This window comes from Engystomops pustulosus, chromosome 7, assembly GCF_040894005.1.
Source record: "Engystomops pustulosus chromosome 7, aEngPut4.maternal, whole genome shotgun sequence".
Lineage (NCBI taxonomy): Eukaryota > Metazoa > Chordata > Amphibia > Anura > Leptodactylidae > Engystomops > Engystomops pustulosus.
Window position 1 is genome coordinate 137,909,002 of NC_092417.1, and position 144,179 is coordinate 138,053,180.

A 144,179-nucleotide genomic window follows, 5' to 3' on the forward strand; every position below is an offset into this window, starting at 1 on the left:
GCAGCTGTAGATTGCCTGCAACCTATTGACTACATTTTTTTAACTCTTCCTGAGGGGAATGAATAAATAAACCTATTTCAACCCGATTTTCTATCCATAATACTGCTAAATAATATACTGCTAAAAAAAGGAAAACACAAATGACGCATCCTAGATCTGAATGAATGAAATATTATCATTGAATACTTTGTTCTGTGCAAAGTTGAATGACAACAAAATCACAAATAATCATCAATGGAAATCAAATGTATTAACCGATGGAGGCCTGAATTTGGAGTCACCCAAAAAAGTGGAAAAACACACTACAAGCTGATCCAACTGATGTAATGTCCATAAAACAAGAAAAAATGAGGCGTGCAAAAATAAGTAAAAAAAAAAAAGATACCAGACTTGACTGAACTGGCACAACAGGATGGAGGACCCCGAGGGTAGGTGGAGACTCGAGGTGAGAGAGCATAGCAGTGCAGCCATTGCATGTTGTAGGAAATTCTAATCAGATTTATGTTTGAAGGTAGGAAACAGTAGTGTAGCTTTTCCGAAAATACTAGTTCTCTTCGTCAGGCATGATGTTATAAATCACATTTTGGTAAAGACACGACCATCATCTCTTCTTGTTCAATAGTATAAGTGCCTTAAAGGAAATCTCCTGTCTGGAATCTACTTTTCTTAGTTCCAGAGGTAGATTGCCTCATCCCTATACTGTTTTCTAGAATGCTTCTTGTAAGTCTTAATACTTAATTTAGTGAATATGCCAATTACCTGCAAAGGTCGCTCCTGGGGCTAAGGCTACTCCACGCCCTACTACAAGTTGCCCTGCAGATCCACCTCCTTGTGTGGCCCTGCCACTTGTGAACGCAGCAGCACGGCCTGGACAGGTGCAGTGGCTCACATCGTAGCTCAGTGAAGCCGGCAGAGAACGAGGCGTAGAGCTCCCCTCTTGCTGGTGAAACGCCAGGAGCTACTGCACCTTCTGTGCCACAGTGTTCATGATCGCATGGGCATGAAGGGAAGCAGCCATGCAAAAGCTACTTGTAGTAGGGTGTGGAGTAGCCTTAGATCCCAGCTCACTGAGGCTACTCCACGCCCTGAGTAACCTCTGAAGGTTATTAGACTAAATAAAATATTAAAATTTATAATAAGCATAAGGCAAGCATCAGGAATCTAATCACTGAAACTACTGCAAGTATCGTATTTTTCGGACTATAAGGCCCACAAAAAATCTTTAGATTTTCTCAGAAATCAAAGGTGCGCCATATATATGAACCGTACTTACAGACAACAGCTGCCTTGAACTGTGCACCGGTCTGCCACCTGCTGGTCATTCATCCTTATAATCCGATGCGCCTTATAATTCGATGTGCTTTATATATGAACCTAGCTGTTTTAGCAGGCATTTATTGATGGTGTGCCTTATAATCCGGTGCTCCTTATATATAAACCTAGACGTTTTAGCAGCCATTTATTGATGGTGTGCCTTATAATCCTATGCGCCTTATATATGAACCTAGATGTTTTAGCAGCCATTTATTGATGGTGTGCCTTATAATTCGATGCGCCTTAAAAAAATACTGTACTACCCTGATGTCGGATTATACCAACATTATTTCGATTTACCTGGTGTTCTGAGAGCCATAACTTTTTTTATTACCCCATTAACTGAGCCGATTGATGGTTTGTTTGTTTAATTGGACAAGCTGTCTTCTTATTTATGAGGTAAATATATCTTTTGGATCCTATTTGATTCCATTCCATTTTATTCCCACGAGGCTTGCCATAATAAATGATCTTTATTTTTATAATAGTCTTTATCTTTTATAATCTATATTTACAGAAATATTAGACTATACCTAGATCTCCATAGGTGATGGAGAAGCTCAGCTACTTGGTGCTCCTGACAGCATGAGATCACTACCAGTCCGAATAACTGGAATGACAATTACCGTATGTAATCGAGTACAAGCCAAGTTTTTCAGCACAATTTTTGTGCTGAAAAAACCCCACTCGGCGTGTACTCGAGTAAATTAAGAAAAAAAAAAAAAAATGCCTTCGAAGTCACCTCCAGCGCTCACCCACAGCATGGTCTTCTCCCCTCTTCTTAAGTTGTCCATGCATTGCGGGCAGAGGCACGTCTATGCACGCACACACTATGACAATGTGTGACATCAGGCGGCGCCACGTCATAGTGTGTGCATAGACAGGCCTCTAACCAAACTGCATGGACGATGGAAAATTCGGGGAGAATACGAGCCAGGGGAGAAGAGGATGCTGTGGGTAAGCACCCAGGAAAGGGCACTGCTGGTGATTTTTTAGTAAAGGGGAGAGCTCTGCTGGACATTTCTTTATAAGAGGGGGGGGGGCTCTGCTGGACATTTTATTTCAGTTTATTATTTTTTACAAAAGTCTAAAATATCCAATAAATTTCGTTCCACTTCACAATTGTGTCCCACTTGTTGATTATTCACCCCAAAAAATTGCAACTTTATATCTTTATGTTTGAAACCTGAAACGTGGCAAGGTAGAAAAGTTCAAGGGGGGTGAATACTTTTGCTAGGCACTGTAGGTAACCATCCTTTTCATTTCTGAAATAAAACAGAATTTTTTGACAATTGACAAAATATAAAAATTGTATTTGTGAAGTGAAATGGTAACTATATAGAATATATCAGTATACAACTCCCCTAAGAATCCTGCGTGTTACAGGTAGGAATGCATTTTCATTTTGACAGGCTTAAAATAAATTTCTGTGGAAAATCTCTGTAGTATCCGCGCTACATTTTCAGTAAAAGTAATATATAACATATAGCTTCTTTTCTCCACCTCCTTGTCCTCATACTCCTCCACTTTATTGGCCATCACATTCCTTCCTTATAGTAACTGATTAAACAAACTCATTGACGTCCACACGTGAGTCACACTTTATCACACGCCTCGACACATCACATTTAACCCACAGGATGTCAAGAGGATTATTTATCGTATGTAGCCAAATGTCGAGCGTCCTGTAGAACTGTAATAGCTTTATAATACACAATATGGAAGGATTCTTAGCTGTGTCATTTACAGCTCAAGCACAGCAACCATAATCATATGTATACGCCACATACCACACTACTGGATTACTCATTCCTATCCCATAGTTACAATGTGTATGGCTTGTTTTGGATTTAAATTTTTCCATAAATCTCTGCCTTAACAGATTTAGCAACTGCAATAACAGATGAGATAGAGTGGCATTGAGATGTATGGAGCAGAACGGTCATGCGCGGCCGTCTGCTCCATTACTGATGGAGGTACGTGGGACCCCATTGGACCCCTTGTTTTTGTGATCTGGTATTAAGTGGTACTATCTGGAGCTCGGGGGGTAGGTAGTGATTGCATTGTTAAGAGTTTCACAACTTATAGCCCCTCTTTAGCATTACACAGGTGGGCTATTCATGGGAGACCCAAAATAAGGAATACATGTATGGAAGAGGCCTTCTGTGTTACATCACACTTCCTACTGGTGCGATGGTTAACTAAGACTATTAGTCTTTTCTTATGTAAAATATTTTTGATGTTTTTTATGTGCTTGTTTTTTTTACATGCCCTATTGGGGATAATAAATTATTATTATTATTATTGTTGTTAACTACTTTTTTTCTGCAGACAGATTCCCAGCTAGGATAAAGTATTCAGGATATATTATCTGTGCCCTCCCTTTATACATTAAGCATTTAGCAAAATTCTGCAAAGAACCTTTTTTTTTTTAATAACTTGAATAACACAAAACTTCTCCCTGTACAAAAAAAATACTCAGAAGTGGTCAGCAACAAACAAACTTTATTGTTTACTAATTTCATGGATATAAAAATACATATTTAACTTGTGCAAAATGTAAATATAGGAAAATATTTATATACTATATCCGAAAAAACCTGTTCAGCTCATTCACTAGTGCCCAGGCTCACTGAAGTGTTCTAGTTAAAGCTCCATAAATTTTATTTCTAAAAAATACATACACACCATTCAATCCACACACACAGCAAGAGCAATTCTGACACATACATAGCGCTCTACCTCTGCGCATATAGCAGTCTATTCTAACCACCACCACCATGTTGTAGAGGATCATCTTCAGGCACATGAGTGACCCTACCTGCACATGAACGTGAGCTTTTCGCAGGCCGCAAACAAACGGGTCTGTTTGCAGCCAAGTGTCAATGGTGTGAGGTCCACTCATGTGCCAACATAGAATAGGAGTAGGTTTTTGTCTCCGGCTGTCGGCTCATACACGAGGCAGTAGAAACCACAGCCATACGTATGAGTCTGTAGAAATTCATGGGGGAGAAGGGAGTGATAGCCACGGAAACAACAGCTACCACAAGTCTATAAAATAATATTAGTAAGCAGAAGGCCTAAGGGTGGGTTTATTTTCCTGCCCTTCTGACTGAGTATTTTCCTTTCTGCAGTTGTGAAACGTAGATCTTGGTTTTGCTGCTGTCTCCTCGTCTCAGCCAAACTTCTCCTGTACTCACTGCCGTGATCACAGCCCTGTAGACAGAATAAATTAGAATTATTAAACAAAACAAAAAAAGATTTATATAATTAGGGTTTAATCTTTAGATCTGTAGTAACTGTCCAAACAGAAGGCACCAACCAGTCTACTTTTCATCAGTGGTCTTCAAATTCTCAAACTTTTATAAATCATTTCGGCCCTCACTGTACCAAGATACAGAAACACAAATTATGAAATACCGTATATACTCGAGTATGAGCGGAGTTTTTGAGCACAAAAAAATGTGATGAAAAACTCTAACTTGGCTTATACGCGAGTCAATGAAAGAAAAAGAAAACAAAATTTAAAAAAACCTCTGTATTCACCTTGCCGACGCCCCCGCAGGTCCCCTTCTGTCTTATCAGCTCCAGCTCCTTTGGCTCCCCTGTGGCTGCATCCCACACACCATGACGTCAGAAACATGCCGACATTATAGTGCGTGTGCCACCATGGTGTGTGCAACGGGACAATGCGGGGAGCTGAAGATGCAGCTCATGATAGAAGAGGACCTGCGGGCATGTGCCGGCCTTGGTGTATGTGATGGGAGCACGAGGGGGGCCAAAGATCTAGCTGAAGATAGAAGAGGACATGCGGGCTGAGTCGGAAAGAGGAGTACAGAGTTTTTGGTGTTTTTTAGGCTGGGCAGGGGGCTGCTCACTATATATACACAGGGGGGGGGGGCTGGGGGAGAGAAGGTGTGCAGGCACTGGCTATATACAGGGGGAGGGTTGCAGGCACTGGCTATATACAAGGGATGCTGTGACCAATGCATTTCCCACCCTTGGCTTATTCTCAATTTAATAGATTTTCCCAGTTTTTTTGGGGTAAAATTAGGTGCCTTGGCTTATACACAAGTCGGCTTATACTCCAGTATATATGGTAGGTACAAAAAAAAAAAAAAAAAAAATTGTTAAAAAAGGATTCTCTTACTGTGAAGGAGGCTCATCTTTCATGTCTAGAATAATGGCTTCTCCTTTGGTAAAGCTCTCCCCTTCATAATAAAGACAGCCATCTTCACAACGTGCGCTGAAATATTGCTTCTCAACTTTTACACCTAAGCAGATAAACAGATTTGATTTTGCTCTCTGACCCAAAGAAAAGTGTAGTCCATTGCAAACAAGATGGGTTCCCTTTCATAACCTCTTAGGGTGAAGACACACATGGCGTTTTTGGGCCGTTTTTATTAAGTGCGTTTTTCATATCGTTAAAAACGCATGCGTTTTTTAAAAACGCATGCGTTTTTGTCAGTTTTTCCGAAATTGCGCAATGAAAAAACGGACAAAAACGCATGCGGTTTCAAAAACGCATGCGTTTTAAAAAAAACGCATGCGGTTTTTAACGCATGCGTTTTTACCGATCTGAAAACGCACTTAGTAAAAACGGCCCAAAAACGCCATGCGTGTCTTCACCCTTAGCCTGAAGCATCAGCAAGGGTGGCCCATTGGTCCAAATGCTTCTGGCTTTCACCTAAGCGTAGGGCAAAGGGTCCACCAAGATATGGTCAAGGTGCAGGAGGGTAAGGAACCCATTTGCACACGGCACAAATTGAACTTTATCTCAGAGTGAGTTGAGGCACCTCATGGTCACCACTTCCTAGGCACGTCTAGGACTCTCTTTTTAAATCACAGTTTGTGGCTAATCCTAATAAGAGACACCAGTCTAGCCAACAGCTGGAAGACCAGGGAGTGCTACTTGCGAAGACAACAAGTAGCAAGGTAGCATATTGAAAGTTCAATGGATGCACAAAACACTGATAGAGCCACCGTAGTCATCATGGCAGCTCTCCAAGGAAATCCATCTCCACAATTTACCTGAACTAAGTGCACTGTTAGGACTATGCCCACAAATACCAAGCTGCTCCTTCTGAGTCAAAACTCAGAAGTGCAGTGACAGAGAACCTCACTGCTCCTGCTCCACATCTTTTTGGACCAAGAAATGACATAGCTAAAAAGGGGAAAGGATGACAGAAGACCCTGGGCGGTGAAACAGTGGAAGGGGGTGTTGTCATTCCTGTGGAGCCAGAGCTCTGAGGTGCTCTCCTAATGCCCCATGAAGCACTTCAACTTAAGTGAAGCTTTGGCATGGAAGGAGCAACTGGAAAAGTAAAAACAAAAAGGTGTGAATAGCACCTGTTGGCATGGCACTGTATAAATAGTTTGTTCAGGTAAGTAAATCGTAGTAACTGATTCCTTTTAAAGGGCATCTACCACCAAGATAAAGGACTGTGTGCAAAGGAGTCCGAGGGGCTCCATAGGTGTTAATTGAACCTGGAACCCCTCAACCTGCATTAGCATACAATCTTTCATCTTGGTGGTAAGGAAAGTTCTTCACAGAAAAAGAAAAAAACCTGTTTCTAGCTGCAGCTGCTGGAAGGCAACAATCCTAAAAGTCGCTTTCCAGCCCTTTAGGCAAGTCACACAAGCAGTATGCAACCAAACACACATCTCCTCACATCTGTTTCATGGTGACTGGGCCTTTAACAAAGCAGACCCGGACAGGAATCTTTTACTGTAGATCTGGCTGTTTGGTATCAAGAGTCCGGCCATTAGCCAAGGACAAGGTCTTCCTCTGGGAGTTCCGGATAGTAAATGATGTTTACTACTTACATACCCTCGGCCATAGAGCCCATTAGCAGCAACTTTCTCAGCACTTCTATTTACCCCTCCCTCCACATGCAATTTTAAAATGATATGTAAAAGCAAATTATGCATGTTTGTCACTAGTTTTAACTTGGATTTATGTCCGTGGCTCCTTTTCTGGACACCTTTTTTGAAACGTTGGAGATGCACGAAAGGTCTGAAATACAATAAATAAACTCTGAGCCTTATGGTGACCTTAAGCTGCATCTCTCCCCATATGAACAGGCCAGTCTTATAAACATGGATGGATTTTAGGTGTTACTCGTTAAAGAACAAGTGATTACAGTTGAGCTAGTTTTTCTACATAATGCTCAAGGGTTTTGCATTTAACTTACTGTACACAGAACCATATTCACTCTATCCAAGACAAAATATCTAGTCGCATGAGGCAGTTTCACTGCATGCAATATCCCTTGTAGATGCATGTAGTTATAATAAAGAAGGTCCCTATTGGAACACTAAAAGACAAACACAATTTGACAAATCTCCCATAACTTTATTCATTTTATGTAATATTTACTTACTGTCCGATTTTCGTTTCTGCGGAGATACTGCTGCTTTGGCCTGTATTAGAAATAACAGAATATGACCCCATGAAATGTATTGGTAAAATAAGCACAGTAATAATGAAAAGCACTTTCAAGGGTAGAAATGAGCCCACAAAATACATAATGCATGAAGATAACGTGAATAAACCAGGTTTACCTTTTAAAACTTTTTTTTTTTTTTTGCAGAAGGCCTCTACTTAAAAGGTTGTCTCAAACATTACAATTATCCCCTATCTGCACAGTAAAATAGTACAACCCATCAACCAATTCTTTGCAATGAATCTATGGGTTAATGGAATATTGCATCAGTCATGTGCAAGGATCATCATATCCATATACTGGGTAGGACATCCAAAGCCAAATAACCAGATGGTACATATAAATCAAACGGTACCAATTTCACTGCAAGTACTTGTACGCCATGTTCACATATCTATACATGGAGGATATTGATAAAGGAAAAAGAACTATGCAGCCGATAACTGCACAATCCTCCACTGATCTCTCTGCCCAGTCCATCAGCTTAAAGAGAACCCGTCATGCAAAATAACCCCCCTAAACTAAATATATTTTCATAAACTGCCATTAGAGAGCATTGCCTCTATGCCTTCATTGTCCCTCTACATGCCTGTAAACCTAAGCAATGAGGTCCTAAAGCTGTATGCAAATGACCTGTGAAATGTCCAATGAAGCATTAGCATATTCAAGCTGTCTTCATGAGTGGGAGGCACAGCCACACCCCCAGTGCATGACTGACAGCCTGTATAATGATGTGAGGCTGTATAATGATGTGCTTCCTGGTGCTGGTGGCCACGCCCCCTGTAGCCTGTGTGTGCATGTGTGTGTGTTTAGGAGAGATACAGCAGCTCCAGGATCCAGCCATGTTACAGCAGAACATGTCAGATTCATGTGTAGCTGATGTCTGTGTCTCTCACATGTCAGCAGATGCAGGACACACACTAGCCATGCTTTACTATACATTACACACAGACAAGAGCAGGGGGAGGAGAGGGGAGGGGTAACAGAGGTGACATCACTGCCTCTGACCATGTGACCAGCCACATTTACATGATAAAGAATAGATGATTTTACAATGAATAGTGTATGAAATAACTAGATAAAGGCTGTGATGGATCCTTGTGAGCTGCTCCAACAGGTAGAGGTGACAGGACTAGTGGCAGAGACCTGATGACAGGTGTCCTTTAAAGGACATCAGTCATCAGGTCTCTGTGACCAATTTTGTCACCGCTACCTGTTAGAGCAGCTCACAAGGATTCCATCACAGTTTTTATCTACTTAATTCATACATTAATCATTCTAAAATCATCTTTTCTTTATTATGTAAATAATACATGGAGAGAAAAGTGATGTCACCCCTCCCCTTTCCCTCCCTGCTCAGGTCTGTGTGTAACGTATAGGAAAGCATGCTAGTGTCTGTGCTTTATCTGCTGACATGATGTCCTCCCATACACATGTAAGAGATACAGACATCAACAACACATGTACCTGACATGCTACCTCCTCCCATACACACGGCTGCATCCTGTAGCAGTTGTATCTCATACACACACAGGCTGTAGGGGGCGCCAGAACCAGGAAGCTCATAGGCAGCCAGCACTGGAGTGTCAGATCATTATACAGGCTGTCAGTCAAGCACTGGGGGTGTGGCTGTGCCTGACACTCATGAATAAACTGGACTGCTGAATAAGAAAAGCCTCAGTGGACTTAAACCATCAGGTCCTAAAGCTGTATGCAAATGACCTGATATCCTAAGTGTACAGGCATGTACAGGGACAATGAAGTGATAGAGGCAATGCTTTCTAATGGAAGTATAAGAAAATATATTTCGTTTTGGGGTGGGAGTTAATTTGGCCGAAAGTGTTCTTCCCTTCACAGGACATATCAGTGGAGCATACTGACCAGATTATAAACCCCATTATACACACTAGAGCAGTCTTTTAGTGAGCCAAAAAAATATTAAATAATGCATTAGGGTTTCATCCAATAGCATGATGAGATCGTGTAATACTGTAAGAGCCATGTACTCATAGATTGTCAGTACAGAAAACATGCACTATTACACGGTAGTCACCCAGCCATTCCATAGATGACGTAGAAAAAAGAAAAATAGCTGGAGGGCATAGTGTCTGTCAATGCAAACATGCCAGAGCATAATACAGGGAGCTTTAGAATCACACAGGGTGTGGACAGACACTGCAATGTCTGAATATCATAAACTTTAACCCCCTCACTGCATTCACTCACAAGTTAAACCTGAATGATAGATCTATCTAGTTACAAACCAAAATCAGGAACAGCAGGGCGAATGTGTGCTCAGAAAACCTGAAAAATATGAGGCAGCAGTTTACGATAGACCATCAATCTGAAAGGTGAAGGATCAGACTCCTAGGATCTTCCCACAGATCATCAGGACAAGTCAATGTTATGGCTACTAGTTAGGATGGGCCATCGTGTCTGGATAAACAATGAAGAACAAGGGCCCCTTTATCCTGGTGATGTGCTTTGGGAGAACCTACCCTTACAGGTTATACATTGATGACCTATTGATAAGACGACAGTCCATTGTGCAGCTAGTGCAGTGGGTACAGTAAGTATTCAGACCCCTTTACATTTCTCACTCTGTTCCATTGCAGCCAATTGGCAAGATCAAATTTGTTTTTTTGTTCATTAATGTACATTCTGCACCCCATTTTACATGTTTTTGTTCATTTATAAATCAACAAAAACTTGAGAATGATGCAAAGTTTTTTCACACCTGGATTTGGGGATCCCTTACCTCTTCCCTGCAGATCCTCTCCATCAGGTTAGATGGTGAACGTTGGAGGACAGACATTTTCAAGTCTCTCTAGAGATCAAGAATAGTCAGAGATGTTCTGAAGTCACTGCTTTGTTATTTTAGCTGTGTGCTTAGGGTCATTTTCTTGTTGGAAATAATAATTCCTTTATTTATTATAACACACACAGATTACGCAGCGCTGCACAGAGCTTGCCAAATCTGTCCCTGTCCCCAATGTGTCCATAAGCCAAAATGGGTTCCATGAAAAAAACCTCTCACTGAAAAATGTGAATCCACCCTTAATATGAGCGACTCTGAAAAGGGACTGAATACTTATGACCAAGTGATATTTTAGTTTTGCTTGTTTAATAAATGTAGATATTTTTTCTGTCAAGATGGGGTGCAGAGTGATATTCCCATGAAGACAAGATTCTTAAATATACTCAGAATAACAAAACAACACATTCTCCAATTCACTGTTATTAACACAAATACAGCATTTCACAGATATAATTCCAATCAGTCTATCAGTCCTGTTTTTTACAATTTTGGTTGTCCCTTAATCTGACTGTAAATCTTCTGACTATGGTCAGGTATAGCTTCTATTGTCTGCACACTGCAGTGCTCTCTGCCTCCTGCTCCTTCCCACTGCATTAAAAGACCAGCTCAGACACTGGCACTTCCTGCCAGCAACCAGCATCATGCAGAGACGTACTCTACAAACCAGCAGGGTTGGCTGTGTGTGTTCTAGTTGAGATAGCAGAGCTGACTGTGTGCTATAGAGCAGCAGGACTTGAGCAGATTTATATTGAAGAGGAAAAAGATTCAATACGTCTTTAAAGGTATTCACTGATCTCTCTGTCATTCTTGGCGTAGCTATAGGGACTGCAAATTATATCATTACCTTTTTAATAGCAGTCCAGTCTTCTAGGATATCCAAATCTCGCAACATATATACAATATACGGACCTGTTATAATAGTCAAGGAAAATAGATGACCTATATAGAATACAATAAGTAATTGTACCATTATCAATCAACAATATCTCTTAGAGCCAATCAAGAATTTTGGGCCACTTGTTCACAGTGGCTCCCATGTCATTCTGCATTTTCTATTCCAGTCTTCCATTGTAAGTTTAGGTCAGGAATCCTCTATAAAATATGCTTATACCTGAAGATAAAGGAGATTTGAGCCAAACCTAAAATGTTGTAATGTAAACTAAGAGAACAAAGGGGTGAGGTAATGTCAGACTGGTCAGTTCAAAGACGCACCTCATCTCTTATCAGCATTGGTCACATTGATAAAACTGCCACTATTAAACATTATTACTATTTGACACCATCAATAAATCTTTTGGATATGCAAGTCATTTTCTGGATAGTTGTATGACCCTTCCATTTTTCTCCACTTTGGTCAGAACCGATTGGTAAAATAAAATAAAATCTCTTCTAAGATCCTTTTGTTTTCTATACAGTAGATATAAATTTAGGACGTTTTCAGAACTGGAGTTAGTATCTGAAAAAAACAGAGGAAACAGACCAAGGACTTGGAAGTCTGGTATACTGCCCCAACAGCCCTTGTTACACAGCATTTCCTATAGATCCTATACATTGTTCAAATGTTTCAGACACATTGACTATCCAGGAAGAACCAGATGATGTTGTGATATATGGTGGTTCAAAAGGATACCAGAAACTAATGGCACCCTCTTCTTCTTCTCAGATCGGAATGGATCCCACTTTCTGCGGCTTCGTTTTGATCTCAACTCTTCATCCCACCACTCTATAGAATGAGAAGATACTTATTAGGCAGTAGTAGGACTTTGTAAGATAGCCCCAGTCCCTTCCCCTTCTTCTGACAATAGGCTAATCCCAGCAGATCATGAACTAAAAGCTGTGGTCATTAAAGCCAGGGTACAGTATCCAAATTTAGAGTATCCCCATTAAATCTAGCAGGCATTCACAATAGTTAAACAACAACACAGAATCACTGAAAATATATTAAATGGCATACATAGTTAACTTTTTTTAATACGGTTTCATACCAGATGAGATGTCTATGCTCTGGCGATCCTCCTCCAGCCTCTGGATACGCTCTAAGAGTTCACTCTGCATGTTATCAAACAGGAGAATCCGCTCGCTCTGTAAACACATAATACATTTGTGGATGAACAAAAAAAAAAAAAAAAAAAAAAAACCCACACACACAAACACAAGTAATGTGAGCAATGGCTCCGGGGATGATGTAGTCCTCCAACTGCAAAATCCCTTGAAGGGTCTCACAGGATAAACCCATTACCTAGGGCAAAACCCAGCAACACAATGGTCCTCTCCTTTAAGAGAAATACCTAGTCTTCATAACTTAATATAGTGTAAAGCTTTTGGCGTATATGATAAATGCTGTGATAGATTCCCAATGGTTGTCACCCATAGGCGATATGGCAACTATAACCCATTCAATGGCCAGATACTATAATGGCATCATATACATAATGAAAAGGTGATAAATTCTGCTAATTAATGGCCTTGGTCAGCCACATGCTGCTAACATGGAATACATTTTATTAATACAAATTCCCTTTACTGGACTCAAAAGATGAAAAATTGTTGCCCATTATTTTATTCCATACTTGCTTTGCAGTATAAGGATCATACTTTGGAGCCTTAAGTTTAGTGTACACATGAAAGAAAATCTACCATCAACATTAAAGCATGATAAACTAGGGACAATTACTCACAGATCCATGGCCACTTTCCTTCTAATTCATTACCAGAGTCCCCCTGTGTTGCACCTTCACAGGCTACAGTAGGAAGGAGAATTTCCCCCTCCCACTGTGTGCTCACTGGAAGGAGGGCAAATGTAACAGCCTGTGAAACTACAGCAAGGAGGGCTTCTGGTAACAAACCCCAGTGCCATCCTGGTTCATTAGCATTATGCTAAACGTTTATTTTGATTTTAGAAAGAAGGAGGCCATGGATAACTAATATAGGAAGATGACCACAGTCACGGTGCCTGGATCTATGAGTAGGTCTAGTATAAGTGTTCCTGGTTTATCATAAAACCTTGATTTTGATGCCAGATTTCCTTTACGGTTAGCACATAAGTTGGCCATCGCTTACCTCTAAATGCTGCTTAGCACCTTGTAGTTCACACTCAAATCTGTGTCTTATGACATCCACACAAAATCTCTTGTAGATGCCTAAAATTAAATAAATAAAGAATACGAATTTGTGAATTTTGTGCTCCAGATAAAAATGAGTCAAGGCCAGCAATAACAATGGAGATTTACCAGGATATCCATGGGTGTATGTAGTTACAGTGCACTACTTAAGAACAGGTATGGGATCACGGGGGGTCCCAGCCATCAAATATAAATATAATATATACCGTATATACTCGTGTATAAGCCGAGTTTTTCAGCACAAAAAATGTGCTGAAAAACCTCCCCTCGGCATATACACGAGTCAAGAAAAAATAAAAACCGTAATACTCGCAGTACTCCTGTACTGGGAAGCAGGAAAAAAAAAAGAAAAAAGAAAAAAAAAAAGAAAAAAAATGCAGTAAAATTGGTGAGAAAATGCATCTGCAGCATTTTCTTGTGGGCTTAGAATTTACGGCTCTCACTGTGCGCCACAAATGACATGTCTACTTTATTCTTTGGGTCGGTGCGATACCAAACTTGTATCGGTTTTATAAGGTTTTCATACATTTATAAAAATTAAAAAAACTTGTGTAGAAATTTTGCCATCGTCTGGTGCTAATAACTTTTTTTTATACTTCAGTGTAGGAAGCTGTGGGTGGTGTCATTTTTTGCGACTTCTGATGAAGTTTTCAATGCTATTGTGTTTAGGACTGTACGACCTTTTGATCACTTTTCATTAAGTTTTTTAAATCTTTCAAAATGGCAGAAAAAAAACTAAGACTTTGGGCGCTACGGGGTTAAACACAGTGAAAAACCGTTATTATATTTTGATAGATCGGGCATTTCCGAATGCGGCGATACCTAACGTGTTTGTGATTTTCATGGTTTATTTTTATCAGTTCTAGGGAAAGGGGGTGTGATTTGAATTTTTAGGTTTTAGTAACACTTGCGATCGGCGTTACTAGTAAGTCTATGCTGCGATGTGCAGCAAAGACTTACCGGCTATGGAGAGGGCTCAGCCCGTGAGCCCTCTCCACGCACCCACTTTTGTGGGAAATTATTTTTTTTTATTTTTTAAATTAATTCCCCATGGGAGGTTCTGGATATTAGATACCCAGCTGTGATTACACATGAAAGCAAAGGCTTCAACTGACCCTGGATATGGGTGCATATGGCTAGGTGTAAAAGGTGAAAAATAAAAACCTGCAACTTCAATGCGGATTTTCATGTTCTTCTGCAGATCCTCTAGTGGATTGATATACTCCAAAGCTTTACCCGAGGATACCTCTTCCAATTTGGCTTTTAGTTGGGTTAATCGTTCTTTAAATAACCTTTAAGAAGGAGAGAGGATATGGGGTCAAAAGGGTCACACAAAGAAAATTTAAGTTGTCTGGACCTTCCCCAATTCTGACAGGACAACATGACATCTATGGTATGTGTCTACATCGGCTTCAACCAGGAGCAGGTCACCAAGCAGATGATTTTGGCTACTTACTTTTCCTTCACTTCTGAGAATTGCTTTTCTAGATGACACATCTCGTCAAGGCACTCATTTCTACGACGTTCACAATCCAAGTCATCCATATCTGTCAAGAGGAAAGATAGTCTCTAAGCTTAGCAAGGTGACCACCTGCCTTACACAATATTCCAAAATCATTTTCAGATTGTGAATCATGTGCACATGGTCATCTAAACCTTCATCACATTCTTATGCAAAAGGATAGAGTGGCTTATGTACCCTACCATCCTCTGAGAAAGTAAAGTAGAGGATTCCTGGCCACATTTAGAAGTCTAAATTCCCTTTCAATCAAAATCAACTGAAGCTCAAAACCTTCTTCTTTTGTTTGTTGTCCACTTTAAGAAAAGAATTGATAACGTTTGTGTAATGAAAAGTTATACAGTTTCCCAATAAAATTCCTCATGGTTTTCTACTTTGTTTGCCATCTTGCTATAGAAAACTTTCATGTTTACTTCCTGTGGAGAATGGCTCATACACAAGCGTGTGCATCACAGGCCACGGACAGATTTCTAGCCACTATAAGGGTGATGCCACACGTCACGTTTTTGGACCGTTTTAAAGCATATGTTTCAGTCCGTTTAACCCCTTAAGGACGCAGGGTTTTTCCGCTCATTTCTCGCTCTCCAACTTCAAAAATCCATAACTTTTTCATTTTTACGTGTACAGACCTGTGTGAGGGCTTATTTTGTGCGTAACAAATTTTACTTTCCCGTAATGTTATTTATTTTAACATGCCGTGTACTGCGAAGCTGAAAAAAAAATTCCAAATGTGGAAAAACTGAAAAAACCACACGTGCGTCACGTTCTTGTGGGCTCAGTTTCTTCGACTTTGACTGTGCACTCAAAATAGCACCTCAGCTTTATTCTTTGGTTCGGTACGATCGCGGTGATACCAAATTTATATAGGTTTTATTGTGTTTTAATACATTTTCAAAAATTAAACGAATGTGTACAAAAAAGAAAAAAAAAATTCCCATCTTTTGACGCTAATAACTTTTTCATACTTTGGTGCACGGAGCTGGGGGAGGTGTCATTTTTTTGGGAAATGAGGCGACGTTTTCATTGCTACCATCTTGAGGTCTGTGCGACATTTTGATCATTTTTTATTTCATTTTTTATGTGATGTAAAAAGGTGTAAAAGTCGCATTTCGGACATTTGGGCGCCATTTCCCGCCTCGGATGTCACCGCCGGCCGTAACAGTTTTTATATTTTGATAGATCGGGCATTTTGGGACGTGGCGATACCTAATATGTTTGTGATTTTTACTGTTTATTATGTTTTATATCCATTCTAGGAAAAAGGGGGCAATTTGAATTTTTTATATTTTATTAATTTTTTTTATTTTTTAAACTTTTTTTTCTTTTTTTTTGCCACTATTTTTTAGACCATCTAGGGTACATTAACCCTAGATGGTCAGATCGCTCCTACCATATTCTGCAATACTTCTGTATTGCAATATAGGGCATTTTTGCAGCACATTCATTACAATGAGCCACTGGCTCATTGTAACGAATCTGCAGATGCCAGATAGTCTCGGGTCAAACGAAGACCCGAGGCTACCATGGCAACCGATCGCCGCCCCCCGGTGACGTTCGGGGGCGCGGTGATCGTAATAAATATGCCGGTGGCGTTGAAAGGGTTAATAGCAATATGCAACAACCCCCACCTCTGTATGAAGAGGACTCAGCCCGTGAGCCCTCTTCATACACTCCTTATACCTCTGCGCCATAGAGCTACGGCTCAGAGCGTTAAGGAGTTAAAAACGCATACGTTTTTGAATGTTTACCATGTGTTTGGGTGGTTTTAATCACAGCTGTCTACACTTCCAGAAATGAAGATTAACATGTTCAAAGCAGCCAAACGCATGGTAAGCATTGAAAAACGCACGCGTTAAATGGACTGAAAACGCATGCTTTAAAATGGTCCAAAAACAGGACTTGTGGCATCACCCTAAGTAAACAGAGATCCAGAAAGTATATTGGAAAATGATAGAACCTTTCATTACACAAACAATATCAATTATTTGCTGACAGCCATTTAAATCTGCATCAAAAAAGTTTCTTCTTCTTATTTATTCATCATTTAATTATTTTTAATTTAAATAAAGATTCTATATTTACTCATAATAGGTTTTAGTTAAAATAAGGCCCAGCCCCCACCTAGGATGGGGCTGTCTGTTACACTCTACAATAGGATAGGATAGCGACAGGCTGCAGCTCTAGTTAATAAATAGTGCCATTTTGCTATTTGTAATGGAACTAGACTTTAAGGTGCACAGCTTCCTCCAGACCATGGACCCATGGTCCTGTACTTACAGCTTTGTTTAAGTACAGAATAGAGTCATGGTGGGACTGGCACTCACAGCCATTGTGTTAGTATGGAGAGGTAGAAAACCTTGATGCTGCTAGTATAGACAAGCTTTGGTTGGGCCATGAGATGACTTTCACACTGGAACATATTTTCATGGCTATATACATGCATCAAAATGTACCTTTTATATTGAGGACTGGTCAAGTGTGCCAAGCTCCGGTGCCTACATACAGTGACATGCTAGTCATTTATGAGCCATTGCTACTAGAAGGATATATAGGGAACACAAACCCGAGCTCTCCTCTTCAGAATCGGACTGGCTGGCGCTGTCTTCCCGGTCACTGTCCACTTCTTCTTGACCGTTCATTTCTGCAGATGAATCCGCTTCTGCCTCCATGGTGGAAGGACAAATTGAGTTATCTGAGGAGGGAAAAACTATTTAAAGGCAACATATCATCAGACAAAGACAGAGTATTGGCGCTGTTTAAAGAAACATATTGTTTTATATTTATGAAGATAGTCTTTAAGGACTTGTGGTCTCTCCTATGAGTCCTGTCAGGATTATTTTACTTTTTAATAAGAAATCCAAACTTTATAATCTACACATCACTGAGCTCAGCTTCTCTCTACCACATATAGCTCTCCGTTGTGGCATCAGAGAACATCTGACAGCTTCACTGTAAACGCCTGTACAATTCAAACATGTTGCTTCTTTAAAGGGGTATCCCACTTTCAGAAAATAATTCATGTTTGTGTAATGAAAATTAGATAGTTTTCCAATATACTTTCTGCATCAATCCTTCACCGTTTTATAGATCTCTGCTTGCTGTATAGAAAACGTTATTTTGTTCCGGAAAATAAAAACTGGTCTCTGATCCTGTAAAGTCACAAAGGTGCACAGCTCGTTATAGCAAAACAGAGATGTGTGATATACGAAGGCGTGCACCTGTGCGACATCACATGACAGGAAGTAAACAATGATAGAATAACAGCAAGCAGGGAGCTAGTAATTAATGATGGGAAGTCCGACTCGTCTTTGTGAGCTCGATCATTAGGCACCGCTAACCAAGACGAGCTGGCTCTTCTGGCTCCTGAACAGCTCCCTATTAAATGTATAACAGGGAGCCTCAGTCCAGCCAGTCCCCCACTCCAAACCAATTTTAACTTGATTTTATTGGGTTAAAAGGGGGTGTGGTAAGCCGATGTCTGTGCTTCATGTACAACCTATCACTACTAGTAATCAGTGAGGAATTGATACAGAAAGTATAATGGAAAACTGTTAAACTTTTCAATACACAAACAAATTTGCTGAAAATGGATGACCCCAAACATCCTATTCCCCCAGTCAATGCTGCTGCAGCTCCAGTCGTTCTGTTGGCCTAGCCCAATATGTCAGTCAGTACCAGGTATATGTTTCAGGACCGGCCCCAGGTTGCAGTGAACTCATGTGGCGGCATTAAAAATTCACTAAACAGACTCCTCTTCCCTAAAATATTCCCTAGTTTATCATACCAATCAGCCCACTCATGGTCATTTTTTACAAGTCCCCCTCACACCCTATGGATTCATTAGATACCGCCCCTTAGATAAAGCCCCCTCACCCCATAGATTCCTTATGTACAGCCTTATGTGGGCCCCTCCAGCAGCCCTGTGCCCCGGTACTTGACCTGGAATGCCCAGTGCTGGCGCCAGCCCTGTTTGGGGTAAGTGAAAACATGGCACTCTCAATGCCAGGATCTGATGCCAGGATTAAATAGGATTGTAGTCAATTTGGTTATGTTACCAATCACATAATCACATAACTTTGCCAAGACAAGTCAGTTTATGAGGCGGTCACAGCTGAGACCAATGACTTATGCAGCCAAAACTTGCAGGTAGGCCGGGTGCACCAGGACAACAGAGCCGCAGCAGCAATCACATGTAAGGAAGGGAACGCAGCAATGTGTTAGATATGGCAGCATAGCACAAACACACACATATATATATATATATATATATATATATATATATTCACACACACACGTGTGTTTATGGTGTAGGTATATACACACTCCAGTATAGCTGCAGCATCACACAGCACATGGCCACATATATACAGAGCAGTGCAGTCCTATGCAATAAGAAATTCACACTCACATTCTAGAGGCCCCTGAGCTCCCGGACATACTGTCTCACCCCATGGTATAGCCTGCATGTACCCCCCAGTATGACATGGGCTCCCTACTTGCCCTTCCAAAACAGACAGTCAGCCAGTTTGGCTGCCGGCTGCAAATACTCTCACATACACAATGGCTGCCCCGCTCCTCCTGCAGGATGCTAACCCCTCCAGGCAGCGATAATCACATTCACAAGGAGCGATATTGTATATTAACCCGATAAATCCTCGGTGCGTCCCGCCTCCTTCTTCCTGGTCCCTCCCGCTTCATTCACTTTCTTCTTTCCTCTCTTCCTTTAGTTTGCCTGACGTCATCACACTGTTCCTGCCCCCACATTGATCACCTCCAACAGACCAACCACAAGGAAGGGCGACGGTAAGGCAGCCAATCACAAGTGAGGGAGGGCGGGATAACTGTGACAGACCCCTCTGTTGTGAAGAAATATTTGAACCAATCAGAATACGAGAAACGCTGCTGGAGGCAATGCATTCTGGGATGCGGTATCATCCTGGGGATCTGTGTCTCTTCAGTTTATACGGTGTTGCGTTTATCAGCTTTCATGCGGCTTTTGCCAGTTTCTCCCCCTCGTACTGCCCCTCCAATCCTTGTATTACGCCTGCCGCCACTCCCCCACTTTTAATGCTCTAACTTTTTGTACCTCACATTGTGGCCTCCTCCTACTCCTTATATCATTCCCCCTTCTACTCCTTATAAGTGAATCTAAATAAATTAAAATATCAGCAAAAATATGTATATATTTTTTTCAATTATTCAATCCTAAAAGTGAAACTCAACTGACTGCAGGGCATGAGGCCGGGATCACACGTTCCGCTAGCGGTGCGTTCATAACACGACACTAGCGCACAGGGGGCGGGCCTCGGGCCGATCACATATGCATTTCCAGGGGAACCCATGCAATCGGAAACCAGGCCCCGGTGTCTTGTATTGTATAAATGCACCAGGGCTGGTTACCAATCGCATGCTTCTCCCTGGAAACACATATTCCATCAGGCCGCTGGCCAACCCACTGTGCGCTAGCGTCGCGTTATGATTGCAGGGTGCAGAGAGGTTGTCACCGCAGCCGGTGGTCTGGATAAGATTTCGGTGACTGTCACGTACAGAGGCCTATTGGGCCCATTCCAAGACTGGATCTAATATTCAAATATAGACAGATATACACGTCACTGAAATATACAGAAGACAGAAATTTTGCACATCCTTTAGTTCGATGCTTATTAGAATCTTTATTTTTATAGTGATGTATTGATGGGGCAGTCCAATGTAAGCAATGTTTCGGTCCAGGCAGGGATGGTGAGGCACAATAGGAGAAAACAAACGCAGTGTCCACTGCTACCAGAATGGAGGCAGTGGTAGAAAGGAAAATGATGCGCCATTTTAATGCCAGCGTTACTTCTTCCATTCTGCTAGAGGTGGATACCACGCTCGCAATCAGTGTCTGATGAAGGTCCCTGCCTGGACCGAAACTTTACTTACTTTGGACTGCCACATCAATACATCACTATAAAAATAAAGATTCTAATGAGGAGCGAACTAAAGGATATGCCAAATTTTTCTTCTGGGTCTTATAGGCAAATTGTCAGTGAAACACAGGTACTGCTATGTATTGAATAAGGGATCAAAGTATTCCTTGTGTTAGTCTCCTAATGGGACAGTAAAAAGCAAGTTAAAATGCTAGTAAAAGGTTCCTAATTACCTAAAAAAAAAGTGTTCAAAAAGTAGTACCAATCTAGCCTTTATCTTATCACACAATAAAGAAATCCTAATAATGCACTTTTCATTGAGGAATAAAAATATATACGTAGCTTTTAGAATATGTGACACATAATCAAATGAATTTTCCTCCAAATGTTTATTTATTTTTTTTTGCTAAAGTAGTAAATTCTAAGAAAACCTGTACATGTTTGGCATTGTACCAGATGTCATTCTCCCATTATGTGTAGATCTTACGCATCTTAGTATGTACTGTACATACTATTCTGGCTTTAGAGGTGCGCCGTGCATGCGCTGTTTTGCATGACATGCTAGGAGTTACACAAGATCTCTTGATACCCGGAGAGCGACATCACATTTAGGCAACATTCACACTACCACAAGGGCCAAAATACGTCCCCCTTGCAGCAGTGTGAATGTAGCCTAAATGTGATGTCGCTCTCCGGGTATCAAGAGATCTTGTGTAACTCCTAGAATGTCATGCAAAACATGGGCAATGGGCGCACGGCATCCTACGGGAGCGGTACCTGGGAAAAAAAAGAAGGACATGTCCTATCTTTACCCATATTACGGCGCCGTGCGCCATACATCCCTGTGAAGAGGGGCGGGGGTGAGCAGCCCTCCTCCTGCCGTTTCCCGCATTGCTACGGTACGGAGGGCAACAGCAGTGTGAATGCAGTCTTAGAAGGTAAAACTTGCATGCCAGATGCATGGAGTGGGTAGAGCAAACTGACTGCATGAGGCAGGGTTGTCTGACTGCATCCTTCAAAAGAATAAAAGATGATTTTTCATTCATGCTGCAATCTAGAAATATGCTAGAAAGACCTGCAGGGGAATTACGTATTACAGAAGAAGGTCATTTACCATTTACAGCATTCTGGTGAGGAGGGGAAGTGGACTTCAGGTTGTCAGATCAAGATTTAGAGAGAAAGCCGCCCAACAGAGATATTAAGGGAACAGGGGTAATGTGTGGCCTATGGCATATGATAAATCTCCCTCAAAATGTTTTATTAGCACTGGCCAGGGTAACTAAGAAATCCCAGAGGTCACCAAAGGCCCCCAGATCTGCAATATTTATCTGATATCTACACTGATAAAATAATTGACTGCTTAAATACTAGTGGTCAAATTTACATTCAGTCCCTGAATGAGTTTACTGGCCAGAGAATCACCACGTAGGACAGGAGGCCATCATTTTGGAGTATACTTTTTGCCTCTATCTGCTCAGTATATATAGCATCCAGCAATAAGCAACGGATGAAGAAACAAAAAGGGAGCAAATCCTGCTTTCTGATGGAGAGCGCAGTATACACTCAGCAGAGTCCATAATAGTCTATGGGGGAGGAAGGCCAAAGACGTAATACTATCACGCACACGTGACAATAAGTAAATGATTGGTATATATTTTTTATACCTGGGGAAACCATGAATCCGTCACATGCATGTTTATCTGCAAAACCAACTGGATCGCATTATCACAAGAATTTGATTCTCTGTTCTACAAATACAACACATAATCCTTTGAGCAGTTTTATTCCAGCTCTTAACACTGTTAATAGGTGAGCAGGGAGGAGAAAAGTAAGAAATAAAGAGTTAATAGATGATGTATTGTGTGTAGTATGCTTTATGTATAGATGTTAGGATGCTGTTCGGTATAATAGGCCTATTAGGCTGCGTTCACACGCTGCATTTGAATTCTGGCGCTAGATCCCCATCGCATTCGTTTAGATGTAAGTGCACATGCAATCTGGAGTAACTCCTCCTCACTGCATTTGAATTGCTTTTCAAAATGGAATTCAAAAGCCATGTGTGAATGCAGCCTTAGGCTAGTTTCACCTACATCAGTTGCGGATCGTTTTTTTTTTTTTTTTTAACCTCAACATCAGCACAACAGAGTGAAGAAAGGTGTTCTGCGCTCGCTATGGGCTCATGTGGACCCAGTACAACTTTACACCCGTTTTCTCTCTGATGTGGTAACAAGTAGAGGAGATCTCAATATTTTTTGTCCCTTTAACCCAGTTGTATAAAGTCATGGTAACGGTTGTGGTCCCAAACTGACTCTTTGAAACATAGATAGTCTAAGACTCCAACCACCAGAGCATCTACTGAACAAAACAAAGATTGCCACTTATGTAAATGGTTTGGGAACTTTATAACATGCAATGTAGGTAGAAACAATAGACAGATCCCTCTGCAATTAGGGTGGCAGGATATCCCAGCCATAGTATTGCAGTTTGAAGCCCCGCAAACATAAGTTGACCTCAGCTATCAATGTCTTCCACCATGACACATTGGGGGGAATTTATTAAGACTTTTTTTTAAATGCCAGTCTTAAAATTCTCCCCAGGCTGGTGAATCCTCTTCATGGATCTGGAAGAGATCTGCAAGGTCAGACTTATTGTGCAGGCTTGGGTGTTCAAGCCCCCTTGCAGCCCAACTACCCTGCATGCCAAAAGTCTGCTAGGCAAGGCTTTATAAATTCCCCCCCCCCACTAAGAATGTGCCAATTGTCTGGGAAACCCTCTCCCATTAAACTAGTGAGAATGCAGTGTGTAAGAAGCTGATTAACTCTCTTTAAAGGGGGAGGGCAAACAGGATAACAGCAGAGGTCAGTCCAAAATATAAGTCCTCAAATCTTCCATAATGTGGCTGTATGAAATCAGCCTAATTCTGCATTTTAATAGCAATCTCTTCCTTATACCCTGCCCTCTTAGTACCATGAACCTGGAAGATCCAATCTACTATAATATGGCTGTAATGACCAGAGGAGACATGACAGGAGTAATGTTGGACAGGCAGCAGAGAATTCAGTAGTCTCACACATCAATAAATACAAACATACGTTACATCACATTAAGGGGTTTCCAGAGCCAGAGAAGAGTCACCCCAGAATTTGAGAACAATTCTCATTCAGGGTTAACCCTTTAAATCCCACTAATCTTATTAGAAGGCCATTAACAGTCTTGGTTGTTTACTAGCAGCGTCTGCTGGAATCGGCGTACTTCATCTTCAGCTCCTCCTTGAAGCCTCGGTACAGTAACCGGTTTCTTTTGTTCTCTGCCTCCTTCTGACTATGAAAGTCTCCAGGTAGTTTGTGGCCCTTATGAAGCAAAAATGCTGAGTCCAGGACTGCAAAAGAGAAGCCGGCCATATTCAATTCACAAGCCTATAAGGAAAGAAGAGGAAAAAGACATTAAATTACCACTGACCCTACAATAGTGTCACACCCAGGCGGTAAAGCCATTAATGTTATTCTTAAAAAAATTAAACCTGCTTAGAACTGGAATCCTAATATAACATAAAATCATTCTCCCTCTGCACTGAGCTCTACGATGTTCATCTATAGCACTGCCTTGGACCCTGCTTAACTCCACACATTGCCAGTCTCCATCTCGTGATGAGGGCTTTGGTTACCCTGGTCAGCCCGGGTTTCCTCGTCACTTTTTCAGTACTGAGATAAATGTGGGCATTGTGCCTTTTTTCTCTGATCTGTAGAAGAGGAGATTCACTACTGAGCATGTACATAAAGTGCAGCACACATTCATCTTAACTTAAAGCTTTAAAAAGGAGTGCACAACCAGTGGCCTGTACAGTGCTGGCAGTCAGAGTCCAATGAGCACTTCCAAAACTGATGCTGGTTGTATTGTGCCCCGGGAGTTGTAAGTACTTGTCAGCTGTACTGTACTGCTCCTGGGGAAGTTCTGCTCTGGGCACTAATGCCAGCCCATACAACCAGTGTGGGACACAGAGCAGAGATGCAATGACCATAACGGCTAGCACTTGTCACCATATATTTCTATGGTGTGAAAGTCGATCTCACAAGCCGATGACATGTGGCCCGCAAAGAATGGACCACAGGTCTATTGTTTGTGGTATGGGAACTCCGAACACTTGTGTGCAGGTAGCATCTATCAGAAGTCATAGCTTTACCTGACTGATCCTGTTGAATCCATACTGCTTGAACCTCTCGTCGTAGGCTGGTACGTCTTTACTCCCAATATAAAACGGTTCCCATGGATCTCTCCACTCAACCACATACGCGACTGCCAGTCTACCAGAATTGTCCTTCTCTGACAGGTTCAGCCATACAGAATAATTGGTAGGTGCCTGACATCGTGGACACAGCTCCTCATAAAATGCCCGTACTTCACCCACTTGGTACAACCGTAGCAGCTCCTCCTTGGTGCCAGGCAACCGCCGAGTATGTCTAATTTCAAAAGATGGCACGACAAATACCAGGTGGGGATCAACCCCTTGGGCAGCCAAATCCATAAACCCTGACCTCAGCCCTTGACTGGGTACCATATCAATATCCACCACAAGTACAAAGGCTGCACTGCCAATGCCCCCTCTGGCAACGTTTCTGAGTAGGTTGTTTGGGTATGACGCGTTCCCTGCATAATTTATTATATTTGTGCCCATATTCGCTGCCTTGGCAAAAACAGCTTGGCAAGTCTGAAGATGTGCAAACTCTGCTGCATCATCTTGTTCTGGAAACACCGCTATATCTCCAGACTGGCACACAAGATGAAAGGAAACCCTTTGCCGTATTGAAGGGCACATCTGGGCAAGGGTATAAGTCAATAGGGTGGCTAATTTAGCCTGAGCTGCGCTAGACGCAAATAGTGCTAACGAAATTCTGCCATCCCAACGTTGCACCAACTCCTGCAAATGCCACAGGTTACTTAGGCTGGCATGAGACGCCAATGCCACATCTTTTACCTGGCCTGTTTCACGTGACAAAAGATGGCGATAAATTCGGTACTGTCCAGTGGCATCTAGTACACCACTGGACGCCAGTAAGGCCTTGAGATGATCCCTGTGTTCCCTCTGCCATCTGGGCTCTGTACGTGGGGTGCCCGCCAGTACCGGGTGCGCTGAACGCTGCTGCTGCTGCCCATGCAGGTTAGAGAGAAGTGACAGGTAGAGAAGTTGCAGGAGCGCCACCAGGAGGAGGGCAACAAGGACCACACGAAAAAATGAGCAACGCACCGCACTTGGCATTGCCCTTGTTGGGTGTGAGTCCTACTTGTCAGATGAAATCAACACCTTCCTCTATAGTAGGATGCTGAAAGCTGGCAGCAGGGCCTGCACCCATCACACAGCAAAGCCAGAGCCCAGTGCCACCCATGTGCCCACCAGCTGCACCCACACCTATCCTCTTACGTGCTGCCCCAAACCGTTCCCTCATCACACTCCATTGTGACGCCTCCTGCAGCTACATACGAGTACTGCACGCTGAGGCACGCACACGCGAAACCCCTCCCACGACGCCGCACGCATTCCTACTCATCATCAGTCATAGTAGCACCGAGCGAGGGATTCTGAAGAGTCACAGCGCCCTCTGCTGCACTGGAAGAGAAAGTGGAAGACTTGTGACGTGAAAAGGCTTAGCTGAGTGTACAGGAGGTGGTTTCGTTATCTATTACTGGGCTTTGGCGACACAGTAGAATATTAGGAGGCAGTGAAATACAACACACATGACAGTACAGTGAGCGCTCCGCTACATATACAAACATGTGAGAGAAGAACTACCGCACCTGAAATCACTAGACGAGGTGGCCGAGTGGTTAAGGCGATGGACTGCTAATCCATTGTGCTCTGCACGCGTGGGTTCGAATCCCATCCTCGTCGAATTTTTCCTTTTTTTTTTTTCTCATACGGATAAAGCTAAGTTCACACTACCATTCAAATCTCACATCAGTTAAAAATCCATCAATGTCAATTTTATGTCATCCATTATGTTCAATTAGGCAGGTATCATTATCCATACAGAGAAGTACTGCAACCACCGTAATTTTTACCGTCCAAAAAACGCATTAGATAATAGATACCTGCCTAGACGGAACATAACGGATGACACAATGTACATTGATGTCAATGAGATTTTTAATGGATACGTTAAACCTCCATTCTTTACTTTTTAAAAATAGGGGGTAAGGAATGGAAGTTTGGACGGTAGTTTGAACATAGCCTAAAATAAATCTAGGAGGCACATTTATCAAAATTGTTTCATAGTAGGCCAAAGCTAAAATGTTTAAATTGCCAAAACGGGCCAATCCGAAACGCATAGATCGATGCTGTCTACCCCTTGTATATTCTATCGTTTTTATAGAATAAAGGAACGAAAGTGGTAACGTTGTGTTAACGCTTGTGTTGTAAATGCAAATGTTAACAGCCATTTAATTAGGCAAATCTCTATTCAGTTGATTCATTGCGTTTTGAAACACATGCGCTGAACGCCACATGTGAATGCACCCCAAGTGTGCTGCCACACGGGATGTTCTTGGACTGTTTTTAGACGGACTGAAAACGCACCCTAAGGCTGGCGCCACACGTAGCGCTTTGTCTGCGCTTGCAAACGCAAACAAAGTCGCGCCCACCGGGGCGGGCCTTGGCCCGATCACATCGGCGTTTCTATGGAAACGCCTGCGATAGGGAACGAATTTAATGCGAAACACCGGCGGCTCGTTCCCGATCGCAGGCGTTTCCATAGAAACGCCGATATGATCGGGCCGTGGCCCGCCCCGATGGGCGCGACTTTGTCTGCGTTTGCAAGCGCAGACAAAGTGCTACGTGTGGCGCCAGCCTAAGGCTACATGCACACTGCACCGTAGCATGGCGGGCACACAGCAGGCGCGGGGAGAGGAGGAGGTGACTGCTGCTCACCCCGCCCCTCTCCATAGGAACATATGGGGCACGGCGCCGTAATACGGGAAAAGAAAGAACATGCCGTACGGTGCCGTGATCCCATAGGAGTGTTAGGCTGCATTCACACACACGTATGAGGGACGTATATACAACGTATATATGTCCCCCCCCCCCCCCACACACACACACACACAACCGGGAATGGGTGCAAGGAGCCCTACGGGAGCGGTAGGGTGCCGCACACATACCCCGTGAAAAGATAGGACATGTCCTTTCTTTTCTCAGAATACAGCACCGTGTGCAATGTTCCTCTATGGAGAGGGGTGCTCACCCCCTCCTCCTCCTCTCCTTGGCGCCCACGTGTGCCCTGGGGCGTCCCACAGACGATCGCATATTCGTTTGTATGCAAACACACACAAACAGCAATCGGGGCCCAGTGTCTTGTATTGTGCAAATGCAAGACACAGGGTACTGATTGCCGATTTTGTGCGTGGGCCGCCCCAGTGATTTGATTCCGTTACAAACACCCTAAGGGTGGTGGCACATGTGGGGTTTTGAAGCCGTTTTATGCCTTTTTTAAGCAGGCCATTAAAGAATGCATGCGTTTAAAAAAAGCATGCTTTTTTTTTTTTTAAATGCATGCAGTTTTTTTGAAAACTCATCAGTTTGTGAAGATAATTGAAAAACGGTCAAAAACTGATGCGTTTTTTAACGGAGTGCTTAAAAACGGCCTAAAAACGGGTTTAAAACGCCATGTGTGCCACCACCCTAAGGGCGCTGTTCCACGTTGCGTTTTGGCTGCGTTTGCAAACGCAGACCCAAACGCACCCACTGTTAACAATAATGTAATTCTGCTAATCACCTCTCCTCAGCTGTTGTAATGTATTTCAAAATGCAATAAAAAGGCAACATGTGAACGCAGCTTGAGACTTGTTCTCAGACTAGAAACACAATCCATTGATGTTCCAGAAGAAGTGTTGCAGCCCAGGGTTCATCTGCAATCTTGTGTCCTTCTCATTTGCCTCTACTGTACAGTGCTCTACTGCTTATTTCCATCCTGATAAATGGTGTAGAAGAAGCTACTGAACCCTATAATTAGGATGCTGTCTCACAATGGGAGAGGGAGGAGCTGTACAGGAGCCCAAAGGTGGGGGCTGAGAGTTGAGCAGCGAGTAGCACAGAGAAGTCACATGTTGTATTTTGAAATGCATGTTTTGACAGATGATTGTGTCAGGGTGTAAGGTAAGTTATAACACACAATTATATTGTAATGCAAATGCTTACAAAAGGCAGAAAGACATATTTGCACAGCAGGTGTGCAAGGAAAACCAGGGGAAAAGAAAGGAGGCAAAGTCCCCTGGGAACAGAAAGTGATGCCCAGTGGTCCAAGGAGGCCACTCATTGGCTGAAACAGAACTTCCAGCCAGGTCCAAGGCTGAAAACCAGAGCAATACTGGAACCGCAGAGGGGCAAGCATGCATACTTTTTTGCCCATAGTATGGAAAACCCCTTTGAATGTGACCCGTCACCTGCAAAATCCCCCTAGAAGCTGGTTACTAAAGAAATTGCAGTGTTAAGTCGCTAGCTTTATCGAAACATACTGACAAAGATGGCAAACACTGCACTGCATAGCCCTCCGAACACCAGACCAAGCTTACAGCGGTGCAGTGTATTCATGAGGGGGCAGGCCGAGGAGGTGGTGACTGCCGCATGAAGCCTGGCAGTCACCGCCGGCATATGGTGTAGGGGAGAAGCAATGAAGAGGGGAGCACCTCGGACTGCCCCTTCATGAATACACTGGACCGCTGTGAGCTTGGTCTGGCGTTCAGATGGCTATGTAGTGCAGTGTTTCCTAGCTTATCAGTATGTTCCGATAAAGCTAGCGATAGAACGCTGCTATTACTGGGGTAAAACTAGGGAGCAGCTTACTTTAATACGCAGCTCATAGGGGGATTTTGCGGGTGACAGGTCCTCTTTAAGTTCTATGGTCCCAGTTAGCTTATGGCCAGTAGAATCGTTCACCATTTGTATTAATTAGGTCATTTACACACAAGAGAGTGCTGGCTGGAATGGCTTTCCAGAACGCTGAACAACCGGAGCTGAACTCAGCCTGTCAATTAACTTCTGGATGTCAGAATTCGGGCCAGACGCTCCAGCCATCACACAATGCATGTTGGATGCATCGCTTGTCTGTTGGGGGCCTTAGGGTGATGTGTGGCATCACCCTTATTGTCAGCCAAAACCAGATGTTGTTCAGCAGAGAACAGCTGCAAATCCTTTTCTACCTTATCTCTGTGAACTCTACACAACTGGCTTTGGCTCTTGATAATGAAAGCAAAAGAATAATTGGTAAAAAGGATCAGGAACAACTCATCGGAGGAGATTTATCAATCTGTCTACTCCAGAAAACTGGAGTCATTTGCACCTGAAATGCTCGGTACCACATATACTGAAGATTTTAGACCAGTTTTGGGGAGCAGTCACACGTACCACTATTGTTGTATTTACAAGCGCAGTTGGGAGGGGGTTTGACCAAAACGCATATGCGATTTGGCCAAACCCCCTCGAACTTGAATTTTGGATGAGTTTTAAAACGCAACAAAAAACACACAGAGGAAACCACCAGCTGTTTTCCGACTCCTACGGAGTCCCAAGGAGGAAACTGGAGAATGCTGTAGCTACACTAATGCAGAAACATATCTTGTTTAATCCCTCAAAAGAGTGATTTTGCTCAAAAAACAAACAATTACAAAATTCAGGAATTTGGGAAAGCTGGGTGCTGCTGACTGCCATACATGAACACATTATATGGAGCCTCCTGAACTGTCCAGACATCACTAATCAACCTGGATGACTCGTACACAGCAGCTGGGGGATGGTGCAGCAATTGATTACTTCTGCCTGTCAAGGACAACACAGCGTTCTCTGGAGCAATGCACAATTAGGGTAAGAGACGACGCCATGAGCCAGGCACCGGAGCGACAGAGCCTCATTATCATTTTATAATAGTATTTTGAGCACAACCAGTCAGTTCAGGGATTAAACAAGATTTGTTTCTGCATCAGTGTAGCTACAGCATTCTCAAGGTATGTTTGGTTCATAATGCATAAAAGCAAATGGTAGATTTTCTTTAATACATCTCCTCCATTGGCTCACATATTTTAAGGTGCTTTGGCCAGTATTCTGTCTATGTTTGGACTAAAAAGAACATCTAATGTGCGTACACATGTATTTATGAAGTGTTTACGCCCCTTTTGTGTTCCTTTTTGTTGTGCCACAAGTCTGGTGAATACTGAAAGTGCACCACAAAAAGGTGCAACTGTATCCACACTTTCCAGAGCCGTGCAGCTTGCGCCTGATAATTGAACATCCTGTACCACTATTGAATTATCTGGCACAAACTGCACAGGAGTGCAAGAAACATACAACAAACAAAATGTTTATGAGAAAAAGAGTTTATTCATAAAAAAATAAACTGGTCAAATGCTAAACAAGTGTCTTCCAGTTTTGAGCACATAACATAATTAACATCAAAAGTAACAAAGTAAATGGAAAACGGAAGAAGTTTATCCTCTGCTTTGTAACAATAAAATCCTATGATCAAATGTGTATACTTATCCCTGTGAGAAGAGCTTCTCCAGAGCGTTTTGGTTGCGTTTACACTGCATTTTGAAACGCGTTACCACAGAGGAGAATTGATTTCATTACCGTTAACGTTTGTATTAACAAAATGCATGCATTCATGCCTGCAACCAAAACACAATGGGGGTCATTTACTAAGGGCCCGATTCGCGTTTTCCCGACGTGTTACCTGAATATTTCCGCTTTGCGCCGATTTTCCATGAATCCGCGATCGGATTGTGGCGCATCGACGCTGGCATGCACTTGACAGAAATCGGGGGCGTGGCCGAACGAAAACCCAACAGATTCGGAAAAACCGCTGCTTTAAGAAGAAAAAAAAAAGTGTCACGGGAATCGCGCTTACCTTCACTTGGTCCGGCTTGGTGAAGATCAGTGCATTCCGGGGAACTACAGCGCAGCAGCGTCACCCGGGTAAGTAAATCAGCCCCAATGTGTGAACGCGGCCTAAAGCAACCAGTGAAGCCTTAAATCTACAGAAGTGCTGCAACAGAAGATCTTCATCATTCCACTGCCATAGACTCCTGGATCCTCACAGCAACAAGTGGAATGGCGTAGAGTCATCCTGAATAATTATACTGTAATATTTAGAGACCAGAGATGCCTATTATATATTGTAGAATAAAAAAGTATTAACAAGCATTTACAATGTAATCACACAATATATGAGGTTGCAGCAACAATAAAGCACATAGCCAAGCACTGAAGTCACTACATATGTATTGCTAACTACCCCTTCACTATAAAGTGTGTGTTCCCTTTCCAATGCAATTGCTAATAAAATACATTTTTAAAATTAAAAAAAAAAATACTATTCCCTTTAATATCCTATAAATAATAGCAAAAGATAAATATCAAAAAAGTGACGTTTACAAGTGTATTGCTAAAGACTAAATACCACTGTGATTGTGCGAGTAGTCATATATTTCATGATGATCATAAAATTCATCAGCCCTAAAGAGCTATGACAATACATCTGGATTGTACTACCACTACGAGACCTCATCATTTTTTTCTGTGTATGGTCCTTAGAAGGAACCCGTCCTGTTAAAACATTGTCCACTATATGCAGGCAGTGCATGATAATGCAGGAGGAGCTCGGCAGATTGACGTATAGTTTAGTAAATCTAGAGAAAAATATTCAGTATGACTGAATCCATTGGACGGTCCTACATAGGATGTCAATTAACTAGAACTAACTACCTGAATGAACAAATTGTACTACACCTTGATTTGTAAAGCGCTATGGAATATGATGGCGCTATATAGCGCAGCAGCTGCTGTCTGTCTCCCTGTATTTAATGACGGATGCATAATAGAAGGTAAAAAAAAAGGTCAATTGAAGTCTACAGGGAGCAGTAGGTGATAGGAAGTCAATCCATTCTTATTTTCCACTACCCTCTCCTTAAACAGAGAGTGTAATGAAAAGAACAGACAGCGGTGTGAAATAAGCCTTACCTTCCAAAAATTTCAGCTCACTCATCAGGAGCCAAAACATTTAGTGCCGACTAACTATAGCCTATTCGGGTAAAATATAAATGCTAATAATAATCATAAATCCACCAGCCCTGCCGTGTACATTCCACTATATTGTTCTCACTGGTCCCATTCCCAATCACAGTTGTGACCTATGGTTTGATCAAACTCTCTCTAAATGCAATTCAGCATCGATCAAATTGGTGAAGCAACACTGCATACAAGATCTATACATTTTGGAAGTGATAAATACAAGAGGATATTTTGAGGCCTTTTTGCGCAACAATAATTTGACTGATTCCTATAGATAACAGCGTTGAACAGGTAATTTCCCAAATACTACATGCTCATTCCTATTCAATATTATAACTAAAAATAACCAAAAACTGCTATGGTTATACATTTGTTAACATAAATAACATTGTAAAAAAAACTTAGCAGCAATGATAAATAAGATGGCTGAAAACTGCTGGGCTACAAAAAGTAAAAACAAGGTAAAAGCAGAAAAACAAGCAATAAAAGATTAAAAAAAATACACAATACCAAAGCAGTAAACAGGAAGATCAGAGCAGAAATCAGTCTTGTAGAATACAACTAATGGTCAGAACAGAATGGCTATTGTATACTGAATGGATCTTCACTTTCATGTTTTCTACTTATAAAAGTGCTTTAAAGCCAAAGGATAAGCCGGCTCCTACTGACAGTCCCAGGGCTAGGAAGAAGGTCATAAGGGCCCCTGTTGTTTCACTCTCATGTGGCAAAACTTTCCTGGAAAGAAGCAAACATTGTGTAAGACGGTTACATAAAAGAAAGCTTTATACTTCAAAGTTATTCTGCGTATCTGCATTAGACTCGTGAGGCAATTCTTCAGTTTTAAAGGTTGTTGTCAGTGAGGCACTTGTTCATCGGTGCCAAGAATGATGGATCCAGCAGTAATAGGAAGTTTCACTACACCCTGAGCTGAATGATTGAGACCTAGCTTATGTGACTCAGCTTCTCCCCCTTCTTTTTCCATAGAATTCTGCAAATGACACCACAATCTTGCTAGCAAGCCAGAATTCAGCAGTGTCATAGTTTTATACATAACCGTCAGTGATCGTCAAAGGATCTTTTTTTTTAAAAACAAAACACTTTAAACCAACAGAATGATATACAGGCGGTCCCCTACTTAAGAACACCTGACTTACAGAAGACCTCTGGTTACAAACGGACCTTTGGATGATGGAAATTTACTGTACTTTAGCCCTAGGATACAATATACAGCTTTAAAAGTTATCAAATGTGTCTGCAATTAAGTTTTATTGTTAATCCTCGATCTTATGACAACCCAACGTTTTTAAAATCCAATTGTCACAAAGACCAAAACATTTTTTCAATGGGGTTACAATTATAAAATATACAGTTCCAACTTACATAGAAATTCAGCTTAAGAACAAACCTAAAGAAACTATCCTGTATATAACGCGGGGACTGCCTGTATACACACATCTTATCTACCGTATGTACTCAGAGTCTATAAAAAGTAGACTTACATACTCACCTTCTGGCGCCCCCTGATGCTCACCTTCTGTCTTCTCTCTGCTGTAACAACTGGCAGAGGCGCGGTCATGCACTCTGTCAGCCGGCGCACACTATGTCATAGTGTGTACCGGTTGGCAGGTCGCATGGACACTTCTCTGCAAGCTGTTACAGCAGAAGAGGAGCCACGGACAATGCAGCATCAGGGAGCCGCAGCGAGCATCGGGGACTGTCCGAAGGCGAGTATGTAAGTTTATTTTTTTTATGTACTGGGCAAACTGTGGGCTGGCTGTATACTAAAGCGTCTTGCTGGCTATATACTGGCAGGCTGTGACCAATGCATTTCCTACACTCGGCTTATACTTGAGTCAATAGGTTTTGGTGGCAAAATCAGGGGCCTCGGCTTATACTCGAGTATATACGGTGCAACAGGTCAGGTAATAAACAACTTACAATGCATGCATAAGCTTTTAAGTTTGTTTATTACCTGAACTGTGGTAAATAAGCGATTTGCTTATATATTATTCTGTTGTTTTAATATCCTTTGTTGATCACTGCCTAGCGTGTATAAAATGCTGTGAAGTTTCTGTTTCATGCATAACCTCATGTCTGGCAAAGAAACCTAGTATTCTCAAAAGCTCAACATTAACTATTCTCAGTTAGATTAAAAAAAATATCTACTGATTTCTCCTTCTGCACATGGTACAAGTGTAGAATACCTAGAAAGTCAGAAAGTCATACTCATTTTCTCAGACAGGGGAGCATGATTTTGATAATAAAAGCATTTTGAACAATGCTTGTACTATTGATTTTTCTAACACGTTGACATTTTTGAGATGTAAATTAGTTGTATAAAGACAGGAAGGCGGAGAGGTTAGCACTGAAGTCAATCTCTCCTTGCCGCAAAACAGCCCCTCTGCTGTGATTGACATCATAAACCAGACTTCAGGTGAGCTTGTTTGCTCGAATTGATGTCCCTGCATTAATTTATCACTAAGGGGCATGCTGAGGCAGGGAGAGCTTGACTTCAGTATTAAATTCACTCCCTCCTTGACCAACTCGTACATCTCACTTCAAAGTAAATTTCCTTGATAATACCAGGAAGGTCCCTAAAATTAACATGATCTGGAAGGCGTTAAGCTGCTTTACAACAAACTAATAGTGGTTTATTAGGTCATTTTTTGCTGACAAGTTCCCTTTAAATTTATACCCACATCTCCAAATGCAAGATCTGGGGACATAAGCCACTATAAAGCCTGGCAGAGGCTTTCTCCCCTCACTAAATCACTATGCATTTATCTATATACAGGGATGACGCATGACACTATCAGTTACATGTAGCAGCTAAATTCATCAATGTTCTGCCTCATGTACTTCTGTACAAGCATATGCTCCTATTGTTTATTCTGATGTCTTGGATAGGTTTGCATGTAGCAGTTTTTGGGGCAAGTAATCACTTACACGTAACAAAATTGCTACAAGATATTTCTCCACCCACATTAAACCAATTGAAAGTCAGATCTTCACATAAACACTGCTTCTATACAAAAGCTTAGTTCATTTTGGTACTTACTTTGGTGCCAAGCACATGGGGAGAGATACAAAGTAGCCATTGCTGACAGAGAAGAGGATCATGAAGATGATGAACCAGGCATCATTGTAGAAAAAGGTGTGGAGATAAACGTGGTCAGGAATGTTACAGAACATAAAGAGGGGGATAAATATAAAGCGGCTTGCTGCAAGTAATGGTAGGTATTTACAGTCAGGACCGGGCTAGGGAAAAAGAAAAGACACAGTTAGACAAGTCACAGAAACAGATTTTAACTTGCAATTACTCTATAAATTACTGCTCATTTACAAGATCACAGCTGGAAACCCACTGTGAGGTACTGAGATACAGCAGAAGGTACAAGCCGAGGTACTTAATTTTAACACAAAAAACTGGGAAAACCTACTGACCCAAGTATAAGTCTAGGGTGGGAAATGCATTGGTCACAGCCTCCAGCCAGTATATAGATAGCCAGTCCCCTTCCCCCCAGTATATAGCTAACAAGCCCCCCCAGTATATAGCCATCCAGTCCCTGACTCCCAATTATATAACCAACAGCCCCTGCCCCCAGAATACAGCCAGACAGCTTATGCCCCCAGTATATAGTCAGCCCCTGCTCCCCAGTATATAGCCTGCCAGCCCGCTGCCCCCCAGTATATAGCCTGCCAGCCCGCTGCCCCCCAGTATATAGCCTGCCAGCCCGCTGCCCCCCAGTATATAGCCTGCCAGCCCGCTGCCCCCCAGTATATAGCCTGCCAGCCCGCTGCCCCCCAGTATATAGCCTGCCAGCCCGCTGCCCCCCAGTATATAGCCTGCCAGCCCGCTGCCCCCCAGTATATAGCCTGCCAGCCCGCTGCCCCCCAGTATATAGCCTGCCAGCCCGCTGCCCCCCCAGTATATAGCCTGCCAGCGCCTGCCCCCCAGTATATAGCCAGCCAGCGCCTGCCCCCCAGTATATAGCCAGCCAGCGCCTGCCCCCCAGTATATAGCCAGCCAGCGCCTGCCCCCCCCAGTATATAGCCAGCCTGCCCATGCCCCCCCCAGTATATAGCCTGCCAGCCCGCTGCCCCCCAGTATATAGCCTGCCAGCCCGCTGCCCCCCCAGTATATAGCCTGCCAGCCCGCTGCCCCCCCAGTATATAGCCTGCCAGCCCGCTGCCCCCCCAGTATATAGCCTGCCAGCCCGCTGCCCCCCCAGTATATAGCCTGACAGCCCCAGTATATAGCCTGCCAGCCCCCCAGTATATAGCCTGCCAGCCCTAGCCCCCCAGTATATACAGTATATAGCCTGCCAGCCCCAGCCCCCCAGTATATAGAAATAGAGAAAATAATTTCACTATGACCGGAGCTCCCAATAATATTCTTCTCATTCGTTATTCCACCGATGAACGGAACTAATCCGCAGTTTCTCCTGCTGAAAGTATGTCACTATTCAGACTAGCACCATCGCATTTTCATTATCCTCCTTTAATTATATTGTAGCTGGAAGAAAATATGATGGTGTGGTACGTTCCAACAAAGTTAAAATTTATTTAAGTTCATCATACTCACAAGAGTCAATTAAAAATGTGCATATCGAAGTCAAATAGCGGGACGCTAGCTTTCATGTCCGCCCGACCCAGGAAGAGTGAGCCGGCAACGCCCCGGTAGAAGCCTTGCCGGCGAAACCCTGGGTCGGGCGGACATGAAAGCTAGCGTCCCGCTATTTGACTTCGATATGCACATTTTTAATTGACTCTTGTGAGTATGATGAACTTAAATAAATTTTAACTTTGTTGGAACGTACCACACCATCATATTTTCTTCCAGCTACAATATAATTAAAGAAGGATAATGAAAATGCGACGGTGCTAGTCTGAATGGCACGTACTTTCAGCAGGAGAAACGGCGGATTAGTGCTGTTCATCGGTGGAATAACGAATGAGAAGAATATTATTGGGAGCTCCGGTCATAGTGAAATTATTTTCTCTATTTCTGTGGACTTTTCCTAAGACTGTGTGGACCGGTCTTATACCGTGAGAAGCTCCTTAAGGGGCAAACTGTGCACCACGAATAACTGTGTTTCTGTGCTCCCCCAGTCTATAGCCTGCCAGCTCGCTGCCCCCAATATATAGCCTGCCAGCCTGCTGCCCCCCAATATATAGCCTGCCAGCCCGCTGCCCCCAGTATAATAACCTGCCATCCCGCTGCCCCCAGTATAATAACCTGCCAGACCGCTGCCCCCAGTATAATAACCTGCCAGCCCGCTGCCCCCCAGTATAATAACCTGCCAGCCCGCTGCCCCCCAGTATATAGCCTGCCAGCCCGCTGCCCCCAAATATATAGCCTGCCAACCCGCTGCCCACCAGTGAACAGCCTGCCTGCCAGCCCGCTGCCCACCAGTAAACAGCCTGCCTGCCAGCCTGTTGCCCCCCAGTATATATCATGCCAGGCAGGTCCTCTACTTGATACGGGTGCTCGGGCTCCGTATTGCGCGTATGTCTATGACTTCAGCCACTTGCCAACGTCATTGTTTGTGCGTCGCCACTTGTGTGGGTGCTGGCATTGTACAAGGACACGAAGACAGACCCGTGGGGTCGGAAAGGTAAGTACAGTGGTATTTGTGCTGGAAAAATTTGGCTTATAGTCTAGTATATACGGTACTAAGGGTTTCATACTGTTCGTAGGTGGGCAAAGGACAAAAAGAAAAAATACTGTTTTGGGGGGTTTTTAGGTCCCGGTTGCTCTCAGTATAACACATATCTCATCTTGTGTGGCCCGATCTTAGATTCAGATTCATCTTATAACATTTCTGTGTCTGTGGTTTTCCCAACGACTAACCTGGCAAGCTAATGCTACCCGGTCATAACTGCTCAGCAATCTAATGTGTATGAGCAAGAATGGCCCCTGATAGAATTCCCTTAAGATTCATCCTCCTCCGTTTTCCCTGGTCAAAGCAAGACCTTCAATGTCGCAATTCTTAAGCTCTCCTTAAGAGTAAGGAGGCAGATTACAGAGAACCACTCATTAGGGAGCTTTTAGCAGCAACATGTACTCATTATAATTATTATGTCTAGGACAATTATTACCAGTAATCTGAATTATAACGTTCCTTTGTAACACATGCACACATGCTTTTTTCCGGGTCGTGGTCCCTTGCTTGCGGCTTGTCATACACACTGATGACAATAGAAAAAGAATGGCCGCAACACAAACCTGGCAGGAATAGGATCCGCTCCATAATATGCATCCCAGGTATGCGGCTCATGCACAGGGCTGTGAGCACGAGCCCATAAAAGTATATGGGGACATGTTCCAGACACTGAAATGGCTAGCAAACGGTCGCATTGACTGTAAGGGACTTTATAGGATTTTTTCTTTTAATTAAAACTGAGATACTTGGTGTTACCATGTCCCCTTGGTAACACCAAATGGGTATTTCTTGCTTTGTCACAAACCCAGTTGTTATTTAGTCATAAATACTTACTTGAAAAACACAAAGCAGAGTTCTAAGAAAATGCCACTCCAACATTGTGATTTCATGAGTAATACAATTTATTTGCCATCACGTCCTCCAAGCTCTCAATTGTTACATTAATGCTTCTGATCAACAACTGCTTAGCAATAACTTATTAAGTACCAACGTGAAGCAGCTACTTAACTTACCCTAAGGGGTCTTTCTGACCATAGTAACAATGTGAGCCATTTTTCCTTCATAGTTATTCCAATTAGGAGAAAGTTAACACTTACCCACAAGATTTTTGTTGTAATACTACGCCCAATCCAGTCCATAATATTGAAAATCAAGAAGCAGCACACAGGAGTAAAGAAGTCTCCTAAAATAAAAAACACAAAGCGCATGAGATGAAAATAACAAATGAGAATGAGGGAATGAGATGAAAGAAGTGACACTCACTCCAGCCTTCACTGTCCACACTGGTCGCCACTCCTGCTGTGATGGCAGGAAATACAGATAATGTGACTCCAAATGTGATGACAATAGTAAGAGCCATCACCCAGATCTGCAGGAAAAGGAAATCATTATAGTAGCCCAGTTTTGTGCAATATTTTAGTATTACTGAAATTTTAGTACTTTAATTTTAATTCATTGCAATTTTACTTAAATTTAATATTCCTGTCCAATATATATATATATATATATATATATATATATATATATATATATATATATATATATATATATATATACACACATACACACACAGTATAAAGGGGAAATAAGAGGAATATAGTAAATATGGAGGGCAAGGGATAAATGGAGTATATTATAACTGTTATTACTCCATAAGACAGATATTCCAGAAACTTCTCAATTAAATCAATTGGCAAATGGTTTAAATCAGAAGCATTTGATTTCTATAAACTGGTAAGACAGTCCAATATAGACTTAGGGTACATACACATGCGGTATGCCCGCCGTGCAGGCATACCACCGTGTGCTGGAAAGGATGAGGAGGTGACCCCTCCATAGAAAACAGCGGCTCTATCTTTTTGCGGTGTGCGGCCCGGATCGGTGCCAGACATGTGTGGCACTGATCCCCGCTATTGCTGTCTATGGGGACAGACATGTGGCCGCAAATTTGACAATATTGACAATTAAATCTGTCTGGGTATCCACCTGCAAGTTTAGCTAATGAGATACTTTAGAGGGAAGGGTACATAAATCTGGGATGTAAAAGAAGAACAGTGGATAGATCAATGTTCACATTAAATATTTTCCAGGAGAATAGTAAGATTACTATTTATGCAGGGAGGTTTTAAAGAGATTTAAATGAAGAAATATGTTTTATCACAGTGCCAGGAGTCAAGTTTCTTAATTGGGAGTATCAACACAGACGTCAAGACTGATTTTACTGTTTGTTGCAAAGTGAAACATGGACATGGTTTGACATGTGGAGAAGGGTGAGCTGCATGTAGCATTACTTTATTTAATATTTATCACCTTTCTAATTTCCTCTCATCTGTTCATTGCTAAAATTAAAACTTTTCCACTGGACAAAGTCAGGACTCGCTTTCAGTTTAGACAAAAAACGTACATATATATCACACATTATGCCTAGACAATTATGTAGTAGTCTTCATAAACGTCATCTCCAAGTATAACTTTGCCAAAGGATAAAAATGTCATGTGAACAGAGCCTTACTTCAATCCTTGGAAGTTCTGAAGGGTATTTTAGTAGAGTGACAACAGAATACCAAGAGCATTTCACCATTTTACCATAAGGATACAATCACACACAATCTAAATTTATATAAATCTAAATATTATATCAAAACAATCAACTGTGGATAAATTCAGAATTAAAACAACTATTCAGAAAGCGCAGTCAAGCATTCTGTAGTAAGGACGCAAATTACTTCCAGATGGTGTCCAAGGTTAAGCAAAAAATTAAAGACTGTAAGAAACAATATTGGGACAAACTAGAGAAAAAAATTATCTTAGGGTGACCCTGGGGAAGTTTGGAAAGGTTTAAGAACAGTGACGGGATTACCAACTAAAACGGGGCAGGTAGAAGGAAGTGGAGATTTAGCAGAGGAGCTAAAAAGTTTCAATAGATTCACACTAGAGTCAGGAGGAGATTGTGAAAACAGTACTGAGGTTTCCTCATCAGGTGACCCAGTGAATGTAAATGGTAAAATTGAAGTGTGGGAGGTACAAAAGGAACTCCATAGATTAAAACTAAGAAAGGCCCCAGGACCAGACAATATTCCGGCAAGTGTAATAAGGGAATGGAGTCACGAATTGAGCATGGTGTTTGCCAGGATTTTTAATGCTAGTTTGGATACCACTTATGTACCTAAACTTTTGAAGATGTCTACCATAGTTCCACTGGGTAAAGTCAGGAGGCCGACACGTCTAAATGACTATAGAACGATTGCCTTAACAGCACTCATTATGAAAGTTTTGAACAAATAATAATATACAGATTGAGTGCAGTTGTTTCACCATCATTGGACCCGCTCCAGTTTGCCTACCGGCCGGGACTAGGTGTGGTTGACGCACTACAATATCTGCTATATCTACTATATTTAAGGCAATACTGTTCACTTAACGGTTTTTGACTTTAGTAGCACTTTTAATCGCACTGTGCCCGAGCGCCTAGTAGAGAAACTAGTAAACCTATCTGTGGACCAGAAAACGGGGCGCGAGATTCTGAACTACCTGAAAAATAGACCCCAAAAAGTAAAAGTTGGGAGTCACTGGTCTGGGGAAACTCGGTGTAACGTAGGAGTCCCACAGGGGACAATTTTCTCGCCATTTCTGTTCTGTATACACAGCAGATTTTCATAGGAATAACGACAAGTGCTTTATACAAAAATATTCTGACAACACGATCCTTGTTGGATTGATAAAAGACGGTAATTATGGGGGGTACAGGACAACTGTGGGTGAATTTTGTGATTGGTGTGCGGTAAACAGCCTGCAATAAAATCTGCTTAAAACCAAATAAATTATAGTTAATTTCTCAAGGAAAAGGAAGGACTGGCTGGAACCATTGACTGTAGAAGGGGTAGAAATCAAACGTGTAAGGGAGTGTAAGTATCTTGGCATAATGATCGATGAAAAACTAAAATGCCAGTCTCAAGCAGACTATGTGTACAGGATGGCAACAAGTAAGCTGTTTTTCCTGAGATCACTTAAGGCCTTTTCTGTGAACACCAGCCTCTTGATTAACCTCTATCAGTCAGTGGTAGTTAGCTCTTTACTGTATGGAGTTTGTGCCTAGGGTCCATGTCTATCTGCCCAGGACAAATAATTGAAAAAGCGGAGAGCATAATTGGCATAAAAATGGAACAATGGGAGAGCGTGCTCCACTGTCGTGTACTCAAACATTTTGCCAATATGATGATGGATCAGACTCACCTGTTGTACAACCAAATTCAAGGGCAGCGAAGTAATTTCAGTGGTAGATTAAAAGAAATTAAATGCGGATAGACGGATAGATTTAAAAAAAAAATAATTCTTGCCACGCACTATCCACTTGTCCAGTACAAAATAGGCATCATTAATTGGATCGGTAAGATCTGTCTAATGCGTGGTTATTGTATGTCTTTATATTGTTTTTTTAGGGCAGATACGATTGACAGGGTACTGTGTAGGTTATGGGCGTTTTTGGTGGTCTTCTTTTGTCCTGCGGCGTAACAACTTTTTTTTAAATGTTTTTCTTGGCATTTTACTTCATGTATTAACTGTATTGTTAATGTTTTTTATTGTATTGTATTTTAAGTCTGTTTGTACTTTTAAACTGGTTTGTGACATCTTATTTTCCCCTTTTTTGGGGGACAATACATTATTATTATTATTATGAAGACAGATTGGATAGATAAAAGTGGGAAAACAGAACAGACGACCCTCTAACATGAAATTGTGGTTGCAAACAGGTCCCCGCTTTCATGCATTTCCCAAAGGTAAACCAACATGTTTCAGTTGTAGGATATAGTTCTAAGTGCTGAGATTGGAATATCCCTTTAAAGTACTATTGAAGGAGTTGAAGCATTGCTCCATCTGGTTAAATAAAACGTCTTCTTTTATTATGCTACATTGTAGTGCTGCCAACTATTACATAAACATTATGTTCAAGATGGCTGACAAGCCAAATAGACAAAAATACTTTAGAATTGTAAGGTACACAAGAAGATAAATTAAAAGCTAAAACCCTCATTATAATGCAAGGGAATGATCTGTTAGAACAGAATGTTCTTACCTTCCTTAAAACAGTGCAGACAGATACAGTCTGCTTCTCCTCGCCAACACCTCCAGCCTCTGCTTCCTTTAATAGAAGAACAGCTTTCTTCTGTCCTGCAGCATCTCCATTCTCCTCTCCTTATAAGAAAAATAATAATAATTTAGCACTCACCAATGATGCCAGAAATTTGTTTCTGCAACTGTTACTAATTCTGCATGTAGTAATAACTATTACAGTACCTTGGTGTAACAGCTCAGTTTTTGTCTCAAGTTCATATGTCTTTGCACTGTTTGCAGTGGACTTAGAAAGATAATGTTTTGCAAAGTCCTGAAATAATCAAAAAGAACAAAGACCATGGTTACAAAAAATTATGTACTAATGCAAAAGACATGAAGGGTTAAACTATAAAGTGCTTACATGAACATCATTTCCATTTTATTGTGTTTTGGGTACAAGGAAGAATACAGTTTACTAGTTTTATAAAACAAGCGGATACTTGCCACACGATAAAGCAAAAAGTAGCAGACGATGGAGATAAAAGTCCCAACACAAGGAGTGATAAAATAACCAAGGGCTGTGGTGCCGTGATCTGCCCCACCTAGGAGGATGAAAGGAGGGAAGGATATTAAGGAATTGTCCTGTAAAAATGTACACAATGGAGGATTCCAGGAGTGGAATCATATTTGCTGAAGACGGACATTTACATACAAAACATGCAGGTAAATAAAAGGAAGGTTTCCTTGTACTAGAACCTTTGCCTTAGGTGTCGCCCCTTCTTCATGCGAGCAGGCTCCTAATTTGACAACTTTATTACTATGCAATGTACTGTATTATCTAGTTTGGATATGTACAGTCTTACCAAATTTCTTCTCATTGTTTAGAGTTAAACATTTACTGTACTGGGGATAAATCATTTCCACATAACTTCATGCAATAATGACATGTTTGACATCCTGACAATACATCCGGGAAGCCTACTTTGCCTTCATTACTAAAGAACGTCAAAACCTAACCCTTGTGCTCCACAACAAGACAAACATTTATAAACATATATGTATAAAAAAAAAAAAATCAACAGATCCAAAGTAAAGAAACTTGAACTCTATTAACCCCAAGAGTGCAATCACCTGGGCGGGTATGAAAACCACCCAGGGAAAGTACTCTATAGCATAGTAGCAGCTAATTGTACACATACCACACAAGTACAGAACATTAACATTCAGGTTTGGCTTCAACAAAGTTTTTCACTTGGAGCTACTTATGGTATTAGAGCAGATCAACAGGAATCTCTTAGTGGAAAACTCTACAACAGTGAATGTAGTTGTTCTGTGTAACCAAGACAAAAATAAAGTGGCAGAAAATATACGGAAGAAGGCTAAAGCTCTAAACCATTTGTGGAAAGAGAAATACAAATGTTGCACAATCCTTGCATACAAATGACTAATAAAAATAGGTTATGACTTTATACCAGCCTACAGTGTATTTTATGGGTAAATTCATACTTTGGAGTTTAATACCACTACCTCTATGTACAAATATAAAATTGTCTGGAATGTTTAAAACTTTGAATAAAAGTTTAGTAGATTTCCGCTATGTGTCTATGTTTAGCTCTGCCATTCATGTACGGGCAGAGGGAAGTGAGCTGTTGTAATGTAACCATTGAGGTCTCTCTCTCTACCCTCAGAGCAAAAGGATCAGGAACTGAAATTAAACATGTCCAATTCTTCTACCCCCAATACAGCAGACGAGCTACCCCACAAACATAATCAATCCATGGCAAAGGCAAAATTGGTTACTTTGCCCATCTTTGCTCTGATCTGTATAAAGGCCTTCAATCATAGGCCTCAAGTATACTACATAGATATGAAGACTAAACCTTGGTGCCAACCTTACCCAACTACTAATCTTTACAGAGAAATATTGCAGCATTAAAACAGAGGAAACTGCAAAACTTACTGGACATGGAGAGCAGCATGGCCAGTGCTGCAAAGGTGCCAGCCATCCCCTGACCACTGAGGAACATGCTGCTGTAACGCTGAGGGAAGAGAGTCAACAAGCCAAAAAGACTGCCTTGTAAAATAGCACAAAATGCTAAAGGGGAAAAAAATATGGGAGAGTTAAGACAGAGAGATACATGCCCAAATATATTAAACAATATGGATTTTGGATATTGTCTTAAATTGGATCAGTCATCAGACTTTACAATTTTGGGACTGCTCTAGCATTAGCTCACTGAGCTAAAAGAGCAATAGGAGGTATCAGCAGTGATTACAGGGCTGCTTGTACACGTGTAGTTGTCAGTCACTAGGGAGAGAGGTGTGTTTATGGAGTTTGTCGACCAGTCCTAATAACCAAACATTACACTTTTTCCATATTTTTCTGTGTCATTTGGACATATCACCATGTTGATCTTAAAAAGCTGTGTGATCTGATGACAGCGCATCTAAATAACTAGATGCATCACAGCAACATAGCAGAGCCTCACATTATACCGCTGTATCTAGTACAGGTTATATTAAAAATTCATTAGGGCTTGTTTACATTTGCTGCACACACCATACTATACAGAGCTGCACACAACAGTGCTTGTTTTCCATTCCTTGAAACCCCAGCATTGATCCTTTTCCACCACTGAAATAATAAGGCCCCCTCCACACTCACAAGTGTGTAGCTTATATAAAATGCCCCTGATGCATGAATAACTTTGTATAAAAACTGCTGTAATCGTAACTATTCCTCTCCCTGAGGTGATCAGGAGTTATATGATTCATCTAAAATGTGTAACACAGGCACATTTCTATAACCCTGAACCTAGCAGAAGGAAGGAAGGAAGAACCCTGTATTCCCACCTCATATCTACAGACAACATGCAGCATGTTTTACTATGTGGGTGACTAGGATTTCTGTAAAGTAATATAAGACCTCAAAGAGTAAAAAAAATGTCCTTCTTTGACACGTGCTACTAACATTTAGACAGAATAATGTCTATTGATGCCATATAAAATAAATGTGGTCTGGTGAATGAAAAAATGATTCAATAGTTACCATTTATGAACCAAATAGTGGCCATGGTCAGATCGAAGAATCTCTGAGGAGACATATTCACTTTAACTAGGACTGCAGTGAAAATGAATAAGGACAAGATAGCCGTCATACTTCCTGCTATCCGCACTCTTTCTGGGATCCTACAAAAAATGTACAAACAGCAATGATTTTTGTATCACATTTAACCTTTTTCTTCTCCAAATAAACAGAATTACCTGACAGTAAAGTTGCTTGTACATGGGTCAAACAATCACTTTACAATAAATGCGAGTGGAAATATATAAGAAACAGATAAGACTGGCTGACTCTCTTTGGAATATTCATATTAGCAAATAATTGCCAAATTTGCCACAAAAGTTTAGCTGATCACAGCTGAAACTTCCCATCCTCGTGGCATGACATCTATCAATGTGTTGACAGTATAAGTGCAGCTTTAAGGTCAAATTCATAAATGTGTGACAGGCTTATTAAAGGTAAACATAAAAGGTTATCTATAAGCACCTCTTGTATCTCAGGGGTCAGAGAGCAAATGTGCCTAGAAGTTTTACTATTGTTGTTTTTCAATCTACAGAAGTAGTCCTCAATGCAAATGATCGATATATAGATATAGGAGAAGTTTATTTACTGTATGAGATATAATTGAATATCTATGAAAACAAAAATTGGGTCTTGATTAAGAAGGTTGTTACAGACGACAACAGAATCCACATTCTCACCATTGATAAATAAAAGAGTTGAGCAGAGTACAAAGCAAAAGAGGAAGCTGTGCTAAGAGGGTCATCCAGTTGTTGAAATTAAACTCATCTCTCTGCGGTGTGGTACCATTGTTTGGTAATGTAGCATTGTTCCCAGACAACTGATAATGAAAATACTAAAAAAAAATAAATAGAAAAAAAAATATGATTTGTGTTAGTACAAGACACAACTGTATCTTCATTATTTTGTATACAGGGGCAACATTGCGTTTACCATTCCCCATCAACTCCCCTTGGTCCCTGTACAATACAGGACAGATTGTCTAAAGAGCCATTAACATTACATATGTGATCTTGTTACTTATCATTGAAAAAGACGTAATGGGCCTGTTGAACTTTATATGCCCTATCCTTACGTTCTAAAGTAACATTGCTACCAATTGTCTGACTACTGAAGATACATGAATAGCTTTGATGGGTTGGTCCACGACAACCATTTACGCCCTACACAAAAGGTAGTGGACATGACTGCACCCATCCCTTCCTCCATAATCATCACTTTAGTTATTTTCTATAGGACTGACAGAAATAGCCGAGCACTGTTCTCTGATCTTGCTAATGTTTTTATCCATAGGCAAAAGAAACACAACAGTGTCGGTCTGTCAATCATGGGCCATACGCTGGCCAGATTTCATGCTCGTCTCTCAATCATGGACAATCCCCGAAAGACAGCAGCACCCAACTTTAATCATCATCTAAGTATGGTGCTACTGTCTTGCAGAGAAGAAGGTATCTTTACATCATATATAACTCTGCTTCCCATCCTCAGCGCTGTGGTCAGTCTGTGATGTATATATCGACAGGACAAGGTCTGTGATTCACGGACCAAATACGGTCGTGTTTCTCTGACCTTAGGATGAGTTAACATCTGCACTGGAAGAAATGTAAGCAGCCGAGTCAGATCCAACAGCAAGAATGGAGATGTATGACATTCTCATTACTATTTTAATGTATTCGGCAATTATTGCAGATGTGAACTGAACCAAAACAATGAATATGTTAATATAGATCTGTGCCTTTTAAGCCGTTTTGTTCAGCCATCAGCATTATAAAAAGAAAAGGATGTGTGTTTTACTCACTGGAATTGCAGTGATGAAGAAATTCCAGGGCAACAGTGTCCCGAGGCCCAAAATGAGGAATATGATAGTGACGAAGTGGAACCTGTAAAAGAGAGAGCAAACATCAGTGATTGAAGCGAAAAAAAAAACAGGATTGGTTTATAACCTATTATATTTCTTCAACGCAAAAGGCTAACCCTAACCCCAAACCCAGGCTATAGAGAATGTTAAATCATATACATCAAACTACATCAAAAGAACATATTACAAAGTAATACAATGCCAAAAATAAACATATAGAATGACAGAGAATGAGTTCGAAAACAGATAAAGATTGATATTTTTTAATTTTGTTAAAGCAGGGAGTCCTGAACGCTGCCAACGCTGTATTTGCTGGCTGACATTCCTCAATGACACAAGGGGCCATACAAAGCACTGCACAGCATGACAGTAAATGAATGTATGTCAGACACACAGAAGGATACAGAGTAACATTGCATATTATCGGTATAATGAAAGGGCAGATAAAACTGGTAATACCGGAAGCTGTCAAACCCTCTACCATAATATACAGCACAGCAGAGAGGAGTAGGTATACTATGTATGAGGCATGTGGAGTGAGATACAGAGAGACAGAACCGACAAAACAGGTCAAGGAAAGGGTACATCAGAAGGAAGGAGTTAAAGAGCAAGGCATGACAAATAGTAAGATATGAGCAGGGTACACAAAATAAGACAAGATAGCCTGAAAAGGCTGCTTACTCACTTGTCTTGTGGTTCATCCATGCGAGACATCCTGGGATCTGTGTTGCTCCAATGCCTTGGACTCTTTCCTATTAAACTGTGCAGACTGTCAAGAGTGGAGGAAAAATAGTCACGTGGATATTTCCTAAAGCCTTTGAGTGAGAATAATAGGCTGAGCTGTGTCCAGTCCCTCCCCATGGTGTTCCCTGTATAATATCCTTCTCTCAGCGGCTGTTGCACCTCCCTCACTTCTGTGAATTGCCCTCCAGTTACACTGGCCGGATCTCTTCCCTATGTATATCCCTTACAGGGGGTCCTCTGCCTCTAAGCACCTGCAGGAATCTGTTAAACATGTCACTTCTGTCCCCATGGCTTTTGTCTCTTACGCACCAGCCCCCACACCAAAATTAACCTCTGAATAACTATTGATCACTGAAAGCCAATCAAAGACAATTTCATCTGCATAACAAATACAGGTAGAGAAAGAAGTGTGAACACTGGTCAGGACAGTCTATAGGACACACCTGGAAACCCCATTAGAATAATAAAACATATTTATACAGTTCTAAAGGAAAGGAGGTATTCACCACACACACACACATATTGTGTACAACAATGTAATTAAATCATCAGTGCGGTACATGGCAGATTCTAATCTCTTTATAGTATTTAATGCAATTGATTAGAAAATTCTGGGATGTTGAATGACGCCTGCCTGAGGACAGCAGCGACTTTTACTCTATTGCTGGCTGCTCATTTTCTAGCGCTGTAAATCAGTGCACAACATTTTTTTTAAGCTATACAGGCAGTCCCCAACTTAAAGAGAGCTCGTCGTGCAAAATAACCCCCCTAATCTAAATATATTTTCATAAACTGCCATTAGAGAGCATTGCCTCTATCCCTCCATTGTCCCTCTACATGCCTGTAAGCCTAAGCAATGAGGTGCTAAAGCTGTATGCAAATGACATGTGAAATGTCCAATGCTTGACTGACAGCCTGTATAATGATGTGCTTCCTGGTGCTGGCGCCCCCTGCAGCCTGTGTGTGTGAATAGGAGAGATACAACAGCTCCAGGCTGCAGCCATGTTATAGCAGAACATGTCAGGTACTTGTGTAGCTGATGTCTGTGTCTCTGTGTATTTGGAGAATGCAGGATGTCAGCAGATGCAGCACATACACTAGCAATGCTTTACTATACATTACACACAGACATGAGCAGGGGGAGGAGAGGGGAGGGGGAACAGGGGTGACATCACTGCCTCATTTACATAATATAGAAAAGATGATTCTATAATGATTAATGTATGAAATAACTAGATAAAGGCTGAGATGGGATCCTTGTGAGCTGCTCCAACAGGTAGAGGTGACAGAACTAGTGACACAGACCTGATGACAGGTGTCCTTTAAGAACACCCGACTTACAGACAACCCCTAGTTACAAACGGACCTCTGGATAATGGTAGTTCACTGTACTTTAGCCCTAAGGAGGTGTCTGCAGTTAAGCTTTATTATTAATCCTGGTTTTTATGACAACCCAACATTTTTAAAATCCAATTGTCACAAAGGCCAAAAAAAATTCTTGCTGGGGTTACAATTATAAACTGTACAGTTCCGACCTACATACAAATTCAACTTAAGAACAAATCTACAGAACCTATCTGGTATGTAACGCCTGTATTCTAAGACCGTTGTACATGACCCACTGGATTCACAGACTGACTACAGTGTACAGTGATGTTCCCAAATCCACATAAATGTCAGATAAAAAGCACTGTTTACAAGGGTAAGCATTGTTCATGCAACATGTAGTCGACAGGTCTCTGTGCAAGAAAATGCATCTATCACCAGGATAAAAGACTGTATGCAAATTAGTCATTGGGGCTCCAGGCTTCATTAACATCTATGGAGCCTGGAGCCCCCTCAGATTCATTTGCACACAGTCCTTCATCCTGGTGGTAGATGCCCTTTAAAGAGAACACCTGTTGCCAGCCTAAGCCTGTTAAACTACAAAATATACCTTATATGGCTGGTTTTATGTTCTCTGGTGATGTCTTTATATATGGCCAATACTGAGTGACGCCCGAAAAATGAATATAGATGCGCATCCTTTTTCCAGTCAGGAGTAGAATTCGCCACAGCCGTCATCCGACCACCACTCCGCATGCCGAGAACCCGCCCCCTTCCTTACCCGCAACCGCGCCAGGCCATGCCTCTTTCTCATAGCCGACCCCTCCATCCTCCTGCGCACTTGCACCAGTTCCCACTCATGTGCAGTGCACTTTTGTCCATCCGGTATGTACAGGGCCAGACCGGAGAAGATGGCCTCACTGCGCAAACACAAGACCGCTTGAGGACCGGGAGTCGGCTGTAAATAAGAGGCAGGGCCTGAGGATGGAGGCGGGTCACCGGTATGCAAAGGGGTGGCTGGTTCATTGATGAGGGGAACACCACACCCTCCCTGACTAGAAAAAGGATACACATCTTAATGTGTTAAACTTAATTTTTTGCAAATTGGGCATCGTTGGCCATATATTAAGACATCACCAGAGAACATTCAACTGGCCATTTTGCAGTTTAACAGGGCTTAGGGTAGTGCCACACGTTGCATTTCTTGACTGTTTTGAAGCATGCGTTTTCAGTACATTTAAAAACGCATGCTAGAAATGTAGGCTGCTGTGAAACAGATTAAAACCAGCCAAACACATGGTAAACATTAAAAACACTTGCTTTGAAAACGCATACGTTTTTGACCGTTGACGGTCAAAAAACGCGTGTGTCAAAACGGCACGTGTGCCGACACCCTAAGGCTGGTGACAGGTTTCCTTTAAATTACTTTCTAAATATGAAAGTGGTGGTTACAGGGGTAACAAGGACTGGCCAATAGGTAGGACAAATGATTAGAGAAGGAGCCTGCAAGTGCTCTGGACTGTGAATAGAGCACTGTAAAAGAAAAAAGTTTTCTTTGTTCAGCTCACCTAGATAATAGGGGTAGCGATGCGTGGCTGCACGGACACCTGGGTTGGGGAACCAGTAAACGAAAACAGCAAGCGAGAAAAAAGTTTTTTGTCCAGTTTCAAACTAAAGGCACAAGGAATAAAGTTAAGTCCACTTTTATTTGAAAAAAAAAAAAAACATGGTAAAAACATCATAGGACGTCCATGAGAAGAAAAAACTGACGTGTTTCAGATGAAATGTCCTAAGTCGTAGCCAGGAGGACTTCTGCTTCTCCCCATACTGGGGTAGAGGTTGCTAATGTAACTGGGTACAGGACCTTAGATGACATCACCCTGGTCACATGACATACTGAGAAGAGGCATGGGACATTAGGGGGAGTAGATGGGAGGGGCCGGCCAAGCAGGACACGCTGATTCTGATGCCAGGTAATATAAGATTAAGTTGATTTATGAGGATATAACGAAAACTATTTTTAGCTAAAAGAAGGGGGTCAGTAATAGGCCTCTATGGGAACCTTTCACTAGCTGTATTTGTGAAAATGAGGTTCCCTTTAACCCCTTATCGACATGTGACGTAGTAGATGTCTGATCTATGAAAATATAATAATGGTTATATCCAGTGTTTAACCCAGTAACGGAAATTAGCGCCCCAAGTCAAAAATACCACTTTTTTTGCAAGTTTGAAAAATATAAAAAATTCACTAAAAAGTTATCACTGGTGTAAAAGTGGTAGCATTGAAAACGTCGTCAAGTCGCAAAATGGCCACCCTCTTAAGCGTAGTGCCAAATGTCCTGCTTTTGAGCCGTTTTAAAGCATGTGTTTTCAGTCCGTTTAAAACTGCATGCATTTTAAAAACGTATTATCCGTTTTTTACTGTTTACCATGCGTTTGGCTGCTTTTAACTTGTTAATCTTAATAGATAAACAGGTTCAAAGAAGCCAAACGCATGGGAAAAGGTAAAAAACAGATGCATTTTAAAATGGATTGAAAACGCATGACTTAAAGTGGTTTAAAAACAGGACACGTGGCATCACCTTAAAAATAACTTTTTGCTCTCCCTGCTTGCCATTTCCCTCACTCTGTGTGCTTCAATCTTCTTTCCTGCACTACAAGTGGCCTGAATACATACTGAATTTTTGTATTGGTGAATACTCAGATATTTTGCTTATTTTCTGGATTTTATTCTTCTGTGTGCATGTAAAGTCCAGCTGCATGGAATAGGCTACAAGTCGATGTTATGCAACTCAATCTTTAAAATGCTGAAACAACACAACCCGCCTGTATCTCATGTCACATGCTGACTCTTTAGGGCTCCTTTCACAGGAACCTGAGACTGAGTCAGCCGCATTACTCGGCCTGACAGCGGCTTGTATGATTGGGCCTTAAAACATCACAGTGATTTATGATGTTGTGCGCTTCAGAATTACAGCTGCCTTCTGGTACATTACACAGACTTACACCAGCAGTACAACTATTTGTTACAAAATCAGATTATTTATTAAAATACAGCGATACAGTGTTTCTGCTACACCTAAAGCATTAGTCCCATTTCGGCAAAATAATTTCATTGTTTGTATAATGAAATGTTATACAATTTTCCAACATATTTTCTGTGTCAATTCCTAATGGTTTTCTAGAAATCTGCTTGCTGTCATTCTATAGAAAGCTTCTATGTTGACTTCCAGTGGACAAATCTGGCCATGGTTACACAGGTGCACCGATCAGTAGTATAATTGAAAGCAATCAGAGCTGCGTGTTACAACGAGCTGTGCACTTGTGTGACCATGGTCAGATTTCTGTCCACTGGAAATAAATAAGGAAGCTTTCTATAGAAGGACAGCAAGCAGAGATCTAGAAAACTGTGAGGAGTTGACATAAAAAGTGTATTGCAGATGGCAGGCTATTAGACATATTTGTCAAAATTGCTATTTACTGCAATACAGTAGTATTGGAGTATATAGTATGAGCAATCACACCCTGTAGGGTTAAAGTACCCTAGAGCAGTGATGGCAAACCTTTTAAAGGCCGAGTGCCCAAACTACAAAGATCCGCTTATTTATCGCAAAGTGCCAACACAGAAATTTAATTTGTGATTTATATTTCCTTCTCTGTCACAGTTTTAATTGATACCAGCACCTGAGGAGACCAATAAAGCAGAAAATAGTCCCAGGTCGAGCTGTCACTTTAAAATAGCTCTGTGCACAGCAAGTCCTGGGCTGTCTGGGACTGCAGGAAGATACCTGGAGTCATCTCTGGTGATGGCCTGAGTGCCCACAGAAAGGGCTCTGGGTGCCACCTCTGGCACCAGTGCCATAGGTTAGCCATCACTGCCCTAGAGGATCTGAAATAATATTTTTAAAAAAAATTAAAATGTCCCCCCCCCCTTTCCTTAGATCACATATAAAATAAAGATTAAAAATCATACATGTTAGGTATTGTCAACTCCCAAAATTTGGCAAAATGGCAATTTATTTTTTGTACAAAAGTCTAAAAAAATTTGAATCTACTAAAACCTAATAAAGCTTACATAAATTTGGTATCACTGTGACCGTATCGACCCAAAGAAAAAGAGGAGTCATCATTTAAAGCTCAGAATGCAAGCTGTAAAGACAGATTTCACAAGAAAATGTGTTATTTTTGTCGATTTCACCACACTTGGCATATTAAATGGTGCCACTTAAAAGTACAATTTGTCCCGCAGATAACAAGCTCATATACACCTCTGTAAAAATAAATAAAAAATAAAAGAGTCCTAAAGGGCTTAAAGGGGTGCTCTGGGCTAAAAATACTGATAAAGGTCCTCAATATCAGATTGGTGGGGGTTCAACATCCACCACGTCCACAGATGGGATGTATTCAAAAGGTGATAAACAGAGAATAAAGAACAGGAACTAGACTACTCATTTTCCAATGTAGATGAGATTAATATAGATTAGCTTCGATTTATATCAATAGGAGCAAAGCTGTTTGAGTTTGTTGTTTTTTTTTTTTAGGCTGGACAGAGCTCGCGAAGGGGTCGGGCTATAACATGGGAGCAGGGGTTGCTGTCAATTTATTTGGGGGGGACGGGCTGCTGGCTATATACAATGGGGAAGGGGATGGTTATATATTGAGGGGCAGGGGGCTGGCAGGCTATATACTGGGGGGGCATGGGCAGGCTGGCTATATACTGGGTGGCAGGGGCAGGCTGGCTATATACTGGGGGGCAGGCTGGCCATATACTGGGGGGCAGGGGCTGGCTGGCTATATACTGGGGGGCAGGCTGGCTATATACTGGGGGGCAAGGGCAGGTCGGCTATATACTGGGGGCATGGGCAGGCTGGCTATATACTGGGGGCATGGGCAGGCAATATACTGGGGGGCAGGGGCAGGCTGGATAAATAGTGGGGGCAGGGGCATGCTGGCTATATACTGGGGGGCAGGGGCTGGCTGGCTATATACTGGGGGGCAGGCTGGCTATATACTGGGGGGCAAGGGCAGGTCGGCTATATACTGGGGGCATGGGCAGGCTGGCTATATACTGGGGGCATGGGCAGGCAATATACTGGGGGGCAGGGGCAGGCTGGATAAATAGTGGGGGCAGGGGCATGCTGGCTATATACTGGGGGGCAGGGGCTGGCTGGTTATATAATGGGGGGCAAGGGCAGGCCGGCTATATACTGGGGGGCAAGGGCAGGCCGCCTATATACTGGGGGCATAGGCAGGCTGGCTATATACTGGGGGGCAGGGGCAGGCTGGCTATATACTGGGGGGCAGGGGCAGGCTGGCTATATACTGGGGGGCAGGCTGGCTATATACTGGGGGGCAGGCTGGCTATATAGTGGGGGGCAGGCTGGCTATATAGTGGGGGCAGGCCATATATAACCCTAGGGTTATACTGCAGTCAATAGGTTTTCCCAGTTTTTTATGTTAAAATTAGGTACCTTGGCTTATGCTAGGTTGGCTTATACTTTTTAACTGTTACAAGAATATTACCAGAGTGCCATTATGTGGCACATGTTACAAGTAATCCACATGCACAGGAACTAGTGGCAGCTACAAGGATCAATCTTCTCTTTGACAACTGCATTTTCAGGAGGCTAACACTGGTTTACCCATGGTGAATGTAGTGATGAGATCAAGCGCTGAGAGGCCCTGCGGGTTGTTGCTTAATGGAGCATAAGAGTCTGTTTTCTAATTCATAGAGTATGCACTAAAGATACATAGCAGAAATGAACATATGCTGTAATGGCAACACAGCATCGAAAAAGATTTTAAAAAAATTAAAATTAAAAAAAATAAATCTGTGCAGGTTAACAAAAATTTTGCTACAGACTCTAAATATTTGATAATATAATTAGTCAAACCACCCAGAATCTGCTAAATCTTCAATGGGAGGCAACGTTTAACCAGTAGAATGCTTCTGGAAATGTTGGCATTTAAAATTTGGCAGCGCATGGAGGCTTCCATATTGGCTCAGATTGTTGCTCCCTCTAATGTCATCAGGAAGCAATGATCTGTAACCATGACAGCCTGGAGTCTATACAAGACTCCGGGACCTTTTATTTATGCATATCTGTAACAATGGGTACCACCAAAACTGCCTTATACTGGAATACATTAGGACTGTAGTAAATGGTAGGTACCCTCAAGGGTTGAAGTACCCTATGGGGACAGAAAAATCTGTAACATTTTTTTTAAAAAAAACTAAAAGTTCAAATCACCCCCACTCCCTAGAACTAATATAAAAAACAAACAAAATAATCATAAAAATGTTAGGTATCAAAAAGTCCTGAACTATATAAAAAAAAAAACAGAAACTAGGTCTTATGTCTAAATTGACACTTTTTCACCATTTTGCAATGCGTAAAAATTTCTATGAAAAATCATCAATAGGTTATACAGTCCCTAAATGGTAGCAATAAATATGACATCTAGTCCTGCAAAAAATTACACCAGTCAAAGCTCTGTACACTATAATATAAAAAAGTCAAATAACAAGTCAAAGAATAAGTCAAAACAAAGAATTTTTCTTGTACAAAAGGTTTTCATTTTTAAAATCTATTAAAATATAATAAAGCCTTTATACATTTCATATTCCCATGATTGTACCGACCAAAAGAATAAAAGGGGAGGTGTTATTTGGAGCAAACAGTAAAAGCCGTGACAGCAGAGCCAACAAGAATGACACAAATGTGCTTTTTTTGGGTCAAGTTTCACAGCATTTGGAATTTTTTCCCCACAATTTAAAGAATATGGAGTGGAAGATTAAATACCATCACTAGGAAGTACTACCGTATATACTCGAGTATAAGCCGAGACCCCTAATTTTACCACCAAAAACTGGAAAAACCTATTGACTCGAGTATAAGCCGAGGGTGTAGTAGACAGCCAGCCTGCCCCCTGTAGAATACAGCCAGCCTGCCCCCTGTAGAATACAGCCAGCCTGCCCCCTGTAGTATACAGCCAGCCTGCCCCCTGTAGTATACAGCCAGCCTGCCCCCTGTAGTATACAGCCAGCCTGCCCCCTGTAGTATACAGCCAGCCTGCCCCCCTGTAGTATACAGCCAGCCTGCCCCCATGTAGTATACAGCCTGCCTGCCCCCATGTAGTATACAGCCTGCCTGCCCCCATGTAGTATACAGCCTGCCTGCCCCCATGTAGTATACAGCCTGCCTGCCCCCATGTAGTATACAGCCTGCCTGCCCCCATGTAGTATACAGCCTGCCTGCCCCCATGTAGTATACAGCCTGCCTGCCCCCATATAGTATACAGCCTGTCCCCATATAGTATACAGCCTGTCCCCATATAGTATACAGCCTGCCCCCATATAGTATACAGCCTGCCCCCATATAGTATACAGCCTGCCCCCATATAGTATACAGCCTGCCCCCATATAGTATACAGCCTGCCCCCATATAGTATACAGCCTGCCCCCATATAGTATACAGCCTGCCCCCATATAGTATACAGCCTGCCCCCATATAGTATACATCCTGCCCCCATATAGTATACAGCCTGCCCCAATAGTAGTATACAGCCTGCCCCAATAGTAGTATACAGCCTGCCCCAATAGTAGTATACAGCCTGTCCCCAGTATGCCAAGTGAATTAAAAAAACAAACTTAAGACTCACCCTCCGACGATACTCACCTTTGATGCTCGGCACGGCTCCCGGTCCTCGGCGGTGGCTCCCGGTCCTGGCGGCGGCTTCCGAACCTCGGTGGCAGCTCCTCTCTTCTTTCTTCACTGGCGGCTCCCGGGCTCTTTGCTTACTTTGCTAGCCGGCAGTCACGTCCATGCGATCTGCGGGCGGGCGCACACTATGATGCGGCAGTGTCGCCGCCGATGACGTCATCAGCGGCGACAGCGCTGCATCATAGTGTGCGCCCGTCGGCAGATCGCATGGACGCGACTGCCGGCTAGCAAAGTAAGCAAAGAGCCCGGGAGCCGCCAGTGAAGAAAGAAGAGAGGCGCTGCCGCCGAGGATCCGGACACCGGAGGGTGAGTATTATTTTTTTTTTCTTAGTTCACTCGTGTATAAGCCGAGGTGAGGTTTTTCAGCACATTTTTTGTGCTGAAAATCTCGGCTTATACACGAGTATATATGGTAATTGTTATGCAGGAAAAAAGCATACAAATAGTACAAGGGGAAAGATAAAAAAGTTATGGATTTTTGAAGGAGAGGAGCAAAAAATAGAAATGCCAACGAAAAAGGGCATTTGCGTAAAGAGGTTAAAGGAAACCTAGGTATTAGGTGTAAACACCGGGCACCAGCTCAGGGTGAGCTGGTGCCGGAGCTTACCTTAGCTAGTGTTTTAAACCGCTATATCGCGGTTTAAACACATTTTGATTTACAGCCCCGAGGTAGCTTTGGTGCACGCGCCTCCATAGGAAGTGCCGGAGGCGTCACGCTACCTCGGGGCTGTAAATCAAAATGTGTTTAAACCGCGATATAGCAGTTTAAAACACTAGCTAAGGTAAGCTCCGGCACCAGCTCACCCTGAGCTGGTGCCCGGTGTTTACCTTATATACTCGAGTATAAGCCTAGTTTTTCAGCACAAAAATTGTGCAGAAAAACCCAAACTCGGCTTATACTCGAGTCAAAAAAATAAATATATCTAAACTCACCTCTCCGTCGACCCCTGAATATCTTCAGTGCGATCTGTCCGGCCGCGGCGGCAGGCTATATACACTGGGGCAGGGTCTGGCAGGCTATATACACTGGGGCAGGGGCTGGCAGGCTATATACACTGGGGCAGGGGCTGGCAGGCTATATAAGCTGGGGCAGGGGCTGGCAGGCTATATAAACTGGGGCAGGGGCTGGCTGGCTATATACACTGGGGCGGCTGTGACCAATGCATTTCCCACCCTCGGCTTATACTCGAGTCAATAGGTTTTCCCAGTATTTTGTGGTAAAATTAGGGGCCTCGGCTTATACTCGGGTCGGCTTATACTCGAGTATATACGGTACATCTAATACCTACCTTCAGAAGTGGTAGGTTTCCTTTAATCCAAGAAAACTTAAACTGTCCAATAAATGAATAAAATTATCTGCAGACTTTGTAAGGATCAACATATAAATATGTGATTTTGCTAACGGTAAACTCTAAAACTACAGCGTAATTTTAACCAAACACTTGCCCATCATTTTAGCTCTCACAAAATGTTAAAAATATCCATTTTAGTTTGTTATGCTCTATTTCTGTCGAATATAAAGTAATGCTGCAACACATGATGTTTTGGGAGAACATGGAGAAAAAGAAACTACCGTAAATTGAAAAGATGCATTTTTTTTTAACTATGTAGGGTCAGAAATTGAAGTATTGCAGGTCGCAATAGCAATTCAGGGCTGGGTTGACAGTCGGTAGCTATGAAACATACGGTAATATAATAGTTTTGAATGGAGACGACAAATCTGACATTCACCGATATGCCAGAAAACTGCCACATGTGTGATAAAGGAGGAGGTGAATTTTCCAGGTGACGTGAGGCAAGAGAACGTTTCCTCCCTACCTCTCCATACAATACTGCTTTCATTGAGAGCCCAAAAATACAGAACTCTCTATACAACTTTATTCACAAACAGGTCTTGTCGTGATCTAAGGCTATGTTCACACCTCAAGTGTTCTTTACATTCATCAGGTTCGCATAGGTTTTATAAAATGTAGACATAGAAAATATATAGGAAAAGAAAGGTTATAGGACATAGAGCCTTCCCCAGGACTGAACAGAAATTAGGCAGTAAATAAATGAAGCAGAGAACGCAAGAAGAATATAGATGGAGACGCGCAGAGAGAAGAAAGCTTACAATTTATAGTGGGGATGAATAGAGAAAGAAATTGCAGTGGGATCTATAAATAGATGAGGGGAAAACAGCCGTAGCTGAAGAAAACCAGCATCAAACCCATAAAAGACAGCTCCTCTAACAGGTCATCCCTCATAAGATATGTTCTGCCCAGTAAATAAGAAGGCAACAAATACGTCTACAAATCTATTTTCTGATTGGATTTATTAAGATAAGAAACAAGATATCATATGAATGATGTGTATTCAGTTATTTCAGGAGTGCCCTCTAATGAAAGGCAGAGACCTACTGGCAGGTGAAAAAGAAATTCTACTGTGCATGATTCTTGTAGGGTTACATCTACATGTCTAGGTACATCACCTGCATAAAAGACAATATTGGAACAGGGAAGATGGGATCATTACAATACTATTCACCACTAGTGTGGATCCCTGGATATTGCACCAAAAGTTATGGCTACTAGCTATGCATAAAACCTATTGTCCTCAAAAGGAAGAAAGCCAAACTAAGAGGTGTGTGCAAATGTAGAAAAACTTTATTACATACAGTACATTAAAACTTCAAAACATCTAGGTAGGAAGAAATAGGGCATCACCGGACACAATATGAAGGATAGTAAATACATATATGAAGGGGTATAGACTTGGACTTCAATGTGGGCAATCAGTATGGCTGTGTCACATACATAGTTAAATACAAAGGTCAAGCCGAAAAAATGCCCATCACAGTATTGCAGTATTGCACATGTCTTACCCAAGTATTAGAAGTCACGGTCCACTGTCCGGGATGGCACCATCACCCTAAGGGTGAAGACACACGTGGCGTTTTTAGGCCGTTTTTACTAAGTGCGTTTTCCGATCGTTAAAAAACGCATGCGCAAAAAAAACGCATCCGTTTTTTAAAAACACAAGCGGTTTTTGAAAACAGATGCGTTTTTGTCCGGTTTTCCGAATTTGCGCAATTAAAAACAGACAAAAACGCGTGCGTTTTTTAAGGGCATGCGTTTTTTACGATCTGAAAACGCACTTAGTAAAAACGGCCCAAAAACGGCCTAAAAACGCCACGTGTGTCTTCACCCTTAGGCTGCAGTCACACGTTACATTTTGTTTGTGTTTAACGCATGTATTGTCAAATAGCTGAAGAGGAGATTTGCCTAATTACATTGTTGTCAACATTGCGTTTACAAAATGTTAACAAAGCAGCAACAAGCACACGTGTCAACATAATGTTGACGTGTGCGTTAACATCACGTTAACGCATGTGTTTTGTAAACACCAAGTTGACAACAAGGTACTTAGGCAAACGCCTCTTAAACCCTTCACGCTCCGTGGCGGATATATCCGCCACGGAGCGCATTGACTTAGCGCTCAGTGGCGGATATATCCGCCACGGCGCTTATGCCGGCTCGGCTCTGGATCAGAGCCAAACCGGCATCGGGAAACACGGGGTGCCGGCTGTAACTAATAGTAACCCAGTGCTTAATCCGTTAAATGCCGCGGTCCGAACCGTTTTCGGGGGGGGGAGGCGACGATCGTTGCTATAGCAACTCTGGGGTCCGATCTGGACCCCAGAGTTACTTGCAAGAATTGCCGGTAAGATGGCGTCTGTGACGTCATCTTACTGGCACAGTGCCAGCCTATCCAAGTGTATAGGCTGACACTGATAATACTCTGCAATACATCAGTATTGCAGAATATTATCATGAAGAAGCAATCAGATGATTGCTTGTTCATGTCCCATGGTATAAAAGTGAAAAAGTAAAAAAAAAAAAAGTTATTCAATAAAAAAATAAAGTCATAAATCACTAAAAATGCCCCAAACCCCCAAAACATATAAAGAGACATATAACTCAAAAAATAGTCTAAATCATAACACAAACCCCACATATATAGTATCACCGCGTCCGTAACAACCCGTAGAATAAAAGTAAATCATTATTGAACCCCCACGATAAACGCCGTAAAAAAAAACTGTTATAAACCCTCCAAAAATTATGATTTTTACCTTTTCAATCCCACAAAAAATGCTATAAAATGCGATCAAAAAACCATATGTACTCAGACATGATACTGGTGCAAAGTACAACATGTCCCGCAAAAAACAAGCCATCAACCAGCTCCGTAGCCAAAAAAGTAACAATGTTATGCCACTTGGAAGACGGCAATACATAAATGATAGATTTTTCCCCACATTAGGGTTTTGTTTGACAAATTTAGTAAAACGTAAGAAAATATATTCATGTCTGGTATCCCCGTAATCGTATCAACCCATAGAATAAAGATAACATGATTATTAGTCTATACGGTGAACACCAAAAAAAAAAAAAAGTAAAAAATCCAGTACAGAATTGATGCTTTTCTACTCCTGTCCTCAAAAAAAGTTCCTAAATTTTCAACAATAGGTGATACCAACCCCGAAATGGTAACAATGGAAAAAGCATCTCATCCCGCAAAAAAAATGCCGTCACATGGCCCCAATAATGAAAAAGCGAAAATTTTATAGCCTTCAAAAGGGGCCAATGAGGAAACTAAAATCCTGGCAGCTGCAGGTCCCTCCTTCCCTTCTGCGCCTCGATGTGCCCCCATAAAACAAGTCACAGCCACATGTGGGGGGTCTTTGTACTCAGGAGAAATTGCAGAACAAATTGTATGGTGGGTTTTCTCTTTTTATATTTTGGAAATGTGTAAATTTTAGGGCTAAATGAACGTATAAGGGAACAATATGACCATTCTAAATTTCACCGCCATTTTGATTCAATTACTATGAAGATCTCAAGGGGTTAACAATCTTCGTAAAAGCTGTTTCTGATAGCTTGAGGGGTGCAGATTTGAAAATGGGTAGATTATATAGGGGGTTTTGATGCTAAATATGTAAAATTTCATTCAAAACTGTATTTATCCCCAAAATAGTCAATTCTGAAAATCCGGAAAAGCGATATTCTATTTGTGAGCCGCGTGACATCAAAATAAATTATCCAAACATTTCAAAAATTATGAAAATGTAAAGTAGACAAATGGGAAATGTTATTCAGCAACTTATTTAGGTGGTAAATCTATCTGCCTGAAAACGCAATGATTTAGAATTTCGAAAATGGCAAATTTTTCAAAAAATTTATCATATTTTCTTTTTTTTTGTAAATAAACGCAAAACTTATCAGCCAAAATTTACCACTAAAATAAAGTACAACATGTGGGGAAAAAACAGTCTCAGAATCGCTTTGATAAGTAACAGTGTTCAAAAGTTATAACCATATAAGGAGACGCAAGTCAGAATCCAAAAAATCGGGCTGAGCCTTAAGCTACAAAATGGCTGCGTCCTTAAGGGGTTAAACTGTCTAAAAAAGCATGCGTTAAACACAAACAAAATGCTAAGTGTGACCGTAGCCTCAGTGTGGATTTACACCTTCAGTATTTCAGATGCAGTTTTTGATGCCCAAACCAGGGTGGAGAGTCAAAAGAGGAGAAACAGCAAAGCTGCCGGCAGCCACAAACACTGGCGTACCGATCGCGGTACCGAGGCCCGCACCTGACCCCTGCGCTGCGCTGATAACTCGGCGCAGCACAGCGGGCAGATGTTTTGAATTGTGACAGCCGCGGGCCTTTCCCTTACAGCGCACGGACTGTTCTGCATCTGGTCCGTGCGCTGGATCAGGAGGGCCCGGAGCTGTCACAATTTAAAATTTGAACGGCCCCCGTCCCACCCACCTTCCCACCCACCTCATCCATCGACGCCGGCACAGGCTTAATGACGTGCCTGCCTGCCTTAATGACGTGCCTGTCTGCTGAGGTCTATGACCCGGCACCTGACCTGGCAGACGCGTCATCAGCCGTCGCCTGCGCCGATCTTTAGAAGAGAGAGAGGGCGTGAAGAGGAGCGGAATAACTAGGTAAGTTTTATTTTTCATTTTGCTTAAATCTATGGGGCCCTTGTTCTATTTGGGGGGGGGGGGGGGATATTACCTATGGGGGGCATTAATCACGGCTACTGGTGGGGGGGACATTGATTATGGCTACTGCTAGGGGGGATATTAATCACGGCTACTGCTAGGGGGTGGGGACATTGATTATAGCTACTGCTGGGGGTGGGGACATTGATTATAGCTACTGCTGGGGGTGGGGACATTGATTATAGCTACTGCTGGGGGTGGGGACATTGATTATGGCTACTGCTGGGGGTGGGGACATTAATTATGGCTACTGGTGAGGGGGGGGGACATTAATTATGGCTACTGGTGAGGGGGGGGGACATTAATTATGGCTACTGGTGAGGGGGGGACATTAATTATGGCTACTGGTGAGGGGGGGACATTAATTATGGCTACTGGTGAGGGGGGGGGACATTAATTATGGATACTGGTGAGGGGGGGGGGGACATTAATTATGGCTACTGGTGAGGGGGGGGGACATTAATTATGGCTACTGGTGAGGGGGGGGGACATTAATTATGGCTACTGGTGAGGAGGTGTTTTTATGCATACCGATGGTAATGTTGTTGTTGTATGCCTTATGTTTATGAGCGACAGTTTTCCTGCTATATACCTGCATGTCATAAGAATTTAAATTAAAAAAAGGACCATGTTAAATTCAAATCTGTTTTTTTTTAATTTTTACTGGTGTTTTGTATGCGTTGGAAAAGGGGTAGTCTTATACGGCGAATATATCTTAAACTCTATATTTTAAACAGGAAAGTAGGGGGGTCGTCTTATACACCAGGTCGTATTATACGCCGGAATATACGGTACGTAATAAATTAATAAAAAAATGTTACAGAAAAAAAGCTTATTTCATGGCCAGTTTCCTCTTTGTCCAGCAGACGAGGAGCTGTAATGTCCCCCTTAAAACTGCTTTGCCAAGCAGCAATGTAATAGAGATACCAGAATTGGGGATGGGGGTCTGACCAATTCCATATCCCCCATATGAATGTAGTGATGGTGGAGCATGTACAATACCAGTCTATTCATTTCTATAGGGCTGTGGAGGAGCAGCCAGGAGCCGTGCTACGTCTGGCAGTCCTGTAGTGATACTGGACTGTGATGCAGGTCTTCCTTTCTCGGGGTTCAGTGTAATTCCAGTGGGGAGACCCTCATTATCTATCGTATACGACATTATCATTACCTGTGCCTGATAATTTTTGGAAGCATATCCCCCGAATCCAACATCAAATGGGGCAGTAAATTATCCAAATCGCTGTCCTGTACCTGCACTGTGCCCATTGGCTACCCTGTCATATTACAGCCCTGGTTCACAAGAAGAGGCACCATAGTTTTCCACATTCACCATACACATGACTATATACAATTAGTGTGAATGAAGCATGGCTGATCCCACACCAGAAATATGAGAACACAAAGAAACCACAGCTCTACTGGAAGACTCTACACACAGGTATATGCTGAACACCCGAGACACAGCGATAACAGGAAGGGGACAGACTCAGGTGACCTTAGGGGTGAGGAGAAACATGACTGACCTGCGCACTCAGCCCGTGTACACACTGCTGCGGCTCCGGCTCTCTCCACGTGTCTGCGCACATGTGCTCCCAGGGATTTTCCGACCTGCCCCCCCCACACACACACACACTAGGCTGTGACACCCGGCGCGCACGTAGCTATTAGTCATGAAGAACTATCACTACGCCGCCACCATTGTCCCCGTAGTAATATACACACACTCAGCACAGCATGGACACAGCAGGCGGGACCGGGGAGAAGAGGAGAGAAGGCAGAGACGACATTGTAATGCGCTTACTGTATACACACACTTACCGCACTCACACCGGCCATATAGCGGGAGATTCGAAAAAAAGGCGCGATCGCAATTCCCGCGTTTAGGGTCACCTCACACACGTCATGTCACAGGGCCGAGGACAATGGCTCCGTATCACAGCGGGCATAGCTGTCCTACATACATGTCGCCGATACTAGTGTGTGGTAGTGTATTAGTGGCTGTCACCCACTGCCTAATTAGTGTTGCTGGTTTGCTCTGTCACTAGAGGAGAGGACAATTATGGAGTCGCCAGATTCCTGTCGTGTCTGACGTCTCCTGACTGTAAGGTGAAGGTCATACATAGCCGCTGGTTATTTTGCTGCTGCTCCTCTCCAGGCTTTTCTGGTCATTGACTTATAGGGAGAGAATATTCCAGGAAACCTTATCTGCATATTGCTGTCACAGACATACAGTACAGACCAAATGTTTGGGCACACCTCATTTATAGAGTTTTCTGTATTTTTGTGTCTTAAATTGTAGATTCACACCGAAGGCACCAAAACTATTAATTATCACATGTGGAAATATAACAACAACTTTTGCTTTGATTACTGCTTTGCACACTCTTGGCATTCTCTTGATGAGCTTCAGGAGGTAGTGACCCTGAAATGGTCTTCCAACAGTCTTGAAGGAGTTAGCATTTGTTGACCCTTTTGCCTTAAAGAGGACCAGTCACCCCCCCCCCCCCAAAAAAAAAAAGACCCCCCCACCAACTATGCCCCCATAATCCTTCCCCCAGCCCATTTCTATTTATGCCATTTTTTTAAATTTATGTTGGGGAACTTGGTTTTAATCGATCCGACCTCTTACCAAATAAGAGGTCGGATCCTCGTATCCTGGGCGCTGCAGTTGGCTGTATTCATGAGGGGGCTTTGCTGGGGGCATCAGAAGAGTTAATGGCCGCAGTTATTAGCGGTTGGGGTTTGCCGCATTAAGCCTGTGAGCCCTCTTCATACATTCCCCGCACCTCTGTGCCGTACAGCTACGGCATGGAGCATCAAGGGGTTAAAGCAATGATAGTCACTTGTTTTTCTTTACTTAGCTGCTTTTTTTCTAGCCATAATACAAATTCTAACAGTCTCTTCAGTAGGATTATCATATGTGTATCCTCCTGACTTCTGCACAACACAACTGATGGTTCCTACCCCATTTATAGGGCAAGAAATCCCACTTATTAAACCTGACAGGGCACTTGTGATGTGAAAACCTTTTCTGGTGACTACCTCTTGAAGCTCATCAAGAGAATGCCAAGAGTGTGCAAAGCAGTAATTAAAGAAAAACCTAGAATATAAGACATACTTTTACATATTCAATATATTTTATTCAATAATGAAGTTCACATAAATAAAAGCAAAAGTTCAAAACGATCAAATGTAGAAATTACAGATCAATATCAGTATAGGTCACAAGAGAGCAGCTGAGAAGAGATGTCCGTCTGACAGGCCTGGTGCTATGGATAGGCAAAGTGGACAATTGCCCAGGGAGAATCCCTTCTTTCAAATGAATCTTGAATTTTGTTTCTAGGTGCTATGGATCTGGAGATATATTTAGGTTTAAAGTGAGAATATCAGGTGCCATTTTATAAATAAAAAATCACTCCCGACGGCAGTTTAACAGTTAATATCTCAGTTTTCCTGACACTTAGAAACACAAAGATTCATATAAAAGAGGAGACTCTCTTCTTTCATAGGAAAAAAGAAGTGAGATTCTATGTGTCACAGAGCCAGAGATACAGCCCCCTGAAGTGTAGCCCCCCCCCCCCTCCAGATTCTTACCCAGCAGCTACAGGGAGAATGTACTGCACGCAGGAGCTGCTGCACTTCACAGATAATGGAAATATTCACTTTATATGTTACTACATATTGAGAAGGGATAATATCAACTAATATTCATGTTTTTAACCCTTCTCTATGCAGAACTATCTAAGAACACACTTTCTATCTTACTGCCTTTCATTTCGTGATTTTCTTAGCGAAAATTGACTGATACGATGAACATTCAATCCTCTTCGCCTAATGTAGTGATATATTAACACCGCAACCCAGAACATGTCCATAAAGCTATATGTAACACCAAAAACACCCACATGTTCTGGAATAAAGTTTTTATATCACACCATCCTCCATTATTTATACCCATGTTATGATGTTCTCACTCAAATTCTTATGAAGTGCGGAAGGTTCTGTTATTGTGCGGCTAATACAATGGCGCACGTCTAAAAGTGGCTTTTATTATCTCATTAGCTTGGTTTATAGATATATAGTTATTTATTTCGGTTACCATTCTGTTAGGGAGCAAACAATGATAGATCTGTGTGACGCTCAGTGCAATTTTCAGCATGTTTGGTGTCCCCTGTGGGTTTAACGTTCCCTTTGCTACATATTTTGGTGAATATACACATGTGGGGTCTGTATGATCCCATCACATCTTGCTGTTTTAGGAAATTATATTTTCTTTATATAAGTATCTGGATTTGTACATATTTTAGAGGAAATTTTGAATGTTAATTGCCAAATGCATCGCTTGGTTGTCTGCTTTCAAAATTTTTTATGGTGCCTTTACTTTTTAATCTGTTTTATTTCTATATTTTGCAGGTTGTGACTCTCTTAATATTTCTAGCTGAAAAGCAGATATCTAGTTACAGTTCTAGTGATATTATGTGGATTTATTTATGTGAACATATCTATATATCTATCATCTATCTGTCTAGTTATTTATCTCCTATAATCTGACCATTTATATATCTCGCTTTTTCTCTATTTATTAATCAATCTTCTATTTCTCTTCTACTGTATTTATTTCTCATATCTATCTACTGTATATATATATAATCTACTTTATAGTTCTGCATCTAGCGCACACAGATACTGCAGTGCTGCACTGTGCTTGCCAGATCAGTCCCTGTCCCCATGGGACTCACATTCTATTCAACCTACCAGTATGTTTTGGAGTGTGGGAGGAAACCCACGCAAACACAGAGAGAACGTACAACCTCTTTGCAGATGTTGACCAGCGCTACAAGGCTGTAGTGCTAACCACTGAGCCACTGTGCTGCCCATCATCTATCTATCTCCTATAAAATTCTCCCATATTATATTTTGTTTTACAATACTAAAGGGAGCCTTGTACTGACTGTGACTGGTCATAAAATTGTTTTATTTTGGGGCCACACTTTAAGTTTTGCCCAGGGCCCCACTTTGTCTAGAAGCGGCCCTGCCGTCTGCTAGAGTGGATACACCACACTCCGAAGTTTGTGGACATAGTCAACATGAGGCAAAAGGATCCCAGTTGGACACAATTAGTGCATGAACAAATATATGAATATGCAAACTGTTATATAATGAAAAAAGGAAAGAACAAAAAACATTGGGTTTACATGAACAAGTGTAACCAATTAGGCGACCCTATGGTCACCCTACTGAACTCTATAGTGAGTAGGAACAACATACATACTTTTACATATATACTTTTTTGCTAAGTATATAATTCCGCATGTGTTAATTAAAGAGAACCTATCAGCACGAATCTACCTATAAAGGTAGATTGGGTGGTAGGTGGATGTAAGGGACGTGAGGAGAGCTCTTTTTAGAGCTAATCCTCACGTCCCGCTAACTTTTGGTACACTTTATTGACCTAATATGTAAATTTCGTTATGCGGCTACTGGGGCGTGGAGTAGCCGGCACGAGGCTACACAGTGTAGCTACTCCACGCCCCAGTAGCCACATTACTCCTCCTACCCTGTTGTGTGCGGCCCTCGTCCGACAAGCTGTTTACTGCGCATGCGCAGTAGTTCCGGCCTCGGAGCTGGGACTGCTCAGGCGGCGTTCTGCGCACGCGCAGAACGCCATCATGACGGACGAGGGCGCGCAGCTACGAGGAGCTGTGCGCCGCACGCAACAGGGTAGGAGGAGTAATGTGGCTACTGGGGCGTGGAGTAGCCGCGCTGTGTAGCCTCGTGCCGGCTACTCCACGCCCCAGTAGCCGCATAATGAAATTTACATATTAGGTCAATAAAGTGTACCAAAAGTTAGCGGGGACGTGAGCATTAGCTCTAAAAAGAGCTCTCCTCACGTCCCTTACATCCACCTACCATCCGATCTACCTTTATAGGTAGATTCGTGGTGGTAGGTTCCCTTTAAATAGTTTTGATGCCTTGATACAATTGATACAATTTTTATAGTAAAGAGATAACTTGGCAATTGTCTTGCTTAATTCTTGTTTTATTTCATCACAAACAATCCATATAATTTATTTTGACCTTCCTCAGGAAAGGGATTGCTGGAGGGTAAGGGAATGAAGATAAGATGGGCCGTGGCCATGTCAGTGTATAGAGTTTGGAGTCTTTTGTGGACTCACTGCATGTGGAAGGAGCTGGAGTGTGGAAAAGAGGAGACTGACACAGGGATACATAGGCTGCAGCTGCCCCTTCCCAAGGACTCCCCACACGCTGCTGGCAGAGAGCCTGGTAATGTGAATTAAACTTATATAAAGTACTGAAAGGATTCAACATGCAACATAGCATAGGCTATTGGAACATGTCACCAGCTAAATATCACTATAAGGTGCACTATAATATAAAAAATAATCTTGTACATAATTTAGATGGAATTCCTGAAATAACTCAGCTGATTAAATGATACCTTTGGAAACAGAAAACAGATGAGTAAAGGAGGAAACCAAGCAAAATTAAATTAGAGAATTTGCGTCACTTTACAATCCAAAAGGATTTGGAAAAAAGTATTAATTATAGGATAAGTAGAGATTGCTAAATCTCCCTTCATTTACAATGTGATCATTTGAGTGATGGATAATTTAGTCACAATCCTGAGAATTTCTGTGTTTTGTATTCGTGGTGTTTTTTGCTGACTATGACATGGTGGGCAACTGTAAGTAATGCGATTACCCGCCGGCTGTTTTTCCCTATTATTTTTTCCCATTTAAAGGATAAAGGGAGACACTGAATAAACAAACAATTCCCTGAAGTTAACAGAGCATATTCTGTAAGTATATGTACAGCCATGATCTCTGTATGATACTGGTTGTTCACCCATTAACACTTTTCTAGAGGTGCTATGTATATTTCTTTATACCCAAGTGCAACTGAAGTGCTTCCACCCTCTTCCCTCCTCTATCACATTGCCAAAGCCTGAAAAGCATTACTATTTAGATCCTGGGAAACACTAAGCAGCAAAGGACTTCAGAGTCTTAAAAAGCTATTACCATAAATGGCATCCCATTGGGGCTTATTTACTAAGGGTCCATGGATTGCACTTAGCGCCCTAGGGACAGGTATTTAACTGGGGATTGTGTTGCACGCGATCGGATTGTGGCACAGCTGCGCTGGCTTTTATGCGACAGAAATCGGGGTTGTGCAGTCGCATGATCTGACTGATTCGGACTGAGCGCGGGATTTAAGATTCGAATTGTGTTACAGGATCAAGCACTTACATACACCGACAAGAAGAAGGTGAACTTCGGCGGACCTGAGTGGGGAAGCTACACATGCAGGATATCGGGTGCATGACCGTTCTGAATCTCGTGAATCTCGACAGAGTGCATTCCGGACGGACAATGCACTTTCGGGGATTGTGCCCCATTGTAAGTAAATGTGCCACATTGTGTTCCTGTAATGTTACACATGTATTTTATTCCAACTTCTCCATTTCGTGCAAGGGAACACCAAGTAGGGTCCCCAGAGTCCAGAATAAAAAAGTCTGGTTTTGGGTGTCTGATAGTTAAAGGGTTTTTTTTCCACAAATTCAAGTAAGGCCCTATCCACAGGAATGATGAGACCAGCACAGATCACGAAAACTAGGGGTCCAATGGGGTCCCATGTACCTCAGTCAGACCCCTTTTTGCTCCATGAGAGTAATGGAGCAGACGGCCTTGCATGACCGCTTTGCTCCATTCATCTCTATGGAGCTGACGGAGATCACAGAGCGCGGCGCTCTGCATTTTCTGTCCGCTCCATTGAGATCTATGGATCAGAACGGTCATGCGCGGCTGTCTGCTGCATTACTCTCATGGAGCAACGAGGGGTCCAAAATGGGACCCGATTAGACCCCTCATTTTCGTGATCTGTATCCTGTGGATAACAACGAATTTGTGGGAAAACCCCTTTAAGATGTCCACAGTTCTGTCTACTTCAGTTTTATGCCAAGCAATCTTCTTCCCACGTACATCTTCCCACAAATACTTTAAAAACAGTATGTCATTTGACTATGACTGGGCCATTGAAACATCTTGATTCTTTTCTTATTTAGCTGTCGGATAGATAACCTCACATTTATTTCTAGGATTCTTTTTTATGCAGATAAGTTAAATGGGTTTTCCCATAAAAGAAAATTCTCAAATTTCAATCCCCTAGTGATGGTAACACAATGAAGATAATTTTTAACCCTTTACTTCACAATTTTACTCTGTTTTATTGCTGTATTAGCTCCTATCACTCAGTGATGGTCAGTGTAAAATTCCAGAGAAATGTGTTGCTTTCCCGCACAGGACTGGCAGTTCACCATCTTTTTGAGTGGTGCACCTTTAACATGGGGCGTGCAACACAATTTGAAAGTTAAACATGGCGCTCGGTCCGAATCAGTATATGTGCCCCGTTAGGTTTCCCCCAGAGATGTCTGAATTTCTTCTTTATTTTGCCCAATAAAATTTTAATATAAAGTAATCAGTTCTTAAAAAAAAAATAACCCATTACATAGCGCTGTATGCAAAATTTTGATCAAGTTACAAGTAACTATACAAATACAACTACAGTAACTATAAAACTATAAAACATTAGATACATGCAAGCCATAAAAGCAAATCCAGCTAGAAATTGGCAACACTGCATTTATTTGTCCATTCCACCACATTTTTTTCAAGCTCTCCAGAACATGGCATAGAAAAACAAATGGGGACACATTTACTTACCCGTCCCATTGACACCACCGATCCGGAATGTCTGACGAGGATTTGGAGCTGCGGCGATTCACTAAGATCGTGCATCCAATTTCCTGCATGTGCCGCTTCCCCGCTCAGGTCCGCCGGAGTTCACCATCTTCTTCCCGGTGCATGTAAGTGTTGATCTTGCGACACAATTTTTAAAGTTAAATTCTGCGGTTTGTCCGAATCAGTCAGATTGTCCAACGGCCACGCCCTTGATTTGTTTTGCATGAAAGCCCGCGCCGATGCGCCACAATCTGATCGCATGAGCCAAAAACCTGGGGCAATTCAGCACAAATCAGAAATGGTCAGGAAACCCAACGGAAATGCGTTCAATGGACCCTTAGTAAATGTGCCCTTTGGTGTCACTAGGTTGTAAAATTTGTCCTGCAGATGATAATCCCCAATGCAGTTTTGTAAATGGAAAAATAAAAATGATACAGCTTTTTGAATGTTTGAAGTAAGAAATGGAAAGTGCCTGTTCCCAGCAACTAATTTTGTCCAATGTCAATCATCAATTTTTGTTAAAAAAAATGGTACCCATTCCCACAGTCATTCTACAGTTGCAGGAGCTATTAATGAGTGCCCTCACACCATTCATCCTGCCAGTTGCTCAGTTCGACCATGCCTGCTTTGGACAACCCCTGTGTGTTTGAATCGTACCCTAACGATAAGCTTGTACTTCCATACTGCTACCCTATCTCCCAAAAATAAGACCTAGTACAATTTTGTTCAATCTTAGAAATATAAGGCCTCCCTGAAAATAAGACCTAGTGGCAGACATTGCAACATCTCACCCCAAACCATATATTCGTATTAGTAGATTTTTTAGATGCTGCAATAGGTTGTGACATGGGTGAAGAATTGCGGAATAAAATCACTGCCTGTTGCGGGACAAATGCGATACAAGCAGCTACATGGACATGAAGTGGTCATGTAAGCAAAGTGCTATTGCTAACATGGGAGATTGGGGCCAAATATTCTTATAGTTCAGAGCTTGGATAGTTAAAAGGATGTTTTAGAAGTAGATTTTTTGTTCACCAATAAATGTAAATTCTTGTTCATGGAAAAATAAGACATCCCCTGAAAATAAGGCCTAGTGCCTCTTAGGGAGCAAAAATTAATATTAGACGCTGTCTTATTTTTGTCGTAGTACTCTCCACAGTCAGCATGTATTTATGGGGACATCTGTCAGTGCCACCAACAGAGTAGATCCACCTTCATACACTAGGCCAGTGATGGGAAACCTTTTAGCGACCAAGTGCCCAAACTGCAACCCAAACCCACAGAATGGGCTCTGAGTGCCACCTCTGGCACCCGTGCCATAGGTTTGCCACCACTGCACTAGGCCATACATAATAATAATTATTATTTTTTATTTCTATAGTGCTCACAGATTACGCAGCGCTACACAGAACTTGCCAAATCAGTTCCTGTCCACATGCGGCTCACAATCTAATAACAAAAGATGCAATTTAATAGTTACTCTACTATACTCTATTACTAATATATTAGGGCAATGATGGCAAATCTTTCAGAGACTGAGTGCCCAAACAACTACCAAAACATGTTTATTTAGTGCAAAATGCAAGCATGGGAATTTAAGCAATAATTTATTGCTTCCTGCTCTGTTACAGTTTTCAATCGTATCAGCGACCTGATGACACAAATACATTAGAAATAAAGTGAAGAAATTTGACACGGGGCCTGGATCCGAAGCTCCAATCGTAATCCAGCTCTGTCCACGCCTTCTCATTACTCAAGTATTCGTAGGCAGTCTAGGATGTGTGTTTGAAATAAGAACAAAGCACAGCAAGTCCTGGGTTTCGTTGGACTGCAGTCAACCTTGACTCCTGTCTGACAAACTCTGTTCTAGGGTGATAGCATGGGTTCCCACGGAGAGGGCTCTGAGTGCCACCTCTGGCACTCATACATAATACAATGGCACTTCTGGGACCCATATATATCATATATATTAGGGACACATTTGTGACCACAAGTGAATGGAAGGGGGTTATATTTTAAACTCCCCTGATTTACTTGAACAGTTTGTAAAAAAAAAAACGTACATGTGTGACCCTATTGTGGCTGCCAAAGTGAGTGGTGGGATCAAGTATTTATTTTCATATCCTACCAATGTAGCCATGAAACTTTGGAGAGCCCAGTAGGAGACTGGATCCATTTACCCAAGTAATATAGAGGATTCAGGCACATATGTTCTCAGTTAAATAATTTAAAGTAAAAAGCAAAATAAACATAAGATATATAAATCTCCTCCTGTGGACCACCTTGAACATGTGGAATGATTTATATGTACAGATGTCTCATTTCTGAAACCAAGAAACATAACCTCTAATTAAAATTATCAATATAAGCAAAGCCCGCATGTGAAGCATACATTTTGAAAGGAAAAATGAGAAAAACAAATATTATTGGTAGCAGTTAATCATTTCTTCACCTAGTCAGCATTAAGATTGTTGTTTCAGAATTTTTAATATAGAAGAATTCTTTTTATCTTTTAAATATAAATAATTGAATAATTCTGAGCCCAGGGCTATTTAGCTGCTACTGTGTTGGTCATATAGCCGTATAAAGTCTTTCACGTTTTATGTTTTTGCTTTAACTTCACAGGATTACTGTGCAAATTCTTGCCATAGTAAAGGCATTCCATGAGGCGTGGCACGCTGTTTCATGAATTCCATTCTAAATTATCTCGTTTTTATCAGCCAAATGTTCCCTGAAAATCTCCCTGAAGGATGAGGCTTCTAGTCCAGTTTATAAATGTCTTTTTTCATCTACTCCCAAACATCACAATATATTTATGTGGAGTCAGAGGATTGCTGAAGACATTCAACAATACACCTGTTTAACTGTATATCAAGATATTAAAAGTCATAAAATAGTCAACATTGAGTGATTAAGTTTAGGATATAAACGTCCCACTACCAAAGCAGTAGTTAGTGTAGAGAAAAGAATAATTTAACAAATGTCAGGGACTTCAGGGATTTATTTGTTCCTTGTAGATATTAATTTGTGGTTTGCCAGCGTTTCAGATTTCATGATTCCTCCATCAGACTGAATAAAGGTAAAGATAAATACAATGGGGCAGATTTATCAAGCTGTCTGAAAGTCAGAATATTTCTAGTTGCCCATGATAACCAATCACAGCTCAGCTTTCATTTTAGCAGTGCTTATGAATACTTTTAAGGGGAGCTGTGATTGGTTGCCATGGGCAACTAGAAATATTCTGACTTTCAGACACTTGATAAATCTGCTACAATGACTCTCAGAAGTGGTTTCAATAAAACTGTGAACTGGAACTAGTTGTGTGACTTTGTTTTGATTGCAATGCACACGTTCAGTAAAGCATGTATCTAAAGCAGCTAGGACAGTGTCTTTGTTAGACATTAGACGCAAAGCTCGGACAACCGATCAGTATTGTACCTTCAAACACTGTAGATGATATAGGAGAGTATATATTGAGCCAGCAATAAAGTAGTAAATGAAATACAGTAGATGTTTCCCCAATTTACTACTAAACTGGGCTAGTATGGGAAAACTAAAGCATACAACATACTGTGGTACGTATCGTTTGACGGCCCTCCCCCCCTCCTAAAAAACCGAAATCGTCTGAAACATCAGACGATTGTGGGGTATATACCAGGGATGGCAAAGCTTTTGGAGGTATTTTAAGCAATAACTTATTGCCACCTGTTTTTCCACATATTTCAATTGTATCAGCCCCCTAAGGCAACCAATACAGTTGTAGCTTATTTCCAGGGTCTCTGTGTACAGGGGGAATAGATGGCCAGCACCGGGGCCTCCAAAGATATTGCAGTTCTGTCTATACCTTCTCACTTTTCCCACAGTTCAAAACAGACAATGAAGTGTCGTTTTAAAATAACGCCTAGTTGCCTGGGACTACAGGAAGATTTGGTGGAGTTGGTCCTATTTGGTGAACTCTGTCCTGGGGTGATGGTCTGAGTGCCCACAGAAATGGCTCTGAGTTCCACCTCTGGCACCCGTGCCATAGGTTCACCGCCACCTATATAGACTATAGGCTATGAACTGGGGTCATTAAAGCATTTGGCTATTTCTAAATCCTAAAGTGTAGTCAAACGTAGCACTTCAATTCAGTTTAGAAATGGAATCAAAACACGGGAAAGGCATGCTGTGGAAGGCATTTCTATGGAAAGGCATGCGATTGGTAACCAGCACCCAGTGTCTTCTTTTGTTAAAATTCAAAACACCGGTGTCAGGGTCAGAGGTAGTGGACCCACTGAACCACTGTGAGCAATGACGTAAGCCGACAGTTAGAAGTGGAGTCTAAGTGGTACCCGGTATTCACTAGAGCCCGCCACAAAGCAGGTTGGACTTACTGCGGCCACCAGGTCACTCCACAGGCGCTTTGGTTGTGGCCAAGGCAAGGTACAAAATTGAGAGGCAGAATTGGAGTCGTGATCAGGCAGAAGGTCAGGACAGGCGGCACAGGATTGGATTAAGGACCAAGCAGAAGATCTAGACAGGCGGTAGAGAATCAAGGTCAGGAACGGGAACAGAGGTCACAACAGATAATCACTATAATCACAATGTACAGCTTCCTCAGAGGCACAAGGCACAAAGACCTGGCAGGAGGCACAGGAAGAGGCCGGCTATTTATTAGGGCAGCACCAAAAATCGGAACACAGGGGGTGTGGGGGAAGGTGAGTGAGCCTGCAGCCGTGCTGCAGGGGCACACGGAGGCACACTGGTGCGCCAGTGACCCGAGACATGGGTCGCAGGAGCACGCACCCGTGACAACCAGGTGCAGGTTATCAATTGCCGTGGTATGCCCCCATGCACTTTTAATCAGTTAATTAATGGAATCAAAGCGCTATGTGTGACCGCACCCTAACTAAGGACATTTACTGGTAAATAATTTAAGCTCTGTCACAGCTGAAGTGTAACATCATGTTCTGCACTTTTGTGAGGCTTCAAGCAAAATGTTCTCAGACAGATGTGGCCACTGAACTTAGCTTGTCATAAGCAGATTGTAACAAAGAGGCTGGGATAGTCACAGAGAGGCGTAGAGCTGGATGTCCTTGGGCCACATAGCTTTACCACTTTATTGTTAGCAAAGCTCTATGGAGCCAGATCATAAATGCCACGAAACTTCAGGCAAATTTAAGGGAAGTGAGAGTTACCCAACAGTTACGTTCACTCCATGCAAAACCATTTACATCAGCATTGTCCGTGTGCTGGACGACCTGCAAGGGTACCTGACCACAAGGCACTGGCGTCATAGTTTTGCACGGGCCAGGGAACATTCCAGAGTATTTTTCCTCTATCGATCAGTACCCATATTAAAGATACACTTACACAAACAATAGACATCTTCCTCTAAGAGTATATTTCCTAAGCATGATAAATTCTTATAAAACACTAAATGATGGTAACGTATTGAATCGCCAATTTGCTGATGATTACTGCAGGATTTATTTTCTCTTACCAGCACTTGGCACAAATCGTTAAGCATCTGACTACAATGTGTTGTTGAAACATTTGCATTTAGATGATATTGTTCTTTCTACTGAAAGCCTAAACACTATTTCTATTTATGTTGATTGCCTGAATGGAAAAAGAAAATATCCAAAATGTGATATTCTCAGCACATTATTAAAGCTCATCTAATATGAAAAGAAAGAAAGTTGAGTAAATGAACTTCAAGTTATCAATAGAATCTCTTCAAAAAAGATGGCTCATGTCAGGCCTTTTACAGAGGCTCATAATTGTCCGAACTGGTGGTTATAGCTTTCACGGGTGCTCCCACGATCCATGTCCCGGATCGTGGTTATATCCGTGCTCCGCTGGCTGCCTGTCCCCGTCCCCCTGTCCGCACTTACCTCTCCTGGCTCCTGGCTGTGCTCCGGGTCCCAGCATGCAGGCCGTCACCTCCTGCCTTCCAGGCCTATAACTTTTTTTGCAGTAAGAACATTCAACCAGCGCTGTGAATAAGCCCCTCTGCGGCCGCTGTCAGCGCGCCGCATCGCATAGAGCTGGCAGCGATTGTGCAATACACACGCTGCTGCCGGCGATTCTTACCAGGTCCCTGACTGACAGGTGCGTGAAGGGGGTGTGTCGGCCGGCCCCCTCATGAATACGGCCGACTGCTAGGTAACTTATACGACGATCCGACCTCTGATAAGAGGTCCTGTGACCTTTGGTAAGAGGTCGGATTGTTTAAAACTAAGTATAAAAACATAAAATTTTAATAAAAATTTAATAAATATAAAGGTGCTGGGGACAGGATAAGGGGGAGCTAATTTGGTGGGGGTGTTTTTCCCGGGTGACACGTCCTCTTTAAATGGCCGAATTGTCTAATGTACCATACCGTAACGGGGAACCAGATGTAAAAAAAATTAGAGCATTTTCTCCTGTATTTCCATTCTGTACGCCCCAGAGCAGTCTATGAGAAGCTTTAAAATATGTGCTGCATAATTACTGCATAGGTTGTGCACTGTATGCTGCCGTATATACTTAAACAGAAAAGGAAGTAAGTAGGACATAGAATAGTCTATGTCGAGTCTCTCCATTTTAACAATCTGTCTATGTATATTATATGCTTCAACAAATGTGTTGAGGCTCATTTACTTACCCGGTCCAGTCGCGATCTTGTGGCGCGTTCTCCGACGAGGATTCGGGTCTGCCGGGATTCACTAAGGTCTGTGCGCCCGATATCAAGTAGGTGTCGCTGCTGTGCCGAGGTCCGCCGGAGTTCACCTGCTTCTTCCCGGTGCATGTGAGTGCTAGATCTTGCGACACTTTTTGTTTTTTAAATTCCGCAGTTTTTCCGCGCATTGTCCGACGGCCACACCCCCCGATTTCTGTTGCGTGAAAGCCAATCGCGTGCGCCAAAATCCTGGCGGAATTCGGCGCAAAACAGAAAAATTCAGGAAAAGCGACAAAAGTGCGGCCGCGGAGCCCTTAGTAAATGAGCCCCATTGTTTCTTACACCCAGCATTTCAACTATCATGCCCCGCTTGTCATAAGCCCAGCTTTATATAAATGGAGATTGTGTTTTACAATAGGTCATGAAGATACACTCCTTTATCCCTGTATGTTCACATCCCAGCCTCTACGCCACGACTATGGGGAGGAGAGGTATGCAGAACTCCACCCCCTGGACTGAGACAGAGCAGCGATTTACCACGCATGCACCGCTACCATCTTGGATGAGGCGGAAGACTGACAACTCCCTTCCCTCATGAAGGACGTGGGGCAAGGGTCTAGCGAATTCTCAGGTAAGGAGCAACAGGTGTTAGAAATAATCACATTACATGTCTCTACACTGAGAATCATAGACATTAAAATATTCCAACTGTTTGTTCCTTTCAAACAAGTTAACCAGATGAAGCACCTTGATCGTGAGATGGCTGTAATTCGTTTGTAACTATGTGATGTCCTGCACGTCCACTCTAAGTATGGACATTGTCTCTCTATCTGGAATAGAGACAGACAGACATTGACAGACTCTGCAGCCTAAAAAAACAGAAATGTTGATATTTTTGCTAATTTATTGATCAAAAAAAACTGAAATATAACATGATCATAAGTATTCAGACTCTTTGCTGTGACACTCATATTTAACTCACACGCTGTCCATTTCCTTCGTGAGGTGGTTCTACTCCTTTATTGGAGTCCAGCTGTGTTTAATTAAACTCATTGTACTTGTCTAGGAAAGGCACACACCTCTCTATATAAGACCTCACAGGGCATGTTAGAGCAAATGAGAATCATGAGGTCTATGGAACCAAGGAGCTCAGACAGAACTGTGGCAAGGCACAGATCTGACCAAGGTTAAAAAAGAATTTCTGCAACACTCAAGGTTCCTAAGAGCATAATGGCCTCCATTATCCGTAAAGGGAAATTGTCACCACATTTTTTCTCAAATACAGCTAGTGATAGTCAATAGGGCCCTATGGGAACCTAAATGACACATTCTATAAGCTAAAAATAGTTTCCCTCAGAACCCTATATAATCAACTATATCATTTTACCTGGTATCCAGGGAAATCTATAGTAAATTGAGGTGGACAGCAGGATTTGCATTTAATCATTGACTTGTTGTCAGTGTGTACAATTTGGCCTGGACTTGGGCAATAGCGGACACCAATATTGTTAGGTGGTCTGAGTATTAATGCACATTTCCTTTTTTTTTTTTTTTTTTTTTGCTTTTTAAGTGTTTTTAGTGCATACCAGTAAACACGTGAATGTTTAATAATTAATCATCTATGTTGGTTGGCTTATTCTATAACATCAGTCCTTGTTAGTTGGTTGTGATTATATATCTACTGGTGTTAGGCTTCAGATATTGGGCTCAATTTTTGACATAGATATTTGGTATAAATTTTGTAATTGTATGTATTGTGCAATATTTTCAAATATTGAACAATTTATGTGAGAGATGAGGCTTTGTAGAAGCGTGGAGTAAATCCATCATGTCCAGGGCGTTTGCCAGACTTGAAGGTGGCCTATACATTCTCCTCTGAAAAGGGCTCCTTCAAAGCCTCCACTGATTCAGGGAGCCCTGAATGTTGTAGAGCTCATAGTACAGAAGGTGTTCCAGAGGGTTGAAGAAGATTGCACGCTATGTTCAGAGGCAGAGGTAACTCTTAAGAGCATGGGTGTAATGTGTAGTTTTCATAGAACTGGCAACGAGATAAAGTGCATCTTGTCAATTTTGTTACAGATCTGTTATCTAGCTCCCAAAAGTGCTGCTGCGGAGTTGGCTGATAAGATTTACTAGATCAGGAAGAGCATGAAATAAGGTGTAAAGCATATGGGATTGTTCCTTCTTTATTCGGGAACCATGCTTAATAAAAACATCCCTCCAGGAATAAGCCTAATTAATAATCAAATAGGTCATTAAAATATATGCTTATATGTAATAATTAGTTATTTCAAATGTTGCTCCCCTTAGCAGAAACAATGTTGTGGTCATTCATTATAATGGAGAATTAAAATGCTACTGTCCCTTTAATCAGTCCCAATGGAGCAGACACAGGACAGAATATGGCTACTAGTCACATGTCCTGCACAGGTCATGTGATCATCGCTATGTTTAGCCGTAGTCGGTTGCTTGAAGTGGGTTTGATGCGACTAAGAGGGGCAGGGCCTATCACCATTAGGGGGGAAAACCCATTATCAAGGAGCAGAGATGCCACAGATATCAGTGCTGAGGGGTCAGTTCATGAAGGACAAAAGTGAAGCTGTGTAAGGCAGGATTGAACTGCAGTTATAAAGCTGGGGGGATGCATTTACATGTGACTGCATGTTAGGAGGCCAGGGGGTGGCAGGAGGCATGAAATTACATTGGACTGCATGCTAGGATGCTGGGAGGACATGAGGGATGCATTTACATAGGACTGCATGTTAAGAGGCTAGGGGGACGAGAGAGTTGCATTTACATGAGACTATGTTGTAAGTATTCAGGCTTTTTTTCTTTTTTTTTGTTGGTGGATTTAAAGGTGCTCTTTCAAATTTGGAAAAGGTGTCTGCTTCCTTCCATAAACAGGTAATACATGGTATTGCAGCTCAGCTACATTAAGTTTTCTAGACCACAACTAGTTAGGTGTGGTGCTCTGTCTGTGGAAGAAAGCAGTCATGCCAAATGACTGACAAGATGTTTTAAAGGGGTATTCCCACAAAGACAAAATAACACATTCTCTTATTTACTGTTATTAACAAAAACACAGCATTTCACAGATCTAATTCCAACCTGTTTCTATCAGTCCTGGTGTACACACGACGGATTCGGACATACCGCGGAATTTAAAAAAGAATTTGTGTCGCAAGATCAAGCACTCACATGCACCAGGAAGGAGCAGGTGAACTCCGGCAGACCTCAGCGCGGAAGTGACGGATGCAGGAACTCGGGCGCACAAGCTTAGTGAATCGCGGCAGACCCGAATCCTAGGCAGACAACGCACTGCGAGATTGTGATAGGACCGGGTAAGTAAATATGCCCCATTGTCTGCACACTGTATCTCACAGCACTACAGGAATCATGAAGTGTCTGCTTGGAGAGTTCCCACCCACACTAGGAAATCTTACACTGACTATTACTAAGTGATAGGAGCTAAAAGAGCAATCAAACTGAGCAAAATTGTAAAGTGAGTTAAAAATGATCTTTACTGTGTAAACATCACTAGGGAATGGAAATTTGAAAATTTTCCGTCATAGGCAAAGCCCTCTAAGGGAGGAGAGTGTAATTTAAATGGGACTGTATGTTGGAAAGATGGTTTTTAGATGGAGGGGACTGGATGATGATGTACATGGAGGTAATCAGCACATGGCAGGTCATACTGATATAGGGCAGATGTATCATGTGCTTGCCCATGGAATGCCAGTAAAGAATTTGATACATCCAATATGGCCAGTGTTGTGGTGAGATGTCATCTCAGTGGGGCAATGTGCATGGATGCCAGTTACACATCATTACTATGGTAACACAGCAGGACAGTCTGCAAGATCATCACTGGGAGCAGAGAATGAGAGGAAGGAGTTGTTACTGAGGGCTTATGGGAGTTGTAGTATCCTGTGGTGGCCAACTTGGAGATAACTCTGCCTACTTTAGAAAGCCCATAATATTTTGCGAATCATACAAGCAGTAGGCACCTTGGGGACCTGGTTCATGATATACAAGGCAGCAAAAGTGAAAAACCTTTGACAGAATACCTTTAGAAATGGGAAAATACTTCAGGATTGGCTATGGAGTTTGTGGGAGGTTACTGTAGAGAACTCTCTTCTGTAGCATTCGTGCTTTAGTGCCAGTAAGGGAAATTTTGGTCACGAATGGAGGGCACGTGTCCAGTTTTGAGGTAGGTCTCCTGGAGAAATAGAACAGACACACATTCCTCATGCAAACCATGAAATACTTTGGATCATTTGTCAGGAATGTTGAAACCCCTGATGAGGGAAAATGAGAGCAAAGTAAAATATAGATAAAAAAGGTAAGAGAAGGATTAGGGAAAAGGAGAGATGGTGTAACAGCTAAGGCATAGCAGTTGGAACCCGGTGAGGCTGAATGAGGTAGAAGAACAGGACAGGGATAGGAATGGGGGAGGGGTTAAGTGGGTATCCTCTTACAAAACTGGTAAGAGGATGGTCACTCCGGTAACTGAGAGTGTAACAGTATCAATTATAACTGGTTAACTTGTGTAAACAGCTGAACACAAACAGCTTTGGCCCGGTTAAGCATACAGCCGGGTGCAGAGGAAGGGCATTCCGTCTAGGACGCTATACACAAACTTCATCATAGGTTGAGAAAGAACTAGAGTCAACACCATCAGGATGGCAGGAGCGTCTGTAGTTACACACTGCCACTGGTAATGGGCTGGTACTGCCCTGATGGTGGTCCGAGCAGTCTTGGTTGCACACTGCTGGAAATCCCTGTAGACACTCCTAATTCTACAAAGAAAACTTCTGTTAAATTCCTGGAAATGTTCCAAGATGAGACAAGGGTCATAAAAACTAAAGGTTTAAAACAAGACTGTGGGAGCTGCTCATGATTGTCAGTGGATCCAACAATTCTATCCACTGTTGATCTCTCTGGGTCATCTAAAACCTATTAACAGTGTGTGTCCTCACATAAACAACACTTCCTAAGATTTAGATCAGAACAGCCTAGATGGTAGCGTTTCATTGAAATGCGCCATCTTGCTTCTCAGTCCAGTGATGCAACCCAAAGTATGTCAAATTGGCAAATTGTCCTTGAGTGCATTATTGCTGACAAAGATTGTGAAAAAATATTCCATGAGGAGCGGCACTGTCTCTTACTTTTATTTTATATATTTATAGTTAAAAAAAATTAAAAGCAGACACTGGATCCTTCTATAGTCCTATTCGACAAGGATAGCAGTGAAGGATCTCTCACAAAGAGGTTTGCTATGTAAAAGTAGCCTGCGGAAGAAACACTTTTCACACCTTCTTGTGTCCAGTCAGATCACACCTGAAATCATTGATATATCAGCCTGAGGAATAACCTCATGCCAAGTTTTACAGCAATCCAACATTTCTACACAATATGGCACATTTTGGCACAATATGGCAATATTTTCCTTTGCAGCTTTTTAAAGTCAGGATACTTTAGCAGTGCTATGTATCTTTCTAAATTTGCTTTTGTGATGCATGTCATTTCCAGGTGTTTTGATTTTTTGGTGAATTTTTAGGTGCATGTATTGAACTAAGCATGGGGTCAGTTGTACTTCGTTTTGCTTCTAAAAATCTCTTATTTGCACCTAAAAAGTTGCAAAACAAAGAAAACATCTGTCTTGGAAAGATACATTTAGAAACACTGCAACAGACACAACCACCGGCTAACTTCTTAAGACCCTGGCATAGTCGCAAAAATGCACCTATAAAGACCCCCCAAATTTTTGAAAACCTGCGAAAAGAAGAGAAAAAACAGATCAAAATAAAGATAACGGTCCCCCAATGAATGTGTTCCTTTAAATATGCCTGCAAAACAGCAATTATTCAATAGTTAATATTTTACTATGAAAGCTGAACAACCCTAAGGCGATGCATTCAAGCTGAACAATGCTGTATAGATATTATTCTGAATATTAACTCACTAGACATGGTAAGTGAAAAAGAACAGAACAGAAGTGTCTGTAACTGAGATTAAGGGCATATTTATAAAGTGCAGCCTTGCTGCATTCTCTCTATAGCCTAGCCCTAGTCTATAAAATTCCATAAAGATAAGGAACCAATTTTTTTTTGTTGCTACATTTTAGGTCCATTACTATTTGTGTCTTAAGACTCATTTTTTCTGCTCTGCTGCTATGGGGTCTTCATTATTATTGTCTGCTCTGTACTGTGCATTATACTTGTCTCTGGGGTCTCTATTACTATTTATTGTCTGGCCTGGTTGCTGTTTTAGTTATCGTTTTTTTTTTTTTATTTGGCCTATTTTTACTGTGGTATTTCTAATTTCCGTGGTGGCTATTGGCACTGATTTGTGGTAGTTGTTGCTCATATGGTTGTAGTTGATAGTGCAGCCCCTTGAAGTTGAGCAATATGACAATGTAACCTTCAGAATAAAGAAGGTTTATGAATTATATGGAGTACTAGGGATACTATAATTGGAAGAGAGGCACTTATAAATTAGAGGTAATTTTGTATTAATCCATTACGGGCATGATAATTGGTTGGGATTTGTATATACCGTATATACTCGAGTATAAGCCAACCCGAATATAAGCCGAGGTACCCACTTTTACCACAAAAAATGCAGGGTGGGAAATGCTGCAGCTACTGATGTCTGGTGGAAGTGTTTTATGGCAACAGCAGTGGTCCAATGTCCAGACAGAACACACACATATATATATATATATATATATATATATATATATATATATATATATATATATACACATATATATATACACACATATATATACACACATATATACATATATATATATATACACACACACATATATATATACATATATATACACATATATGCATATATATATATATATATATATATACACACATATATACATATATATATATATACACATATATACATATATATATATATTATATATATATTCTGTCTGTCACAGTCTAGGAAGGCTGATCTAATACATGAGAATTGGATTATATTTATTATGCAGAGTGATGCAGAAGCAGGACATTAAACACCTCCACCAGACACTGGTATATATACCGGTATGTATATATATACTGTGACAGCCTATGACTTATTTTCCCTGGTCACACTGCCAGCCCCCCTCCTGCACGGTGCATAATTTACCTATACAGTATGCAGCCGTGTGAAGGAAGCGCCATCCACCTCCTCCCAGCCCGCAGTGCATCCCTACAGTATACAGCCGCGGGACTGACAGCCCCTGAACCCGCACCTCTCTCCCACACAGGAGCCGCGGCTGCATACTTTGCCCCTATAGTATGCAGCTGCAGAACACTCCCTCCATTCTGCTCCCGCACACACAGGACCCCCGGGTAAGAATTCAGCTGCGCAGCGCTTACATTGTGTGCAGGGTGGTGCCGGGTCCCGCGTCTTAACAGGGGCTGCCGCACACACAGGACCCCCGGTAAGAGTTGAAATGCGCCACGCAGCACTTATATTGTGTGCAGGGTGGTGCCGGGTGCCACGTGTCTGACAGGTGCTGCCGCACACACATACCATCGGCAGCCTCTGTCTGAGTGCAAGTGTGAGCGGCAAAGACAGCTGCCCATATGAAGACTGACTCGTGCATAAGCCGAGTCGGGATTTTTCTGCTCAAAAATTGAGCTGAAAATCTCGGCTTATACACGAGTATATACAGTAAATTAATTAGGGAGTAGTGTCATTGGTGAGGGACAGCTGCATATAAATAAATCAGGGGATACTGTTACTAGAAAGGAACAGTATTTAAAATATATTATGCTATTATGCATAGGAGCTTTTAGTAACCTAATAATTTTTAGGATGTATTTATGCATTCATTCAGGGACAACTACACTATCAGCTAGCATAGTGCATATTATAATAAGGGGGGATTTTGTATATTGGAGTAGATTGTGGATGGTTACAATATATTTTCTTTTATATATTCAGGGAACATAGTGTGGTCTACTATGAGAGGTGTAATTTAGGAGCACAGTGTGGGACATTTTTGATACCCAGACAGGGTCGGAATGGGGGACCGTGGGCCCACCAGTGAAATTGATCTATTTTGGGGACCCACCTACTGCTACACAGAGTTGCCTCGAATAACGGGCAGAGTCAGCAGGTGTCAGGTGCCTAGCTGCTTTCACTGGCACACCAATGGGCCAGTCCAACCCTGTATCCAGAGAACACTATCCATAGGAGGTTTGTTGTGAGCATTTTGTCATTGCAGAGTGGACAAAATATAACCCTTATCTATGCCCTATTTGTGGCTTAAACAGTGAATAGTGACTTGACCCACTAACATTGATCCCTCAACGATTGTTTTATTATATTACAGGCTGTTCACACAGACATTAACTGGTTCAAACTGCAACACCGCTGACTAGGCAGGTTGGTAGTTGCGAATAGCGCCCTCTCCAGGTCAAAAGCTGTTAGGGGGAACCTCCTAGGAAGTTTCTTGAACAGGCATATTGGGGCACATTTACTAAGGATCCGAATTGTTCTTTTTCGTCGGGTTTCCCGAAAATTACCAGTTTGCGCGAATTGCCCTGGGTTTTTGGAGAGGAGCTACCACCTGACAGGGGGAGTATATAAACCCCTGCTGGGCGGAAGCGCATGTTCTCAGATATTAGGTCTTAGTCTGCAGACTGCACCAGGTCTGTCTGCTAGAGCCAGTGTCCTATTACAGGAAGTTCAAGTGCCTCAGGCCTACTGCCAAGCACAAAGGGCAAGTCCGGAGACTTAAGCCCAGAACTGCAGCTCCAGCGTTGTTCAGCGTTGTGGCTGTTGCCTGCTGTTCAATAAAGAACTGTAAGTAGATTTGCACAACGTTGCCTCCGTCTGATCCCTGGATAAGGCTGTTTACCACCACGGGCTTCCCCATCCATCACCCAGGGACTCGTCCTAAAGACACCTCAGGGGTTGCCCCAGGGAGAAACCACTACATCAACCTCTCCCTCCTTATTTCTTGCACACACCACCTGCTGGAGACCTGCCAGGCTGTGATACAGCCCTCCGGTCCCCATACCAAGCACTGTGACCACAGCGTGCCCTAGGCCGCAATCGCCAGCTGCCTCCAGTATTCTGGGCCCCGGCTGCCTCCAGGCCCCAAGAGAAAAGGCTAAGCCCCGGTGGGGGATGTTGCACAACTAAATGCTTGTGTCCCCACTTGATCACAGAACAATTTATGGCTGTGATATTAACCCTTGATTTTCTGTTGTAGATCTGAACTTGTGAACACACAAAGGCATTTCTAGTCCCACATTTAAATAGAGCATGGTAAACCAGGGACACTTAGTTATAGGACCAGGTATTGTGACCATGGTAATATTCTTATATTTGTTATTTGTCACCTCCTTCCTTCTAAAATAAACATTTAATGGTAATGAGCCCGAGTGTTTCCAGAGCCCCAGCAGGCTGTTACAATAAGCAGAACATGTTTCTCCAACCCCCCCTACTCTTCCTCTCCTTCCTCTGCCTGTGTAATCTAGCTGCATCAGGAGGTGCAGGGGCTGAGTAAGACCTGCTATGCTCTTTGTAACAGTAAATGAAAAGACATCCCTGAGGGGCTCTGGAAACACCCACCAGAGCCTCTTGGACTTGCTACCATAATTTTAAAAGTTTATTTTAGAAGGAAGGAGGTGATAGATAACAAATATAAGAAGATTATCACAGTCAAGGTGCCTGGGTCCATGAGTAAGTGCCCTTGGTCTATCATGCTTGATTATGATGGCAAATTTTCTCTTAAGGGGCTATCCAGCTTGGTGCTTGATTAAGCTAAACCATGACTGCTTGTCTTAGCAGCTTTGAAAAATTTGTCTTGAGTGAATTATGTAAAAAACTATTGAACTGTTTAACATCTGTAAAACATAACCTATTTGATCAAACAATTACATTTAAAGTAGCATTTTTATTTAATAAAATACATTTCAAAGCTTACTAATATTATGTGCACGATTGCACTATTGGATTTTTGACAGTCATCAATGCGGTCTTGTATAGCACGTACTAGTTTGAGCAGGGTAAGGTGAAGAACCAGTTTGTTATTTAACCATCCTAGTATGAAACTGGAACAAAGTCGTTTTGGCTGACAGGTTACCATACAGTATACCATGATGTAAATACCAACACCTTTCAGATGCATGCCTGCTATTACATCCACTACCCAAGGCAATAGTGTAAGAAAGATAATTTGCTTAGAAGAATGTATTTTTAATTGCGCATATGTGAAGTCAGGCACATGAATTTTAGAATGAAAACCACTAGGTGGCAGTAGATGTATACAAAGTTATCCTGGGATAAGGCCTATTCAACATGCAAGGATTGTTTTGTGATAAGGCTAAGGCCCAGTTCACATCTGCACCAGTTTTCCATTATGCCCTTCTGTACAGAGATGTATAAGGTCTAAATATCTGGGGGGGGGGGGCTTTCGGACAAGCTGAAGCTTTCATTGATACTATTTTGGGAACTGTATGACCTTTGGACACTCTTTATTCAACATTTTGAAGTGTTTTGGATTTATTTTTTCATTAAAGTGTTCCCCACTAGAAATAATTGTTTTTATATTTTGATACATTCTTAGGATTATTTTTGTTTATTTTATTCATGTTCAAGGAAGGGTTTGACATACCTCCCAACTTTTGGCTGAGAGAAAGAGGGACAAACGCCTCTCCCCCTTTTTCTCAACCACGGCCATCGTCCCACCTACAAATATAGTATAATATTGACGACCTTGATGGTACCCCATGGTACAATGCCCCTTTTTTTATCCTCCTTTTAATACTTCCCCTAACCCTCCTCAGGTTACATTCACACTACAGTATGGGGGACGTATATACGGCCGACGTATATGCGGCCGTTATACGTCCCCCATACACTTCTATGGGCTCACGGCCCTGTACGGGAGCGGTACGGTGCCGCACACGTGCGGCACCGTACCGCTCCGTAGCCCGGGGAAAGATAGGACATGTCCTATCTTTCCCCGTATTACGGCGCCGTGCGCCATTACTTTCTATGGAGAGGGGCAGGGGTGAGCTGCGCTCACCTCCTCCTCCTCTCCCCGCGCTGCCGTGTGCCCGCCGTGCTACGGTACGGCGAGCTCACGGCAGTGTGAATTTAGCCTCACATGGTGTGGTCCCTGTTCTTTATCCTCCTCATTCTGTGGCCCCATATCCTCCATCCTTCTCCTGTATCCCCTGTTCCCCATCCTCCTTCTGTAGCTCAGGTCCTCCATCCTCCTCCTGTTCTCCATCTCCCTCCTGTGGCCTCCTGTCCTCCATCCTCTCCGTGTGGCCTCCTGTCCTCCATCCTCCTCCTGTGGCCCCTTTCCTCCATCCTCCTCCTATGGCCCCTGTCCTCCATCCTCCTCCTATGGCCCCTGTCCACAGCCTCCTCCTCCTGTCCCCCAGCCTCCTCCAGCCTCCTCCTCCTGTCCCCCAGCCTCCTCCTCCTGTCCTCCAGCCTCTATACTCCTTCTGTCCTCCAGCATCCTCCTCCTGTCCCCAGCCTGCTCCAGCCTCCTCCTGTCCTGCGGCCTCCTCCTCCTGTCTTCCTGCCTCTATACTCCTCCTGTCCCCCAGCCCCTCCTCCTGTCCCCCAGTCTCCTCCAGCATCCTGCTACTCTCCCCAGTCTCCTCCTCCTGTCCCTCAGCCTCCTCCAGCATCCATCTCCCGTCCTCCAGCCCATCTGTGCTCTATCCTCTTCCTGTGTCCGCCAGCATCCTCCTCCTGTCTATCCTCCTTCTGTGTCCTCCAGCCTCCTCTTCCTGTTCCCAGCTCCCCCTGTCATCTAGCCTCATCCTGTGTCCTCCAGCAGCCTCCTCCTGTGTCCTCCAGCAGCCTCCTCCTGTGTCCTCCAGCAGCCTCCTCCTGTGTCCTCCAGCAGCCTCCTCCTGTGTCCTCCAGCAGCCTAGTCCTGTCCCCCAGCAGCCTCCTCCTGTGTCCCCCAACAGCCTCCTCCTGTGTCCCACAGCAGCCTCCTCCTGTGTCCCCCAGCAGCCTCCTCCTGTGTCCTCCAGCAGCCTTCTGTCCCCCAGCAGCCTCCTCCTGTGTCCTCCAGCAGCCTCCTCCTGTGTCCTCCAAAAGCCTCCTGTCTGCCAGAAGCCTCCTCCTGTGTCCTCCAGTAGCCTCCTCTTGTCCCCCAGCAGCCTCCTCCTTTGTCCTCCAGCAGGTCCTCCTGTGTCCTCCAGCAGCCACGTCCTGTGTCGTCCAACAGCCTCCTCCTGTGTCCTCGAACAGCCTCCTCCTGTGTCCTCCATCAGCCTCTTCCTTTGCCTCCATCAGCCTCCTCCTGTCCCCCAGCAACCTCCTCCTGTGTCTTCTAGCAGCCTCCTCCTGTCCCCCAGCAGCCTCCTCCTGTGTCCTCCAGCAGCCTCCTCCTGTGTCCTCCAGTAGCCTCCTCTTGTCCCCCAGCAGCCTCCTCCTTTGTCCTCCAGCAGCCTCCTCCTGTGTCCTCCAGCAGGCTCCTCCTGTGTCCTCCAGCAGCCACGTCCTGTGTCCTCCAACAGCCTCCTCCTGTGTCCTCCAACAGCCTCTTCCTGTGTCCTCCATCAGCCTCCTCCTGTCCCCCAGCAGCCTCCTCCTGTGTCTTCTAGCAGCCTCCTCCTGTCACCCAGCAGCCTCCTCCTGTGTCCTCCTGCAGCCTCCTCCTGTCCCCCAGCAGCCGCCTCATGTGTCCTCCAGCAGCCCCTGGTACTAGGCTTGTGATTATACTACATTACATAATATTATTTGTGCACCTAGATTTCTTAATCCACTCATTTCAATGTTTTGAGGGTTGGAAAGTATTGTACCAAGATGTAAACAGGAATATAGTGGTAATCAATATAATGGATATTACGTAATCATTCTCAGAAATCTATATATACTCACAATAGTAAGGGAGAAATTATATGAGTGGGGTCTTCAAAGAATTACATGTAATGAGTTTATAGATTATTATAGTTACCTGGAGCCTAATAGCAGCACTTGAACACTATATGCACTGTATTCAGCAGTGGTACCTAATTTGTAGCTGTTCTGTATTCAAGTGGCTGGACTGAAGATTGTATTGAGCTGCAATTCAATGCAGTAAAGTACTTAAAATATAAGTAAATATCTCATAGTGCTCAGGTAGATAGTGACATAATGCGCAATAGAGGGTTTATTGTGTTTTCTGAGAAAACATCAATGTTATGGACGCATATTAAAGGCTACTTCCATCAAATTTGAAGGCTCTAGTGGGATGATTTTAATAAAATACTTATATATGATTTTTATAGTGTTTCTCTCCTGACTTATAGTTCTAGTAGATGGCCCATGCTAACTCAATAACAGATTAAGATAAATGCAGAGTCAAAATACATTTCATGTAAACATTAAAAGAACATAAAAAGAAAAAATAACTTTCTGAAAAGTATGGGTAAACTGTAAACAATGGAGCCCAAGTTATGATTTTTTTCCTGACTACTTGAAAGAGATCCAAAAGAAAAAAGCTAACTACGTTAATATTAAAAAAAGGTTTAGATCCAATATACCGCAAGAGTTATTCATGAAGGGAAAACAAGGTTTTTTGAAAATCCTGCAGAGACCAATGAATGGGCAGAAAGGGTGTTAAATATCTAGGGGTAAGTCCCGTGGTTCTTTATCCTTGAGAGATGTAATGCTCTAGGTTTCTTTTGTCCTAGACAGATAGGGTAGGGTAAAGGGGGTAGGTGGGAGAAGCGGCTGGGGAGTAATAATGAGAGGACAGAAGATGGTATTTGTTATTTGCAGATTCATTGGTATGTTTTCTTGGAATGTGCATATGCTTAACAATAAGTTGAAAAATAAAGCAGTATTTGATTTGTTGCTTTCATAACAACCTGATGTAGTGTGCTTGCAGGAGGATCATTTGTTGAAGGACACCTGTTATAAGGTTAAGAAATACTGGCTAAGCCACTATTATCATTTGCCTTTCTCAAAATATGCGCGTGGAGTAAGTATGATGATAAATACATGTGTGCTTTTTCAGGAGTGGATGGTGAAAATAGACCCGATGGGCAGATATATTATTTTACATTGCTTCTTGGATGAACTAGAAGTGATTTTGGTTGGGGTCTATATTCCTCCCTCAGCTCCAGTTAGTATTCTCTTAGAGATATGGGGTCAGGTCAATAAATATGAACATCTTCCAATTTTTTGGATTGGGGATTTCCACCGGGTTGTGAATGAGGTATTAGATAGAGTAGATAAAGGAGAAATGCAGGTGGGGAAGATTACTAGATTTGGCAGACTATTGGAAGAGCTTGGGTTCAGAGACATATGGAGAGAGAGATCTCCCTCCAGACAAGGCTTTACATGCTATAATAAATTCCACAATACACTTTCTAGATTTAATTTAACATTAGTAAAGAGAAGAGGGTATAGCCTGGTAGAAAAGGTTGCCATGGTCACTCTGACAATACACCTCTATGGTGTACTTTGGTCAGTAGGGATGAAACAGGAATACCCAAAGTAGTGAACTTATGAGCACACTCACAATGAAAAAAGGCAAAATCCAGCTCCATTGTACCGCTAGTCTTCATCTTTTATCTGTTTCATTGAAACAGGAACAACATTTTATAAAAATCAAACCTTTATGTTCAGTCTGATTAAAGGGGAAGATAGTCTAAGGGAAGACATTGGGATTTTCCTGGGCAACTGGGAGGGGATACAGGATCTGAGTGTCAGGCTTCAGGGTAGTGAACCCCCTGGACCACCACGGACGATGACACAAGCCGACACCTGGGAGTCTAAGTGGCACCCGGTCTTCACCAACCTCCGCCGCAAAGCAGGTCTTGCTGCGGCTTTGGACCAGGAACAGGTACAAAGTCACAACAGGAGGTCAGCACTAGGGAAGAAAACACTGTGGAAAGCTTTCTCATAGGCACTAAGATCTGGCGGGGGTTGCTGGGAGAAGCCAGCTTTTAAAGAAACCCGGAAGGAAGTGGCCAGCGTTAAACAGCAGTTCACTTGTAACGGGACGCCACCACAAAGAGGGGCACGGGTGTGACACTGAGGCTGGGCTGGGACATGTTGAATGCATTTCTGAGGAGGGCACTCAGGGACTGTATTATGCGGTTTAAAAGAAAAGGAAATGCATGCCTGCAGTTGGCAAAAGAAAAAGTGTTAGAATCTGCAAGCAGGTTCCTTGATGATGCGAGGGGGAGTTAACCAAAATCAATGGCTCGAAGCACAAGGACATTATATATGGAGAAAGCAGTTTTGTCTTCCAAAATGCAGGATCAGAGTAATATTCTGGGCCAGTATATGTCCATGGGAAAACTAGCATCTTTTATGAGATAGGAATAATTAGGGCTAAAGGTGGGGAATTGATAGTATCCCAGAAAGGGGGTTGGAATGAGTTTTTGGAGTACTTTAGAGAGATTTATTCATCTGAGTTGAAGATAGAAGTAGGGAAAATCGAAGAAGCACTAACAGGTATTTTGTTACCAAGCATACCTCCAAGCGAAGCAATGTCAGGCTAGCGGGTTGTGGATCCACTGGACCACTGCAGACGATGACTCAAGCCACTACCTGGGACCGGAGTCTAAGTGGTACCCGGTTTCCACCAGAGCCCGCCGCAAAGCGAGTTAGACAAGCTGCGGCGTGGTACCACCAGGTCGTTCCTCAGGCGTGACTTGTCTGCAGTGGCGGCCAAGGTTGAGGTAAAGTAACGGCAGTCAATCTCGATGTCAAGTCCAGGCACGGGGTCAGGGCAGGTCACAGAGATGCAACGTCCAATCCAGGGAGCGAGGGGCACGGGTGAGCCCGCGACCCGCGATATAGGTCACCAGTGACAGTAGCGCCCCCCCCCCCCCCCCCCCCCCGCTTCGGCTTCCCCCTCTTCTTGGGCTGGAGGAATCTCTGCAGAAGATCATGGTCCAAGATATTGTCCTTCGACTCCCATGACCTCTCTTCTGGCCCGAACCCCTTCCAGTCGACCAAGAAGAACCACTTTCTCCTTACCGTCTTCATGTCAAGGATGTCCTTTACCTCATAGGAGTCAGTGGAGTCAGCCACAGGGGCGGGAGGAGGTACTTGCCGGTAGAAGCAGTTTAGGATGACAGGTTTAAGCAGGGATACATGGAAGGAGTTCGGGATGCGCATGGTGGGAGGAAGGGGAAACTTGTAGGATTCTAGATTAATACGGGCCAGGACCTCGAAAGGGCCCATGAATCGAGGACCGAGCTTGTACCCGGGTATCTTCAGCCGGATGTACCTGGAAGATAACCAGACCTTGTCCCCAGGAGAGAAGACGGGAGGAGACCTGCGTCTCTTGTCGGCCTGAATTTTGGTGCGAGCAGACGCCCAAAGTAGAGATTGACGAATCTGTCTCCAGACAGAACTGAGGTCCTGCACCATTTCTTCCACCGCAGGAACATCCAACGGAACTTAGAGAGGGAGTGGTGGGCGTGGAATTCTTCCATAGACACTAAAGAATGGAGCTGCACCAGCAGATTCAGAATCCAGAGAGTTGTAGGATAACCCTGCACATGGAAATAAAGTGGACTAGTGGAGTCTTGCCAGGGGGAGGGAAGCTGCCGAAGATCCACAGGAGTGGCTGCAACCAACTGTTCCAGAGAGAGGATATGCTGAGGAACCGGCTCTTCTCCAACAACGTCTGAGGCACGGGAAAGGGCATCAGCCTTGATATTCTTCTCTGCAGGTCGAAAGTGCATCATCAGGTTGAAGCGGGAGAATAGTGACCAACGGGCTTGCCTAGGATTAAGACGTTGGGCTGTCCGGAGGTACGAGAGGGTCTTATGATCTGTGTAAACACAGATAGCGAGCCCCCTCCAAAAGATTTCGCCATTCTTCCAGGGCAAGTTTCTCTCCAACAGAGTAGTTCTTCTCCGCAAGAGAAAAAGTTTTGGAAAAGAAGCCACACGTGAGTGTTCGGCCCCTAGCCCCCTTCTGGGTGAGCACAGCCTTTGCACCGACAGAAGATGCGTCCACCTCCAGGATAAAAGGCTTCTCCGTATCGGTTCTAGAGAAAACCGGAGCTGTGGCAAAGGCGGACTTTAACTTTGCAAAGGCTTCTTCAGCTGCTGAAGGCCAAAGGCGTGGATTAGCGCCCTTCCTGGTGAGTGCCACGATAGGAGCGACTAGGGTAGAAAAATGTGGGACAAACTGCCAGTAGTAGTTTGCGAAGCCAAGGAACCACTGAATGGCTCGAAGACCTTCTGGACGTGGCCACTGCAGAACAGCAGATAGTTTGGTAGGATCCATCTGGAGACCTTTGTCGGAGATGATGTAGCCAAGAAAAGGTAGACTCCGTTGATGGAAGAGACACTTCTCGAGCTTGGCGTAGAGACGATTAGCCCGGAGGCGGCCAAGGACTTGCTGTACATGGGACTGGTGGGTCTCGAGGTCTGGAGAGAACACCAAGATGTTATCTAGGTAGACCACTACACAAGTATACAGAAGGTCTCTGAAGATGTCATTGACAAACTCTTGGAAGACAGCTGGAGCGTTACACAGTCCAAATGGCATCACAAGGTACTCAAAATGACCATCTCGGGTGTCTTCCATTTGTCTCCCTTGCGGATCCGAATGTGATTGTAGGCCCCACAAAGGTCCAGCTTAGAGAAAATCTTGGAACCGCTCAGGCGGTCAAACAGTTCAGCGATCAACAGCAGAGGGTAGCGGTTTTTAACCATGATCTTATTAAGTCCACGATAATCAATGCAAGGACGCAAGGAGCCGTCCTTCTTGGTAACAAAGAAGAATCCTGCGACCGCAGGAGAGGAGGATTTCCATATGAAACCTCTTTGCAGGTTCTCCTTGATATACTCCGACATGGCTGTGGTCTCAGGAACGGAGAGAGGATACACCCGACCTCGGGGAGGAGAAGTACCCGGCAACAACTCAATAGGGCAATCATAGGCACGATGCGGTGGCAAAGTCTCAGCCTGCTTCTTAGAGAACACGATGGAGAAGTCCCGGTAGCACGTTGTTAAACCTTCCAAGGGCTTCGAAGACACGGAGGAGGCCAATACAGGTACAGGTAGAGACACCAACATACAGCGAGACCGGCACTCTGGGCCCCAATGAAGGATCTCCCCTGTCATCCATTAAGGACTGATACATGGAGCTGTAGCCATGGTAGACCCAACAGGATAGAGGACGTGGACCGAGGTAGCACATAAAAGGACAGGCTCTCCTTGTGCAGCACTCCGACCTGCAAGAGCAGAGGCTTGGTGCGGTACAGGACCGGGTCAGAGAGGATTTGGCCACTTACAGAGGAGATGACCAACGGCTCCTCTAGGCGAACCACTGGGATGTGATGCCGGGAGACCAGAGCGGCATCCATGAAATTCCGGAGCTGTGACAAAGGCGGACTTTAACTTTGCAAAGGCTTCTTCAGCTGCTGAAGGCCAAAGGCGTGGATTAGCGCCCTTCCTGGTGAGTGCCACGATAGGAGCGACTGGGGTAGAAAAATGTGGGACAAACTGCCGCTAGTAGTTTGCGAAGACAGGGAACCTCTGAATGGTTTGAAGACCTTCTGGTCAGCAACAGGAGGTCCAAGCAGAGGGGTACGGGAACACAGCACACAGGACAGCAGCACGGAGGAACACTGGTACACGGGAACACGGAGGAGCTCAGGTAACACAGAAACATGGAAGGACTCAGGAACGCAGGAGACACTGGAACGCAGGAAAATCGCAATAGAGCTTGCTCTCAGGCTGTGAGACACAAAGATCCGGCAGGGTGTGATAGGAGAGGCAGGTATAAATAGCCTCATGGGAAATGGTCAGCGCCGATTAATGGCGTGCTGGCCCTTTAAGTGGAGACAGGGAGTGGAGACAGGTATGAGGCGCTGCGCCTGCGAGGAGCGGGGGGCACGGGTGACAGGCAATAATATTAGACAGCCCGATCATGGAGGAAGAGATGAGGGAGGCAATCCAAAACTTGCCAAGGGGAAAGGCAGTTGGTTCAGATGAAATGCCTTCTAAAATTTATTTGCAGTTCTCAGATCTACTTTTGCCAGTGTTGTTGGAGGTTTATCATTTTTCTTTTACAAAGGGTGTTATGCCAGCATCAATGAGAGAGGTCCTTATTATCCTACCATTGAAGGAGGGGAAAATTCCACAGGAAATGGATGCATATATAGAGCGATCTCCCTGCTGAACACCAACTATAAGTTGCTTGCAAAGATCTTTATTAGCCTGTCTTAAAAGATCTTGGCATGTAGGTTGCAGAGGGTGATACCCACTGTGATACATGATGATCAGTTGGGGTTCATGGCAGGGAGATTGGTTCGTAATAATATCTTGAATGTATGTTGGAATATACAGACGCAGTGTAAAGCTAGGGGTTGCAGGACGTTGGTGTCACTCGCGGTTAAAGCCTTTGAGCGCGTCGATAAGGACCATATATGAGCAACACTTGGGAGAATGGGCTTTGGACCTCAGTTTATTAAATGGATAAAGCTCTTGTATAATGGAGCTACTGCGAGAGTGAGCGTAAATGGTAAAACATTGGCCCCCACCTAAGGATATAGATTTTGGAGTGAAAGGGGTATCCGGTTTGTACACCAGATAGTGGAGAGAGGTAGCTTAAAGTTGTCTCTGCATTTTAAAATAGGTTTGGAGGATTGGATACCGTATACCTAGCTCACATACACTCATCGGCCACTTTATTAGGTACACCTGTCCAACTGCTCGTTAACACTTAATTTCTAATCAGCCAATCACATGGCGGCAACTCAGTGCATTTAGGCATGTAGACATGGTCAAGACAATCTCCTGCAGTTCAAACCGAGCATCAGTATGGGGAAGAAAGGTGATTTGAGTGCCTTTGAACGTGGCTTGGTTGTTGGTGCCAGAAGGGCTGGTCTGAGTATTTCAGAAACTGCTGATCTACTGGGATTTTCACGCACAACCATCTCTAGGGTTTACAGAGAATGGTCCGAAAAAAAAAAAACATCCAGTGAGCGGCAGTTCTGTGGGCGGAAATTCCTTGTTGATGCCAGAGGTCAGAGGAGAATGGGCAGACTGGTTTGAGCTGATAGAAAGGCAACAGTGACTCAAATCGCCACCCGTTACAACCAAGGTAGGCAGAAGAGCATCTCTGAACGCACAGTACGTCAAACTTTGAGGCAGATGGGCTACAGCAGCAGAAGACCACACCGGGTGCCACTCCTTTCAGCTAAGAACAGGAAACTGAGGCTACAATTTGCACAAGCTCATCGAAATTGGACAGTAGAAGACTGGAAAAACGTTGCCTGGTCTGATGAGTCGCGATTTCTGCTGCGAAATTCAGATGGTAGAGTCAGAATTTGGCGTCAACAACATGAAAGCATGGATCCATCCTGCCTTGTATCAATGGTTCAGGCTGGTGGTGGTGGTGTCATGGTGTGGGGAATATTTTCTTGGCACTCTTTGGGCCTCTTGGTACCAATTGAGCATCGTTGCAACGTCACAGCCTACCTGAGTATTGTTGCTGACCATGTCCATCCCTTTATGACCACAATGTACCCAACATCTGATGGCTACTTTCAGCAGGATAATGCGCCATGTCATAAAGCTGGAATCATCTCAGACTGGTTTCTTGAACATGACAATGAGTTCACTGTACTCAAATGGCCTCCACAGTCACCAGATCTCATCTTTGGGATGTGGTGGAACGGGAGATTCGCATCATAGATGTGCAGCCGACAAATCTGCAGCAACTGTGTGATGCCATCATGTCAATATGGACCAAAATCTCTGAGGAATGCTTCCAGCACCTTGTTGAATCTATGCCACGAAGAATTGAGGCAGTTCTGAAGGCAAAAGGGGGTCTTCTGCTGCTGTAGCCCATATGCCTCAAAGTTCAACGTACTGTGCGTTCAGAGTTGCTCTTCTGCCTACCTTGGTTGTAACAGGTGGCGATTTGAGTCACTGTTGCCTTTCTATCAGCTCGAACCAGTCTGCCCATTCTCCTCTGACCTCTGGTATCAACAATGCCAGCGCCGATGTGCCACAATCTGATCGCATGCGCCAAAATCCCGGGGAAATCGGCGCAAATCGGAAATATTCGGGTAACACGTCGGGAAAACGTGAATCGGGCCCTTAGTAAATGACCCCCAGTGTATCCAAACTTTTGGTCTGTACTGATTTTTTTTACCAAATATCTGCAAAAGGTCAGTGGAGATTATTATTAGATCTCCTCTCCTGGATAAACCCATCCTGATCCGGATATATAATGGTGGCTATTTCCATCAGTCTATTTGCCAAAACTTTGCAAATATCTTCACATCTGTCATCTGTCTGTAAAATTCACTCTCCATTGGATCTTTGTTTTTTTCTAAGTATTAAAACAAATCTAGCCTTCACTGTAGAAACTGACCCCAGCTTCAAGGCTTCAATTAAGGTCTTAGAAATCAAACACCCTTCCTTTTTGTTATATGACCTAAGGGGTAAGTCCACTGACCTGGGTGACGTAGATGATGTTAACGAGTTTAATGCCTCTGTTAACTCTATAGTCGAATGGGTCTCCAGCCTTTTTAACTGTTAACATGTGAGTTGATGAAATGTAATATTAACATACTCCTTAAACTTTTCCTCTAAATGTTCCACATCTGTGCAATTCAATTCTGAATAGAAGAGTCTGAACTGTGAAAATATTATTTTTGGCCTGAAACCTCTACCCCTTTCTAACTCCTCCTATATGTGTTTTTCATCTGTTCCCATTAACCATAGATTCCAGCAGCTTACCCAGTTTTATCCTTTCTGCAAAATATTTTTATCCACCGAAGAAGGCCCTTTGCTTTGCCTTCTCATTCATAAGTGCTTTATAGGCTTCTGGGAAGTCATTAATTGCTCTTTGTCAATTTCTGATGGCGACTATGCCAATTCCTACTAATTCTGTGTTAAATCCATCCATAAAAGCCTATCCTATGCTCTAAAGCTTACACACTATTGTTTTATCTCTTTGAATAGCATGCCTTGCATTTACAGAAGGCTTTTAGGCGTACTGCACTACAAGTTAATTTGTGGAACGATAATTCCCCAAAACTCTGATCTGTTTTCTGTATATAGAACTGTATGGGGACTTGTTTTTTTGTGTAACAAATTGTATTTCACTGTGGCACCATTTAATAATCCATTCAATGCACTGGAAAGCTGAAAAAAGAAGAAAAAAAAACATCACAGAGTGCTCTGGTCGGCGCTGGCATGAAGGAAGAAGAGGCGCTGCCCACGGAGCTGTCACGGACCTGCCGCGCACATGAAGATAGAAGAGGAGATGCCCGGGGCGTCGGAATGGTGAGTACTCAGTTTATTTTTTTTATATACACGGGTATAAGCTGAGTGGGGAACTTTCAGCACAATAATTGTGCTGAAAAACTCGGCTTATACTCGAATATACGAGTGTAACTTCCTTTCTTCGTGACTATATATATAGTATACTCTATATTTTCTTCAATATTTAGATTCCCAGTTTCTTTGCTACTGCACTGTATATAAATACATAGCCCAGCTAAATGTATTACCTTGCTGTGTTTACAGCTCAAATTCATCATATTGGTTTTGCCACAAAGGTGAGGATTATACTTTCATTGAGTGTTCATTTGCCTGATCCAAGATGGATGTTTTATATATACAGCAACAGAATAGAACAATAGGAACTGACAGATTTCTATCCAGTGGAACTGGATAAGCTTTTTAGAGAAGGAAAGCAGTCAGAGATTTTGGAAACTGTGAGTAATTGATACAGAAAATATATTGGAAAACTGTATAACTTTTCCTTATACAAACCATTAACTTTTCCATACACAAACCATATCAATTATTTGTTGAAAGTGGACAGCCCCTTTAATCAGGGAAATAAAAGTATATCTGCCAAATACAAAATTATAAATTACATCGCTCATTTGACCACCCGATCAATTTAGTATTTTGTTTATTTATACATGTTTCTCGACATTCTAGATGTGATCCCTGGCCCGGCACTTAATTAATCATACAAGAACAATATCAGCATAACTAGTACTTGTTCATCTCTGATTCTCCATAACTCTGCATAATATATTCTCTCTTAATAAATCCAGAATATATGGCATATACACTAACTTCCATTTTCCAGTACAGCTTTGATTTCAGGCAGCATATGAACGTCTGATACAAAAAGCCATAATGCTATAAATGAATGAATATAACAAAAGTCAATGTCATTAGTCACAAAATGGAGCTTAAATAGTTTGATTTTATGATTCACTAAATTTTATGGGCTTTCTAAAGTAGGCGGAGTTATCACCAAGGTGGCCGTCAATGGAAACTACAAGTCCCATGACCCGTGTGCTTCACTATGCCCCCTTGCACCAGCAGCAGGTTCACTTAACACGCACTCCAGCAATGTTCTCCATGCCTCCTAGGGTGCGCAAACGCCAGCCAGCCTCGATTTAAAGTGCCAGTGCACTGCTAATTGGCGCTGGCCACCTGACGGTCTATTAATGGCCAGCCTGTGGAGCGACCTGGTGGTACAACGACACAGCAAGTCCATCCCCGCTTTGCGGCGGGCTCTGGTGAAAACCAGGTACCACTTAGACTCCACTCCCAGGTGTCGGCTTACATAATCGTCCGTGGTGGTCTTAGACGGACTTTCTAAAGGGCCAGTAGCATTTTAATTCTCCATCATATTGTATGACCACAACATTTTTCTGCTCAGAAGAGAAAAATTTTAAATAACAGCTAATTACAAATTAGCTTCTATTTAAGGAGCCATTTGTATATGAATTATGCATGTTCTTGGAATACCCCTTTAAGCCTCATCTAGATGTGTTCTTGCTAGATGGTCATTTGGCAACTCATATGTTTCTAAGTATAGCTAATAATGTATTATTTGAAGAAACCCAGTGTACTCACACCTACATCATCTCTCAAAAAGATTGTTGCTGATATTGAAATGCAAATGCTTGCAAGGCTTTCCAATCTCTTCAGAATTTATACATAAATGTTATTTTTAGGACCTAGTGGGTTATCTAAACACTTTTAGTTGTTTGCAGAGTTATAATGTAAAGTTTCTTGTCCACAATGTAACATCATCCCGAGGCCCTGGACAATAATGTATAATTTTTGGGCTCTCTAAGACGCCTTGGCCCAGGTGTGACAGCATTCTTGCACTTTCTTGAATCTCACTTAAAGTTATACCTCAGGTTGTATTTATACATTGAGTGGCACCACTCTACAGGATATCTCACAGTTTTGTTTTCCCCAGAAACTATCTATCCCCATTCCAAAGATAGGAATTACCGTACTTTCAACTACCAATACAAATGTATTGTCCTCCTTTGCCCAGCTACTGTATGAAGCTTAGTGGTGGGAATTACCCTCTTGATAGTATAAGGGGGTAACAGTCTAGACCTCCAAATGATACTCAGCAGTGGAGAGCTTCCCTTGATGGGGACAGTGATGCATCTGACATGTGCCACTTGCCTCAGGCAGCACAACCTGCAAATAGGAGTAAGGCAGCATTAGGATCACATTTGGAGGCTTCAAAGTTTGAGGTGTTGCCTAAACATGCAGTAGTTACATAGTTTATACAGTTGAAAACAGACACATGTCCATCAAGTTCAACTAAAGAAGGGAAGGGATTGGATGAATAAGGGATGTAAAGGAAACCATTCAACTGTATATTATAACATAACCGTCAATGTTATTTAGATGTTCAATGGTATCTAGACCCTTCTTGAAGCTCTCTACTGTCCCTGCTGTGACCAGCACCTGAGGCAGGCTATTCCACCGATTGACAGTTCATACTGTAAAGAAACCTTGTTGCCTCTGGGGATTAAACCTCATTTCCTCCAGATGCAAAAATTGCCCTCTTATCTTTTGTTTCTTAACTTTCCACATATCTTTTGTATGGACCATTCATATATTTATATAAATTAATCATGTCCCCTATTAGTTGTCTCTTTTCAATACTAAATAAATCAAGTTGTTTTTTACTCTTTCCTCATAGTGCTAAGTGCTTTGCTCTGGGAGGAGGTGTGACCCTGCAGGACTAACTGCCGTGTTGTGAATGTACTTGCGCGCAGCATAGCTAGTTGCTATGGAGCTCCTCCAGGTACATGGACAACCCATTTAATAATAAAAAAAAAAGATTCTTACTATTATATTACTATTGTATAGGGCAGTGATGGCGAACCTTTTAGAGACCGAGTGCCCAAACTGCAACCCAAAACCTGATTACTTATCGCAAAGTGCCAGTACGGCAATTTAACCTGAAAACTGACGGTTTAGTTTAGAATCAATAAAATGATACATTCCCAATCAGAGGAAGCTTCCCTCCTATTGCGTTTTATTTGCATTTCATATACTTGTTTCATACGTGTGACATTGAGGAAAAGGCAGCAATCCAGATGCATTTCTATGTAAACGCATGCAATCAGTAACCAGAACATGGTGTCGTTCATTAAACGGGTTCTGGTTACCGATCACTTGCATTTCCATAGAAACGCATACGCAATCGGGCCAAAGCCTGCCCCATGCCCTAGTGCTGCATTTGTAAACGCAGCTCTGGTGGTATTTGTGACCACACACTTACTAAGGACTGTTGTAGTTCCCTGAATTATTAAAACACAATAAAACCTATAAATCTGGTATTACTGTGATTTTACCGAACCAAAGAATAAAGGAGACAATTGATTTGGAGCGCACAGCGAAAGTATTAAAATCTAAGCCCACAAGACAGCGTTGCAAATGCTTTTTTCCGCCATTTTCACCATTTTTTTTCCAGCTTCCCAGTACACGACATGGAATAATAAATAACTGAGAAGTAAAATATGTTACGCAAAAAATAAGCCCTCACACATATATAATATGTATATACATACATACATAGAAATACATATGTTACTTGCTCTTTGGTTGTCCAAGGTGGCGGCTGTGCTGGCGGGCGGAAGTTCAGGTGTCTGGTGTTCCGGAGGGGGGGTGGGGTCGGTAGGGTAGATGGGCAGAGGGTGAGCGGCCAGAGTTAGGGCTGGGGACGGGGTAATGCGGCATCTGGAGTTCTGGGCAGTGGGTTTATGAGGCATGAGTTCCAGGGGAGGGAGTTATGGGGGGGGCATTGACCAGAGTTGGGGGGGTAGTGAGAGTTGCTGGAGTTTGGGCAGGCGAATTGCCGTAGTGGGGCAAAGTTCGGGCAGGGGGTAGCGGGCTGAGCGGGTTGCGGTAGCGGGCGAGGTTTGGGCGGAGGTGGGGTTTGTGGTAGCGGGCAGAATTCTGCCAAAGGTGGGATTTACGGTAGTGGGCAGGGTGGTTCGCAATAGTGGGTTTGCGATAGCGGCCAGAAGCGGGCTGGGGTTCGGGCGGGGGGGGGGTGGGTGGCTTGTGATAGCGGGCGCAGTTTGTGCTGGGAGTTTCGGGCGGGTTGCAGGCGGAGTTTTAGGGGAGGGGAGGGAGCGGGCAGGAAATCAGCCCTCCTGCTGGTATATTATGCCCTGAATTATTAAAAAATAAATAAACTCACCTCAGACTCCGCGTTCCTCTGGCTTCTTCTATTCTGCACACAGAGTAAGGTGGCCAGTGCTGGCAGCATAATAACGTCATTATGCTGCCAGCGCTGGGACGCTTACCGTCCTGTGCACTGCAGTAATCAGTGTGACAGAGCAGGCAGTGTCAGCGCCCTGCTCTGTCATGGCTTTTAGCAGTATCGGAGTGCAGCGCCGATACTGCTTAAAGCTGAGTTAAATTCAAAGGACTCGCGCGCCAATCTACGAATGACAGGGGGGCCCGGGCCGCGACAGTGTTCAGTCGTCACTGACGCATGTCACTGTCCGAAGCTGGCAGTGGTTGAGGATAGGTTCGCCACCGCTGGTATAGGGTAAAGGGGTGCATTCCTATAGTTCACCTAAGGCAACTGAGAGGCTTGTTTCAGCCCTGGGTGTGGGTTCTATACAAAAATAATAGGAGCAGGCGATTCAGCTTTTATAAAACTGAGGTTAGAGGACATGACAGAACCTTGTGCAATGTATAATTTGGAGTCTTCTTTAGAAGTGTAGAGGTATTGATCCCTCATAGGTACTAGATCATGTGTGCAACATCTACATATTTTAAAACCTGTTTATGCCATTTGTGATATCCATCAGATTTTGTAATCGTTTTTATTTCCCCTGAGATCTGTAGGCGCATCTAGTACTTAGAGGTGGATTACATTCTGTTCCAATGCTTGAGCATTTTAAATAAAAAGATGTTACCAGGCAAATGTGTTAAATTCACTAGGCAGAATTCTGGACTGGCTCACCCCATAATCAAACCGCATAATAATACAGACGAACGAGTCAAAGAAATTATTCTGCAGCTTTCACCCGCAGTAATTAAGGTTGTCTATGTTATGAACTAGTAGAATATCCCAAGAATCACCATAATAACATAAGTCCCTTCTCTCCAGGATAAATACTTATTATGCCCATAATGAATGCTTCAGTTATTTAGTGCGAATTGCTCATAATTGGCATAAATCTGATTTAGAATTAGTTGTTTAGCATGCCAGCTGCAAAAACAGATTTCTTAGTAGAAATGACAGATCAGTGTTCTCATGAAATGAAGTCTTGTCCTCTTAATTTGCAATTTCTTGTAAATGAAAAAAAAAGGAAAAAAAAGATCCAACATTTATTATTTTTCTCATTTAACTGGACACCTACAGATGTTCTATGTTTTTGACAGCAGCATGTTGGGAAGCTAAAATGGCACACATGCCCAAGTTTGCAGAAATATTTAACATAATTAAAAGAGAAATGCTTACAAAGTAGTTTTTTACTTTTCATTCAATAAAGTTTTATTGAATAATTGCATGAAAAACAAGAAAATTGGTAACATATTGGGACTCATTTACTAAGGCTCACTTTCGTCGGACTGTTCACCTTTTTCTGGGATTACACGGCTTGCACAGGAATTTAACAAGTGTCTGCGCTGGGATTTTGTCGCACGCAATCCTTTTGTGGTACAGCTGCGCTGGCTTCCATGCAACACAAATTAGGGGGCGTATTGTCGCACAGTCCGACTGATTCAGGATAAGCGCAGGATTTAACTTTCAAATTGTGTCGCAAGCCCAAGCACTTAGATACACCACTAAAAAGATGGTGAACTCTGTTGGACCTGAGTGGGAAACTGACACATTCGTGATATCGGGCGCACCATCTTAGTGAATCACAGCATAGTACATTATCGTCGGACAATGCACTTCCAGTGAACTCCAGCAACATTGTAAGTAAATGTGCCCCAATGAGTAAAGTAATAGACATGTGACCATAATGGTGCACATTTAAACAGTTGAATCAAAGCCTAATAAACGTAACTACTGAATGAGCGTAGGTAAACTAATTACACATTACATTTACTTAGGGCAAAGATACATAAAGGGGGCGAACAGAAAGGAAAGGGTGGGACAAGGAAGGGAATGAGTTCAAACATAAGAGGTGAAAACAAGAGGGTGGAAATGCTATAGACATGGGAAACCATGGCTTTTACATGTAGGCAAACCGTGAATTTGTAAAGCAAGGGGGAATCTTTTAACCAAATGGCCAACTCAGTGTTGCTTCGAAATCAATCGAGGGAGACTATAGTTGTTTATTATTTTACATTTTGGTGGCTTGGAGAAAATGGTTGCAACAACATACATATACTTTTAAGAAGCACATTTGGTTAATGTTTTATCTTCTCCATTTGTAATCTCTTGTGTAATTTACACAAGAATGAATGCCGTATTTTTCGGACTATAAGGCGCACAAAAAATCCTTTGATTTTCTCAGAAATCAAAGGTGCGCCTTATAGTCCAGTGCGCCTTATATATGAACCGTACTTACAGACAACAGCTGCCTTGAACTGTGCACAGGTCTGCCACCTGCTGGTCATTCATCCTTATAACCAGGTGCGCCTTATAGTCCAGTGCGCCTTATATATGAACCTAGACGTTTTAGCAGGCATTTATTGATGGTGCACCTTATAGTCCGAAAAATACTGTAGTTAGAACCCAAAACACTGTTTTTGCGCCTCCTCAACTTGAAATCTTTTAATTCCACATATTTATGTACTTCCCTTGTTTGTTTTTTTGCTGTATTTATATACAGAGGTCAGTTTTGTATTGATGTAGAGAGGTTCATTTTGCCAGCAATGGTAAAAGTCTACACTGCCTTTCCCCACTAAGAGCCCCATGCTACAATATTACACCCTTACATTGTGACTATCATGTAGTTAGCAACTTACAATGTCACTATTATCTAGTCCGCACTAGTCCTCTCAACTACAAGAACTGCTTTCTTTTCCTCCATAGATAGTAGGTAGTAAAGTATCCAGTAGTAGGTGTAAAGTATGACACTGCCCAGTGTCGGATTGGGGTGCCTAGGGCCCACCAATGAAATTGACTCTAGGGGTTCACCACACACATACATAGAAACATTACCCTTATCACAGGATCACAGAATCAGGTAATTTCTAAATAAAGAAATACCTTTCTCCTTCCTGCTCTTCCAATACACGGCTCATGGTTCGTAAGTAGTGGCTGCTGGGAATTAATGTTCGAGATGTTATAAGATTTACACTTGGTTTCCTGGGATTTGTTTAGGGATGTACAATTATTCACACCACTTAAAATTTTTCACTCTTTGTTTAATTTCAGCCAATTTGTAAGATTGCTCAGTATTGCAGCTTTTGAGCTAGTACAGCCAGGAGTCTTCTTGGGAATGAGGCAACAAGTTTTTCACACCTGAATTTGGGGATCCACTGCCATTCTTCCTTGCAGATCCTCTCCAGTTCTCTCAGGTTGGATGGTGAACATTGGTGGAAGCTATTTTCAAGTCTCTCCAAAGATGTTCATTTGAAGTTAGGTGAGGGCTCTGTCTGGGCCAGTCACGAATGGTCACAAAGTTGTTTTGAAGCCACTGCTTAGTTATTTTAGCTGTGTGCTTAGGGTCATTATTGGAAGATGAAGCCAAGTCTGGGGACCAGAGCACTCTGGAAGAGGTTTTCATCCAGGATATTTCTGTACTTGACCACATTCAAACTTTCCTTCAGTTGCAACCAGTCGTCCTGTCCCTGCAATTGAAAAACACCCCCATAGCATGATGCTGCCTCCATATGTCACTGTTGCGATTGTATTTGTCAGGTGATGAGAAGTGCCTGGTTTTCTCCACAAACACCTATTAAAATTAACACCAAAAGTTCAATCTTCCTCTCATCAGGCCAGATATTCTTATGTCTTGGAGTCCTTACTAGTGGAGGGCTGCAGTGATAATTGACTTTGTGGAACCTTGTCTTATCTCTGGAGCTGAGCCCCATTGATCTTGGGGTTCTTCATTAACTCTCTCAAGAAGGCTCTTCTCCCACGATTGCCAAGTTTGGCTGGATGGTCAGGTCAAGAAAGAGTTGTGGTCGCCCCAAACTTCATCCTTGAGTGGTGCAGAAATTCTTTTGTAACCTTGGCCAGATCTGTGCCTTGCCACAATTCTGGGCTGGAGGGTAGGTCACTGGTTGTGCCACCCTATGTGTAAAAATGGGACGTCATAAAGGCTCTGGTCATCAGGGGTAAAAGGTTTCCTTTTATTCAGAGATATTTTGGACAACGCGTTTCGCACTCCAATGAGTGCTTCCTCAGGTCTAATACAATACACAAATAAATTAATTTTAATATTGATGATAAGTTACAAAAGAGAATAGCATGCAGAGGATCGGTATACCAAAAGGAATAAAACATAGGCTTTAAAAAGTTCATATAAGTTAGAAAATGATACATTCGTGGAAAATACAATAAATAAACAGATACTCTTATGGCCTCCTCTGAGGTAATTAGTGATCACATTGGAAGTGGAGGAGACAGATAATACATGATTTAAAAAAATGATTAAAAGAATATTATATATATATATATATATATTTATATATATATATATATATATATATTCAAAGAAGGCAGCAGCACTCCAGTAGGTGAATTAAATCAGGGTGATCTTTATTTCAGATGCGACGTTTCGGTGTATCCACCTTTTTCAAGCATACAGCATAGTGACCAGCATTTCTATATATGGACCAGCCTACTTCCTGGTTGGTCAAACAATTGTTTGTGCAATAAATGAACATATACATATTTTTCAATGTACAATGATGTGATACATATTTGATCGATATATACAGGTAAAGTGCAAGTGCTACAGTGAAAAACATAAAAGTGCAGTGCATATTAAAAACAGTAGTAATCAGTTACTCATATAGGACCGCCCCATCGTCATTGACCACATTTATGCAAATGAAGATGTCGCTACTAGGAAAACATACCAAGCCCGGGAACACAGCGCCTCAAATGTCAACATCCGGTTACGACCGGAAGTCAGGTGTATCACCTGATCGGCCCTGATCGAGCATGTGACCGGAAGTCAGGTGTGTCACCTGATCAGCCCCAGACTGTGCGTGCGCACAGCTACCTTGGGGAATATGGCGGCCATTTTTGATAAGGGAATAAGACGAAGACCAGAAGAAGCATATAGGTAAGTGGGAAAAAAAGGGAATATGAAGAACCGGTCGCACACTGTATAAGCAGTGTGTTATTATGGGACTAGTGGAACATAATAGAACCGCGATGTGGCAGCTCTGTATGAATCCACTTATCGTCCCGTCGGTTCCGATGGTTAACCAGAGAAAATGAGAGAATTCTGTGACACTAAAAGGAGTCGCAAAGGGAGCCGGATACACACTGTTAACACAATGTGTTGTCATAGGGACTAGCGGAACACTGCAGATCCGCGAAGTAGCAGCTCTGCACGTGTCCACGTATCGTCCCATCGGTTCCCCATATATGCTGACCTGAGTAGCAAAAGAAGGAGCATGTGAAAAAAAGAGGTTGCTGTAGTTCCGGGAGGATGCTTCCAAAGGAGTAGACAACATGATGAGTCGTGGAGGAATTTTTGTAGACGTGTGGGGTCTTCTGGGTCCATCCATAAGGATATCTAGAGTAGAGTAAACAAAATATAGTATTAGAATGGAGAAAACTGGAGGGGGGAATCCCCTATATATACTGGCTAAATACATTCTGAGGAACAAGATACGGGTACAGGAGAGCATACCTCAGGACATCAATCTATTAAGCACAAATGTTAAATGATATTAGTCACATTAAATTCAATATTTAATCCCTGGGGTTGTAATGACTGTAAACGGTGTATCCATTCCAGTTCTCTTTTCCTTAGTATCGCCTCCCTATTGCCTCCTCTTCTGGGGGGAGGGATACGATCAATCAGTGGACATTTTAGTTCTGATTCTTTGTGGCCCTTATCGGTAAAGTGTCTGCTCACTGGTAAATCCAGTCTCTTTTTGCGAATGGTATATCTATGCTGTGTTAGTCTAGTTTTGAGATCAAGGGTAGTTTCACCAATATAAATGAGATCACAAGGACATGTCAGCTTATAAATCACAAAATCGCTGTTGCAATCTAGGTAGTGTCTGATTTTGTAGGTAACATTATTGTGAATAAAAGTATCACCTTTGGTAATATAAGTGCAATTCACGCATGAGCGGCAGGGGAAACTTCCCAATCTGGATGCTCCGGTTAAAGTTCTCTGTGTGGACTTCCTAAGTGGGCCAACGTCGGATTTGACTAGACAGTCCCTGATGTTTCTGGACCGTCGATAAGACATTAACGGGGGATTTTTAAATTCCGGAATGTCGGAAGGATCACTGGCTAAAATCCTCCAGTGCTTGCGCACCATATTTGAGATTAGTGTGCTGTTGTCGCTAAATGTAGATACGAATGGGATTCTAGCGGCACTCTCCTTTTTCTCGGAGGGTAACAGGAGTTCCTGTCTGTCTTTGTGTTGTGCTGTGATAAGGTTCTTATCAATAACCTTTCTCGGGTAACCCCTTTGTCTGAATTTGGTGACCATTTGTCTTATGTTCTTCTGATATTTGTCCCTATCTGAGGAAATCCTTTTTACCCGTAAGAATTGGCTCAGGGGTAGTGAGTCTAACATAGGTCGAGGATGACTACTTTCATAGTGCAGGAGGGTGTTCCTGTCTGTGGGTTTCGTATATAGGTCTGTAGTGAGACCTTGTTCAGTGAGTATAACCTGTACATCCAGGAATTGGATCATCTCGGTTGATTGGACCAGAGTAAACTTAATATCCTGGTCGATGGTGTTGAGAAATTGATGAAATTCTAGAAGATCTTCCAGAGGGGCAGTCCAGAGGAGGAACACATCGTCTATGTATCGCCACCACCTCCGAACATGTTGGAAGTGGTGGGACACATAGACAAACTCCTCCTCTACTACGCGGATCTGCAGTGTTCCGCTAGTCCCTATGACAACACATTGTGTTCACAGTGTGTATCCGGCTCCCTTTGCGACTCCTTTTAGTGTCACAGAATTCTCTCATTTTCTCTGGTTAACCATCGGAACCGATGGGACGATAAGTGGATTCATACAGAGCTGCCACATCGCGGTTCTATTATGTTCCACTAGTCCCATAATAACACACTGCTTATACAGTGTGCGACCGGTTCTTCATATTCCCTTTTTTTTCCCACTTACCTATTTGCTTCTTCTGGTCTTCGTCTTATTCCCTTATCAAAAATGGCCGCCATATTCCCCAAGGTAGCTGTGCACACGCGCAGTCTGGGGCTGATCAGGTGACACAGGGTCGATCAGGTGACACACCTGACTTCCGGTCACATGCTCGATCAGGGCCGATCAGGTGATACACCTGACTTCCGGTCGTAACTGGATGTTGACATTTGAGGCGCTGTGTTCCCGGGCTTGGTATGTTTTCCTAGTAGCGACATCTAAATTTGGTCAATGACGATGGGGCGGTCCTATATGAGTAACTGATTACTACTGTTTTTAATATGCACTGCACTTTTATGTTTTTCACTGTAGCACTTGCACTTTACCTGTATATATCGATCAAATATGTATCACATCATTGTACATTGAAAAATATGTATATGTTCATTTATTGCACAAACAATTGTTTGACCAACCAGGAAGTAGGCTGGTCCATATATAGAAATGCTGGTCACTATACTGTATGCTTGAAAAAGGTGGATACACCGAAACGTCGCATCTGAAATAAAGATCACCCTGATTTAATTCACCTACTGGAGTGCTGCTGCCTTCCTTGAATATATTACTGGATCCTTGCCACGGATATACAGATCCTGCACCCAGACAAACAGGTTGTGCTGCCTTGGACTTCTCCTTTTCTATACATCGGCTACCAGGATTATTGCACCCCCTTATTTCATCTCTACAGTTATATCTCGATTTTCTCAACATGGAATTCTCTACGGGCGATCCATTTCACTCCTTTGCTTATACCGATGAGGATCAAGAGCGGATACTATTGAGCCTACAGTCGGACACTTCCTTTTTAAGCACACCATCAACACCTGAGCTAAAACGCAAGTATGAATCACTGTCCAAACGAGTCATCTCCTTGGAACTTCACTTAGCTACCCTGGGCGAGTATCTAAAAGCCAAAAGAATCCCAAGAGGGATGCGATCGAACATCCGTTCCAATCTATTTATACAAGATTCAGTCTTTTGCATGAAATTCATGCAAATATCCAATAAATATTCGTTGGACCTACTTCTACTTAATATAGAATTTCTGCAACTGGAAATCAGCAAAGTACGTGAATCAATGTCCCTTATGGACTCAACCCTTAAAGATACCTTGACTGATGAGGACTACAAAGCATATATGGACTCCATCACTGAGTAAGGCCAAACAAGAACAGACAAAACGGATGAAATGGACCAGAGACCTTGAAGACTACCGTTCAGGAAAAATTTATGCATGGCAAAACTCCTATTCACAAGCTACAAACCCTTCTACTAGAGACAGTGGCAAGAAAAAGAAACGCGGCTCCAATAACAGGAATTCCACCAGAGAGGCTAACCCAGAGACCAATAGCACACCCCGAGAAGAATCATCGTCTCCTTTTTTAGGAATAAGCCCCAACACTCCAAAAGAACCAGGAGAGGGGGCAAACACCATTACAGATCCCGAAAGAGACAGGCCTATGAGGGGTCGTACCCAGGGCCGCTTCTGCCATGAGGCGAGGTGAAGTCCCCGCCTCAGGCGGCAGATAGCGGACCCCATTTAAAAGCGGCATTTTGCCGCTGGTAGCACGGACTTGCCAATGGCTGGCAGGTCCGTGCCACCTGTAAAATAAATTACATCGCCGCCTTCAAGGCGGTGATGTAATTTATAGGCAGAGCGGTGCAGCACATCGCGACTGTGTGCACCGCTCTGCAGGACACAGGTCGGCGTGATGACGTCACCACGTGCCCGTGCCGACCTGTGTCCCTTCACAGAGGGCTGCTGGCTGGAGGAGATGAGGGAGCTGCGTGGGAGCACGGAATGGTGAGTGCAGCAGGGGGATCGCTAGATCTTCCTTCCCTCTCTCATAACGATCTGTGTCCTCAGGACACAGATCGTTATGAGACCATGTACAGGGACTGCTTTCCCCAGCAGTTGCTTCACCCTCCGGGAGTAGAAGACTCCCGGAGGTTGAAGGCTGAAGGACCTTTGATGATGCAATGGTCACATGACCTGCCGGGGAAAGCAGTACACACACAGAGAGCTGCCTGAGTGAGGTGAGGGGGAGACATGACAGGGGCCAGGGAAGAACATGGGGGACTGTGTGTGGGCACATTACTTACTGGGGGGGCTGTGTGTGGGCACATTACTTACTGGGGGGGCTGTGTGTGTGGGCACATTACTTACTGGGGGGGCTGTGTGTGTGGGCACATTACTTACTGGGGGGCTGTGTGTGGGCACATTACTTACTGGGGGGGCTGTGTGTGTGGGCACATTACTTACTGGGGGTGCTGTGTGTGTGGGCACATTACTTACTGGGGGGGCTGTGTGTGTGGGCACATTACTTACTGGGGGGGCTGTGTGTGTGGGCACATTACTTACTGGGGGGCTGTGTGTGGGCACATTACTTACTGGGGGGGCTGTGTGTGTGGGCACATTACTTACTGGGGGGGCTGTGTGTGTGGGCACATTACTTACTGGGGGGGCTGTGTGTGTGGGCACATTACTTACTGGGGGGGCTGTGTGTGTGGGCACATTACTTACTGGGGGGCTGTGTGTGGGCACATTACTTACTGGGGGGGCTGTGTGTGTGGGCACATTACTTACTGGGGGGGCTGTGTGTGTGGGCACATTACTTACTGGGGGGGCTGTGTGTGTGGGCACATTACTTACTGGGGGGGCTGTGTGTGTGGGCACATTACTTACTGGGGGTGCTGTGTGTGTGGGCACATTACTTACTGGGGGTGCTGTGTGTGTGGGCACATTACTTACTGGGGGGCTGTGTGTGGGCACATTACTTACTGGGGGGGCTGTGTGTGTGGGCACATTACTTACTGGGGGGGCTGTGTGTGTGGGCACATTACTTACTGGGGGGGCTGTGTGTGTGGGCACATTACTTACTGGGGGGGCTGTGTGTGTGGGCACATTACTTACTGGGGGGGCTGTGTGTGTGGGCACATTACTTACTGGGGGGGCTGTGTGTGTGGGCACATTACTTACTGGGGGGGCTGTGTGTGTGGGCACATTACTTACTGGGGGGGCTGTGTGTGTGGGCACATTACTTACTGGGGGGGGCTGTGTGTGTGGGCACATTACTTACTGGGGGGCTGTGTGAGGACATTACTTACTGGGGGGGCTGTGTGGGCACATTACTTACTGAGGGGCTGTGTGTGAGGACATTACTTACTGGGGGGGCTGTGTGTGTGGGCACATTACTTACTGGGGGGGCTGTGTGTGTGGGCACATTACTTACTGGGGGGGGCTGTGTGTGTGGGCACATTACTTACTGGGGGGCTGTGTGAGGACATTACTTACTGGGGGGGCTGTGTGGGCACATTACTTACTGAGGGGCTGTGTGTGAGGACATTACTTACTGGGGGGGCTGGGTGTGAGGACATTACTTACTGGGGGGGCTGGGTGTGGGCACATTACTTACTGGGAGTAGCTGTGGGGGTAATTACTGGGAGGCTGTGGGACACATTACATTGGGGTTGTATGGGGGAAATTTTGGGGGGTTGTATGGGAGACATTACTGGGGGTAATTGTGTGGGGCATGTATACAGCTGAGACTGGATACAGGTGGTGGGGGAGCTGAGACTGTATATGGGGTGTGGGGGGGTGTAGGCTGTGTATACAGGGGGGTAGAAGAAAGGCTGTGTATACAGGGGGATAGGGGAGAGGCTGTATATAAATGGTAGAGAGGAGAGACTATGTATACTCGGCTGTTCATTATTCGGGGAGGCTAAATTAGGGCACCTAATTGAATTGCTCTATATGCTCTAATTTGGGCGACTAAATGATGTTTTATGTTGGGAATAGTTTGTTCAGTCATGTTGTGAGGATAATATATAGTAGAATCACAATGCATTATACTGTAAGTGACTGTGGTATTTTTAGGGGCGCCATGGGGAGTTGTGCTGCATGGAGTTGAAGACATTTCTTTGTGAATTCGGAGGAAAACCAAGGCCAGAAGAAAGCGTAAAGAAGTACCTTCCTGATGGAGTAGATGGTCACCTGTAAGGTACTAGAGGTCACTAATATCTGTGACTAATGACTACTAGTGTGTAAGGTAGCATCATCAGGGGCACGCACGTGCACGCGTACATGGGGGGGGGGGGGGCAGCATTTTAAAATTTCGCCTCAGGCAGCAAAAATGCTAGAATCGGCCCTGGTCGTACCCAACCACAGAGATCCACGACCAACAAGAAGAAGTAACACAGTTGGCAGTGGTAAATATTTCCTCTAAAACTTTATCGTGTGATGAAATTAATGTACTGCAGAAAGGTTTATCATTTAGCCCTTGGGCTCATACTAACTGGTTTGAGTTAGAATTGGATGTATGTAAACTTATACGTAGTCTTAAACTTAAGCATTGGTTCCATAAACGTGCTACAATAGACCGAAACGTGGAGGGCACTTTAACCGGTTAAGGACCCGGTCTTCGGAAGACCCGAGGCTACCATGGAGACGGATCGCCGCCCCCCGATGACGTCACGGGGAGCGGCGATCCCAGGTAAGATGGCGGCGCCCATGCGCCGCTATCTGTTTGAGGCTGCCGGCAGCTTTGCCGGCAGCCCACGCTGTAAAAACACCCGCGATCGGTGCTAGCACCGATCGCGGATGTTACCGGTAAGCCTTTGCTGCAATATGCAGCAAAGACTTACCGGCTATGGAGAGGGCTCGGCCCGTGAGCCCTCTCCATGCAGCGCGACCGCCGCCGTGAATACACGGCGGGCGGTCGCGAACCGGTTAAACCCCAAACGTTTTGGTCTATACAACAAGAGTAATTTCACTCCCCCCTCTGAGGTACCAGCTATTGAGGCATTTTCCACAGCCGTCAAACATGACATACAGTGTCTAAGACAGAGACAACAGAATACTCTTCTACATCACAACATGACCAGCTCAGAGGTGGCGGCACTCGGGGGACTTGCCCATGACGGCGACATTGTCATTAAACCCGCGGATAAGGGTGGGGCTGTCGTCGTCATGGACAAGTCCCTATATGTGTCTTAGATCCGTTGCCAACTGGCTGACGCCACTACCTACAAACATGTATCCCAGGATCCCAAGTTTGAATTGGGACGTAAGATCAAATTGATCCTAGACGAGGCCCTACACACGGGTACAATTAATGAAGAAATGTATAAGTACCTCCTGATTACTGATCCGGTGACCCCGGTCATTTATATTCTGCCAAAGATTCATAAAAATTTGCAAAATCCACCAGGACCCGATTGTGTCCGGTAATGACTCCATTTTCTCACATATTACAGTTTTTCTTGACCGGGTACTGAGAGATTTTGCAGTGACAAGCCGCTCTTACATACAGGATAAATCTGATTTCCTTTGCAAACTCCAGGACACTCAGATAGAGAACACATCTACCATTATATTAGCCTCATTTGACGTCGTATCCCTATACACGTCCATCAACCATCAACTTGGCCTCAGAGTAGTGGAAAAATGTTTACGGCAATCACAATTTAATGAACAGGAAACACTGTTTATTTTGGAACTACTTAAGCTGGTGTTATTTAACAATTATTTTCTCTTTGGGGAAGATTTTTTTATCCAGCAGAAAGGGGTCGCCATGGGGGCCAGCATGGCCCCTTGTTACGCGAGTATCGTGATGGCTGCTCTAGAGGAGGAGTTTGTCTATGTGTCCCACCACTTCCAACATGTTCGGAGGTGGTGGCGATACATAGACGATGTGTTCCTCCTCTGGACTGCCCCTCTGGAAGATCTTCTAGAATTTCATCAATTTCTCAACACCATCGACCAGGATATTAAGTTTACTCTGGTCCAATCAACCGAGATGATCCAATTCCTGGATGTACAGGTTATACTCACTGAACAAGGTCTCACTACAGACCTATATACGAAACCCACAGACAGGAACACCCTCCTGCACTATGAAAGTAGTCATCCTCGACCTATGTTAGACTCACTACCCCTGAGCCAATTCTTACGGGTAAAAAGGATTTCCTCAGATAGGGACAAATATCAGAAGAACATAAGATAAATGGTCACCAAATTCAGACAAAGGGGTTACCCGAGAAAGGTTATTGATAAGAACCTTATCACAGCACAACACAAAGACAGACAGGAACTCCTGTTACCCTCCGAGAAAAAGGAGAGTGCCGCTAGAATCCCATTCGTATCTACATTTAGCGACAACAGCACACTAATCTCAAATATAGTGCGCAAGCACTGGAGGATTTTAGCCAGTGATCCTTCCGATATTCCGGAATTTAAAAATCCCCCGTTAATGTCTTATCGACGGTCCAGAAACATCAGGGACCGTCTAGTCAAATCCGACGTTGGCCCACTTAGGAAGTCCACACAGAGAACTTTAACCGGAGCATCCAGATTGGGAAGTTTCCCCTGCCGCTCATGCGTGAATTGCACTTATATTACCAAAGGTGATACTTTTATTCACAATAATGTTACCTACAAAATCAGACACTACCTAGATTGCAACAGCGATTTTGTGATTTATAAGCTGACATGTCCTTGTGATCTCATTTATATTGGTGAAACTACCCTTGATCTCAAAACTAGACTAACACAGCATAGATATACCATTCGCAAAAAGAGACTGGATTTACCAGTGAGCAGACACTTTACCGATAAGGGCCACAAAGAATCAGAACTAAAATGTCAACTGATTGATCGTATCCCTCCCCCCAGAAGAGGAGGCAATAGGGAGGCAATACTAAGGAAAAGAGAACTGGAATGGATACACCGTTTACAGTCATTACAACCCCAGGGATTAAATATTGAATTTAATGTGACTAATATCATTTAACATTTGTGCTTAGTAGATTGATGTCCTGAGGTATGCTCTCCTGCACCCGTATCTTGTTCCTCAGAATGTATTTAGCCAGTATATATAGGGGATTCCCCCCTCCAGTTTTCTCCATTCTAATACTATATTTTGTTTACTCTACTCTAGATATCCTTATGGATGGACCGATGGGACGATACGTGGACACGTGCAGAGCTGCTACTTCGCGGATCTGCAGTGTTCCGCTAGTCCCTATGACAACACATTGTGTTAACAGTGTGTATCCGGCTCCCTTTGCGACTCCTTTTAGTGTCACAGAATTCTCTCATTTTCTCTGGTTAACCATCGGAACCGACGGGACGATAAGTGGATTCATACAGAGCTGCCACATCGCGGTTCTATTATGTTCCACTAGTCCCATAATAACACACTGCTTATACAGTGCGCGACCGGTTCTTCATATTCCCTTTTTTTCCCACTTACCTATATGCTTCTTCTGGTCTTCGTCTTATTCCCTTATCAAAAATGGCCGCCGTATTCCCCAAGGTAGCTGTGCGCACGCGCAGTTTGGGGCTGATCAGGTGACACAGGGTCGATCAGGTGACACACCTGACTTCCGGTTGTAACCGGATGTTGACATTTGAGGCGCTGTGTTCCCGTGCTTGGTATGTTTTCCTAGTAGCGACATCTTAATTTGCATAAATTTGGTCAATGACGATGGGGCGGTCCTATATGAGTAACTGATTACTACTGTTTTTAATATGCACTGCACTTTTATGTTTTTCACTGTAGCACTTGCACTTTACCTGTATATATCGATCAAATATGTATCACTTCATTGTACATTGAAAAATATGTATATGTTCATTTATTGCACAAACAATTGTTTGACCAACCAGGAAGTAGGCTGGTCCATATATAGAAATGCTGGTCACTATGCTGTATGCATGAAAAAGGTGGATACACCGAAACGTCGCATCTGAAATAAAGATCACCCTGATTTAATTCACCTACTGGAGTGCTGCTGCCTTCCTTGAATATATTACCGGATCCTTGCCACGGATATACAGATCCTGCACCCAGACAAACAGGTTGTGCTGCCTTGGACTTCTATATATATATATATATATAGATGAATAAACCTATAGGCTGAAAACAACATTTAAGGTAATGACCAAATAGATAAATAAATTAATAAAAACAAATCTACATTTTTATTCTGGCCACAAGGTGGAAGCATAGTGTCAATAATAGGTAGCATAATGTCATTGTTGCTATGCTGTATAGTCAGCTTGCATAAGAAGTGTCTTCTGAGGTTTAGGTTCATTACAGTTTGTTTTCATTCTTTTATGGAGAACAAATGATAAAACATGAAGATTTAGAATTCATATTGATTCTTAATTTCTTTTTTTATAACTGTATTTATATTTTTTCAAGAATATTAAAATATGACAATGAGAAACAAGAAAAGTTTAGATCCATGGTATCAGTGGGTATCAGTGTGTGTATATTTTAAAGGGCAATTTGGAGCACTAAACTAACCACAGGTCCTTATACACTGGTGGTTTATTGTCCCAAATCACTCCCAACACGATCACATAAAGAAAAGGTTTATACTTACCTTGTGTGTAGCTCCCGGCTCCCCATAGTGCACCCTGGATTCACTGCCCAAGAGCCAAGGTGCGACACAGAAGCAGTGATGCTCAGGATATTGTCCCGGCTTCACTTCCCGAATGTGCGGGATGTATTTCTAAAAGGCTATTTGAGGCAATGTAATTGAATAGAGCATGTGCAGCCACTGCTCAATTCCAAAGGGAAACTCAAGACAAGTGAGAATTTTGTATTTAAAGCATATTGGGCCACATTTACTAAGAACAAGGCAAACTGAACTAATTGCGGAATCAGGATTTCTGGCGCTAAATGAAAAAAAGACATCTGTGTCCTTCTTGAAGCTCTCTGCTGTCCCTGCTGTGACCAGATTGACAGTTCTTATAGTAAAAAAAGCCCTGTCGCCTCTGATGATCATTTTTGCATTTTCGTTTTCTACTTCCCTCATACCAAAAGGAATAGATTTTTAATTTTCACGTTTACAGATCTATTAGGGCTTGTTATCTGCACAACAAATTGTTCTTTTTAGTGGTGCCGTTTAATATTCCATGCAATGTACTGGAAAGCTGGAAAAAAATTTGTGAAAAAAAGTGCAGTGAAGTTGACAAAAAAATACATTTGTGGTGTTTTCTTGTAGGCTCTATCTTTACAGGTTTTACTCTGCGCTCCAAATGACACTTTCTCTTTTTTGGGTCGTTACAATCACAGGGATATCAAATTTATATCGGTTTGATTAGGTTTTAGTATATTAAAAAACAATTAAAATCTTTTGTACATAAAACATATTTGCCATTTTGCCAAATTCTGAGACCAATAACTTTTTCACACTTGTGTACAGACCTATGTAATGTGTTATTCAATTTGGGACCTATGTGACTGTTTGATCATTTTTTATTCAAATATTCATGGATGGAAAAATAGGGAATACAGTGTTCACGGCCAGGAATAATCTTTTTTATATTTTGATAGACTGGGATGCGGCGATACCTATCATGTTTATGACTTTTTTCTTTTTTTTTTAACATTCTGAAGGGTCTGATTGCTAATATTATATATTGCTAAATAATTGTATTGCAGTATATAGCAATTTTACTGCTGATCTCTAATAGCCTGCCATCTGCTGGCTATTAGAGATCATTACACATGGAAAGTCTCAATAAGACTGTAGGCTGCCATGGCAACTGATCGTCCATCCAAGATAGCGCTGCATGGTATGGTAAGTTACCCAACTGTGACACTTACCAGGTCAACTGCTGTGATCAGTGCCAGTGGCAGTAACAGGCAGGTGTCAGCTGTATTATACAGCCGACACCCTCTGTGTATGGAAAGAGCTCAGCCCGTGACCTCTCTCCATACACCCCCCCGCAGCATGTTATAGTGGGGGTTAAACCTTGATTTCTCCAGAAGTAGTCAGTGCCCCCTTGCCCCCATATTTTTGGTATGGACCATTCATATATTTATATAAAGCGGCTCACCTTCACCTTTAGTTGTTCTCTGAGATTGCGTTCGGACGTTTTGTTGCAAATGTAAGTAAGATTCACTCCGGCACTGACCTAGGGTAGGCCTATGTCTCGCAATATGTAATAACTGGTGTTGCCATTGGGATGTCATGTCTTATTTTATTATATATTTTCCAAAACTGGAAGAAAATAAAGATTGAAAGTTTTTAAAAGCCACGTCGGTGCCGGAGTGAATCGTACTTACATATATTTATATAAATTAATCATGTCCACTCATATCTTTTCAAGACCCTCCATACCCCTTATCATTTTTGGTGGCTCGTTGTTGTACCCTCTCCAGCTCCAGGGCATCCTTTTTTTAAAAAATCTGTTTGCTTTTACAAGTTTAGACAACCATTTGCAAACAGTAAGGGACATCGTCCCACATTTTTACAAAAGACAAAAAACAACTCCATAACAATAACCCCTGGTGCTTTTCATCATGGTTAGGAAAACTAATTGGTTGGGAGCTCGTAGTGGTCCACGTAGTAGGAGCGCGTAGTGGTCCTAACGTGGCCTTTAAATTTTCGTTGAGGTACCACTCTGTTAATGTGAAGGGTTGCATCACCTGAGAAATTTCCTGTGGTTTTAGGTACACTACTATCCATTTACTCCATTTTCCAAAGAATTTCTTTGGTTTGACTTTCTTATCTCGTTTGATTTCTATTCGCTCTAATCAACATGGAACCATGTCAACATGGGTATTACAAGGAATAAAAGTGGCATATATGGCGGTTGGATTTAGGGCAGGCCGTAAGTGGAGGGGGGGGGCATGTTAAAAGCATAAATGGCCCTATGAATAATGCGAATTTGTATATCCCTCCTCACTTCATTCAGGACTGGCTGTCTTAGCGTTTGCCAGCCAACCACTATCATTTTGGTTACGTCAAATAGTAAGCAGCTCCTTGTGCTAAAACAAACGCAGCAGTGTTACAATGATAGCGTTATCAGAAACCTCCGATAACAATCAAGAGGGACTATAATACTATGAAGCAGGCAAAGTACTATAATGCATTGATGTTTTTATGCTGTGGTTGCTCTAAACTTAAATAGTCCATCTATTCTAGTAAATCATTGGTCCAACAATATGTTTTTACATAGTCATAAGTCAATAAGTTCATCCTCCTTCAGATTGATATCAGTCAATGTCAGAATGTCTATTTGTCAGACGATAAGCACTTACCCCTTATTATGCTTTTGTTATATCTACTATTACTACATCCCAGGATAGGAAATGAAAACATGTAATTTCTACTATACAGATAAAACCTTTTTCCTGTATCAATGCCTTTCTTTCAAATGTCTTCTTGTTTAATGTTATTAAAGGGGTTGGTTGGCCACCATTCAATCAATCTCTTCCAGTAGACGTGTATCTGCATGTATATGTACTTGTATCTTTGCCTCTTTTGAGAGCTTCATCCTGCACCTCTATTACCAGCTGTCGCGACATCAGGTCGTGACCGGGGCAGGCAATTCAAACAGGGGGCGGGCAGGGACATAGAAACAGACAGGCCGCCTCCTCTTTGGCCAAGGTTGGGGGGGCAGGATTAGTAGCGCAAGTATAGCGCAGTCAGCCAACAGCATCGGCGTGCATACATGATGCATGCTGCCGCCGGTCCATAGTTCTCCTCTCCACCCGGGAGGGAAGGGGGTGGGGGCGTGGGCGTAGGCTGGTGATTCGTTTGTGTGCATGGGTCAGCAGGGCATGTGAGAATGGCGCAAGTTATACATCATGTTTCTTCCGTGCACCATGGGGCCCGTGTAGTTACGCCACTGATCCATCCTTTTGACAGATAGGAGCCCTGTCTGCGAGCCAGATGCGACCATCAAAAGAGCCGCATCTGGCTAACGAGCCATAGGTTCCCTACTCCTGGTCTAGGTGATCTGTCTTTTTTGTTAGAAAGAAAGTTTATATGTCCATACGATATATTAGATGTGTTGTTTAATGTAAAACTGTAATCTGAACTGGTACAAGGGGAATGAGGAGGGTCAAAACGTGTGTTTATGGGACTTCAAAATCTCTGATGGCAGTTTTTGTGACCTATTAGATGATATATTTATAGTCAGGGTAATCTCAGGGTATAGTCAGGGTTTTCTTCTGGTACTCTGCCCTAAACCGGCCATAAGAATCTCTTATTCACATAGGGGCGCTCGTGCGCCAGAGTATGATAGCCCTACCACTGCAGGGGCTGGTGTAGAAAAAAACCCAGCCGGCGACTTTTCACATATGAAAAGTCGCAGGCGGGAGCAAGTGCGCAGGCGCGGGGACAATAACGCCCTCCGCTCGCCCAGCCACGCCACCCCTTCACACCCCACTGGCGTGAATGTGGCGGATGGGGGCAAATAATTGCAAGTGCTAGCGCAAGTGACGTGGCCCAGAGGTCCTGATAAATATGCCCTTATTTGTCTATTTGTACCTAGGAGAGCCATAGTAGTAAGTAGGGAAAAGGATTCTTGTCCAGGCTGCGCACAGTTAAAGAATCTTGTGGCTGAGCACATGACACGATTGAAGACCAGAAGGAAGCAGATTACTTACAAATACAATCACTTGTAAGAAGATTACCATTACTACATCATATACTAGTCTAACCATTTTAATAGAACTCTTACTACTAATATTTTCACTTGCTAATTGCAATTGCTAAGCACCCATATCGTGTGTGAAGTATATCTAGTCTACTGTCTTTGTCTAGTAAAATACTGCACCTAGTAGTTGGTTATGACATGAAACTTTAGTGATTTTTTTTATTTTAAAAGTCGAGAAACTGGTTCTGGTTTATGAAAAATGTATAGTTTGCTATTTTTGTGTTTTGTGCTGTTACATGTGCTAATTATTTATTAATATTCTATATGTCTAAGGCTGGTACTGTTATCTACTATAGTTGATGAGCCTTTTTTTATGTTGTCCCAAAGTGATGTTGACAACATAACTCAATGGGGGTCATTTACTAAGGGCCCGATTCGCGTTTTCCCGACCTGTTACCCGAATATTTCCGATTTGTGCCGATTTTCCCTGTATTGCCCCAGGATTGGATTGTGGCGCATCGGCGCCGGCATGCACGCGACGGAAATCGGGGGGGGGGGGGCGTGGCCGAGCGAAATCCCGACGGATTCGGAAAAACCGCCGCATTTAAAACAATAAAAGTGTCGCTTGGGACGCGCTTACCTTCACTTGGTCCGGCCCGGTGAAATCGAGTGCGTTCAGATGCTTTTCAGCGCAGCAGCGCCACCTGGTGGACGTCGGAGGAACTACCTTGATGAATCCCGGTCGGACCCGAATCCACCGCAGAGAACGCGCCCCTGGATCGCGAACGGACCGGGTAAGTAAATCTGCCCCAATGTCAGCCCAAATAATTTCCCTTCCATCATGGTGTATTACAAAGCAACCCCTGTTATACACGGAAGCTGCTTTTTGGATTATTACCTGTATATTGGGGCACATTTACTAAGGGACGTGCACCAATTTTCTGTTGGACTTTGCATGTTCTTTCTAGTGCACACTGCTTGCACAGGTATTTAAGAAGTGTCTGCACCACAATTGTGTCACAAGCGACCCTTTTGTGGAGCGGCTGCACTATACTTCATGCGACACAAATATCTGCACTGATGGGGGGCGTTCTAGTGCTCAGTCGGACAGAGTGTCAGATTTAACATGCAAAGTCTGAAAGAAAAGTGTTGCACACTCTATTTTAAAGGTGCACAAAAAATAGTGGTGCGCTGTCGGAGCTGTCCAGGATGCGCCAACTTCATGAAGAATATGTGCCAAAAACCCTGAATCTGGCGCACCCTGCACTATATACAGGCAAACTACATTTAGTGCAGTTTGCACTGTTGTTAGTAAATGTGCCACAATGTGCCTACGGTCACTGCAAGACATAGGCCAAACAGCCGAATTTAGGAAATTCTTGGTGTTTCTCCACTGGTTCACTGAGGGAAATTTTTGGCAGTAGGGGGCCAATAGATTTCTTGTCTGTTGGCTAAAACCACTCTTGGTCCATTACTTTTGAGTGAAGTTAGACTTTATGGGGGTAAGGTAGGGCATAATTTGTGGCCACTAGCAGAGGAGGTTTTAAGACAAAAATTAAGTAACATCTTTCTTCTTCCCTACTTTCTAGTGTCAGAAATATTCTCTGTATAAAGGGGCTGTAGTGGTGAAGTCATGTGTATGGTATAGGCTTTCACTGACTTCAGAGATGTTCTGCTGAGGTCTGGGATAGGCAGCAGTGGTGACAATGTCGATGTGACGCCCAGACACTGCCAATAACAGGAGCTGCGCTGCTGGAAAGAAGGTTAGAAAAGTGACGAGCATTCGTTAATTTTTTTATGTTAAAGCAACATTTTTTTGTGCCCACAAATCATTTGTCCTCGACAACCCCTTTAAAATCATGCACATTAACAAAAGAAAAGCTTAATCTACTCTGCAGTGGTCTAGAATAGTAAAGCAGTTCTCTCTTTCACTGACATGGAGATGCAATATGACTAAATAGAGACCTGCAGTACTATTGTAGGTCACTCTACAGCAGTGGGAACTTTACTATTTTGCCATTTCTCAAGATGGTGATTCAGATTTGGACTTTTATCAATCTGATATTGATCCTATGGAAGTAAGCACACCAAGTGCGGAGTAATCCACTGGCCATCTTATGTGTGACAAGGGGCCTCCTGACTCTCCTTCCAGGAAAGATGTTTAGGCAAAGAGATAAGGATTGGGCTTTTGGTTGTGAACTTGCTCAATTGCTTTTGTTCTTAGAGGAAATAAGCTGATTCGCTTCTTCCCATTGAAAACATATGCATTATTAGCTGAGCCAAGCATGCATATGTTTTGGGATGCTTGTCAGGTATAGATGTAGTGTCTAAAGTGGCAGTGTATTGCCACATTAGAATGGGTTCACAATTTTTATGCAAAAAAGCCACAAAAATCTGTTTCCTAGGAACTAAAGCTGTTGTTTTTTTACTTCTTAAGGTACCATTCATTGGGGCTTATTTACTAAGGGTCTTGGATCGCACTTTCATCAGACTGTTTGACGTTTTCAGGATTTGCGCAGCTTTGCAAGGTATTTAACGGGGTTTGCGCTGGGATTGTGTCGCAGATGCGCTGGCTTTCATGCAGCAGATATAGGGGGGGGGGGCTTGCCATCGGACGATCTGACGGATTTGGATTGAGCGCGGGATTCAACTTTCAATTTGTGTCGCAAGACATGCACTTACATGCACCAGGAAGAAGAAGGTGAACTCCGTCGGACCTGTCGGAAGCGACACATGCACAATATCGGGCACACTTAGTGAACTCCGTCGGACTGGTAAGTAAATGTGACCCACTGGGGCTCATTTACTAAGGGTCCGCGGACCACGATTCTGTCAGGTTTCCTGAACATTTCCGTTTTCGGCTGAATTGCCCTGGGTTTTTGGCAAACGTGATGGGGGGGGGGGGGGACACAACCCGATGGATTCGGTCAAACCGCGGAATTTTAAAATGTAATTGTGTCGCAAGATCAAGCACTCGCATGCACCAGGATGAAGAAGGTGAACTCCGGTGGATCTCAGCGCGGAAGCAACACATGCAGGATATCGGGGGCGCAGGATCTTAGGGAACCGCAGCAGACCCGAATCCTCATCGGACAATGCACCGCGGGATCGCGACAGGAACGGGTAAGTAAATCTGCCCTATTATATTTAACATGGGTTCCAGTTGACTGCTGTCGTTATCCCCATAAAAAACTGAAATATGAGAAATATGTAAAGTGTGAACTAGGTCTATTTCTGAGGTTTCAAAAAAACATCATGGCTTTTTCTTATTACTACTTCTCATAACATTTTCCTTCTATTATTCACTTCTATCTCCATCCATACGCCTGCTCTGGTCTCTGATAAAAATAGCTGCAATCACTTCTCTTCTATCCTTGACCTTCTCTATTTATATATTGTTTTTACCTTTTCATTTAACTGTTCATCTGCCAGATTATCTTGAAAAATCTTTATCTGCAGTGTATAAGACTATTAGCCGTCAAGAAAAACAAAATTGCTTGACTTTATTAACCTACCCCTTCCATATTCCCCATTATTACCCTTCCTAGTAGAGAGCCATGCAGTGAATGATAATGTACCTTCAGACCTTAACTAATGTTATATTAATCAGTTGAGAGTAAAGGACATGCAAATGCATGCATCTAACAGACACACGGCAGTGTTTTTCCATAAGCCAGGATGAATCTATATCTGGTTCTTCTATTAGAAACAGAATACAATATCATTGGAAGAAAAATAAAATGATTGTCAGTGTATGTATTATCATCCTCCTGCATATCTGCATAGTTCCATTTAGAATTCCAAATTCTGGCATCATCCTGGAACAAATCTGGCACATAGAAGAAAGCTTCTCTGTCCCAGTTCCTTACCAGCACTAAAAAGTTTAAAGGGATTTCCCTCTTCTGAAACTTTCCTTCCCTGGTGAGGTGAAGGAGTGGGAAAAAAAACCTGATTGTATTATTTTCAGAGCGAGAAAAAGTCCTTATAAGGCTGTCGTCTGGCGCATCTCTCTCCTCCCTCCCTTCTCCCTCCATCCCTCCCTCCCTACGCTCCTTTCACGTAAGATGCTGTTGCTGGGAGACAGGTTCCTGTTGCTAGGGCTGCGTGGGAGGAAAACCATGTTAAAAGAGTTTAGCGAAAAAGAAAGAAAAATGAAAAAGATAAAGAGTGTACAAAATGTATATACTAGTAGTCAAATGTTGTAAATCATATAAGAATATTAGATTAATGTAACCAACTAGAATTAACCCTTTAACAACCTGGCCTTTTTTTGTTTTATCATTTCTATTATTCACTCCCTACCTTCAAAAATCTATAACTTTTTTTATTTTTCCATGTACATAGCTCTGTGATGGCTTATTTTCTGCGTAACAAATTGCACTTCATAGTGACCATATTTAATATTCCATGCCGTGTACTGGGAATTGGGGAAAAGATTCCAATTGCAGTGTAAATGGTGAAAAACGCATTTGCGCCGTTTTCTTGTGGGCTTGGATTTTACAGCTTTCACTGTGCGCACCAAATGACATCTCCACTTTATTTCTTGGGTCGTTGCGATTATGGGTATACCAAATTTGTATAGGTTTTATAATGTTTTCATACATTTAAAAAAATTAAAACCTCTTGTACAAAAATATTTGTTTTCATTTTGCCATCTTCTGGTGCTAATAACTTTTTTATACTTTGCTGTACGGAGCTGTGGGTGGTGTAATTTTTTGCGACTTTGATGACATTTTCATTGCTCTCACTTTTGGGACTGTGCAACCTTTTGAACACTTTTTATAGATTTTTAAAATATTTTTCAAGATGACAAAACAGTTCCATTTTCTACTTTGGGAGCTATTTTTTTCCGTTACGGGGCTCAATGCAGTGAAAAGCCGTTATTATATTTCGATAGATCTGCATTTTCAGACGTGGCGATACCTAATGTGTTTATGATTTTATTTATTTTTACTTTTACAATTTTTCAGACTCCCCAGAGTACTAGATTGTCTGATCAATCCTATCATATACTGCCATACTACAGTATGGCAGTATATGGAGATTTTCCTCCTCATTCATTACAATGTGCTGATGTGCTGTAATGAAGGGGTTAAAACGAGACAGCCTTGGGTCTGCGGAAGACCTGAGGCTGTCATGGCGACGGATCGCCGCTCCCCGATGACTTCATGGGGAGCGATGATCCGCGGCAAGATCTTTTTGAAGCCGCCAGCAGCATTGCCACCGGCGATCGGCGGGAAAACACAGATCGCAGATGTTACCGGTAAGTCTTTGCTGCAATACGCAGCCAAGACTTGCCGGCTATGGAGAGGGCTCGTGGGACGTGCGCGTGTCGGTAAGGGGTTAAATCACATCAGAACAAAATGAAGAATTAACCTGAGTTTGTTGAAATCGGTTTTAGGTCCTTAAAAGTATATTAAGACCCTTTTTCTAGGGGTTCTTACTATGCATAGATCTAGTGAGCTAAATATCTCCTGCCTATTTCACAAGTTGCCATTTCTCACCTTTATCCCACTTTCCTAGATCTCTTCTTGCTGCCATTCTATCGGAATCTCCATTGTTTATTTTGTATGGATAAGAATCTCTTCCTGGTCACAAAGGTGTACGGCTCGTTATAATACACAGCTCTAATTAGTCTCTCTGATTCTAACGAGCCGTGCACCTGTGTGACATCACATGATCATGGACAGATTTCTATTCACTGGAAGAAAACAATGAAGCTTGCCATAGAATGACAGCAAGCAGAGATCTAGACAAGTTTGACGAATTGATACAGTGAGAATATTGGAAAATTGTACATAATATAAACAATAACTTTTATTTGTGGAAACTAGACCTCTTTAAGAAGTTCATTCACATTAGACTAAGGTAGATTGAGGGATGATTTTACCAAAAATATCAATTTGTTGGGTTGAAATTTTAAATTACTGGGAAGTTTAAGCCAACTGCTGACATGGGGACGAAAGGTGGCAGTGATTACATTTTTACAAGTCACTAGTGCACAAATGACCCTTCTTTGAACAGATGTTCCCAAGACATACCCCTAAAGATTATTTATCCTTGACCTGGTGCCACTGAATATATATGACCAACCATAGATAGTCTGAAATGTGTATGACTATACTAATGGAACAATAATCATGTTTATTCAATCATCAGTCTTTGTAATGTATATGGCTGTTACTAGGTTGTTGATTTGCTGTGCTTGGTATATATAGGATTAAGGGCCTAATTTAAGAGAAAGGCAAGGTTCTGTGTTTCCTGGGACCAGGAGCTTTAGAAGCCCCATAAAGCCCCATGCACACAATCGTATTGGGGGTTGTGATCTATCCTTACAAATTGCATCCAGATCATGGTCCCCATAGAGGTATTTTTTTACCTGGTCATGATGAGGTGAGCACACTGGAGAACATTTACTTACCTGGTCCCTGCGCGATCCCCGAGGTGCGTTGTCCGCCGGAATCTACTAATCTGCTGCGATTCATGAAGCTTGTGCGCCTGAGTTCCTGCATATGTCGCTTCCCTGCTGAGATCCATCGGAGTTCACCATCTTCCTCCCGGTGCATGTGAGTGCTGATCTTGCTACACAAATTGCTTTGTTAAATCCAGTGTGTAGTCCGAATCCGTCGGGTCGTCCGACGGCCTTCCCCCCGTTTTGTGTCGTGTGAAAGCCGGTGCCGTTGCGGCAAAAATCCGATCGTGTGCGCCAAAAAACCTTTCTATATGCACTGCAACATGATAGAGCGGACCGCGGACCCTTAGTAAATGAGCGCCACTGCAACGTGACTGATCCAGGTGCTCATACCACAAAAGATAGAGCAGGTCCTCACCCCTGTTGAGTGCATGAGACTTAAGCTGTTCACTTCCCTATACAAAGAGATTAAATGATACATTATAATCACAGAACCTGTTACAGATTTAACATTGGGGCTCTGCATAGTGTATTAGTAATGATCTTTACCAGTTCAATGATTTACAGAAATTGGTTGCAACTTGCCAAACTAATGGTTATAAAGGCCTAAAGTATCCACCATTCTACAAAGAAGTCTGTACTGGTTGTTAAAGGGTTGGTATCGCTGGCGCAGTTTATGGCTAAATGGTGGTGTTTATGTTGTCAGAACAACAATGTGTGCGTAGGAAGCGGAAGAAAATATATCCTACATGCAACGGAAATGGCTTATTGTCAAAATTGTGCAGCATGAGCGGGGGTGGGGAGGCAAAGGTAGATGATGGAGTAAAGAAGAGGATAAAAACGGTAACATAATACTAAGAAAATGGATAGATAAACACCATTAAAATGTATGAGATAATGGGGCTATAAATAGAAATAAACCATATATTAACGTTCATCATTTTTGTGGTTTTAATGTAAAGGCCTCCAAGTCTAGGAGCCAAACAGTATCTTAAAACTAAATCGTAGCTGTAAAGTATGTTATATACCAAAGATAACATAAAAATATTTTTTCAAAAAGATTGAAAAAAAGCCAAGTACTCTTCACATGGTTCTTCACATTCTAACACAGATGTAAAACTTTAGTATAACTTTTTCATCCCCTTAGATTAAACCGTATCTGCCACCAAGTGAGGAGCTGCATACAGTATGTAGGAGTGCCATATATGCATATTAAATAGTGAAAGAGAAGTAAAAAGTATATGAGTAAGTTTATTCTGATTTATATTATATAACTAATAAAGATTTATGGGTTTATTAGAGATTAATTATTGAAGATTTGTTCTGCTTCCTAAGAAGATTGTCCAGACAGTTGACCACTGGAGTGCACAGAATATGGAAGACAGTATCAAATGTATTTTACTGTATATGATTAAATGGATTGCATGCAAAGGCAATCGATTCCATATTGCCATTTTCTTAAGATCTTAGAGCAGTAGCTAGTTAATATTTTGTGCCTTGCATTTACTGACCACTATACAGCATCGCTCTGTGATCCTCTTTTCATCAATGTGTTCATTATTCTAAGGGTGGCGTTAATGGACAGCACACAGAGCATTTTCCCAGGATCCCCAGTTCTAAATGGCCCACTGTGTGTGGACTTTTTAACCCTTTACTTTGCAATTTTACAGTTTTATTGCTGTTTAACTCCTATAACTCAGTGGTGGTCAGTGTAAAATTCCAGAGTGTGGCACTTCATATTTCCTCTAGTGCTGTATGAAGACAATGTGGTTAGATTATCAGGATACATGGTTTATCTACACTTTTATTTGGCTTCTGTACATTATACTAGTATCTGACACATACAGAGAGAGATGAGACAGATCAGAGATGAGAGATGATGAGATCCGTGAAATAATAATAATAATAATCTTTATTTATATAGCACCATCAAATTCTGTATCCCTTTATCATATTACATATGACAATCTCAGCTCTAATATTGCATCCATAACATACACAGCTCAGCTATATACCTCCCTCCACCTTCCCCTCCCCTGGATAAAGATCTTATCTATCAATCAATCTTTTATCTTTCTTCTATTGTAACTATAACTCATATCTATCTATATATAATCTTCTTTATATTTATCCATCTATAAATCCATCATCTATCTATAAATCTATATCGTCTTTCATATTTATCTCCTATCATCAATCTAGCTATCATCTGTCTACCTTCTCCTTCAGCCCCATATTACAGATTGCATTACCATACTACTGTTTGTAAACTACACATTTTTATTATTTTTAAATTTTGCCCAGAGTCCCACTTTGTCTTAAATAGGCCCTGCCTTTTTTGTATGATTCTCTCTTTGTAATTCTGCCTATATATGATCTATCTATCTATCTATCTATCTATCTATCTATCTATCTATCTACTATCTATCTACTTAGCCATCACCCACCTATATCAATTTAATCTGTATCTCTCTTTCTCTCTTTGCCTAGCTCCTGTCCTTGCTCTCCCTCCTTCCCTTTCGCCCACGCATTCTCTCCCACGCTCTCTCTCTATATATTCACCCCTCCTTATAATGAATTCCTTATTTTAGCTCTTCTATTTATAACCCTTGCTAGCGACGCATAACTGACTGTGGCAATTCCAGATTCCCATTCCAAATACTGTTACACCCCAAAATTTATACTCACCACAAATATCTGTACTAGCCTTCTGTCTTTCACAGATTGAATGCCCACACGGTGCTGGAATGGGACATGCAGAGCCAGATGCTTGCACAAGCAGAGTTGATATGTTGGAATGATGAAAAATAGAGATGAGCGAACACTAAAATGCTCGGGTACTCGTTATTCGAGCCGAACTTTTCCCGATGCTCGAGTGCTCGTCTCGAATAACGAACCCCATTGAAGTCAATGGGAGACTCGAGCATTTTTCAAGGGGACCAAGGCTCTGCACAGGGAAGCTTGGCCAAACACCTGGGAACCTCAGAAAAGGATGGAAACACCACGGAAATGGACAGGAAACAGCAGGGGCAGCATGCATGGATGCCTCTGAGGCTGCTTAAACGCACCATTATGCCAAAATTATGGGCAACAGCATGGCCATGAAAGAGTGACAGAATGAAGCTAGATAGCATCTAAAACATCCAATAATTGACCCTGACACTATAGGGGACGGCATGCAGAGGCAGCGGCAGCAGGCTAGAGAGTGTCATGGCGACATACCCTAAATGGACTCAGGCTTCAAACCAATGGGTGGCAGAGAGGAACCAAAGGAGGTGAGCAAGAAGTGCTCAAATAATATCGGTACATGATAAAAGTTTGCCAGTATATTTTGTGGATTACACAGCAGGGTGGCGACAAAGTTAACATGGAAGCCATGAAAACAACCCAAAATTCTGCCTGACACAGCTCGTTTGATAAGGGGACCATGTATGGAGGCAGTGAACTAGTAGTAGATTAAAGGTGCTGCAGTTAAAACTATGTTAGTTGGATCTTGGCATGGAGCTGGCGCTCCGCTGCCAGACGAGCTTTCGCCAATCCAAGCCCCTGTCTCTAGGCTACTCCCCAAACAGCACTTTTGTATAAGATCAAGTGTAGTAGCGTTCTTATAAGTTTAGGATATGCCGGGTGAGGGGAATGTAAACAGATACGCAAGAAGCGCATGATGCGCATGGAGCTGGCGCTCCGCTGCCAGGCGAGCTTTCGCCAATCCAAGCCCCTGTCTCTAGGCTACTCCCCAAACAGCACTTTTGTATAAGATCAAGTGTAGTAGCGTTCTTATAAGTTTAGGATATGCCGGGTGAGGGGAATGTAAACAGATGCGCAAGAAGCGCTGAAATAATATCCCTAAATGGTAAAAGTTTGCAAGTATATTTTGTGGATTACACAGCAGGGTGGCGACAAAGTTAACAACTTTGATGTGGAATGCCCTGTAATAGCTCTTGGGCGGTGTGCCTTTTATCGCCTAGGCTCAGCAGTTTCAGCACCGCCTGCTGTCGCTTAGCGACGGCACTGCTGCTGTGCCTAGAGCTACCGACTGATGGCGCCATGCCCACGGATGGTAATTCGGAGGAGGAGGAGGTGGAGGAGGGGTGGGAGGAGGTATAGTAGGCCTTTGAGACCTGGACCGAGGTAGGCCCCGCAATTCTCTGCGTCGGCAGTATATGACCAGCCCCAGGGTCAGACTCGGTCCCAGCCTGCACCAAGTTAAGTGTAGTAGCGTTCTTATAAGTTTGGGATATGGCGGGTTAGGGGAATGTAAACAGATGCGCAAGAAGCGCATGATGCGCATGGAGCTGGCGTTCCGCTGCCAGGCGAGCTTTCGCCAATCCAAGCCCCTGTCTCTAGGCTACTCCCCAAACAGCACTTCTAAGAACCTTTTGTATAAGATCAAGTGTAGTAGCGTTCTTATAAGTTTAGGATATGCCGGGTGAGGGGAATGTAAACAGATGCGCAAGAAGCGCTGAAATAATATCCCTAAATGGTAAAAGTTTGCCAGTATATTTTGTGGATAACACAGCAGGGTGGCGACAAAGTTAACAACTTTGATGTGGAATCCATGAAAACAACCCAAATTTCTGCCTGACACACCTCGTTTGATAAAGGGACGATGTATGGAGGCAGCTATATGGACGACTTTTGGAGGTAGCAATGGAGACAACGTGTGGAGGCTGCTATGGAGACAATTTAATTTGGATAGTGCCTGTATGTGGCAGTCCCAAACATTTTTCAAACCAGAGGAGCAGGTAGGTGGCCCTCCAGTAAAATGGAATAGATTGAGTGCCTGTATGTGGCAGTCCCAAAAATTCTTCAAACCAGAGGAGCAGGTAGGTGGCCCTCCAGTAAAATGGAATAGATTGAGTGCCTGTATGTGGCAGTCCCAAAAATTGTTCAAACCAGAGGAGCAGGTAGGTGGCCCTCCAGTAAAATGGAATAGATTGAGTGCCTGTATGTGGCAGTCCCAAAAATTCTTCAAACCAGAGGAGCAGGTAGGTGGCCCTCCAGTAAAATGGAATAGATTGAGTGCCTGTATGTGGCAGTCCCAAAAATTCTTCAAACCAGAGGAGCAGGTAGGTGGCCCTCCAGTAAAATGGAATAGATTGAGTGCCTGTATGTGGCAGTCCCAAAAATTCTTCAAACCAGAGGAGCAGGTAGGTGGCCCTCCAGTAAAATGGAATAGATTGAGTGCCTGTATGTGGCAGTCCCAAAAATTGTTCAAACCAGAGGACCGGGTAGGTGGCCCTCCAGAAAAATGGAATAGATTGAGTGCCTGTATGTGGCACTCACAAAAATTGTTTCAAACAGAGGACCGGGTAGGTGGCCCTCCAGAAAAATTAAATGCATGAAGTATAGCAAGAGCCAGTGGGCCCTGTCAAAAAATAGCCATTTTCCTCTGCTTTACTGTACAAAGAGGAGGAGAAGGAGGAAAATGAGGAGGAGGAGGAGGAGTGGATCAATTATTCAGGTTGAGCTTCCTTCACCTGGTGGAGATTGGAAATTCTGAGAAATCCAGCCTTTATTCATTTTAATAAGCGTCAGCCTGTCAGCGCTGTCAGTCGACAGGCGTGTACGCTTATCGGTGATGATGCCACCAGCTGCACTGAAAACCCGCTCGGACAAGACGCTAGCGGCAGGGCAGGCAAGAACCTCCAAGGCGTACAGCGCCAGTTCGTGCCACATGTCCAGCTTTGAAACCCAGTAGTTGTAGGGAGCTGTGTGATCATTTAGGACGATGGTATGGTCAGCTACGTACTCCCTCACCATCTTTCTGTAAAGATCAGCCCTACTCTGCCGAGACTGGGGACAGGTGACAGTGTCTTGCTGGGGTGACATAAAGCTGGCAAAAGCCTTGTAAAGCGTACCCTTGCCAGTGCTGGACAAGCTGCCTGCTCGCCTACTCTCCCTCGCTACTTGTCCCGCAGAACTACGCACTCTGCCGCTAGCGCTGTCAGAAGGGAAATACTGTTTCAGCTTGTGCACCAGGGCCTGCTGGTATTCATGCATTCTCACACTCCTTTCCTCTGCAGGGATGAGAGTGGCAAGATTTTGCTTGTACCGTGGGTCCAGGAGAGTGAACACCCAGTAATCGGTGCTGGAATAAATTCTTTGAACGCGAGGGTCACGGGATAGGCAGCCTAGCATGAAATCTGCCATATGCGCCAGAGTACCAACGCGTAAGAATTCACTCCCCTCACTGGCCTGACTGTCCATTTCCTCCTCCTCCAACTCCTCCAACTCCTCTTCTTCTGCCCATACACGCTGAACAGTGAAGGACTCAACAATGGTCCCCTCTTGTGTCTCGCCAACATTCTCCTCCTCTTCCTCCTCATCCTCCTCCACCTCCACCTCCTCCGATATGCGCTGAGAAACAGACCTCAGGGTGCTTTGGCTATCAACAAGGGAATATTCTTCCCCCGTCTCTTGTGACGAGCGCAAAGCTTCCGACTTCATGCTGACCAGAGAGTTTTTCAACAGGCCAAGCAGCGGGATGGTGAGGCTGATGATGGCGGCATCGCCACTGACCATCTGTGTTGACTCCTCAAAGTTACTCAGCACCTGACAGATATCAGACATCCACGTCCACTCCTCATTGTAGACTTGAGGAAGCTGACTGACCTGACTACCAGTTCTGGTGGAAGTTGACATCTGGCAGTCTACAATCGCTCTGCGCTGCTGGTAAACTCTGGATAACATGGTCAGTGTTGAATTCCACCTCGTGGGCACGTCGCACAACAGTCGGTGAGCGGGCAGTTGGAGGCGGCGCTGCGCTGCCCTGAGAGTGGCAGCATCTGGGCTGGACTTCCTGAAATGCGCACAGATGCGGCGCACCTTCGTGAGCAAATCAGACAGATTGGGGTATGTCTTGAGGAAACGCTGCACTATCAGATTTAACACATGGGCCAGGCATGGCACATGTGTCAGTCTGCCGAGTTGCAGAGCCGCCACCAGGTTACGGCCGTTGTCACACACAACCATTCCCGGCTTGAGGTTCAGCGGTGCCAGCCACAGATCAGTCTGCGCCGTGATGCCCTGTAATAGCTCTTGGGCGGTGTGCCTTTTGTCGCCTAGGCTCAGCAGTTTGAGCACCGCCTGCTGTCGCTTAGCGACGGCACTGCTGCTGTGCCTAGAGCTACCGACTGATGGCGCCGTGCCCACGGATGGTAGTTCGGAGGAGGAGGTGGAGGAGGGGTGGGAGGAGGAGGAGGCATAGTAGGCCTGAAACACCTGGACCGAGGTAGGCCCCGCAATCCTCGGCGTCGGCAGTATATGAGCAGCCCCAGGGTCAGACTCGGTCCCAGCCTCCACCAAGTTAACCCAATGTGCCGTCAGCGATATATAGTGGCCCTGCCCGGCAGCACTCGTCCACGTGTCCGTGGTCAGGTGGACCTTGTCAGAAACGGCGTTGGTCAGGGCACGGATGATGTTGTCTGACACGTGCTGGTGCAGGGCTGGGACGGCACATCGGGAAAAGTAGTGGCGGCTGGGGACCGAATACCGAGGGGCGGCCGCCGCCATGAGGTTGCGAAAGGCCTCGGTCTCTACTAGCCTATAGGGCAGCATCTCCAGGCTAAGCAATCTGGAGATGTGCACATTAAGGGCTTGGGCGTGCGGGTGGGTTGCACTATATTTGCGTTTCCGCTCCAGCGTCTGGGGTATGGAGAGCTGAACGCTGGTGGATGCTGTGGAGGATCGTGGAGGCGACGATGGGGTTTTTGTGGCAGGGTCCTGGGCAGGGGGCTGACTAGCAGCTGACACAGGGGAAGGAGCAGTGGTGTGCACGGCCGGAGGTGAACGGGCTTGTTGCCACTGAGTGGGGTGCTTAGCATTCATATGCCTGCGCATACTGGTGGTAGTTAAGCTAGTAGTGGTGGAACCCCTGCTGAGCCTGGTTTGGCAAATGTTGCACACCACAGTCCGTCGGTCATCCGGTGTTTCCTTAAAGAACCTCCACACTTCTGAAGATCTAGCCCTCGCCGCAAGAGCCCTCACCACGGGAGCTTCACTAGTTGACAGTGGCGCTGATGCACCAGCTCTGGCCCTGCCTCTCCGTCTGGCCCCACCACTGCCTCTTCCAACCTGTTCAGGTCGAGGACTCTCCTCCGTCTCAGAAGCACTGTGTTCACCCGGCCTCTCAACCCAGCTTGGGTCTGTCACCTCATCATCCTCCGATCCCTCAGTCTGCTCCCCCCTCGGACTTCCTGCCCTGACAACAACTTCCCCACTGTCTGACAACCGTGTCTCCTCATCGTCGGACACCTCTTTACACACTTCCACTACGTCAAGAAGGTCATCATCACCCACAGACTGTGACTGGTGGAAAACCTGGGCATCGGAAAATTGCTCAGCAGCAACCGGACAAGTGGTTTGTGACTGTGGGAAGGGTCCAGAAAACAGTTCCTCAGAGTATGCCGGTTCAAATGGCAAATTTTCCTGGGAGGGGGCAGACTGGGGGGGAGGAGGCTGAGGTGCAGGAGCTGGAGGAGTGGGGATTTCGGTGACATGGGTGGACTGCGTGGAAGACTGACTGGTGGTGGACAAATTGCTCGAAGCATTGTCAGCAATCCACGACATCACCTGTTCGCACTGTTCTGGCCTCAACAGTGCTCTACCACGAGTCCCAGTAACTTCAGACATGAACCTAGGGAGTGTAGCTCTGCGGCGTTCCCCTGCTCCCTCATCAGCAGGTGGTGTCTCACCCCGCCCAGGACCACGGCCTCTGACCCCTGCAGTAGTTGGACGCCCACGTCCCCGCCCTCGTCCTCTACCCCTAGCCCTGGGGTTAAACATTTTTAAAATGAGAGTTATAACTTTTTTTTTTTTTTTACTTTTTTTTGTTTTTTTTTGTGTTTTTTTGTGTTTTTTGTTTTTTTTTGTGTTTTTTGTTTTTTTTTGAGTTTTTAGAACCAAACAATCCTATCCTATTGCTATGGCTATTTTCTAGCCAAGTATCAAAGGAAGCACACTACTATGCCAGATGAGATGACACTGAGTTAGTGCCTAATAGAAATCCAACCCCTACTGAATTTTCCCACTTCAGCCTTTGCTATGGATATGTGCGCCACTAAGCGCAGAACACAGCGGTCGCAAGTCTCACTACAAATTGTTCAGAATTGACAAGTACATGCACTGCAGAAACTACAGCCACCAGCAGATCAACCAGAAATCAAATATATAGAACGCTACTGTAGGCTTCAAGAAGCTATTTGTATTCTCCTATGGCTATTTTCTAGCCAAGTATCAAAGGAAGCACACTACTATGCCAGATGAGATGACACTGAGTTAGTGCCTAATAGAAATCCAACCCCTACTGAATTTTCCCACTTCAGCCTTTGCTATGGATATGTGCGCCACTAAGCGCAGAACACAGCGGTCGCAAGTCTCACTACAAATTGCTCAGAATTGGCAAGTACATGCACTGCAGAAACTACAGCCACCAGCAGATCAACCAGAAATCAAATATATAGAACGCTACTGTAGGCTTCAAGAAGCTATTTGTATTCTCCTATGGCTATTTTCTAGCCAAGTATCAAAGGAAGCACACTACTATGCCAGATGAGATGACACTGAGTTAGTGCCTAATAGAAATCCAACCCCTACTGAATTTTCCCACTTCAGCCTTTTCTATGGATATGTGCGCCACTAAGCGCAGAACACAGCGGTCGCAAGTCTCACTACAAATTGCTCAGAATTGGCAAGTACATGCACTGCAGAAACTAAAGTCACCAGCAGATCAACCAGAAATCAAATATATAGAACGCTACTGTAGGCTTCAAGAAGCTGTTTGTATTCTCCTATGGCTATTTTCTAGCCAAGTATCAAAGGAAGCACACTACTATGCCAGATGAGATGACACTGAGTTAGTGCCTAATAGAAATCCAACCCCTACTGAATTTTCCCACTTCAGCCTTTTCTATGGATATGTGCGCCACTAAGCGCAGAACACAGCGGTCGCAAGTCTCACTACAAATTGCTCAGAATTGGCAAGTACATGCACTGCAGAAACTAAAGCCACCAGCAGATCAACCAGAAATCAAATATATAGAACGCTACTGTAGGCTTCAAGAAGCTGTTTGTATTCTCCTATGGCTATTTTCTAGCCAAGTATCAAAGGAAGCACACTACTATGCCAGATGAGATGACACTGAGTTAGTGCCTAATAGAAATCCAACCCCTACTGAATTTTCCCACTTCAGCCTTTTCTATGGATATGTGCGCCACTAAGCGCAGAACACAGCGGTCGCAAGTCTCACTACAAATTGCTCAGAATTGGCAAGTACATGCACTGCAGAAACTAAAGCCACCAGCAGATCAACCAGAAATCAAATATATAGAACGCTACTGTAGGCTTCAAGAAGCTGTTTGTATTCTCCTATGGCTATTTTCTAGCCAAGTATCAAAGGAAGCACACTACTATGCCAGATGAGATGACACTGAGTTAGTGCCTAATAGAAATCCAACCCCTACTGAATTTTCCCACTTCAGCCTTTGCTATGGATATGTGCGCCACTAAGCGCAGAACACAGCGGTCGCAAGTCTCACTACAAATTGCTCAGAATTGGCAAGTACATGCACTGCAGAAACTAAAGCCACCAGCAGATCAACCAGAAATCAAATATATAGAACGCTACTGTAGGCTTCAAGAAGCTGTTTGTATTCTCCTATGGCTATTTTCTAGCCAAGTATCAAAGGAAGCACACTACTATGCCAGATGAGATGACACTGAGTTAGTGCCTAATAGAAATCCAACCCCTACTGAATTTTCCCACTTCAGCCTTTGCTATGGATATGTGCGCCACTAAGCGCAGAACACAGCGGTCGCAAGTCTCACTACAAATTGCTCAGAATTGGCAAGTACATGCACTGCAGAAACTAAAGCCACCAGCAGATCAACCAGAAATCAAATATATAGAACGCTACTGTAGGCTTCAAGAAGCTGTTTGTATTCTCCTATGGCTATTTTCTAGCCAAGTATCAAAGGAAGCACACTACTATGCCAGATGAGATGACACTGAGTTAGTGCCTAATAGAAATCCAACCCCTACTGAATTTTCCCACTTCAGCCTTTGCTATGGATATGTGCGCCACTAAGCGCAGAACACAGCGGTCGCAAGTCTCACTACAAATTGCTCAGAATTGGCAAGTACATGCACTGCAGAAACTAAAGCCACCAGCAGATCAACCAGAAATCAAATATATAGAACGCTACTGTAGGCTTCAAGAAGCTGTTTGTATTCTCCTATGGCTATTTTCTAGCCAAGTATCAAAGGAAGCACACTACTATGCCAGATGAGATGACACTGAGTTATTGCCTAATAGAAATCCAACCCCTACTGAATTTTCCCACTTCGGTCTTTGCTATGGATATGTGTGCCACTAAGAGCTAAACACAACGGTAGCAAGTCCCCCTGCTAATTCCTCACAAAATGGTAAAAGATGCAAATTAAAATAAAAAAAGTAGAACGTTATTGTAGCCCTAAGAAGGGCTGTTGGGTTCTTTGAGAATCACTCCTGCCTAACAGTAAGCTAATAGAACACCCTAACGCTTTCCCTGACCAGCAGCAGCTCTCTCCCTAGCGGCATCCAGAGACAGAATGATCCGAGCAGCGCGGCCAGCGGCTAGTCTATCCCAGGGTCACCTGATCTGGCCAGCCAACCACTGCTATCGACGTGTAAGGGTACCACGTCATGCTGGGTGGAGTGCAGAGTCTCCTGGCTTGTGATTGGCTCTGT

General features: G+C 43.1%; 3 protein-coding genes, 1 long non-coding RNA gene and 1 other non-coding gene across 12 annotated transcripts; 2 read left to right on the forward strand and 3 right to left on the reverse strand.

The window, feature by feature from the left end:
- Nucleotides 1-3,802: 3,802 nt before the first annotated feature.
- BRMS1 (BRMS1 transcriptional repressor and anoikis regulator) lies at nt 3,803-20,018 on the reverse strand. Of its 6 annotated transcripts, XM_072117932.1 has the most exons (12): nt 19,628-19,755; nt 17,783-17,911; nt 15,157-15,247; nt 14,865-14,992; nt 13,639-13,718; nt 12,564-12,660; nt 12,209-12,301; nt 11,423-11,487; nt 7,698-7,737; nt 5,465-5,588; nt 4,637-4,698; nt 3,803-4,530 (listed from the first exon to the last, which is right to left on the reverse strand). In XM_072117932.1, exons 1-11 carry the CDS (start codon nt 19,683-19,685, stop codon nt 4,677-4,679), a joined length of 927 nt encoding a protein of 308 aa, XP_071974033.1. In that variant the 5' UTR covers nt 19,686-19,755; the 3' UTR covers nt 3,803-4,530; nt 4,637-4,676. The 6 variants fall into 6 exon arrangements, with proteins under 6 accessions (XP_071974033.1, XP_071974029.1, XP_071974030.1 ...); XM_072117928.1 differs by lacking the exons at nt 4,637-4,698; nt 19,628-19,755 and adding an exon at nt 19,864-20,018; XM_072117929.1 differs by lacking the exons at nt 4,637-4,698; nt 19,628-19,755 and adding an exon at nt 19,777-19,973.
- A 2,751-nt stretch (nt 20,019-22,769) lies between these two features.
- B4GAT1 (beta-1,4-glucuronyltransferase 1) lies at nt 22,770-26,665 on the reverse strand. Its single transcript, XM_072117933.1, has 2 exons — nt 25,309-26,665; nt 22,770-24,544 (listed from the first exon to the last, which is right to left on the reverse strand). The coding sequence occupies exons 1-2, from the start codon at nt 26,380-26,382 to the stop codon at nt 24,353-24,355; spliced, it is 1,266 nt and encodes a 421-aa protein (XP_071974034.1). The 5' UTR covers nt 26,383-26,665; the 3' UTR covers nt 22,770-24,352.
- Nucleotides 26,666-26,930: 265 nt separating this feature from the next.
- Nucleotides 26,931-27,012, forward strand: TRNAS-GCU (transfer RNA serine (anticodon GCU)). The gene has a single exon. It is a non-coding gene; the product is annotated as a tRNA-Ser (tRNA).
- Nucleotides 27,013-31,468: 4,456 nt separating this feature from the next.
- On the reverse strand, nt 31,469-66,644 carry SLC29A2 (solute carrier family 29 member 2). 3 transcript variants are annotated; one of them, XM_072117935.1, is made up of 13 exons: nt 66,507-66,644; nt 49,524-49,607; nt 48,779-48,860; nt 47,661-47,815; nt 46,945-47,084; nt 45,856-45,990; nt 44,400-44,497; nt 44,139-44,226; nt 43,918-44,036; nt 40,107-40,212; nt 39,941-40,026; nt 36,236-36,435; nt 31,469-33,912 (listed from the first exon to the last, which is right to left on the reverse strand). In XM_072117935.1, exons 2-13 carry the CDS (start codon nt 49,550-49,552, stop codon nt 33,801-33,803), a joined length of 1,350 nt encoding a protein of 449 aa, XP_071974036.1. In that variant the 5' UTR covers nt 49,553-49,607; nt 66,507-66,644; the 3' UTR covers nt 31,469-33,800. The 3 variants fall into 3 exon arrangements, with proteins under 3 accessions (XP_071974036.1, XP_071974035.1, XP_071974037.1); XM_072117934.1 differs by lacking the exon at nt 66,507-66,644 and adding an exon at nt 66,212-66,426; XM_072117936.1 differs by lacking the exon at nt 66,507-66,644 and adding an exon at nt 52,477-52,576.
- Nucleotides 66,638-72,001, forward strand: LOC140070893 (uncharacterized). Its single transcript, XR_011849009.1, has 3 exons — nt 66,638-66,794; nt 70,776-71,508; nt 71,943-72,001. It is a non-coding gene; the product is annotated as an uncharacterized lncRNA (long non-coding RNA).
- The last annotated feature ends 72,178 nt before the right edge of the window (nt 72,002-144,179 follow it).

Bases quoted from the DNA above. Each gene is read 5' to 3' on its own strand.
- SLC29A2 (XM_072117935.1), bottom strand. From the start codon at position 49,552: ATGTCTCGCATGGATGAACCACAAGACAA. The intron at 47,085-47,660 runs GTGAGAATGTGG...CATTTTTTGTAG, and splicing joins AACTCTTTTATTTATCAATG to GATCCCAGAAAGAGTGCGGA. The intron at 36,436-39,940 runs GTAAGTGTTAAC...CTTTTTCCCTAG, and splicing joins TTACAACAAAAATCTTGTGG to CCCGGTCCTGACTGTAAATA.
- B4GAT1 (XM_072117933.1), bottom strand. From the start codon at position 26,382: ATGCCAAGTGCGGTGCGTTGCTCATTTTTTCGTGTGGTCCTTGTTGCC. The intron at 24,545-25,308 runs GTAAAGCTATGA...CTTTCCTTATAG, and splicing joins GATTCAACAGGATCAGTCAG to GCTTGTGAATTGAATATGGC.
- BRMS1 (XM_072117927.1), bottom strand. From the start codon at position 19,685: ATGCAGGCTATACCATGGGGTGAGACAGTATGTCCGGGAGCTCAGGGG. The intron at 17,912-19,627 runs GTGAGTGTGAAT...TTCCCTCCTCAG, and splicing joins AGCTCAGGGGCCTCTAGAAT to ATAACTCAATTTGTCCTTCC. The intron at 4,531-5,464 runs GTAAGAGAATCC...TTCTGTCTACAG, and splicing joins AAAGATGAGCCTCCTTCACA to GGCTGTGATCACGGCAGTGA.